This window comes from Salvelinus fontinalis, chromosome 34, assembly GCF_029448725.1.
Source record: "Salvelinus fontinalis isolate EN_2023a chromosome 34, ASM2944872v1, whole genome shotgun sequence".
NCBI lineage: Eukaryota > Metazoa > Chordata > Actinopteri > Salmoniformes > Salmonidae > Salvelinus > Salvelinus fontinalis.
The window spans coordinates 31,160,767-31,265,766 of NC_074698.1; the positions used below are offsets into that span (position 1 = coordinate 31,160,767).

General features: G+C 48.4%; 2 protein-coding genes across 3 annotated transcripts in view; one reads left to right on the forward strand and one right to left on the reverse strand.

Annotated features, from left to right (window-relative positions):
• Nucleotides 1–4,256: 4,256 nt before the first annotated feature.
• On the forward strand, nt 4,257–79,727 carry LOC129833728 (casein kinase I-like). 2 transcript variants are annotated; one of them, XM_055898509.1, is made up of 9 exons: nt 4,257–4,804; nt 37,154–37,264; nt 53,127–53,275; nt 59,415–59,643; nt 60,859–61,029; nt 61,388–61,536; nt 62,981–63,158; nt 64,841–64,950; nt 71,578–72,252. In XM_055898509.1, the coding sequence occupies exons 1-9, from the start codon at nt 4,729–4,731 to the stop codon at nt 71,611–71,613; spliced, it is 1,209 nt and encodes a 402-aa protein (XP_055754484.1). In that variant the 5' UTR covers nt 4,257–4,728; the 3' UTR covers nt 71,614–72,252. The 2 variants fall into 2 exon arrangements, with proteins under 2 accessions (XP_055754484.1, XP_055754483.1); XM_055898508.1 differs by lacking the exon at nt 71,578–72,252 and adding an exon at nt 79,034–79,727 and having other exon boundaries at nt 4,258–4,804.
• Nucleotides 79,728–92,184: 12,457 nt separating this feature from the next.
• The window catches only part of LOC129833731 (monocarboxylate transporter 4-like), a 14,685-nt gene continuing 1,869 nt past the window's right edge, over nt 92,185–105,000 (reverse strand). Inside the window, exons 2-8 of the mRNA XM_055898513.1 lie at nt 98,564–98,804; nt 97,536–97,679; nt 97,148–97,284; nt 96,527–96,784; nt 95,880–96,107; nt 95,348–95,528; nt 92,185–95,008 (exon numbers count right to left, since the gene is read on the reverse strand). Coding sequence (XP_055754488.1) covers nt 94,431–95,008; nt 95,348–95,528; nt 95,880–96,107; nt 96,527–96,784; nt 97,148–97,284; nt 97,536–97,679; nt 98,564–98,786 — 1,749 coding nt within the window. The 5' untranslated portion in view covers nt 98,787–98,804 and the 3' untranslated portion in view covers nt 92,185–94,430. The remainder of the gene's footprint in view (nt 95,009–95,347; nt 95,529–95,879; nt 96,108–96,526; nt 96,785–97,147; nt 97,285–97,535; nt 97,680–98,563; nt 98,805–105,000) is intronic.

A 105,000-nucleotide genomic window follows, 5' to 3' on the forward strand; every position in this document is an offset into this window, starting at 1 on the left:
CCTACACCAGATGGACTGACAGATTCAAGTCTTATCACAGTACGGATGACTGTGAACTGTTACTTGAATAAAATAGACGTCATGATAGGACGGCAGTAGGGGAGATAAGTGGGGTTGTTTTCGACCACTCCCCTACCTCCTCCTCCTTTCCTCATTCCTTTTTATACCTCTCGATGGCCCTTCCTAGAAGCCATGATTGTAAAAAGTCAATCATTGGATAACTGGAGTGATAAGTGGAGTTTATGCCTCTTGGCATAAGAGAGGCATAAACAGTTATGTCAGAACTAACAGAGGGCATTGATCATGTGTGTTATGAGAGGTCCCATGGGGGGTGGGGGGTTCTCTGGTACTAACTGAGCGGCTGTGAAATGAGACTATTAACTTGCTGGTTGTATTCCTGAACAGGCAAAGCAGGGTGGAGAAGTATATTGACAGAGAGGGCTGAGAGATGTTACTAAGAACTAGGAGCAGCAGGAAAACGTCTGTGTAAATATTTAGTATAGTTTGTTCTTTTCCATTGGTGGGTGAGGGCAGATGAGGGCATATCAAATCAAATCAAATGTTACTTGTCAAATGCTTAATAGACAACAGGTGTAGACTAACAGTGGAATATTTCCTTACGGGTCCTTCCCAACAATGCAGAGAGACAAATCGAGAATGAATAACACAAGGAATGAATACACAATGAGTAATGATAACTTGGCTATATACACGGGGTACCAGTACCAAGGCGTAGATATGTACATATAAGTAGGGATAAAGTGAGTAGGAAAGAGGATAGATAGTAAACAGTAGCAGCAGCGTATGTGATGAGTCAAAAGAGTTGGTGTTAAAAGGGTCAACGCATAGATTTTTTAAAATTGTTTTTTTCATTTAACTAGGCAAGTCAGTTATTAAGAACAAATTCTTATTTACAATGACAGCCTACCCCGGCCAAATCCAGACAACGCTGGGCCAAATGTTTTTGTTTTTTAAATGCACACGTAACCTAAGTGGTAGTGGGTGTGGGTTCACATTGAGACCAATTTGTGTTTCCTTTGTAACACTTGTTTGTGTGTTTCTTATTTTGTAACTCTTCTCTTGAACCAGGAAGTGTTGCTGTGTGGAACAGGCTGACAGGATGTTGTTATTCAAATGATTCTGTAGTGTTTATTGCCTTTCTTGTTTTAACCAGATACACAGGCTGGGGGTTACACACAGGGTGTGCGTCCCAAATGGCACCACATTCCATATAGTACATTACTTTTGACCTAAAGTAGTGCACTATTTAGACTATGATAGGGTTCCATTAGGGTTACACAAACAGGGAATCCGGTTTCACCTGGTTTTACAGGCCATCTCTCCGTTTCCTTGTCATCCCATGCCTAAAGACACACCTTTTTTTTTTGTTTTTTTTATTTAACCTTTATTTAACCAGGTAGGCAAATTGAGAACACGTTCTCATTTACAATTGCGACCTGGCCAAGATAAAGCAAAGCAGTTCGACACATACAACAACACATAGTTACACATGGAGTAAAACAAACATATAGTCAATAATACAGTGAAAAAAATAAGTCTATGTACAATGTGAGCAAGTGAGGTGAGATAAGGGAGGTGAAGGCAAACAGATATATGTATAAATAAATAAAAATATAAAAAGGCCATGGAGGCGAAGTGAGTACAACACAGCAAGTAAAATAAAAACTAAAAAAACACTGGAATGGTTGGTTTGCATTGGAAGAAAGTGCAAAGTAGAGACAGAAATAATGCGGTGCAAAGGAGCAAAATAAATTAATAAATAAATACAGTAGGTAAAGAGGTAGTTGTTTGGGCTAAATTGTAGATGGGTTATGTACAGGTGCAGTAATCTATGAGCTGCTCTGACAGCTGGTGCTTAAAGCTAGTGAGGGAGATAGGTGTTTCCAGTTTCAGAGATTTTTGTAGTTCGTTCCAGTCATTGGCAGCAGAGAACTGGAAGGAGAGGCGTCCAAAGGAAGAATTGGTTTTGGGGGTGACTAGAGAGATATACCTGCTGGAGCGCGTGCTACAGGTAGGTGCTGCTATGGTGACCAGCGAGCTGAGATAAGGGGGGACTTTACCTAGCAGGGTCTTGTAGATGACCTGGAACCAGTGGGTTTGGCGACGAGTATGAAGCGAGGGCCAGCCAACGAGAGTGTACAGGTCGCAGTGGTGGGTAGTATATGGGGCTTTGGTGACAAAACGGATGGCACTGTGATAGACTGCATCCAATTTATTGAGTAGGGTTTTGGAGGCTATTTTGTAAATGACATCACCGAAGTCGAGGATTGGTAGGATGGTCAGTTTTACAAGGGTATGTTTGGCAGCATGAGTAAAGGATGTTTTGTTGCGGAATAGGAAGCCAATTCTAGATTTGACTTTGGATTGGAGATGTTTGATGTGGGTCTGGAAGGAGAGTTTACAGTCTAACCAGACACCTAGGTATTTGTAGTTGTCCACATATTCTGTCCAAAGTAGTGATGTTGGACAGGCGGGCAGGAGCAGGCAGCGATCGGTTGAAGAGCATGCATTTGGTTTTACTTGTATTTAAGAGCAGTTGGAGGCCACGGAAGGAGAGTTGTATGGCATTGAAGCTCGCCTGGAGGGTTGTTAACACAGTGTCAAAAGAAGGGCCAGAAGTATACAGAATAGTGTCGTCTGCGTAGAGGTGGATCAGAGAATCACCAGCAGCAAGAGCGACATCATTGATGTAAACAGAGAAGAGAGTCGGTCCAAGAATTGAACCCTGTGGCACCCCCATAGAGACTGCCAGAGGCCCGGACAACAGACCCTCCGATTTGACACACTGAACTCTATCAGAGAAGTAGTTGGTGAACCAGGCGAGGCAATCATTAGAGAAACCAAGGCTGTCGAGTCTGCCAATGAGAATGTGGTGATTGACAGAGTCAAAAGCCTTGGCCAGGTCAATGAATACGGCTGCACAGTATTGTTTCCTATCGATGGCGGTTACGATATCGTTTATGACCTTGAGCGTGGCTGAGGTGCACCCATGACCAGCTCTGAAACCAGATTGCATAGCGGAGAAGGTGTGGTGTGATTCGAAATGGTCGGTAATCTGTTTGTTGACTTGGCTTTCGAAGACCTTAGAAAGGCAGGGTAGGATAGATATAGGTCTGTAGCAGTTAGGGTCAAGGGTGTCCCCCCCTTTGAAGAGGGGGATAACCGCAGCTGCTTTCCAATCTTTGGGGATCTCAGACGACACGAAAGAGAGGTTGAAGAGGCTAGTAATAGGGGTGGCAACAATTTCAGCAGATAGTTTTAGAAAGAAAGGGTCCAGATTATCTAGCCCGGCTGATTTGTAAGGGTCCAGATTTTGCAGCTCATTAAGAACATCAGCTGACTGTATTTGGGAGAAAGAGAAATGGGGAAGGCTTGGGCGAGTAGCAGAGGGGAGGGCAGTGCTGTTGTCCGGGGTAGGGGTAGCCCGGTGGAAAGCATGGCCAGCCGTAGAAAAATGCTTATTGAAATTCTCAATTATAGTGGATTTGTCGGTGGTGACAGTGTTTCCTATCTTCAGAGCGGTTGGAAGCTGGGAGGAGGTGTTCTTATTCTCCATGGACTTTACGGTGTCCCAGAACTTTTTTGAATTTGTGTTGCAGGAAGCAAATTTCTGCTTGAAAAAGCTAGCCTTGGCTGTTCTAACTGCCTGTGTATATTGGTTTCTGGCTTCCCTGAAAAGTTGCATATCACGGGGGCTGTTCGATGCTAATGCAGAACGCCATAGGATGTTTTTCTGTTGGTTAAGGGCAGTCAGGTCAGGAGAGAACCAAGGGCTATATCTGTTCCTGGTTCTAAATTTCTTGAATGGGGCGTGCTTATTCAAGATATTCTAGACTCCCTGATTGATCAACATGTCCTTTTTAATGTTTACAAAGAGGTGAGATTGAGATTATTTGTTTTAAATTATATATTTGTCTTATTTCTTATGTAGGCCTACTATTACACAATGTTGATTAATTAAATAAATAAAAAATAACTGTAGATTGATGTGTGTCTCAACATACTGTGCAATAATTTCCTCTCAACATTAAAGCTTGTTGAAGAGGTTATTAAAAGCAACAAACACACTGTGAACATGACAGTTAGATAATACTGATGCTAGCTTTTACATGTCATGCTGGACAAAGGAAATTGATTCAACCCTGGCTTTGTTGTTATTGTGTCAAGGCAAGCCCTTCCCAGCCCCCCTCCCCCATGCCAGATATTTGCCACCGCCAGCCGTTGCTAAGGGAAGTGACGACACCGACGTACAACAGATTGCTGAACAGCGAGAAGTCGCAAATTGGCTACATGGAAAAAGCCAGACGCAGAGACAGTGGTGAAAGAACATAGCAAAATACAAGGGCAACGTTTTCAAAATCTATCTTCATCTTCGGAAAAGCAAGTCGGGATGATATCGAAAATAGCAAGAGCATAAACTACACACGTTAACCTTCAAAACAAACCCAGTATTATGATTTTATGACGTTAGGATTGTTTTAAAACGAGAGGTGAAAGATAGCTTGTTGGATTGTAGCTAGGGACAGTGTTACTATATCCGGATAGATAGAGAGACTACGGGAAGCAGAAAGAAGAGAGAGAAAAATAAACCGTTTCTGGAAATAATTTTGTCTTTAAAAAAATATTTGGACTAAAACTTTCTTGGGCTTTTGCCTGAAACATTTTTTGTGGATTTTGAGCTAGCTTGCTAGCTATAAATTGTCAATCATGGAATTGAGAGTGGGAAACCGATACAGACTGGGCAGAAAAATTGGAAGTGGTTCGTTTGGAGATATTTATTTGGGTAAGTTTCTAATATAAAACAGTTAATAGTATTTATTTTCTCATCTGTTATTTTAGCTTTTTTTTTTATAGCAAGCTTACATGGCATTTGCTAGCTGGCTAACACGTCAACTGTAGACTCGATAAAACGTCAGCTGTTCAGTTTTTGTTTTAGCCAGCTGATTCTAGCTAACGTTAGAACAAATTGTCCCGTTTGAATGTAACTATCACTTCAATGCGCAGATATATTTGTCAGAGTATATCTGTGAGATACTACACACGTCAATTGTTCTTGTTGGTGATATAACCACCTTCGTTGGGTGATCATAACCACTAGCTAAGCCAGCTGGAAAGGTTTTGAGTCCAATGTTGTCGACCTTTTGTCAAGCTACAGACATGCGTTTGGTTGTGCAGAAGTCAACCAGGAAGCGGTCTGTCTGTAACAATAAGCTAAGTACCAAAGCTGAATATAGTGTCTCTAAATTTCCAACTCACGATCTGCCAGATGCAATGGCTGACTTGACATATTGTATTGACTGATCTCTCAACACGTTCACCACCGGTATTATAATATAACTGTGTCTCATGCGATACAATTTGATTTGATTCAGTTCAGTCCCTGTTGATAACGTTAACGCGATGGAACTGCATGGAACACTATTTTCACTGGAGTGTTGTTGTACTAGCTACCTACTCCAATCCCTACTGACTGTAGTCGCAACTAGTGGTCAGATTGGACATGTTATGACATGTTCTGGTGGTTTGTATGTACTGTATGGATGAAAGTGCTGCTGCTCATCCCTTTCGACTCTCAGCTGAGATCAAACTGGCCTCAGATCCGGGTGGATAGGGGTCCATGCATTTTATTTGATAATGTCTTACCAACTTGTTAGGCATTACAAACTGTCTGTGGCTTAACCTAGATAACATGATGGATGGTATTTTGTCTGTTTGTCATTGATTATTTTCCTTCATTCAGCTTCAGCTGATTCATTGGGGGTGAGATAGAGCAAGGTCATGTTTGTGACACAGAAACTGATGCAGTCCTGTGTGTGTGTGTGTGTGTGTGTGTGTGTGTGTGTGTGTGTGTGTGTGTGTGTGTGTGTGTGTGTGTGTGTGTGTGTGTGTGTGTGTGTGTGTGTCCAACTTCCATCAGGGTAGGTTGTGCTGAGGGCTCATACCCTCACTTACCTCATATTGTTTTACTTGTAAACAACAACTGGGCTAGACCTAGTTGGATCACTTGTTACTCTGGTTTTAACAACACCACAAACCAAACTAGATTAAAAAGGACAACATTATTGTTCAATAATAAACATTTTCTTTTGCAAAGTGTTTTGTTACGGTGTGCACTACTGAATACGCCTCCTAGCCATGTCTTATTTCTCTGAAAGGACTGGATAATTAGCTATATTAATGACTCCACCACCTTGCCCACTGACAGGCTTCAGGGCCTATCCAATTCTTTCTGCCCCAGGCTACATGGCAAATGTGTAGGAGGCTAGGGGGGCGATTTGGAAACAGCCAGCAGTGTAGAAGGCTAGGGGTAGAGCCAGCAGTGTAGAAGGCTAGGGGTAGAGCCAGCAGTGTAGGAGGCTAGGGGTAGAGCCAGCAGTGTAGAAGGCTAGGGGTAGAGCCAGCAGTGTAGGAGGCTAGGGGTAGAGCCAGCAGTGTAGGAGGCTAGGGGTAGAGCCAGCAGTGTAGGAGGCTAGGGTTAGAGCCAGCAGTGTAGGAGGCTAGGGTTAGAGCCAGCAGTGTAGGAGGCTAGGGTTAGAGCCAGCAGTGTAGGAGGCTAGGGTTAGAGCCAGCAGTGTAGGAGGCTAGGGGTAGAGCCAGCAGTGTAGGAGGCTAGGGGTAGAGCCAGCAGTGTAGGAGGCTAGGGGTAGAGCCAGCAGTTTAGGAGGCTAGGGGTAGAGCCAGCAGTGTAGGAGGCTAGGGGTAGAGCCAGCAGTGTAGGAGGCTAGGGGTAGAGCCAGCAGTGTAGGAGACTAGGGGTAGAGCCAGCAGTGTAGGAGACTAGGGGTAGAGCCAGCAGTGTAGGAGGCTAGGGGTAGAGCCAGCAGTGTAGGAGGCTAGGGGTAGAGCCAGCAGTGTAGGAGGCTAGGGGTAGAGCCAGCAGTGTAGGAGGCTAGGGGTAGAGCCAGCAGTGTAGGAGGCTAGGGGTAGAGCCAGCAGTGTAGGAGGCTAGGGGTAGAGCCAGCAGTGTAGGAGGCTAGGGGTAGAGCCAGCAGTGTAGGAGGCTAGGGGTAGAGCCAGCAGTGTAGGAGGCTAGGGGTAGAGCCAGCAGTGTAGGAGGCTAGGGGTAGAGCCAGCAGTGTAGGAGGCTAGGGGTAGAGCCAGCAGTGTAGGAGGCTAGGGGTAGAGCCAGCAGTGTAGGAGGCTAGGGGTAGAGCCAGCAGTGTAGGAGGCTAGGGGTAGAGCCAGCAGTGTAGGAGGCTAGGGGTAGAGCCAGCAGTGTAGGAGGCTAGGGGTAGAGCCAGCAGTGTAGGAGGCTAGGGGTAGAGCCAGCAGTGTAGGAGGCTAGGGGTAGAGCCAGCAGTGTAGGAGGCTAGGGTTAGAGCCAGCAGTGTAGGAGGCTAGGGTTAGAGCCAGCAGTGTAGGAGGCTAGGGTTAGAGCCAGCAGTGTAGGAGGCTAGGGTTAGAGCCAGCAGTGTAGGAGGCTAGGGGTAGAGCCAGCAGTGTAGGAGGCTAGGGGTAGAGCCAGCAGTGTAGGAGGCTAGGGGTAGAGCCAGCAGTGTAGGAGGCTAGGGGTAGAGCCAGCAGTGTAGGAGGCTAGGGGTAGAGCCAGCAGTGTAGGAGGCTAGGGTTAGAGCCAGCAGTGTAGGAGGCTAGGGTTAGAGCCAGCAGTGTAGGAGGCTAGGGGTAGAGCCAGCAGTGTAGGAGGCTAGGGGTAGAGCCAGCAGTGTAGGAGGCTAGGGGTAGAGCCAGCAGTGTAGGAGGCTAGGGGTAGAGCCAGCAGTGTAGGAGGCTAGGGGTAGAGCCAGCAGTGTAGGAGGCTAGGGGTAGAGCCAGCAGTGTAGGAGGCTAGGGGTAGAGCCAGCAGTGTAGGAGGCTAGGGGTAGAGCCAGCAGTGTAGGAGACTAGGGGTAGAGCCAGCAGTGTAGGAGGCTAGGGGTCAGCCAGCAGTGTAGGAGGCTAGGGGTAGAGCCAGCAGTGTAGGAGGCTAGGGGTAGAGCCAGCAGTGTAGGAGGCTAGGGGTAGAGCCAGCAGTGTAGGAGGCTAGGGGTAGAGCCAGCAGTGTAGGAGGCTAGGGGTAGAGCCAGCAGTGTAGGAGGCTAGGGGTAGAGCCAGCAGTGTAGGAGGCTAGGGGTAGAGCCAGCAGTGTAGGAGGCTAGGGGTCAGCCAGCAGTGTAGGAGGCTAGGGGTAGAGCCAGCAGTGTAGGAGGCTAGGGGTCAATGTGTTGTAGGAGCAGGGGCTCTATTGTTCTGGAACCAGTGTTGGCGGAGCAGGGGCTCTATTGTTCTGGAACCAGTGTTGGAGGAGCAAGGGCTCTATTGTTCTGGAACCAGTGTTGGAGGAGCAAGGGCTCTATTGTTCCGGAACCAGTGTTGGAGGAGCAGGGGCTCTATTGTTCCGGAACCAGTGTTGGAGGAGCAGGGGCTCTATTGTTCCGGAACCAGTGTTGGAGGAGCAAGGGCTCTTTTGTTCTGGAACCAGTGTTGGAGGAGCAGGGGCTCTATTGTTCTGGAACCAGTGTTGGAGGAGCAAGGGCTCTTTTGTTCTGGAACCAGTGTTGGAGGAGCAGGGGCTCTATTGTCCTGGTGTTGTCCTAGACTAGTGTATGCTGGTGGACTTTGTCTGGTGTTGTCCTCTCAGTCTCTGGTGGGGTGTTGTGCTGGGTGTGAATATATACAGAACCACCACTGTCTTTGAGACAAACTAGACTTGCTGTGGTTTGAGTTGTCTAATAATGGTTTCCCTCTGTGTTCAGGTTGGAGTCGGAACAGTGTCTGGTCTCCCGAGTGGCGCGGTGGTCTAAGACACTGCATCGCAGTACTAGTTGTGCCACTAGAAATTCTGGGTTCGAGTCCAGGCTTTGTCACAGTCGGCCGCAACCAGGAGACCCATGGGGCGGCGCACAATTGGCCTTGCGTCGCCCGGGTTTGGGGAGGGTTTTGCCGGCAGGGATGTCCTTGTCCCATCGCGCACTAGCAACTCCTGTGGCTGGCTGGTTGGAGTGCACGCTGACACGTGCCAGGTGTACGTGTTTCCTCCGACACATTGGTGCGGCTGGCTTCCGGGTTAAGTGGGCATTGTGTCAAGAAGCAGTGCGGCTTGGTTGGGTTGTGTTTCCGAGGACGCACGGCTCTCGACCTTCGCCTCTCCCGAGTCCCTGCGGGAGTTGCAGCGATGGGATAAGACTGTAACTACCAATTGGATACAATGAAATTGGGGAGAAGAAGGGGTAAAAAAACAAAACAGTGTCTGTCCTCTGTGTTCAGGTTTGGGGTTGTGTTCGTTAGGGCACAAAGCAAGCATTTGTTATTGGACAGCTACAGATAGAACCTCCTAGTTTCGCCTAATTTTCTAACGCTTTGTCCTTCGTGCCAACTGAACAAGACCCAGGTTGTGTTGTTCTGCTGGAGACAGACTGTCGTCTCCAGTGTGTCTGTCAGGACTGCTGGTGTCTTGTGTAGGTCCCCACCATTACCTAGTTAGATAGTACGGCCGTAATGTGCTCTGTTGCAGAGCGACGCAGAACAATGTTAACACTGGTGTGTTGGTGTCAGTGACTGAGTCCTGACTCACGGTGCTTCCCAAATCCACATTTCACACTATTCCCTATATTGTCCACTACTTTTGACCACAGCTCTATGGGCCCTGTTCAAAAGTAGTGCTCTATATAGGGAATATAGTTAAATATGGGACGTGGCCTGTCTCACATTGATGAGAGGAAGCCACTCTAGACTATAGAGAAACACCCCTGGTCTTTAATAAGGGCGTAGGCAGCCTGGCAGCTCACACACACAGAAGTGATGTACAACCTGTGGCGACGTGAGCGATCTCTTTATTGCATGTTTGTACAGTGCAGCCCTGTTGGTAGATTAGCTGCTCTCACAGCAACAGCTGGACCTGTGGAGAAGCCAGCCTACGTGCTGCTTACAATGTGTTGCTGTCAGGTGTGTTTTCTTGGTAGAGGTCTGAATTTCACTCCCTCTTGTGTAGCGTTGTAAAATTCAGGTAATTTCCCCAAAATTGCCTTATTCCATCATCAGCTTCCAGGAATCTTCCAACTAGATTCAGAACGCTTCACCTGAGTTCTGACGCTCTCAGCCTTCACCCGAGTTCTGACGCTCTCAGCCTTCACCCGAGCTCTGACGCTCTCAGCCTTCACCCGAGCTCTGACGCTCTCAGCCTTCACCCGAGCTCTGACGCTCTAAATTCTGAACTTGAAAGAAATCAAATAGTTTACTTTTCCTTAACTAGTTGACCCTTTAGTTGGGGTCAGAATGGAAGACCTGGCCCTTACCTAATTCACACACAACATTCCTTTTCCCTGTGAGAACTGTGTGTGTGTCTCTTTGTGTCTTTCATGTTGTAACAGACCACTCCACCAAAGCCTCTGTTGTGAGATGTATGTGATGTAATGATGTAGCAGGGTGCGTCCCAAATGGGCCCCCTATTCCCTATGTAGTGCGCTACTATTGACCAGGGCCTACATAGGGAATAGGGTGCCATTTGTGGACACAGAGGAGGGCAGAACAGAGATGTCCTTGGAGCCAGAGAGTTATTGTTACAGCCAGCTGCTCTTAATGCCCTGTTCAGACACAACTACCTGCTCCATCGCCGTTGGCTGAGTCCCAAATGGCCCCCTGTATGGTCAAAAGCAGTGCACTATTTAGGGGAAAGGGTGCCATTTGGGACTAAACTAATAAGTATCCTGTTCAATGCTTGTTTTCTCCCCTATAACCCCTGTAGCTGTTTGCTTTCCTGTGTATGTAGAAGATGGATGGAAGGCCGCTCACTCTGGTTCACTTCATACAATGGTGTAATAATGTTCTGTCCCCCGTGTGTGTGTGTGTGTGTGTGTGTCTCTGACTCTGTGTGTGTGTGTGTGTGTCTCTGACTGTGTGAGTGTGTGTGTGTGTCTCTGACTGTGTGTGTGTGTGTTGAGGTAATCATGGTTTTGAACACAGCTGGAATCTCTTAAGGGTCTCGGTAGCGTGCTGTGTTCTGTGTTCCTGGTCCTGTAAAGACCCGGTGCGTGTGTGTGTGTGTTGTCATGGGCAACGAGACGTGAGGATGAGGTCAGTGTTTGGCCTGTGATTGGAGAACTGGGATGTAGTTCAACAGGGTGAAACCTTCTCAACAGTTGCATCCCAAAGGACACCCTATTCCCTATTTAGTGCACTACTTTTAATGGTTCTTGTCAAAAGTGGTGCACTATATAGGGAATAGGGTGCACCCAACATTGCAGCTGTGCAGAAATGTACTATACTGGTCAACCCCCCCCAAAAATACATTTGATATTATTTTGGTCCTCTCTGTATGTGTTGTGGGAAGCTGTCCAGGAAGTGTATTAAGACAAGCTCGAACGTATGTTCTCCGCGATGATTCCATTGGCTTACACTAGGTGGAGGCTGTATCACCCAACCAGATTGTAACTGGATTAGATGAGGGCTGGCTAAAACCAGCCAGTGAATTAGGGCCAACTGGGCTGCCTAATGACAAGCAGTTTGTAAGTTTTGGTTTGGGCTGGCTGGCCTTTCGGCATAGCCTCCCGAGTGGCACAGCTGTCTAAGACACTGCATCTCAGTGCAAGAGGCGTCACTGCAGTACCTGGTTCGAAGCCAGGCTGCATCACATCCCGGCCGTGATTGGGAGTCCCATAGGGCGGAGCACAATTGGTCCTGCGTCGTCCTGGTTTGGCCGGGGTAGGCCGTCATTGTAAAATAAGAGTTGGTTCTTAACTGACTTGCCTAGTTACATAAATAAAGGCATTGATCATCTATCTGTTTTAGGTTATGTAAAAAGTATTATAAAAAACGATGTATATCACCTTTCTCCTGAGAAACAAGAATAAGTGGTCTGGGTCATGAATAAGACTAGGAGTTGTTGGTTTTGTGACAGGTTACCTTGAAAATGGCCTATGTAATATTTGTCTGTGTCAGGATGTTGTCCCAGCCCTAGTGTTGGCTGTAGAGCCCAGTCTATCTGCATGTGTCAGGATGCTGTCCCAGCCCTAGTGTTGGCTGTAGAGCCCAGTCTATCTGCATGTGTCAGGATGCTGTCCCAGCCCTAGTGTTGGCTGTAGAGCCCAGTCTTTCTGCATGTGTCAGGATGCTGTCCCAGCCCTAGTGTTGGCTGTAGAGCCCAGTCTATCTGCATGTGTCAGGATGCTGTCCCAGCCCTAGTGTTGGCTGTAGAGCCCAGTCTATCTGCATGTGTCAGGATGCTGTCCCAGCCCTAGTGTTGGCTGTAGAGCCCAGTCTATCTGCATGTGTCAGGATGTTGTCCCAGCCCTAGTGTTGGCTGTAGAGCCCAGTCTATCTGCATGTGTCAGGATGCTGTCCCAGCCCTAGTGTTGGCTGTAGAGCCCAGTCTATCTGCATGTGTTAGGCTTTGGCTAGTGGCAACCAATCAACTCAGCTGGGACACCAACCAATAGAGAGCAGAGAACTCAGCTGGGACACCAACCAACCAATAGAGAGCAGTGTACTCAGCTGGGACACCAACCAACCAATAGAGAGCAGTGTACTCAGCTGGGACACCAACCAACCAATAGAGAGCAGTGTACTCAGCTGGGACACCAACCAACCAATAGAGAGCAGTGTACTCAGCTGGGACACCAACCAACCAATAGAGAGCAGTGTACTCAGCTGGGACACCAACCAACCAATAGAGAGCAGTGTACTCCGCTGGGACACCAGTGTTTAGAAACTCCTGACAGAAATGCTAACAGTCATCCATCTCTCTCCCCCCAGTCCCTCCACTACTAACATAATGTGTTGTTAAGAGACCTTTAAAACGCTGTTGCAACATTACCTCCTAGTCTGTAAATCTAGTGACTAAACGGTGTTACACAAAGTCACACGGTGTGTTCATCTACTTAAAGGACTTCTGTAAAGTAGTGCGAGCTCTTCACTCCCGGGGAAGCTGACCTGTTGTGCCTCTACTCTGAGAGTTGGGAATGTGTTTGTGTGCCAGCATTGAGGCTGGTGGGTGTTTTGCACTCGAGTTCTGGTCTCCAAGGTTTTACACCAGGTCTGGGATCTGTGTTGGTACATAGCTATGTTCCAAGGTTTTACACCAGGTCTGGGATCTGTGTTGGTACATAGCTATGTTCCAAGGTTTTACACCAGGTCTGGGATCTGTGTTGGTACATAGCTATGTTCCAAGGTTTTACACCAGGTCTGGGATCTGTGTTGGTACATAGCTATGTTCCAAGGTTTTACACCAGGTCTGGGATCTGTGTTGGTACATAGCTATGTTCCAAGGTTTTACACCAGGTCTGGGATCTGTGTTGGTACATAGCTATGTTCCAAGGTTTTACACCAGGTCTGGGATCTGTGTTGGTACATAGCTATACTCCAAGGTTTTACATCAGGTCTGGGATCTGTGTTGGTACATAGCTATACTCCAAGGTTTTACACCAGGTCTGGGATCTGTGTTGGTACATAGCTATGTTCCAAGGTTTTACATCAGATCTGGGATCTGTGTTGGTACATAGCTATGTTCCAAGGTTTTACACCAGGTCTGGGATCTGTGTTGGTACATAGCTATGTTCCAAGGTTTTAGACCAGGTCTGGGATCTGTGTTGGTACATAGCTATACTCCAAGGTTTTACACCAGGTCTGGGATCTGTGTTGGTACATAGCTATGTTCCAAGGGTTTACATCAGATCTGGGATCTGTGTTAGCTATGGTGTGTTTCAACAGGTGTGTACTGTACATGCCAGTGTTTTGCTCTGGGGCTTGGGCTGGACTGATCAATACCACATGCTTGTCCCCAGCCCCCCACCTCCAAGTTCTGTGCAATTGAACAACACAGCCCTTGAACAACACCTGCCAAGAAAGAGATGAGCTTAAAGTCTCTGTTTTCCTGACCAGACCAGAGGTCTATAATCACCAGGTGGTTTATCTCGTCCTGACCAGACCAGAGGTCTATAATCACCACCGGGTGGTTTATCTCCTCCTGACCAGAGATCTATTATCACCACCAGGTGGTTTATCTCCTCCTGACCAGACCAGAGGTCTATAATCACCACCGGGTGGTATATCTCCTCCTGACCAGAGGTCTATAATCACCACCAGGTGGTATATCTCCTCCTGACCAGAGGTCTATAATCACCACCGGGTGGTTTATCTCCTCCTGACCAGAGGTCTATAATCACCACCGGGTGGTTTATCTCCTCCTGACCAGAGGTCTATAATCACCACCGGGTGGTTTATCTCCTCCTGACCAGAGGTCTATAATCACCACCAGGTGGTATATCTCCTCCTGACCAGACCAGAGGTCTATAATCACCACCGGGTGGTATATCTCCTCCTGACCAGACCAGAGGTCTATAATCACCACCGGGTGGTTTATCTCCTCCTGACCAGAGGTCTATAATCACCACCGGGTGGTTTATCTCCTCCTGACCAGAGGTCTATAATCACCACCGGGTGGTTTATCTCCTCCTGACCAGAGGTCTATAATCACCACCAGGTGGTTTATCTCCTCCTGACCAGAGGTCTATAATCACCACCAGGTGGTTTATCTCCTGACCAGACCAGAGGTCTATAATCACCAGGTGGTTTATCTCCTGACCAGACCAGAGGTCTATAATCACCAGGTGGTTTATCTCCTGACCAGACCAGAGGTCTATAATCACCAGCAGGTGGTTTATCTCGTCCTGACCAGACCAGAGGTCTATAATCACCACCAGGTGGTTTATCTCCTCCTGACCAGAGGTCTATAATCACCAGGTGGTTTATCTCCTCCTGACCAGACCAGAGGTCTATAATCACCAGGTGGTTTATCTCCTCCTGACCAGAGGTCTATAATCACCACCAGGTGGTTTATCTCCTCCTGACCAGACCAGAGGTCTACAATCACCAGGTGGTTTATCTCCTCCTGACCAGACCAGAGGTCTATAATCACCAGGTGGTTTATCTCCTCCTGACCAGACCAGAGGTCTATAATCACCACCAGGTGGTATATCTCCTCCTGACCAGAGGTCTATAATCACCACCGGGTGGTTTATCTCTTCCTGACCAGAGATCTATAATCACCACCGGGTGGTTTATCTCCTCCTGACCAGAGATCTATTATCACCACCGGGTGGTTTATCTCCTGACCAGACCAGAGGTCTATAATCACCACCAGGTGGTTTATCTCCTGACCAGACCAGAGGTCTATAATCACCAGGTGGTATATCTCCTCCTGACCAGAGGTCTATAATCACCAGGTGGTTTATCTCCTCCTGACCAGAGGTCTATAGTCACCAGGTGGTTTATCTCCTCCTGACCAGAGGTCTATAGTCACCAGGTGGTATATCTCCTCCTGACCAGAGGTCTATAGTCACCAGGTGGTTTATCTCCTCCTGACCAGAGGTCTATAATCACCAGGTGGTATATCTCCTCCTGACCAGAGGTCTATAGTCACCAGGTGGTTTATCTCCTCCTGACCAGACCAGAGGTCTATAATCACCAGGTGGTTTATCTCCTCCTGACCAGACCAGAGGTCTATAGTCACCACCAGGTGGTTTATCTCCTCCTGACCAGACCAGAGGTCTATAGTCACCAGGTGGTTTAGACCTCTCTCCCTATAGGTCTATAGTCACCAGGTGGTTTAGACCTCTCTCCCTATAGGTCTATAGTCACCAGGTGGTTTAGACCTCTCTCCCTATAGGTCTATAGTCACCAGGAATTCACTCTCATTGTATTCATATTATCCAATTGAAGAAGTTTAGCAAAGTTAAAAATCTATCATGCTAATCTTTGACAATAACCTAGTTAAGTAGTTATTTTAACTTTGAGAAGTGGCCAATATTTACAAGACGTTGATGCAGTTTTAGTGTGTTTGTGTACAAAGTGTTCAATGTTTGGACACGTGGTGTTTTTACTAGACTGACGTTGGAGATCCCCTCCCTCTCCTCACTCTGATAGCATAACATGACATATAGGCTCTGATTACCACCCTGCCCTGTGGATCTCTGTTCCTTTACGCATGGATGACATGATTGCAGATAGTCTATCCAGCCCCCCCCCCCCCCCCCCCCGACTGAGGCCCAGAACAGTGAGAGATAAGCGGGGACAGGGAAGAGACTAGGGGGGTTGGGGGATAAATAAGGGCCAGCTGCCTCCAGGCTATGAAGAGAGAAGAAAGGGAGGAAGGGAGAGAGGAGGAGAGAGACTGTTGATCTGGCTGATGAAAGCTCTACTTTCTACACTTCTTGAAATAAGCAGCTCAGTGTTGAGAAATAAGAGGGGTTTTGTTAGCCAGTCAATTGGTGTAACACTTCTGTCCATTTCACACAGGGAAACAAATGACAAACTGTCATACCAGCTTCAGTTACCCTCAACACACTCCATCTCCTCCTCTGTCCTTCTCGCCCCTCTCTGTCCTTCTCTCTGTCCTTCTCTCCCCTCTCTGTTCTTCTCTCTGTCCTTCTCTCCCCTCTCTGTCCTTCTCTCTGTCCTTCTCTCCCCCCTCTGTCCTTCTCTCCCCCTCTGTCCTTCTCTCCCCCTCTGTCCTTCTCTCCCCTCTCTGTCCTTCTCTCTGTCCTTCTCTCCCCTCTCTGTCCTTCTCTGTCCTCTCTATCCAGCTCTCCTCTTCCCTCCACTCCATCATATTACACCACCAGCAGGAACCCATTATATTACACACCACCACCCCCACAGCAGGAACCCATTATATTACACACCACCACAGCAGGAACCCATTATATTACACACCACCACAGCAGGAACCCATTATATTACACACCACCACCAGCAGGAACCCATTATATTACACACCACCACCACCACAGCAGGAACCCATTATATTACACACCACCACCACCACCACAGCAGGAACCCATTATATTACACACCACCACCACCACCACAGCAGGAACCCATTATATTACACACCACCACAGCAGGAACCCATTATATTACACACCACCACAGCAGGAACCCATTATATTACACACCACCACAGCAGGAACCCATTATATTACACACCACCACAGCAGGAACCCATTATATTACACACCACCACAGCAGGAACCCATTATATTACACACCACCACCACAGCAGGAACCCATTATATTACACACCACCACCACAGCAGGAACCCATTATATTACACACCACCACCACAGCAGGAACCCATTATATTACACACCACCACCACAGCAGGAACCCATTATATTACACACCACCACCACCACAGCAGGAACCCATTATATTACACACCACCACCACCACAGCAGGAACCCATTATATTACACACCACCACCACCACAGCAGGAACCCATTATATTACACACCACCACCACCACAGCAGGAACCCATTATATTACACACCACCACCACCACAGCAGGAACCCATTATATTACACACCACCACCACCACAGCAGGAACCCATTATATTACACACCACCACCACCACAGCAGGAACCCATTATATTACACACCACCACCACCACAGCAGGAACCCATTATATTACACACCACCACCACCACAGCAGGAACCCATTATATTACACACCACCACCACCACAGCAGGAACCCATTATATTACACACCACCACCACCACAGCAGGAACCCATTATATTACACACCACCACAGCAGGAACTCATTATATTACACACCACCACAGCAGGAACCCATTATATTACACACCACCACAGCAGGAACCCATTATATTACACACCACCACCACCACAGCAGGAACCCATTATATTACACACCACCACCACCACAGCAGGAACCCATTATATTACACACCACCACCACCACAGCAGGAACCCATTATATTACACACCACCACAGCAGGAACTCATTATATTACACACCACCACAGCAGGAACCCATTATATTACACACCACCACCCCCACAGCAGGAACCCATTATATTACACACCACCACCACCACCACAGCAGGAACCCATTATATTACACACCACCACCACCACAGCAGGAACTCATTATATTACACTACACACCACCACCACCACAGCAGGAACCCATTATATTACACACCACCACAGCAGGAACCCATTTATTTATTCTGTTGGTAACCAGTTTATAATAGCAGTAAAGCACCTCGGGGGTTTGTGGTATATAGCCGTGTCGAGCCTGAGAATAGCCCTTAGCCGTGGTATATTGGCCACATACCACACCTCCTCGGGCCTTATTGCTTCAATAGGTCTGGTTGTAGCTAGTTCCTGGTTTGATTCCTTAAGGGATGTCTGAGCATGTCTACACACACACACCCCTGCAGTTTGGGCAGGAGTAGGAATGGAGCGTTCCCTGCTCAATCTGTCAAGACGTATCACATTCCTGTTAAGATAACCCACAACCAGACCGGCTCCCATAAAACGGTGTCTACAGAATCCCTAGCGAAGATAACCCACACCCTGACCGGCTCCCCTAAAACGGTGTCTCACGTTCACTTCATGCCTACAGAATCCCTAGCCAAGATAACCCACACCCTGACCGGCTCCCCTAAAACGGTGTCTCACGTTCACTTCATGCCTACAGAATCCCTAGCCAAGATAACCCACACCCTGACCGGCTCCCCTAAAACAGTGTCTCACCTCACGGTCACCTCATGCCTACAGAATCCCTAGCCAAGATAACCCACACCCTGACCGGCTCCCCTAAAACAGTGTCTCACCTCACGGTCACCTCATGCCTACAGAATCCCTAGCCAAGATAACCCACACCCTGACCGGCTCCCCTAAAACAGTGTCTCACCTCACGGTCACCTCATGCCTACAGAATCCCTAGCCAAGATAACCCACACCCTGACCGGCTCCCCTAAAACAGTGTCTCACCTCACGGTCACCTCATGCCTACAGAATCCCTAGCCAAGATAACCCACACCCTGACCGGCTCCCCTAAAACAGTGTCTCACCTCACGGTCACCTCATGCCTACAGAATCCCTAGCCAAGATAACCCACACCCTGACTGTTTTGTGTTTATAGAGAGAGAGCATCTAACCTCCTAGCCTTTCTTCTTTATGAGTTGGAGCTGAAGGAGAGGTGTTCTTGTTCTGCTGTTGCATGTTTCTGTGTTTCACACGCGTGGTTGGCCACAGGACAGGCCTGTTTGTGTAGACAGAGTGAAATCTGTCTAGTTTACTTTCAGGCGTTGTGTTTATAGAGAGAGAGAGACCTAGTCTTTTCTTGTTGGAGCCTTGAAGCAGAACAACATGTTTGGTTGGTGTTATATGCTGTTGCACGTTTCTGTGTTTCCCAACCTAAACTTGATCGTTGGGGCTGTTCATATGTACACACTACATAGACTGAATGCTCTGGATCTGAAAAGAGCAGCTCAGCGGTCGTTGAGTTTGTTGTCCAGGCGTGTTTCTGAGGCCAGGGAGAGAGGCCTGTTGCTCTGCAGCCAGAGCGTGAACTGAGCTAGCCTCGTGTTTCTGAGGCCAGGGAGAGAGGCCTGTAGCTCTGCAGCCAGAGCGTGAACCGAGCTAGCTTCGTGTTTCTGAGGCCAGGGAGAGAGGCCTGTAGCTCTGCAGCCAGAGCGTGAACCGGGCTAGCTTCGTGTTTCTGAGGCCAGGGAGAGAGGCCTGTTGCTCTGCAGCCAGAGCGTGAACCGGGCTAGCCTCGTGTTTCTGAGGCCAGGGAGAGAGGCCTGTTGCTCTGCAGACAGAGCGTGAACCGAGCTAGCCTCGTGTTTCTGAGGCCAGGGAGAGAGGCCTGTAGCTCTGCAGCCAGAGCGTGAACCGAGCTAGCTTCGTGTTTCTGAGGCGAGGGAGAGAGGCCTGTAGCTCTGCAGACAGACCGTGAACCGAGAGCCTCGCCTGACGTGAATAGGGGAGAGCTGAACGTCTAGACTCGCACCGTCACAACCATTATGTTAATATGCTGTGAACTGGGAGAGAGTCCTTTCCTTTTTGATAGCGATGCTAAAGGCAGTGTTGTCTGTGTGTGTTTATAGTTTTGTGCGTAGCTTCAGAGCGTGTGTGTGAGCATAGCCTGAGTGCAGCAGAGTGTGACAAGCTTTTCTGTGTCGTGTATGTGTCCTGTCTGTGTCCTGTCTGTGTCCTGTCTCTGTCGTGTCTCTGTCGTGTCTGTGTCTTGTCCTGTCCCTCCCCTGAACAATAGAGAAGCTCCATTTAGATGGAAATGGGCTGGTGGTATGTCCAATGGAGCGTTGAGACAACATGATGGATACCCACAAACCCCTGCAGCCCTCCCCATTGACGTGTGTGTGTGTGTGTTATGAAGGGGGTAGTGGTTAATGTAGGGTACATTTCAGTAGGTCTATGTTATGTAATGGGAATAGTTTGTCATTGTTGAGTTGTACATGTTTCAATCAGTCTATACAGGCCCCTCCTATGCAAACGATTCAAATGTTTGTCTATCTGAAATGGGAATCACTGGTTCCTTCAATTCAAACGATTCTAAATATGGCTGCCTGGAATGGGAATCACTGGTTCCTTCAATACAAACGATTCTAAACATGGCTGCATGGAATAGGAATCACTGGTTCCTTCAATACAAACGATTCTAAATATGTCTGCATGGAATGGGAATCACTGGTTCCTCCCATTGGTGAGGTCTACAGAATGAACTGAATTTTGCTTCAATATTTTCCCGTAACTGAATGCGTGCAAAAAGACTGAGGGATCACATTGACAGCTATACTATCAGCGTTACTAACTAACCCACATTGACCATTAACCCTTCATGTCTATACTAGCAGGGTTGCTAACTAACCCACATTGGCCATTAACCCGTTATGTCGATACTAGCAGTCTTGCTAATCAATCATGTTTATTTACTGGATGGGGAGTGATTTAAGGGTTACACACACATAGGAATCAATGATGGGCAGCGAGCCAGTGACTCTGGCTCTATACAAAGCCATTTAGACACACTCTATACATCTCTCTGTAGGACACACACACTACACATCTCTCTGTAGGACACACACACACGCTACACATCTCTCTGTAGGACACACACACGCTACACATCTCTCTGTAGGACACACACACACACGCTACACATCTCTCTGTAGGACACACACACACGCTACACATCTCTCTGTAGGACACACACACACGCTACGCATCTCTCTGTAGGACACACGCCACGCATCTCTCTGTAGGACACACACACACGCTACGCATCTCTCTGTAGGACACACACACACGCTACGCATCTCTCTGTAGGACACACACACGCTACACATCATAACATTACACAGGCCGTACCAGGAGGATACTGACCTGTCCCTGAGATAACACAACTTGTTTTGGAGCTGGGCCTCTCTTTGTACTTGTGTTCAGAAAATGACAAAGGATTGATTTCCCTATAATGCTGATGCACTTGTACATCTGTATCAATTAGAATACACACTTTTCCAGTTCATTCAACTTCTGTTTAGTATGAAGAAAGAGCCCCTTATAATATGATGGGAGAAGTGAAGCTCTCTGTTTGTAATTGAATCAGGAAAATCATCTGAATTATTGACACAAGTGAGTCTTGGCCAACCACAGTATTCGTGCATGGCCTCCAGCGGGATTGGACCAGGGTTGAGGGGACCTCGAGTGGGATTGGACCAGGGTTGAGGGGACCTCCGAGTGGGATTGGACCAGGGTTGAGGGGACCTCCGAGTGGGATTGGACCAGGGGGAGGGGACCTCCGAGTGGGATTGGACCAGGGGGAAGGGACCTCCGAGTGGGATTGGACCAGGGGGAGGGGACCTCCGAGTGGGATTGGACCAGGGGGAGGGGACCTCCGAGTGGGATTGGACCAGGGGGAGGGGACCTCCGAGTGGGATTGGACGAGGGGGAGGGGACCTCCGAGTGGCATTGGACCAGGGGGAGGGGACCTCCGAGTGGGATTGGACCAGGGGGAAGGGACCTCCAAGTGGGATTGGACCAGGGGGAGGGGACCTCCGAGTGGGATTGGACCAGGGGGAGGGGACCTCCGAGTGGGATTGGACCAGGGGGAGGGGACCTCCGAGTGGGATTGGACCAGGGGGAGGGGACCTCCGAGTGGGATTGGACCAGGGGGAGGGGACCTCCGAGTGGGATTGGACCAGGGGGAGGGGACCTCCGAGTGGGATTGGACCAGGGGGAGGGGACCTCCGAGTGGGATTGGACCAGGGGGAGGGGACCTCCGAGTGGGATTGGACCAGGGGGAGGGGACCTCCGAGTGGGATTGGACCAGGGGGAGGGGACCTCCGAGTGGGATTGGACAAGGGGGAGGGGGCCTCCGAGTGGGATTGGACCAGGGGGAGGGGACCTCCGAGTGGGATTGGACCAGGGGGAGGGGACCTCCGAGTGGCATTGGACCAGGGGGAGGGGACCTCCGAGTGGGATTGGACCAGGGGCAGGGGGCCTCGAGTGGGATTTAAATACCCCCTCCCTCCCCCATCCTTATATTGATCTTTGGGTGGGGATTACACCAGGGTCATGTTCATTAGGACACACCACTGTGTAGCTGCTTAGGTAGTAACTCTCCATTTCTGACCGTTATCTTTAGTTTGGTGCTTACTGAACGAGACCCACGGATGTTGTTGATGAATGGGTCCAGAACAGAGATTTTTGTTGGATGCTTGAGAAATGGGGTTGTCACCAATCTGTCCATGAACAGTAGGAAGGATGACAGATGGTGTTGTCACCCATCTGTCCATGAACAGTAGGAAGGATGACAGATGGTGTTGTCACCCATCTGTCCATGAACAGTAGGAAGGATGAGTGCTGAGAAGCAGTGTTATTGTATTGCAACGTTGGTTATTTAGGGAATGCTGTCGTAACAAGTTGGTGACGATGAATGCTGAGGGATCCCACTCTCCTACAGCCATGCCAGAAGACGGGGGGGACAGAGTTATCGAGAAGACTAGGGAAAGGGGGGAGAAAGAAAGACAGTGAAAGGGAGGGATGGAGAGACTAGGGAAAGGGGGGAGAAAGAAAGACAGTGAAAGAGAGGGATGGAGAGACTAGGGAAAGGGGGGAGAAAGAAAGACAGTGAAAGGGAGGGATGGAGAGACTGTAGAAGAGAGTAGGTGGTAGAGTTGGTGCTCATGACTCAGACAGGATGTCTTTTCAGCAGGAACTGAGATGGTTTAGTCACGGACAGGGTGTGTTTTCAGCAGGAACTGAGATGGTTTAATCACGGACAGGGTGTGTTTTCAGCAGGAACTGAGATGGTTTAGTCACGGACAGGATGTGTTTTCAGCAGGAACTGAGATGGTTTAATCACGGACAGGATGTGTTTTCAGCAGGGACTGAGATGGTTTAATCACGGACAGGATGTGTTTTCAGCAGGGACTGAGATGGTTTAATCACGGACAGGATGTGTTTTCAGCAGGAACTGAGATGGTTTAATCACGGACAGGATGTGTTTTCAGCAGGAACTGAGATGGTTTAATCACGGACAGGATGTGTTTTCAGCAGGAACTGAGATGGTTTAATCACGGACAGGATGTGTTTTCAGCAGGAACTGAGATGGTTTAATCACGGACAGGATGTGTTTTCAGCAGGAACTGAGATGGTTTAATCACGGACAGGATGTGTTTTCAGCAGGAACTGAGATGGTTTAATCACGGACAGGATGTGTTTTCAGCAGGAACTGAGATGGTTTAATCACGGACAGGATGTGTTTTCAGCAGGAACTGAGATGGTTTAACTTCTAGTTCCTCCCAAACCCGGATCCGGGAGCACCCCCACCAGTAAAAAAGCTGACTAGCATAGCCTAGCATAGCGTCACAAGTAAATACTAGCATCTAAATATCATTAAATCACAAGTCCAAGACACCAGATGAAAGATACACATCTTGTGAATCCAGCCATCATTTCTGATTTTTAAAATGTTTTACAGGGAAGACACTATGTAAATCTATTAGCTAACCACGTTAGCAAAAGACACCATTTTTTTTACTCCCAGTTTTTTACTCCATCAGTAGCTATCGCAAATTCGACCAAATAAAGATATAAATAGCCACTAACCAAGAAACAAATTCATCAGATGACAGTCTGATAACATATTTATTGTATAGCATATGTTTTGTTAGAAAAATGTGCATATTTCAGGTATAAATCACAGTTTACCATTGCAGCCACCATCACAACTCGACTAGAATAACTACAGAGAGCAACGTGTATTACCTAATTACTCATCATAAAACATTTCTTAAAAATACACAGCGTACAGCAATTGAAAGACACAGATCTTGTGAATCCAGACAATATTTCAGATTTTCTAAGTGTTTTACAGCGAAAACACAATATAGCGTTATATTAGCTTAGCACAGTAGCAAACCACACAACAGCATTGATTCCAGCCAAACATAGCGATAACGTATTCACCACCAAAATATATACATTTTTTCACTAACCTTCTCAGAATTCTTCAGATGACAGTCCTGTAACATCATATTACACAATGCATATAGAGTTTGTTCGAAAAAATGTGCATATTTAGTGGCACAAATCGTGGTTATACAATGAGAAAAGTTGCCAAGCTGCCCAGAAAATGTCGGGCGCCATCTTGGAGAGTCACCTATTCTAATCAATAAATAATCATAAACTTGACTAAAAAATACAGGGTGGACAGCAAATGAAAGACAAATTAGTTCTTAATGCAATCGCTTTGTAACATTTTTTAAATTAACGTTATTGCGCAATACATCGTGCGCTAAAGCAAGGCTACACTGAAATTAATGGCGGCTTATGCATTTAACATTTTTCAACAGAACAACGATTTATCAGCATAAATAGTTCTTACTTTTTGATGACCTCCCATCAGAATCTTGGGAAAGGTGTCCTTTGTCCAGAACAATCGTCTTTTGGTTGAAAGCTGTCCTGTCGAAATAGCCGCTAACGTTCGGCATGTGCCGGAAAGGTGTCCAACTCTTGAAAGCGCGTCACAAAGAAATGCCAGAAAATCGCAATAAACTGATATAAATTGCTATAAGTCGGTTTAAATTAACTACCTTATGATGTCTTTAACAACTATAACGAATAAAAACATGACCGGAGATATAGAACTGGCAAAACGAAAGCTTGGCAGGAGGCCACTCTGATGTCCCTACTGCGCCAGGCGCAACGTTGAAAAGGACGGTACTTCCGCTCCAGGGTCTTATATAAGGTCCCAGATTGCGCAATCCACTCCATTCAAATTCTCACCACTTACTGCCATCTAGAGGAAGGCGTATGCAGTGTTTGTAGCCCCACAGCGTACATAGGGACTTATAAACTGACCCCAGAACAGGGACCTCGATTTCAGAAATCTCACTCCCTGACAGGAAATGTGCTGCAAAATGAGTCCTGTTTCACTCAGAGACATAATTCAAACGGTTTTAGAAACTAGAGAGTGTTTTCTATCCAATAGTAATAATAATATGCATATTGTACGAGCAAGAATTGAGTACGAGGCAGTTTAATTGGGGAACACATTTTTCCAAAGTCTAAATAGCACCCCCCATAGGCTCAAGAGGTTAATCACGGACAGGATGTGTTTTCAGCAGGAACTGAGATGGTTTAATCACGGACAGGATGTGTTTTCAGCAGGAACTGAGATGGTTTAATCACGGACAGGATGTGTTTTCAGCAGGAACTGAGATGGTTTAATCACGGACAGGATGTGTCTCTGTAGGGCCGTGTTTGATTGACACTGGGATGGCTTGGGCTACTCGTACATTTACTGATGAGTAAAGCTGATTGAGGCGTTTGTTTTCTAATGAAGTGGATTATAATGTGATGATTCTGTCGGGCTGGGTGATATAGCAAATTAATTCAAATGACTGTTTTTGCGTGATATTCCCACTACCTGTATCGCAGAATAAAACATTTTTTTTATTTATTTTATTTTATGAGTGTTTATGTCCGCTTGTTCTCATGTCTTCTTGGTCTCGTTCGCTCCTTCTCTGCTGTGCACCTTCCCATTTACACCAGAGATCTGGATATAGTGACGAGATGCTCATGTCTCCGCCCTAACAATGTCCCAAAGGCGGAAAGGCAGGCGACAAGCTTAGGTCCAAAATAAGCGCATAGAAACGCATTGGGCTTATTTTTGGACAGATTTTGGCGAGTGAAACCTCTTGCTTCTCCCCTTCCTCTGTAGTTTACATACACACACCAAGCCCCTGCTACCAAGCCCCTCCCCCTGTCACACACAAAAACAAATTAACATTTCAAACCAATCCCCTGTTTGTCTCAACTCTTCAGATTGAGAGCAGAGCAGACACTACTACAACAGGAGTATCACTGAACATTGATTCTGGAAAAATAATGCCCAATTTGTCTCACGTGCATTACAGTATCACATATCGCCAGCAGCATTTGAGTCAAATAAAGACAGTTATACTAGCTGTTTAGTCTGTGTTTTATCAAAACAGTTATACAAGGAATTTTCAACTCGTTCTCATTCTGATAAATCAGGTAGGCCACTTGATTCCAACATGTGAACAAAGTGGACAGGCTAACATGTACAGAATGGTGTGTTCATCACAATTTAAATGTTTTGCCTTGTTAGCTAGCAGATAGATCCAAGTTGGCTAAACTTAAAATATAAGTATTTAGCTGTCTACTTACGAGCACGTGGGCTTGTGCTTGACCAATTGTTTGAGACCTGTGTTAATGTTCTATAATGCCTGCTACATTATTAGTGAATGTGCAGTATGCATGGTTCTGCTTACATGTGTACATTTTTATAGACAGACCTGAAAGCCAGATCCGTGATTATTGCAACAACAAAAAGCAGTTAACTATTTAACCTAGAGGTTATGAGCTTTGGTCCAATAACCGAAAGGTCACTGGTTCGAATCCCAGAGCTGACTAGGTAAAAAAAAAATCTGTTGATATGCCCTTGAGCAAGGCACTTTACCCTAATTAGTCCTGTAGGTTGCTCTGAATAAGAACATCTACTAAAATACTAACATGTTAATGTCTTATGGTTGTGGAAGACATATATTCAGCCAGGTATCATTTCACAATCCCTGAATTCATTAGATTATTGCTAACTGTTTTAAATGCTGTGTATTTTACCTTTAATTGTCCAACAATTAACATTTAAAAAACGAGAACATTTAAAAAACGAGATATACAGTACCAGTCAAAAGTTTGGACACCTACTTATTCAAGGGTTTCTTTATTTTTACTATTTTCTACATTGTAGAATAAGAGTGAATACATTAAAACTATGAAATAACACATATGGAATCATGTAGTAACCAAAAAAGTGTTAAACAAATAAAAATATATTTTAGATTCTTCAAAGTAGCCACCCTTTGCCTTGATGACAGCTTTGCACACTCTTGGCATGATCTCAAAACCCTTGAATGTGTTGGTGTCCAAACCTTTGACTGATACTGTGTACATACATATATATATATCTCATGAATCGCCCATAAGTTTGAGAAAATCAAGATGAGTTTTTGGCCTTATCGCCCAGCCCTATGATCCTGTGGTGTGGATGTATGAGTGATCCTATGATCCTGTGGTGTGGATGTATGAGTGAGCCTGTGATCCTGTGGTGTGGATGTATGAGTGAGCCTATGATCCTGTGGTGTGGATGTATGAGTGAGCCTATGATCCTGTGGTGTGGATGTATGAGTGAGCCTATGATCCTGTGGTGTGGATGTATGAGTGAGCCTGTGGTGTGGATGTATGAGTGAGCCTGTGGTGTGGATGTATGAGTGAGCCTGTGATCCTGTGGTGTGGATGTATGAGTGATCCTATGATCCTGTGGTGTGGATGTATGAGTGATCCTATGATCCTGTGGTGTGGATGTATGAGTGAGCCTATGATCCTGTGGTGTGGATGTATGAGTGAACCTATGATCCTGTGGTGTGGATGTATGAGTGAGCCTGTGATCCGGATGTATGAGTGAGCCTATGATCTTGTGGTGTGGATGTATGAGTGAACCTATGATCCTGTGGTGTGGATGTATGAGTGAGCCTATGATCCTGTGGTGTGGATGTATGAGTGAGCCTGTGATCCTGTGGTGTGGATGTATGAGTGAGCCTGTGATCCGGATGTATGAGTGAGCCTGTGATCCTGTGGTGTGGATGTATGAGTGAGCCTGTGATCCTGTGGTGTGGATGTATGAGTGAGCCTGTGATCCTGTGGTGTGGATGTATGAGTGAGCCTGTGATCCTGTGGTGTGGATGTATGAGTGAGCCTGTGATCCTGTGGTGTGGATGTATGAGTGAGCCTGTGATCCTGTGGTGTGGATGTATGAGTGAGCCTGTGATCCTGTGGTGTGGATGTATGAGTGATCCTGTGGTGTGGATGTATGAGTGAGCCTGTGATCCTGTGGTGTGGATGTATGAGTGAGCCTGTGATCCTGTGGTGTGGATGTATGAGTGAGCCTATGATCCTGTGGTGTGGATGTATGAGTGAGCCTGTGGTGTGGATGTATGAGTGAGCCTGTGGTGTGGATGTATGAGTGAGCCTGTGATCCTGTGGTGTGGATGTATGAGTGATCCTATGATCCTGTGGTGTGGATGTATGAGTGATCCTATGATCCTGTGGTGTGGATGTATGAGTGAGCCTATGATCCTGTGGTGTGGATGTATGAGTGAACCTATGATCCTGTGGTGTGGATGTATGAGTGAGCCTATGATCTTGTGGTGTGGATGTATGAGTGAACCTATGATCCTGTGGTGTGGATGTATGAGTGAGCCTATGATCCTGTGGTGTGGATGTATGAGTGAGCCTGTGATCCTGTGGTGTGGATGTATGAGTGAGCCTGTGATCCTGTGGTGTGGATGTATGAGTGAGCCTGTGATCCTGTGGTGTGGATGTATGAGTGAGCCTGTGATCCTGTGGTGTGGATGTATGAGTGAACCTGTGATCCTGTGGTGTGGATGTATGAGTGAGCCTGTGATCCTGTGGTGTGGATGTATGAGTGAGCCTGTGATCCTGTGGTGTGGATGTATGAGTGAGCCTGTGATCCTGTGGTGTGGATGTATGAGTGAGCCTATGATCCTGTGGTGTGGATGTATGAGTGAGCCTGTGATCCTGTGGTGTGGATGTATGAGTGAGCCTATGATCCTGTGGTGTGGATGTATGAGTGAGCCTGTGGTGTGGATGTATGAGTGAGCCTGTGGTGTGGATGTATGAGTGAGCCTGTGATCCTGTGGTGTGGATGTATGAGTGATCCTATGATCCTGTGGTGTGGATGTATGAGTGATCCTATGATCCTGTGGTGTGGATGTATGAGTGAGCCTATGATCCTGTGGTGTGGATGTATGAGTGAACCTATGATCCTGTGGTGTGGATGTATGAGTGAGCCTATGATCTTGTGGTGTGGATGTATGAGTGAACCTATGATCCTGTGGTGTGGATGTATGAGTGAGCCTATGATCCTGTGGTGTGGATGTATGAGTGAGCCTGTGATCCTGTGGTGTGGATGTATGAGTGAGCCTGTGATCCTGTGGTGTGGATGTATGAGTGAGCCTGTGATCCTGTGGTGTGGATGTATGAGTGAGCCTGTGATCCTGTGGTGTGGATGTATGAGTGAGCCTGTGATCCTGTGGTGTGGATGTATGAGTGAGCCTGTGATCCTGTGGTGTGGATGTATGAGTGAGCCTGTGATCCTGTGGTGTGGATGTATGAGTGAGCCTGTGATCCTGTGGTGTGGATGTATGAGTGAGCCTGTGATCCTGTGGTGTGGATGTATGAGTGAGCCTGTGATCCTGTGGTGTGGATGTATGAGTGAGCCTGTGATCCTGTGGTGTGGATGTATGAGTGAGCCTGTGATCCTGTGGTGTGGATGTATGAGTGAGCCTGTGATCCTGTGGTGTGGATGTATGAGTGATCCTGTGGTGTGGATGTATGAGTGAGCCTGTGATCCTGTGGTGTGGATGTATGAGTGAGCCTGTGATCCTGTGGTGTGGATGTATGAGTGAGCCTGTGATCCTGTGGTGTGGATGTATGAGTGAGCCTGTGATCCTGTGGTGTGGATGTATGAGTGAGCCTGTGATCCTGTGGTGTGGATGTATGAGTGAGCCTGTGATCCTGTGGTGTGGATGTATGAGTGAGCCTGTGATCCTGTGGTGTGGATGTATGAGTGAGCCTGTGATCCTGTGGTGTGGATGTATGAGTGAGCCTGTGGTGTGGATGTATGAGTGAGCCTGTGGTGTGGATGTATGAGTGAGCCTGTGATCCTGTGGTGTGGATGTATGAGTGATCCTATGATCCTGTGGTGTGGATGTATGAGTGATCCTATGATCCTGTGGTGTGGATGTATCAGTGAGCCTATGATCCTGTGGTGTGGATGTATGAGTGAACCTATGATCCTGTGGTGTGGATGTATGAGTGAGCCTATGATCCTGTGGTGTGGATGTATGAGTGAACCTATGATCCTGTGGTGTGGATGTATGAGTGAGCCTATGATCCTGTGGTGTGGATGTATGAGTGAGCCTGTGATCCTGTGGTGTGGATGTATGAGTGAGCCTGTGATCCTGTGGTGTGGATGTATGAGTGAGCCTGTGATCCTGTGGTGTGGATGTATGAGTGAGCCTGTGATCCTGTGGTGTGGATGTATGAGTGAGCCTGTGATCCTGTGGTGTGGATGTATGAGTGAGCCTGTGATCCTGTGGTGTGGATGTATGAGTGAGCCTGTGATCCTGTGGTGTGGATGTATGAGTGAGCCTGTGATCCTGTGGTGTGGATGTATGAGTGAGCCTGTGATCCTGTGGTGTGGATGTATGAGTGAGCCTATGATCCTGTGGTGTGGATGTATGAGTGAGCCTGTGATCCTGTGGTGTGGATGTATGAGTGAGCCTGTGATCCTGTGGTGTGGATGTATGAGTGAGCCTGTGATCCTGTGGTGTGGATGTATGAGTGATCCTGTGGTGTGGATGTATGAGTGAGCCTGTGATCCTGTGGTGTGGATGTATGAGTGAGCCTGTGATCCTGTGGTGTGGATGTATGAGTGAGCCTGTGATCCTGTGGTGTGGATGTATGAGTGAGCCTATGATCCTGTGGTGTGGATGTATGAGTGAGCCTGTGATCCTGTGGTGTGGATGTATGAGTGAGCCTATGATCCTGTGGTGTGGATGTATGAGTGAGCCTGTGATCCTGTGGTGTGGATGTATGAGTGAGCCTATGATCCTGTGGTGTGGATGTATGAGTGAGCCTATGATCCTGTGGTGTGGATGTATGAGTGAGCCTATGATCCTGTGGTGTGGATGTATGAGTGAGCCTGTGGTGTGGATGTATGAGTGAGCCTGTGGTGTGGATGTATGAGTGAGCCTGTGATCCTGTGGTGTGGATGTATGAGTGATCCTATGATCCTGTGGTGTGGATGTATGAGTGATCCTATGATCCTGTGGTGTGGATGTATGAGTGAGCCTATGATCCTGTGGTGTGGATGTATGAGTGAACCTATGATCCTGTGGTGTGGATGTATAAGTGAGCCTATGATCTTGTGGTGTGGATGTATGAGTGAACCTATGATCCTGTGGTGTGGATGTATGAGTGAGCCTATGATCCTGTGGTGTGGATGTATGAGTGAGCCTGTGATCCTGTGGTGTGGATGTATGAGTGAGCCTGTGATCCGGATGTATGAGTGAGCCTGTGATCCTGTGGTGTGGATGTATGAGTGAGCCTGTGATCCTGTGGTGTGGATGTATGAGTGAGCCTGTGATCCTGTGGTGTGGATGTATGAGTGAGCCTGTGATCCTGTGGTGTGGATGTATGAGTGAGCCTGTGATCCTGTGGTGTGGATGTATGAGTGAGCCTGTGATCCTGTGGTGTGGATGTATGAGTGAGCCTGTGATCCTGTGGTGTGGATGTATGAGTGATCCTGTGGTGTGGATGTATGAGTGAGCCTGTGATCCTGTGGTGTGGATGTATGAGTGAGCCTGTGATCCTGTGGTGTGGATGTATGAGTGAGCCTATGATCCTGTGGTGTGGATGTATGAGTGAGCCTGTGGTGTGGATGTATGAGTGAGCCTGTGGTGTGGATGTATGAGTGAGCCTGTGATCCTGTGGTGTGGATGTATGAGTGATCCTATGATCCTGTGGTGTGGATGTATGAGTGATCCTATGATCCTGTGGTGTGGATGTATGAGTGAGCCTATGATCCTGTGGTGTGGATGTATGAGTGAACCTATGATCCTGTGGTGTGGATGTATGAGTGAGCCTATGATCTTGTGGTGTGGATGTATGAGTGAACCTATGATCCTGTGGTGTGGATGTATGAGTGAGCCTATGATCCTGTGGTGTGGATGTATGAGTGAGCCTGTGATCCTGTGGTGTGGATGTATGAGTGAGCCTGTGATCCTGTGGTGTGGATGTATGAGTGAGCCTGTGATCCTGTGGTGTGGATGTATGAGTGAGCCTGTGATCCTGTGGTGTGGATGTATGAGTGAACCTGTGATCCTGTGGTGTGGATGTATGAGTGAGCCTATGATCCTGTGGTGTGGATGTATGAGTGAGCCTGTGATCCTGTGGTGTGGATGTATGAGTGAGCCTATGATCCTGTGGTGTGGATGTATGAGTGAGCCTGTGGTGTGGATGTATGAGTGAGCCTGTGGTGTGGATGTATGAGTGAGCCTGTGGTGTGGATGTATGAGTGAGCCTGTGATCCTGTGGTGTGGATGTATGAGTGATCCTATGATCCTGTGGTGTGGATGTATGAGTGATCCTATGATCCTGTGGTGTGGATGTATGAGTGAGCCTATGATCCTGTGGTGTGGATGTATGAGTGAACCTATGATCCTGTGGTGTGGATGTATGAGTGAGCCTATGATCTTGTGGTGTGGATGTATGAGTGAACCTATGATCCTGTGGTGTGGATGTATGAGTGAGCCTGTGATCCTGTGGTGTGGATGTATGAGTGAGCCTGTGATCCTGTGGTGTGGATGTATGAGTGAGCCTGTGATCCTGTGGTGTGGATGTATGAGTGAGCCTGTGATCCTGTGGTGTGGATGTATGAGTGAGCCTGTGATCCTGTGGTGTGGATGTATGAGTGAGCCTGTGATCCTGTGGTGTGGATGTATGAGTGAGCCTGTGATCCTGTGGTGTGGATGTATGAGTGAGCCTGTGATCCTGTGGTGTGGATGTATGAGTGAGCCTGTGATCCTGTGGTGTGGATGTATGAGTGAGCCTATGATCCTGTGGTGTGGATGTATGAGTGAGCCTGTGATCCTGTGGTGTGGATGTATGAGTGAGCCTGTGATCCTGTGGTGTGGATGTATGAGTGAGCCTGTGATCCTGTGGTGTGGATGTATGAGTGATCCTGTGGTGTGGATGTATGAGTGAGCCTGTGATCCTGTGGTGTGGATGTATGAGTGAGCCTGTGATCCTGTGGTGTGGATGTATGAGTGAGCCTGTGATCCTGTGGTGTGGATGTATGAGTGAGCCTGTGATCCTGTGGTGTGGATGTATGAGTGAGCCTGTGATCCTGTGGTGTGGATGTATGAGTGAGCCTGTGATCCTGTGGTGTGGATGTATGAGTGAGCCTGTGATCCTGTGGTGTGGATGTATGAGTGAGCCTATGATCCTGTGGTGTGGATGTATGAGTGAGCCTGTGGTGTGGATGTATGAGTGAGCCTGTGGTGTGGATGTATGAGTGAGCCTGTGATCCTGTGGTGTGGATGTATGAGTGATCCTATGATCCTGTGGTGTGGATGTATGAGTGATCCTATGATCCTGTGGTGTGGATGTATCAGTGAGCCTATGATCCTGTGGTGTGGATGTATGAGTGAACCTATGATCCTGTGGTGTGGATGTATGAGTGAGCCTATGATCCTGTGGTGTGGATGTATGAGTGAACCTATGATCCTGTGGTGTGGATGTATGAGTGAGCCTATGATCCTGTGGTGTGGATGTATGAGTGAGCCTGTGGTGTGGATGTATGAGTGAGCCTGTGGTGTGGATGTATGAGTGAGCCTGTGATCCTGTGGTGTGGATGTATGAGTGATCCTATGATCCTGTGGTGTGGATGTATGAGTGATCCTATGATCCTGTGGTGTGGATGTATCAGTGAGCCTATGATCCTGTGGTGTGGATGTATGAGTGAACCTATGATCCTGTGGTGTGGATGTATGAGTGAGCCTATGATCCTGTGGTGTGGATGTATGAGTGAACCTATGATCCTGTGGTGTGGATGTATGAGTGAGCCTATGATCCTGTGGTGTGGATGTATGAGTGAGCCTGTGATCCTGTGGTGTGGATGTATGAGTGAGCCTGTGATCCTGTGGTGTGGATGTATGAGTGAGCCTGTGATCCTGTGGTGTGGATGTATGAGTGATCCTATGATCCTGTGGTGTGGATGTATGAGTGAGCCTATGATCCTGTGGTGTGGATGTATGAGTGAACCTATGATCCTGTGGTGTGGATGTATGAGTGAGCCTATGATCTTGTGGTGTGGATGTATGAGTGAACCTATGATCCTGTGGTGTGGATGTATGAGTGAGCCTATGATCCTGTGGTGTGGATGTATGAGTGAGCCTGTGATCCTGTGGTGTGGATGTATGAGTGAGCCTGTGATCCTGTGGTGTGGATGTATGAGTGAGCCTGTGATCCTGTGGTGTGGATGTATGAGTGAGCCTGTGATCCTGTGGTGTGGATGTATGAGTGAACCTGTGATCCTGTGGTGTGGATGTATGAGTGAGCCTGTGATCCTGTGGTGTGGATGTATGAGTGAGCCTGTGATCCTGTGGTGTGGATGTATGAGTGAGCCTGTGATCCTGTGGTGTGGATGTATGAGTGAGCCTATGATCCTGTGGTGTGGATGTATGAGTGAGCCTGTGATCCTGTGGTGTGGATGTATGAGTGAGCCTATGATCCTGTGGTGTGGATGTATGAGTGAGCCTGTGGTGTGGATGTATGAGTGAGCCTGTGGTGTGGATGTATGAGTGAGCCTGTGGTGTGGATGTATGAGTGAGCCTGTGATCCTGTGGTGTGGATGTATGAGTGATCCTATGATCCTGTGGTGTGGATGTATGAGTGATCCTATGATCCTGTGGTGTGGATGTATGAGTGAGCCTATGATCCTGTGGTGTGGATGTATGAGTGAACCTATGATCCTGTGGTGTGGATGTATGAGTGAGCCTATGATCTTGTGGTGTGGATGTATGAGTGAACCTATGATCCTGTGGTGTGGATGTATGAGTGAGCCTGTGATCCTGTGGTGTGGATGTATGAGTGAGCCTGTGATCCTGTGGTGTGGATGTATGAGTGAGCCTGTGATCCTGTGGTGTGGATGTATGAGTGAGCCTGTGATCCTGTGGTGTGGATGTATGAGTGAGCCTGTGATCCTGTGGTGTGGATGTATGAGTGAGCCTGTGATCCTGTGGTGTGGATGTATGAGTGAGCCTGTGATCCTGTGGTGTGGATGTATGAGTGAGCCTGTGATCCTGTGGTGTGGATGTATGAGTGAGCCTGTGATCCTGTGGTGTGGATGTATGAGTGAGCCTATGATCCTGTGGTGTGGATGTATGAGTGAGCCTGTGATCCTGTGGTGTGGATGTATGAGTGAGCCTGTGATCCTGTGGTGTGGATGTATGAGTGAGCCTGTGATCCTGTGGTGTGGATGTATGAGTGATCCTGTGGTGTGGATGTATGAGTGAGCCTGTGATCCTGTGGTGTGGATGTATGAGTGAGCCTGTGATCCTGTGGTGTGGATGTATGAGTGAGCCTGTGATCCTGTGGTGTGGATGTATGAGTGAGCCTGTGATCCTGTGGTGTGGATGTATGAGTGAGCCTGTGATCCTGTGGTGTGGATGTATGAGTGAGCCTGTGATCCTGTGGTGTGGATGTATGAGTGAGCCTGTGATCCTGTGGTGTGGATGTATGAGTGAGCCTATGATCCTGTGGTGTGGATGTATGAGTGAGCCTGTGGTGTGGATGTATGAGTGAGCCTGTGGTGTGGATGTATGAGTGAGCCTGTGATCCTGTGGTGTGGATGTATGAGTGATCCTATGATCCTGTGGTGTGGATGTATGAGTGATCCTATGATCCTGTGGTGTGGATGTATCAGTGAGCCTATGATCCTGTGGTGTGGATGTATGAGTGAACCTATGATCCTGTGGTGTGGATGTATGAGTGAGCCTATGATCCTGTGGTGTGGATGTATGAGTGAACCTATGATCCTGTGGTGTGGATGTATGAGTGAGCCTATGATCCTGTGGTGTGGATGTATGAGTGAGCCTGTGATCCTGTGGTGTGGATGTATGAGTGAGCCTGTGATCCTGTGGTGTGGATGTATGAGTGAGCCTGTGATCCTGTGGTGTGGATGTATGAGTGAGCCTGTGATCCTGTGGTGTGGATGTATGAGTGAGCCTGTGATCCTGTGGTGTGGATGTATGAGTGAGCCTGTGATCCTGTGGTGTGGATGTATGAGTGAGCCTGTGATCCTGTGGTGTGGATGTATGAGTGAGCCTGTGATCCTGTGGTGTGGATGTATGAGTGAGCCTATGATCCTGTGGTGTGGATGTATGAGTGAGCCTGTGATCCTGTGGTGTGGATGTATGAGTGAGCCTGTGATCCTGTGGTGTGGATGTATGAGTGAGCCTGTGGTGTGGATGTATGAGTGAGCCTGTGATCCTGTGGTGTGGATGTATGAGTGAGCCTGTGATCCTGTGGTGTGGATGTATGAGTGAGCCTGTGATCCTGTGGTGTGGATGTATGAGTGAGCCTGTGATCCTGTGGTGTGGATGTATGAGTGAGCCTGTGATCCTGTGGTGTGGATGTATGAGTGAGCCTGTGATCCTGTGGTGTGGATGTATGAGTGAGCCTGTGATCCTGTGGTGTGGATGTATGAGTGAGCCTGTGATCCTGTGGTGTGGATGTATGAGTGAGCCTGTGATCCTGTGGTGTGGATGTATGAGTGAGCCTGTGATCCTGTGGTGTGGATGTATGAGTGAGCCTGTGATCCTGTGGTGTGGATGTATGAGTGAGCCTATGATCCTGTGGTGTGGATGTATGAGTGAGCCTATGATCCTGTGGTGTGGATGTATGAGTGAGCCTATGATCCTGTGGTGTGGATGTATGAGTGAGCCTATGATCCTGTGGTGTGGATGTATGAGTGAGCCTATGATCCTATGCGTGTAATTCGGCTACAACATCTGGTCTGTGAATATTTCCATTTCGTGATGTGTGGTGGAGTTGTAGTGCAAGACTTGTTCCGTAACAAATCCAGTTTCTTCAGGAATGCTGCAAGCTGTCTTAACATAGTCAATGAAGAAGATGACCAATTCTGAGTGGTAATATGTAATGTGTTTGTCTTTCTCTCTAGGTACTGATATCTCGGTAGGAGAGGAGGTGGCCATAAAGCTAGAATGTGTGAAGACCAAACACCCGCAGCTCCACATCGAGAGCAAGATCTACAAGATGATGCAGGGAGGAGGTACGACACTACACCATCCATCTGTCCCACTGGCCTAGTGGTCATCCTACCAGCTCTCATCTAGATCACTCCTGTAACTGGCCTAGTGGTCATCCTACCAGCTCTCATCTAGATCACTCCTGTAACTGGCCTAGTGGTCATCCTACCAGCTCTCATCTAGATCACTCCTGTAACTGGCCTAGTGGTCATCCTACCAGCTCTCATCTAGATCACTCCTGTAACTGGCCTAGTGGTCATCCTACCAGCTCTCATCTAGATCACTCCTGTAACTGGCCTAGTGGTCATCCTACCAGCTCTCATCTAGATCACTCCTGTAACTGGCCTAGTGGTCATCCTACCAGCTCTCATCTAGATCACTCCTGTAACTGGCCTAGTGGTCATCCTACCAGCTCTCATCTAGATCACTCCTGTAACTGGCCTAGTGGTCATCCTACCAGCTCTCATCTAGATCACTCCTGTAACTGGCCTAGTGGTCATCCTACCAGCTCTCATCTAGATCACTCCTGTAACTGGCCTAGTGGTCATCCTACCAGCTCTCATCTAGATCACGCCTGTAACTGGCCTAGTGGTCATCCTACCAGCTCTCATCTAGATCACTCCTGTAACTGGCCTAGTGGTCATCCTACCAGCTCTCATCTAGATCACTCCTGTAACTGGCCTAGTGGTCATCCTACCAGCTCTCATCTAGATCACTCCTGTAACTGGCCTAGTGGTCATCCTACCAGCTCTCATCTAGATCACTCCTGTAACTGGCCTAGTGGTCATCCTACCAGCTCTCATCTAGATCACTCGTGTAACTGGCCTAGTGGTCATCCTACCAGCTCTCATCTAGATCACTCCTGTAACTGGCCTAGTGGTCATCCTACCAGCTCTCATCTAGATCACTCCTGTAACTGGCCTAGTGGTCATCCTACCAGCTCTCATCTAGATCACTCCTGTAACTGGCCTAGTGGTCATCCTACCAGCTCTCATCTAGATCACTCCTGTAACTGGCCTAGTGGTCATCCTACCAGCTCTCATCTAGATCACTCCTGTAACTGGCCTAGTGGTCATCCTACCAGCTCTCATCTAGATCACTCCTGTAACTGGCCTAGTGGTCATCCTACCAGCTCTCATCTTTATCACTCTTGTAACTGGCCTAGTGGTCATCCTACCAGCTCTCATCTAGATCACTCCTGTAACTGGCCTAGTGGTCATCCTACCAGCTCTCATCTAGATCACTCCTGTAACTGGCCTAGTGGTCATCCTACCAGCTCTCATCTAGATCACTCCTGTAACTGGCCTAGTGGTCATCCTACCAGCTCTCATCTAGATCACTCCTGTAACTGGCCTAGTGGTCATCCTACCAGCTCTCATCTAGATCACTCCTGTAACTGGCCTAGTGGTCATCCTACCAGCTCTCATCTAGATCACTCCTGTAACTGGCCTAGTGGTCCTCCTACCAGCTCTCATCTAGATCACTCCTGTAACTGGCCTAGTGGTCATCCTACCAGCTCTCATCTAGATCACTCCTGTAACTGGCCTAGGGGTCATCCTACCAGCCCTCATCTAGATCACTCCTGTAACTGGCCTAGGGGTCATCCTACCATCTCTCATCTAGATCACTCCTGTAACTGGCCTAGGGGTCATCCTACCAGCTCTCATCTAGATCACTCCTGTAACTGGCCTAGGGGTCATCCTACCAGCTCTCATCTAGATCACTCCTGTAACTGGCCTAGGGGTCAGCCTACCAGCTCTCATCTAGATCACTCCTGTAACTGGCCTAGGGGTCATCCTACCAGCTCTCATCTAGATCACTCACTCCTGTAACTGGCCTAGTGGTCATCCTACCAGCTCTCATCTAGATCACTCACTCCTGTAACTGGCCTAGTGGTCATCCTACCAGCTCTCATCTAGATCACTCCTGTAACTGGCCTAGTGGTCATCCTACCAGCTCTCATCTAGATCACTCCTGTAACTGGCCTAGTGGTCATCCTACCAGCTCTCATCTAGATCACTCCTGTAACTGGCCTAGTGGTCATCCTACCAGCTCTCACCTAGATCACTCCTGTAACTGGCCTAGTGGTCATCCTACCAGCTCTCATCTAGATCACTCCTGTAACTGGCCTAGTGGTCATCCTACCAGCTCTCATCTAGATCACTCCTGTAACTGGCCTAGTGGTCATCCTACCAGCTCTCATCTAGATCACTCCTGTAACTGGCCTAGTGGTCATCCTACCAGCTCTCATCTAGATCACTCCTGTAACTGGCCTAGTGGTCATCCTACCAGCTCTCATCTAGATCACTCCTGTAACTGGCCTAGTGGTCATCCTACCAGCTCTCATCTAGATCACTCCTGTAACTGGCCTAGTGGTCATCCTACCAGCTCTCATCTAGATCACTCCTGTAACTGGCCTAGTGGTCATCCTACCAGCTCTCATCTAGATCACTCCTGTAACTGGCCTAGTGGTCATCCTACCAGCTCTCATCTAGATCACTCCTGTAACTGGCCTAGTGGTCATCCTACCAGCTCTCATCTAGATCACTCCTGTAACTGGCCTAGTGGTCATCCTACCAGCTCTCATCTAGATCACTCCTGTAACTGGCCTAGTGGTCATCCTACCAGCTCTCATCTAGATCACTCCTGTAACTGGCCCAGTGGTCATCCTACCAGCTCTTATCTACTCAAAGTAGGTGGACACCCCTTAAAATTAGTGGATTTGGCTATTTCAGGCACACATGTTGACAAGTATAGAAAATCGAGCACACAATGGCCAGTACTGAACAGCTCAGTGACTTTCAACGTGGCACCGTCATACGATGCCACCTTTCCAACAAGTCAGTTTGTCAAATTTCTGCCCTGCTAGAGCTGCCCCAGTTAACTGTAAGTGCTATTATTGTGAAGTGGAAACGTCTAGGAGCAACAACGGCTCAGCTGCGAAGTGGTAGGCCACACAAGCTCACAGAACAGGATCGCGTAGCTCTTAAGATCCTGGTGTAGATGGAGAGTGTGGTGTAAATAGCTGAGGTGGAAAAGTGGACGGCTTGCTCCCATCAAACAGCCTGTAGTGGGCTATCAGAACGACTTCAAAATAGAAAGGAAACCCTGTACTCACTGGAATTCTATAGTAGTTTGATTATATTGTTGACTTCTCACTGGAATACTGTTGTAGTTTGAATGTATTGTTGACCTCTCACTGGAATACTGAGTAATTAGCTACTGAGTAATTGAATACTGAGTAATTAGTAACAGGACAGAGCCAGGTTAGCCCTGGGGTTAACCCTGTCCTGAGGTTATTAGCTGAGTAACAGGACAGAGCCAGGTTAGCCTGGGGTTAACCCTGTCCTGAGGTTATTAGCGGAGTAACAGGACAGAGCCAGGTTAGCCTGGGGTTAACCCTGTCCTGAGGTTATTAGCTGAGTAACAGGACAGAGCCAGGTTAGCCTGGGGTTAACCCTGTCCTGAGGTTATTAGCTGAGTAACAGGACAGAGCCAGGTTAGCCTGGGGTTAACCCTGTCCTGAGGTTATTAGCGGAGTAACAGGACAGAGCCAGGTTAGCCTGGGGTTAACCCTGTCCTGAGGTTATTATCGGAGTAACAGGACAGAGCCAGGTTAGCCTGGGGTTAACCCTGTCCTGAGGTTATTAGCTGAGTAACAGGACAGAGCCAGGTTAGCCTGGGGTTAACCCTGTCCTGAGGTTATTAGCTGAGTAACAGGACAGAGCCAGGTTAGCCTGGGGTTAACCCTGTCCTGAGGTTATTAGCTGAGTAACAGGACAGAGCCAGGTTACCCTGGGGTTAACCATGTCTACATTTACATTCAGCCTCACCACTATGTCAGTCCGGATCCTCTGTGACCTTTACCCTGGCAAGTCAGTCCGGATCCTCTGTGACCTTTAACCTGGCCATTCGGTCAGTCCGGATCCTCTGTGACCTTTACCCTGGCCGTTCGGTCAGTCTGGATCCTCTGTGCATGTGTGTCCGAGTCCCACTGACCAGTGTGTTGTTTAAAGGTGTGTTTCCCCCCTCCAGGGTGTGTGTTGTTTAAAGGTGTGTTTCCCCCCTCCAGGGTGTGTTCCCCCCTCCAGGGTGTGTGTTGTTTAAAGGTGTGTTTCCCCCCTCCAGGGTGTGTGTTGTTTAAAGGTGTGTTTCCCCCCTCCAGGGTGTGTTCCCCCCTCCAGGGTGTGTGTTGTTTAAAGGTGTGTTTCCCTCCTCCAGGGTGTGTGTTGTTTAAAGGTGTGTTTCCCCCCTCCAGGGTGTGTGTTGTTTAAAGGTGTGTTTCCCCCCTCCAGGGTGTGTGTTGTTTAAAGGTGTGTTTCCCCCCTCCAGGGTGTGTGTTGTTTAAAGGTGTGTTCCCCCCCTCCAGGGTGTGTGTTGTTTAAAGGTGTGTTTCCCCCCTCCAGGGTGTGTGTTGTTTAAAGGTGTGTTTCCCCCCTCCAGGGTGTGTGTTGTTTAAAGGTGTGTTTCCCCCCTCCAGGGTGTGTGTTGTTTTAAAGGTGTGTTTCCCCCCTCCAGGGTGTGTGTTGTTTAAAGGTGTGTTTACCCCCTCCGGGGTGTGTGTTGTTTAAAGGTGTGTTCCCCCCCTCCAGGGTGTGTGTTGTTTAAAGGTGTGTTTCCCCCCCTCCAGGGTGTGTGTTGTTTAAAGGTGTGTTTACCCCCTCCGGGGTGTGTGTTGTTTAAAGGTGTGTTTCCCCCTCCAGGGTGTGTGTTGTTTAAAGGTGTGTTCCCCCCTCCAGGGTGTGTGTTGTTTAAAGGTGTGTTTCCCCCCTCCAGGGTGTGTGTTGTTTAAAGGTGTGTTTCCCCCCTCCAGGGTGTGTGTTGTTTAAAGGTGTGTTTCCCCCCTCCAAGGTGTGTTTCCCCCCTCCAAGGTGTGTTTCCCCCCTCCAAGGTGTGTTTCCCCCCTCCAAGGTGTGTTTCCCCCCTCCAAGGTGTGTTTCCCCCCTCCAAGGCGTGTTTCCCCCCTCCAGGGTGTGTGTTGTTTAAAGGTGTGTTTCCCCCCTCCAGGGTGTGTGTTGTTTAAAGGTGTGTTTCCCCCCTCCAGGGTGTGTGTTGTTTAAAGGTGTGTTTCCCCCCTCCAAGGTGTGTTTCCCCCCTCCAAGGTGTGTTTCCCCCCTCCAGGGTGTGTGTTGTTTAAAGGTGTGTTTCCCCCCTCCAGGGTGTGTGTTGTTTAAAGGTGTGTTTCCCCCCTCCAGGGTGTGTGTTGTTTAAAGGTGTGTTTCCCCCCTCCAGGGTGTGTGTTGTTTAAAGGTGTGTTTCCCCCCTCCAGGGTGTGTGTTGTTTAAAGGTGTGTTTCCCCCCTCCAGGGTGTGTGTTGTTTAAAGGTGTGTTTACCCCCCTCCAGGGTGTGTGTTGTTTAAAGGTGTGTTTACCCCCTCCGGGGTGTGTTGTTTAAAGGTGTGTTTCCCCCCTCCGGGGTGTGTGTTGTTTAAAGGTGTGTTTCCCCCCTCCGGGGTGTGTGTTGTTTAAAGGTGTGTTTCCCCCCTCCAGGGTGTGTGTTGTTTAAAGGTGTGTTTCCCCTCCGGGGTGTGTGTTGTTTAAATGTGTGTTCCCCCCCTCCGGGGTGTGTGTTGTTTAAAGGTGTGTTTCCCCCCTCCAAGGTGTGTTTCCCCCCTCCAGGGTGTGTGTTGTTTAAAGGTGTGTTTCCCCCCTCCAGGGTGTGTGTTGTTTAAAGGTGTGTTTCCCCCCTCCAGGGTGTGTGTTGTTTAAAGGTGTGTTTCCCCCCTCCAGGGTGTGTGTTGTTTAAAGGTGTGTTTCCCCCCTCCAGGGTGTGTGTTGTTTAAAGGTGTGTTTCCCCCCTCCAGGGTGTGTGTTGTTTAAATGTGTGTTTCCCCCTCCAGGGTGTGTGTTGTTTAAAGGTGTGTTCCCCCCTCCAGGGTGTGTGTTGTTTAAAGGTGTGTTCCCCCCCCCCTCCAGGGTGTGTGTTGTTTAAAGGTGTGTTCCCCCCTCCAGGGTGTGTGTTGTTTAAAGGTGTGTCTCCCCTCCAGGGTGTGTGTTGTTTAAAGGTGTGTTTCCCCATGCGGTGTCCGCGTACGTATTTAAGTGCAAGCTTTTGTGTGTGTAACAGCCTGCACTCCCAGTAACAGGCTTATCCCCGCCACAGCCCTCCAGCCCCTCTCCCCTGGAGTGTTGCCCCAGCAGGGTGCTCTGACATTGGGACAGGATGGAGAGAGAACCTGGGTTCCTGGAGCCCTGTGGGTCTCATTCGTTCATCCCCTATTTCATTCTCTTTCACTGCTCCCCTCTCCTCCACCAATCCCCTCACCTCTCTATCTCTCCATCATTGGTTCTATCCGTTCTTTGTCATCTCTCCTCTATCCTTTCTCTGTCTTCTCTCCTCTATCCTCTCTCTGTCTTCTCTCCTCTATCCTCTCTCTGTCTTCTCTCCTCTATCCTCTCTCTGTCTTCTCTCCTCTATCCTCTCTCTGTCTTCTCTCCTCTATCCTCTCTCTGTCTTCTCTCCTCTATCCTCTCTCTGTCTTCTCTCCTCTATCCTCTCTCTGTCTTCTCTCCTCTATCCTCTCTCTGTCTTCTCTCCTCTATCCTCTCTCTGTCTTCTCTCCTCTATCCTCTCTCTGTCTTCTCTCCTCTATCCTCTCTCTGTCTTCTCTCCTCTATCCTCTCTCTGTCTTCTCTCCTCTATCCTCTCTCTGTCTTCTCTCCTCTATCCTCTCTCTGTCTTCTCTCCTCTATCCTCTCTCTGTCTTCTCTCCTCTATCCTCTCTCTGTCTTCTCTCCTCTATCCTCTCTCTGTCTTCTCTCCTCTATCCTCTCTCTGTCTTCTCTCCTCTATCCTCTCTCTGTCTTCTCTCCTCTATCCTCTCTCTGTCTTCTCTCCTCTATCCTCTCTCTGTCTTCTCTCTTTTCTCATTTGCCGTTCTCTTTTTTTTACCCCTTTCCTCTAGTTCCATCTCATCTCCCTCCTTTTATCTGCTTTCTCCCTCTATCTCACTTTCCCTCACTCTCCCTCCCTCTCTTTGGCCAGATGGTGTGTGTGCCTGGGGAGGAGAGGGTGGAATAGACGGAAGGGGAAGGAGGGAGGTGTGGGGGAGGGGCGGAGTCGCTCACTGCATTCCTCTTCTCTGGTGCACCATCCATCCTCCAGCTCATGAATATTCATACAGTGTGTGTGCGTTGTAAAATGAGCCTCCGGTGTAGCAGCAAGAACAAAGCACAACCATGTTGTATTATATGATCAAAGAGAGATGACGCAATGCTGCACGACCATCATTATTATCCCCATAGTCCTCATTATCCTACTGACCACTGGGTCAATACACACCGTAGTCCTCATTATCCTACTGACCACTAGGTCAATACACACCATAGTCCTCAGTATCCTACTGACCACTGGGTCAATACACACCATAGTCCTCATTATCCTACTGACCACTGGGTCAAAACACACCAGTCCTCATTACCCTACTGACCACTGGGTCAATACACACCAGTCCTCATTACCCTACTGACCACTGGATCAATACACACCATAGTCCTCATTATCCTACTGACCACTGGATCAATACACACCAGTCCTCATTACCCTACTGACCACTGGATCAATACACACCATAGTCCTCATTACCCTACTGACCACTGGATCAATACACACCATAGTCCTCATTATCCTACTGACCACTAGGTCAATACACACCATAGTCCTCAGTATCCTACTGACCACTGGGTCAATACACACCATAGTCCTCATTATCCTACTGACCACTGGGTCAATACACACCATAGTCCTCATTACCCTACTGACCACTGGGTCAAAACACACCAGTCCTCATTACCCTACTGACCACTGGGTCAATACACACCATAGTCCTCATTACCCTACTGACCACTAGGTCAATACACACCATAGTCCTCAGTATCCTACTGACCACTGGGTCAATACACACCATAGTCCTCATTATCCTACTGACCACTGGGTCAATACACACCATAGTCCTCATTACCCTACTGACCACTGGATCAATACACACCATAGTCCTCATTATCCTACTGACCACTGGGTCAATACACACCATAGTCCCCATTACCCTTCTGACCACTGGGTCAATACACACCATAGTCCTCATTATCCTACTGACCACTGGATCAATACACACCATAGTCCTCATTACCCTACTGACCACTGGATCAATATACACCATAGTCCCCATTATCCTACTGACCACTGGATCAATACACACCGTAGTCCTCATTACCCTACTGACCACTGGGTCAATACACACCATAGTCCTCATTATCCTACTGACCACTGGGTCAATACACACCATAGTCCTCATTACCCTACTGACCACTGGGTCAATACACACCATAGTCCTCATTATCCTACTGACCACTGGATCAATACACACCATAGTCCTCATTACCCTACTGACCACTGGATCAATATACACCATAGTCCCCATTATCCTACTGACCACTGGATCAATACACACCGTAGTCCTCATTACCCTACTGACCACTGGGGCAATACACACCATAGTCCTCATTATCCTACTGACCACTGGATCAATACACACCATAGTCCTCATTACCCTACTGACCACTGGGTCAATACACACCATAGTCCTCATTATCCTACTGACCACTGGGTCAATACACACCGTAGTCCCCATTATCCTACTGACCGCTTGATCAATACACACCATAGTCTTCATTATCCTACTGACCACTGGGTAAATATACACCATAGTCCTCATTATCCTACTGACCGCGGGGTCAATACACACCATAGTCCTCATTATCCTACTGACCGCGGGGTCAATACACACCATAGTCCCCATTACCCTACTGACCACTGGATCAATACACACCATAGTCCCCATTATCCTACTGACCACAGGGTCAATACACACCATAGTCCTCATTATCCTACTGACCACTGGGTCAATACACACCATAGTCCTCTTTATCCTACTGACCACTAGGTCAATACACACCATAGTCCTCATTATCCTACTGACCACTGGATCAATACACACCATAGTCCTCATTATCCTACTGACCACTGGGTCAATACACACCATAGTCCCCATTACCCTACTGACCACTGGATCAATACACACCATAGTCCCCATTATCCTACTGACCACTGGGTCAATACACACCATAGTCCTCATTATCCTACTTACCACTGGGTCAAAACACACCATGTTACTCTACCAATATTGGATAATCAGTATGACATATATATTTATATTGCTCCACGGTAGGAAACAGACTGAAACAGGGAGGGACTGCCTGAATGTGTCCAATAAGAAACACAACATTTGTTGTTGCAATATGTTTTGGTACGTTTTACCCTAATGAATACATCCCAGGTCCTGGAACAGAACCAGATGGGAGAAAGCTATTTTAGACTCGAGTCCGTCCCATATGGCCCCCTATTTCCCTTTATAGTGCACTACTTTTGACCAGAGCTCTATGGCACCCTATTCCCTTTATAGTGCACTACTTTTGACAAGGGCCCATAGTGGTCTGTTCAAAATGAGTGCACTATATAGGGACTAGGGTGCCATATGGGACACAGACAGGCTATTTAGTGCTGAGTGACCCTACAGGTCCTTAGATGGACACTGTACATTCTGCTGCTTAATATATCCAGTAGTCTGGTCTATGTAGTCTGAGGTTGAGCTCCTTCTAAATATATGTTGCTGTATCAGTATGGGGGCTCCCGAGTGGCGCATCGGTCTAAGGCACTGCATCTCAGTGCTAGAGGTGTCACTACAGACCCTGGTTCGATTCCGGGCTGTATCACAACCGGCCGTGATCTGGGGTCACACAGGGCGTCGCACAATTTGTCTCAGCGTCGTCCGGGCTAGGGGAGGGTTTGGCCGGGGTAGGCCGTCGTGGTAAATAAGAATTTGTTCTTAACTGACTTGCCCAGTTAAATACATCTACAAATGGAATATTAAATCCCTTGGTGGTCCGCGGATCTCAAAATATTCATGTTAAAAATCATGCTTATTTCTATGAACAGCAGATTAAATATACATTTTTCCAACTCAATACTTATTTTATTGCACTATTATTTATATATATATTACGTAAAAGAACTGTAATTTAAAGCTAGAATCCTTAGTTGCTACATCAATTTTTTGGTATGGCAAACCCTGATGTACCCATTGATTCTTGAAGAATATAACTTATAAATGCTTCATGAGCCTAGTTTCAACTGTGGTACCCCATCAGAACCCCAAATATAACCTGGTTTTACTCCAATGTTTGTAAACAAAGTAAATGGAAACAAACACCGTGTAGCCTCAAAACACGGTTAAAACTATAGTGTTGATATCATGGATGGTCAGTCCATGCATCCATAGCTCTGTCTAATTTGAGTGGTTATATTTCTCCAGGCCCGTACCTCAGCTTTTTACCAAAAACCCAGACTTAGCAGGAAATTAGCTTGAAAACGGCCAAATTTTCTCTCCGATGCAAAGAGGTGGGTCTTTATTTCAAATGTTCCTTCTCAGGGCCCGATGCTTGGTTCGTCCGGCCCTGCCGAAGTCATAAACTCCCCTGTATGCTATTTCTGTCTCACTGGAGTTATGAGGGGGTTCCTGGCCCCAACATGGTGGAGAACCCCTTATCTAGTGTTTTCAACTGTAGCCTATTTACAGGCTGCTGCTAAAAACAGCTTCCTGGTGTGGTGTACCGCTCATTGGAGATGGTCTATGTGCTGATGTTAGCCTGGCTAACACACACACACTCCGCCTGGCTAGCCCATATATGTCTCCTCCAGGTTTCAGAACACACTCTGGAAGACATGTACTCACTATGACAGATGCTAAAAGCACGTCTCGCTACACTTTGGCTTTAAGACTAAGAGACAAACACACCAGACTCTGTGTGTGTGTGTGTGTGTGTGTGTGTGTGTGTGTGTGTGTGTGTGTGTGTGTGTGTGTGTGTGTGTGTGTGTGCGCCTGCCTATGTCTGTCTCTGTGAACTAGTGTCTGTCTGTAGCTGAGCTGGGTAAAGTGTAAAATGCTGATCACCAGTCTACTACTCTTTTCTCCCTCCTGTATTAGGGCAGGCAGGCCAGTCTAAAGGCAGGCAGGCAGGCCAGTCTAAAGGCAGGCAGGCAGGCCAGTCTAAAGGCAGGCAGGCAGGCCAGTCTAAAGGCAGGCAGGCAGGCCAGTCTAAAGGCAGGCAGGCAGGCCAGTCTAAAGGCAGGCAGGCAGGCCAGTCTAAAGGCAGGCAGGCAGGCCAGTCTAAAGGCAGGCAGGCAGGCAGACCAATCTAAAGGCAGGCATGCAGGCAGGCCAATCTAAAGGCAGGCATGCAGGCCAATCTAAAGGCAGGCAGGCAGGCAGGCCAATCTAAAGGCAGGCAGGCAGGCAGGCCAATCTAAAGGCAGGCAGGCAGGCAGGCCAATCTAAAGGCAGGCAGGCAGGCAGGCCAATCTAAAGGCAGGCAGGCAGGCCAATCTAAAGGCAGGCAGGCAGGCAGGCCAATCTAAAGGCAGGAAGGCCAATCTAAAGGCAGGCAGGCCAATCTAAAGGCAGGCAGGCAGGCCAATCTAAAGGCAGGCAGGCAGGCAGGCCAATCTAAAGGCAGGCAGGCAGGCAGGCCAATCTAAAGGCAGGCAGGCAGGCAGGCAGGCCAATCTAAAGGCAGGCAGGCAGGCAGGCAGGCCAATCTAAAGGCAGGCAGGCAGGCAGGCAGGCCAATCTAAAGGCAGGCAGGCAGGCAGGCCAATCTAAAGGCAGGCAGGCCAATCTAAAGGCAGGCAGGCCAATCTAAAGGCAGGCAGGCAGGCAGGCCAATCTAAAGGCAGGCAGGCAGGCAGGCCAATCTAAAGGCAGGCAGGCAGGCAGGCCAATCTAAAGGCAGGCAGGCAGGCAGGCCAATCTAAAGGCAGGCAGGCCAATCTAAAGGCAGGCAGGCCAATCTAAAGGCAGGCAGGCCAATCTAAAGGCAGGCAGGCAGGCCAATCTAAAGGCAGGCAGGCAGGCAGGCCAATCTAAAGGCAGGCAGGCAGGCAGGCAGGCCAATCTAAAGGCAGGCAGGCAGGCAGGCAGGCCAATCTAAAGGCAGGCAGGCCAATCTAAAGGCAGGCAGGCAGGCAGGCAGGCCAATCTAAAGGCAGGCAGGCAGGCCAATCTAAAGGCAGGCAGGCAGGCAGGCAGGCCAATCTAAAGGCAGGCAGGCAGGCCAATCTAAAGGCAGGCAGGCAGGCAGGCCAAGCTCAAGGCAGGCAGGCAGGCAGGCCAAGCTCAAGGCAGGCAGGCCAAGCTCAAGACAGGCAGGCCAAGCTCAAGGCAGGCAGGCCAAGCTCAAGGCAGGCAGGCAGGCAGGCAGGCCAAGCTCAAGGCAGGCAGGCAGGCCAAGCTCAAGGCAGGCAGGCCAAGCTCAAGGCAGGCAGGCCAAGCTCAAGGCAGGCAGGCCAAGCTCAAGGCAGGCAGGCCAAGCTCAAGGCAGGCAGGCCAAGCTCAAGGCAGGCAGGCCAAGCTCAAGGCAGGCAGGCCAAGCTCAAGGCAGGCAGGCCAAGCTCAAGGCAGGCAGGCCAAGCTAAAGGCAGGCAGGCCGGCCAAGCAGGCCAATCTAAAGGCAGGCAGGCAGGCAGGCAGGCCAATCTAAAGGCAGGCAGGCAGGCAGGCAGGCCAATCTAAAGGCAGGCAGGCAGGCAGGCAGGCAGGCAGGCCAAGCTCAAGGCAGGCAGGCAGGCCAAGCTCAAGGCAGGCAGGCAGGCAGGCAGGCCAAGCTCAAGGCAGGCAGGCCAAGCTCAAGGCAGGCAGGCCAAGCTCAAGGCAGGCAGGCCAAGCTCAAGGCAGGCAGGCCAAGCTCAAGGCAGGCAGGCCAAGCTCAAGGCAGGCAGGCCAAATTCAAGGCAGGCAGGCCAAATTCAAGGCAGGCAGGCCAAGCTCAAGGCAGGCAGGCAGGCAGGCAGGCCAAGCTCAAGGCAGGCAGGCCAAGCTCAAGGCAGGCAGGCCAAGCTCAAGGCAGGCAGGCCAAGCTCAAGGCAGGCAGGCCAAGCTCAAGGCAGGCAGGCCAAGCTCAAGGCAGGCAGGCAGGCCAAGCTCAAGGCAGGCAGGCAGGCCAAGCTCAAGGCAGGCAGGCAGGCCAAGCTCAAGGCAGGCAGGCAGGCCAAGCTAAAGGCAGGCAGGCAGGCCAAGCTAAAGGCAGGCAGGCAGGCCAAGCTAAAGGCAGGCAGGCAGGCCAAGCTAAAGGCAGGCAGGCAGGCCAAGCTAAAGGCAGGCAGGCAGGCCAAGCTAAAGGCAGGCAGGCAGGCCAAGCTAAAGGCAGGCAGGCAGGCCAAGCTAAAGGCAGGCAGGCAGGCCAAGCTAAAGGCAGGCAGGCAGGCCAAGCTAAAGGCAGGCAGGCAGGCCAAGCTAAAGGCAGGCAGGCAGGCCAAGCTAAAGGCAGGCAGGCAGGCCAAGCTAAAGGCAGGCAGGCAGGCCAAGCTAAAGGCAGGCAGGCCGGCCAAGCTAAAGGCAGGCAGGCCGGCCAAGCTAAAGGCAGGCAGGCCGGCCAAGCTAAAGGCAGGCAGGCCGGCCAAGCTAAAGGCAGGCAGGCCGGCCAAGCTAAAGGCAGGCAGGCCGGCCAAGCTAAAGGCAGGCAGGCCGGCCAAGCTAAAGGCAGGCAGGCCGGCCAAGCTAAAGGCAGGCAGGCCGGCCAAGCTAAAGGCAGGCAGGCCGGCCAAGCTAAAGGCAGGCAGGCCGGCCAAGCTAAAGGCAGGCAGGCCGGCCAAGCTAAAGGCAGGCAGGCCGGCCAAGCTAAAGGCAGGCAGGCCGGCCAATCTAAAGGCAGGCAGGCCGGCCAATCTAAAGGCAGGCAGGCCGGCCAATCTAAAGGCAGGCAGGCCGGCCAATCTAAAGGCAGGCAGGCCGGCCAATCTAAAGGCAGGCAGGCCGGCCAATCTAAAGGCAGGCAGGCCGGCCAATCTAAAGGCAGGCAGGCCGGCCAATCTAAAGGCAGGCAGGCCGGCCAATCTAAAGGCAGGCAGGCCGGCCAATCTAAAGGCAGGCAGGCCGGCCAATCTAAAGGCAGGCAGGCCGGCCAATCTAAAGGCAGGCAGGCCGGCCAATCTAAAGGCAGGCAGGCCGGCCAATCTAAAGGCAGGCAGGCAGGCCAATCTAAAGGCAGGCAGGCAGGCCAATCTAAAGGCAGGCAGGCAGGCCAATCTAAAGGCAGGCAGGCAGGCCAATCTAAAGGCAGGCAGGCAGGCCAATCTAAAGGCAGGCAGGCAGGCCAATCTAAAGGCAGGCAGGCAGGCCAATCTAAAGGCAGGCAGGCAGGCCAATCTAAAGGCAGGCAGGCAGGCCAATCTAAAGGCAGGCAGGCAGGCAGGCAGGCCAATCTAAAGGCAGGCAGGCAGGCAGGCAGGCCAATCTAAAGGCAGGCAGGCAGGCAGGCAGGCCAATCTAAAGGCAGGCAGGCAGGCAGGCAGGCCAATCTAAAGGCAGGCAGGCAGGCAGGCAGGCCAATCTAAAGGCAGGCAGGCAGGCAGGCAGGCCAATCTAAAGGCAGGCAGGCAGGCAGGCCAATCTAAAGGCAGGCAGGCAGGCAGGCCAATCTAAAGGCAGGCAGGCAGGCAGGCCAATCTAAAGGCAGGCAGGCAGGCAGGCCAATCTAAAGGCAGGCAGGCAGGCAGGCCAGTCTCTAGGCAGGCAGGCCAATCTAAAGATTTATTATTTTGTTGCATCTAATCTCAGCCTGAACTGAATCAAAAGTCCTCCCCTCCGCCTCCTCCCTCTGTCGTCCTCCTCCCCTCCGCCTCCTCCCTCTGTCGTCCTCCTCCCCTCCGCCTCCTCCCTCTGTCGTCCTCCGCCTCCTCCCTCTGTCGTCCTCCGCCTCCTCCCTCTGTCGTCCTCCGCCTCCTCCCTCTGTCGTCCTCCGCCTCCTCCCTCTGTCGTCCTCCGCCTCCTCCCTCTGTCGTCCTCCGCCTCCTCCCTCTGTCGTCCTCCGCCTCCTCCCTCTGTCGTCCTCCGCCTCCTCCCTCTGTCGTCCTCCGCCTCCTCCCTCTGTCGTCCTCCGCCTCCTCCCCCTGACGTCCTCCTCCCCTCCGCCTCCTCCCCCTGTCGTCCTCCTCCCCTCCGCCTCCTCCCTCTGTCGTCCTCCTCCCTTCCGCCTTCTCCCCCTGTCGTCCTCCTCCCTTCCGCCTTCTCCCCCTGTCGTCCTCCTCCCCTCCGCCTCCTCCCCCTGTCGTTCCCAATACCAGTGCTGTGATAGGATGTAGCTATCTTCTACTGTCATAGAGGTATCATCCTGGCCCCAATACCAGTGCTGTGATAGGATGTAGCTATGTTCTACTGTCATAGAGGTATCATCCTGGCCCCAATACCAGTGCTGTGATAGGATGTAGCTATGTTCTACTGCCATAGAGGTATCATCCTGGCCCCAATACCAGTGCTGTGATAGGATGTAGTTTGGGGCTAGTTCCTGGTTTTAGCTCCTAACTCCTCCCTCTTGGTGCTAAATGCTACTCAATATGTTACAAGTCATTTGCTGTAATGTCAAACTTTCTAGAGACATTATAATACAGGAAGAATAATATTTTTTTCTCCCCTAAATGTTAATTTAACTCTTTCCACCTACAGTGGGTATCAATGGGTATATGATTAAACACATGGTTACTTTACATGGCTAACATCTCTCTCTGTCTCTCTGTCTCTCTGTCTCTCTCTGTCTCTCTCTGTCTCTCTCTGTCTCTCTCTGTCTCTCTCTGTCTCTCTCTGTCTCTCTCTGTCTCTCTCTGTCTCTCTCTGTCTCTCTCTGTCTCTCTCTGTCTCTCTCTGTCTCTCTCTGTCTCTCTCTGTCTCTCTCTGTCTCTCTCTGTTTCTCTCTCTCTCTGTCTCTCTCTGTTTCTCTCTGTTTCTCTCTGTCTCTCTCTGTTTCTCTCTGTCTCTCTCCTGTCTGTCTCCCCCACAGTGGGTATCCCAACGATAAAGTGGTGTGGGGCGGAGGGCGACTACAACGTGATGGTGATGGAGCTGTTAGGACCTAGTCTGGAAGACCTGTTCAACTTCTGCTCCCGCAAGTTCTCCCTGAAGACTGTCCTGCTGCTGGCTGACCAGATGGTGAGAGACTGGTGTGTGTGTGTGTGTGCACCAAGGCAGGGCGCGTGCCAACCTGGGGGTACGGGACCACCTTCAGGGGGGCACTATAACGGGGGCTACCCCCATTCTGAATGACACTGGCCACCACCCCCATTCTGAATGACACTGGCCACCACCCCCATTCTGAATGACACTGGCCACCACCCCCATTCTGAATGACACTGGCCACCACCCCCATTCTGAATGACACTGGCCACTACCCCCATTCTGAATGACACTGGCCACCACCCCCATTCTGAATGACACTGGCCACCACCCCCATTCTGAATGACACTGGCCACCACCCCCATTCTGAATGACACTGGCCACCACCCCCCCCCCCCCCCCCGTCCTGAATGACACTGGCCACCACCCCCGTCCTGAATGACACTGGCCACCACCCCCGTCCTGAATGACCCTGGCCACCACCCCCGTCCTGAATGACACTGGCCACCACCCCCGTACTGAATGACACTGGCCACCACCCCCGTCCTGAATGACACTGGCCACCACCCCCATCCTGAATGACACTGGCCACCACCCCCATCCTGAATGACACTGGCCACCACCCCCATTCTGAATGACACTGGCCACCACCCCCATCCTGAATGACACTGGCCACCACCCCCGTCCTGAATGACACTGGCCACCACCCCCGTCCTGAATGACACTGGCCGCCACCCCCGTCCTGAATGACACTGGCCACCACCCCCGTCCTGACCGTCTCTTAACTCTGCCTCCATTGTGAATGTTAGGAAGCCTTGTCCCCTGTGACCATGCGGCCCCTTGTCCCACTGCGACCATGCGGCCCCTTGTCTCACTGCGACCATGCGGCCCCTTGTCCCACTGCGACCATGCGGCCCCTTGTCCCACTGCGACCATGCGGCCCCTTGTCCCACTGCGACCATGCGGCCCCTTGTCCCACTGCGACCATGCGGCCCCTTGTCCCACTGCGACCATGCGGCCCCTTGTCCCACTGCGACCATGCGGCCCCTTGTCTCACTGCGACCATGCGGCCCCTTGTCCCACGGTGACCATGCGGCCCCTTGTCCCACGGTGACCATGCGGCCCCTTGTCCCACGGTGACCATGCGGCCCCTTGTCCCACGGTGACCATGCGGCCCCTTGTCCCACGGTGACCATGCGGCCCCTTGTCCCACGGTGACCATGCGGCCCCTTTTCCCACGGTGACCATGCGGCCCCTTGTCCCACGGTGACCATGCGGCCCCTTGTCCCACGGTGACCATGCGGCCCCTTGTCCCACGGTGACCATGCGGCCCCTTGTCCCACGGTGACCATGCGGCCCCTTGTCCCACGGTGACCATGCGGCCCCTTGTCCCACGGTGACCATGCGGCCCCTTGTCCCACGGTGACCATGCGGCCCCTTGTCCCACGGTGACCATGCGGCCCCTTGTCCCACGGTGACCATGCGGCCCCTTGTCCCACGGTGACCATGCGGCCCCTTGTCCCACGGTGACCATGCGGCCCCTTGTCCCACGGTGACCATGCGGCCCCTTGTCCCACGGTGACCATGCGGCCCCTTGTCCCACGGTGACCATGCGGCCCCTTGTCCCACGGTGACCATGCGGCCCCTTGTCCCACGGTGACCATGCGGCCCCTTGTCCCACGGTGACCATGCGGCCCCTTGTCCCACGGTGACCATGCGGCCCCTTGTCCCACGGTGACCATGCGGCCCCTTGTCCCACGGTGACCATGCGGCCCCTTGTCCCACGGTGACCATGCGGCCCCTTGTCCCACGGTGACCATGCGGCCCCTTGTCCCACGGTGACCATGCGGCCCCTTGTCCCACGGTGACCATGCGGCCCCTTGTCCCACGGTGACCATGCGGCCCCTTGTCCCACGGTGACCATGCGGCCCCTTGTCCCACGGTGACCATGCGGCCCCTTGTCCCACGGTGACCATGCGGCCCCTTGTCCCACGGTGACCATGCGGCCCCTTGTCCCACGGTGACCATGCGGCCCCTTGTCCCACGGTGACCATGCGGCCCCTTGTCCCACGGTGACCATGCGGCCCCTTGTCCCACGGTGACCATGCGGCCCCTTGTCCCACGGTGACCATGCGGCCCCTTGTCCCACGGTGACCATGCGGCCCCTTGTCCCACGGTGACCATGCGGCCCCTTGTCCCACGGTGACCATGCGGCCCCTTGTCCCACGGTGACCATGCAGCCCCTTGTCCCACGGTGACCATGCAGCCCCTTGTCCCACGGTGACCATGCAGCCCCTTGTCCCACGGTGACCATGCAGCCCCTTGTCCCACGGTGACCATGCAGCCCCTTGTCCCACGGTGACCATGCAGCCCCTTGTCCCACGGTGACCATGCAGCCCCTTGTCCCACGGTGACCATGCAGCCCCTTGTCCCACTGTGACCATGCAGCCCCTCAGGCTGATGTAGAAACACCTCCTTGTTGGCTTCACGATTCTATTTGCAGTGTGTGTCAGGTGTGTGTCAGGTTTGCATTGCCGAATGAGGGTCTTCCTCCTTGTTAGTTTTTCCCCCATCTTGTTTTTGATTTATTAGGGTCTCGTTAGCCGACGCCAATGGAGACAGCTGGTCTGTACTGGAGTCAGACACATAACCAAAAAGACATTACAGACAAATGACTTTACAATTTACATCCATTTAAAACATGTAGTGTGTGTGTGTTTTAGTTCCACGTGTCAGTACATACACACAACACATAGATCCCACTGTTGAAGCAGTCAGATGGGTCTAGTCTGGATCATAAAGCTATTTATTCTGTTGACTGTCCGTGGCCAATCTACACTGATAGTACAGTGGTGTCACAGTTAGCCAGCTAACATTGTTGACAGTTAGTTAGCAATTAGGGATGTAACGATTCACCGATACCCATCGATTCAAATGTTTAAGCATGCATCGATCAGAGAAGCGATTCAAAGCGTTCCCGAATCGATGTTTCAGTCACATTTATGGCTCATATTATTACGTTCTTTCTACCTCCTGAAAAATACCTCTCATCTTCTGTGACAACTGACGCGTCCTGTTGTTCAGTGTGTAACTGCGTGGAACCGTGTTGACAGTCACTGATCTACAGGTCATTTAGCATGCTGAACAACCCCAGGTAATATCTGTAGCTTAGTCAAACTACACGCCTGTATGTCTTATGGTGTATGTAGGATGCTTCCAATAAGTGAGACTGGGCATCTACCACCACACTATCAATTAGAGGGGGAGATCTATATCGCACAACTTTGAATTTCACCCCCGTCTCATAATGGAATGGTTTAGACCGTTTGAGAGTTTTGACTCAGAGCTTCTCTTCTCCTTGTTCAACCATGCAGTGAGGTAGCAAAAGATATGTTATAGGACAGCAATATCCCGTTGTCTGAAGCAAAACTACCACAACTATTGCCGATGGTGAACCTGAACAATCTACATACAAATGTCATGTAAATATATAGGTCCGTTGTCATTTCTACCCGCCCCGGGGTTTCTAATGCTGAGAAACCCCTGCCCTGGACCTAGATGCGTATAGAGAAACCCCTGCCCAGGATCTAGATGCGTATAGAGAAACCCCTGCCCTGGATCTAGATGCGTATAGAGGAACCCCTGCCCTGGATCTAGATGCGTATAGAGAAACCCCTGCCCTGGATCTAGATGCGTATAGAGAAACCCCTGCCCTGGATCTAGATGCGTGTAGAGAAACCCCTGCCCTGGATCTAGATGCGTGTAGAGAAACCCCTGCCCTGGATCTAGATGCGTGTAGAGAAACCCCTGCCCTGGATCTAGATGCGTATAGAGAAACCCCTGCCCTGGATCTAGATGCGTATAGAGAAACCCCTGCCCTGGATCTAGATGCGTATAGAGAAACCCCTGCCCTGGATCTAGATGCGTATAGAGAAACCCCTGCCCTGGATCTAGATGCACATCCCTATTAGCAATTGCTTCTACTTCATTTTTTGTTACGGTAGTGCTGCAGTGTTTTATAATATCAGGTGTTTTCCAGTTTATACTACCAGGTGTCCTCCAGTTGTTTTCATTTTAACATTGTGACACCCATCCATGTATATCCACTTTCTATGCGCATTATTGCTTATGCTAATGCCAGCTCTCCTGTCAAGGTCAGCCTAGCTATTGAGCACGCTCCTCTCCAGATCAGCCTAGCTATTGATCAAGCTGTCCAGATCAGCCTAGCTATTGATCAAGCTGTCCAGATCAGCCAAGCTATTGAGCAAGCTCTCTCCTCTCCATATCTGCCTAGCTATTGATCAACCTGGCCAGATCAGCCTAGCTGTTATTGATCGAGCTCTCTCCTCTCCAGAGCAGACTAGCTGTTATTGATCGAGCTCTCTCCTCTCCAGAGCAGACTAGCTGTTATTGATCGAACTCTCTCCTCTCCAGATCAGCTTAGCTGTTATTGATCAAGCTCTCTCCTCTCCAGATCAGCCTAGCTATTGAGCACGCTCCTCTCCAGATCAGCCTAGCTATTGATCAAGCTGTCCAGATCAGCCTAGCTATTGATCAAGCTGTCCAGATCAGCCAAGCTATTGAGCAAGCTCTCTCCTCTCCAGATCTGCCTAGCTATTGATCAACCTGGCCAGATCAGCCTAGCTGTTATTGATCAAACTCTCTCCTCTCCAGAGCAGACTAGCTGTTATTGATCGAACTCTCTCCTCTCCAGATCAGCCTAGCTGTTATTGATCAAGCTCTCTCCTCTCCAGATCAGCTTAGCTGTTATTGATCAAGCTCTGCTGTCCTCTCCAGATCAGCCTAGCTGTTATTGATCGAACCCTCTCCTCTCCAGATCAGCTTAGCTGTTATTGATCAAGCTCTCTCCTCTCCAGATCAGCCTAGTTGTTATTGATCAAGCTCTCCTGTCCTCTCCAGATCAGCCTAGCTGTTATTGATCAAGCTCTCTCCTGTCCAGATCAGCCTAGCTATTATTGATCAAGCTCTCTCCTGTCCTCTCCAGATCAGACTAGCTGTTATTGATCAAGCTCTCTCCTGTCCAGATCAGCCTAGCTATTATTGATCAAGCTCTCTCCTGTCCTCTCCAGATCAGCCTAGCTGTTATTGATCAAGCTCTCTCCTGTCCTCTCCAGATCAGACTAGCTGTTATTGATCAAGCTCTCTGGTGTCCTCTACAGATCAGACTAGCTGTTATTGATCAAGCTCTCTCCTGTCCTCTCCAGATCAGCCTAGCTATTATTGATCAAGCTCTCTCCTGTCCTCTCCAGATCAGACTAGCTGTTATTGATCAAGCTCTCTGCTGTCCTCTCCAGATCAGCCTACCTGTTATTGATCGAGCTCTCTCCTCTCCAGATCAGCCTAGCTGTTATTGATCGAGCTCTCTCCTGTCCTCTCCAGATCAGCCTAGCTGTTATTGATCGAGCTCTCTCCTGTCCTCTCCAGATCAGACTAGCTGTTATTGATCAAGCTCTCTGCTGTCCTCTCCAGATCAGCCTAGCTGTTATTGATCGAGCTCTCTCCTCTCCAGATCAGCCTAGCTGTTATTGATCGAGCTCTCTCCTGTCCTCTCCAGATCAGACTAGCTGTTATTGATCAAGCTCTCTGCTGTCCTCTCCAGATCAGACGAGCTGTTATTGATCAAGCTCTCTCCTGTCCTCTCCAGATCAGACTAGCTGTTATTGATCAAGCTCTCTCCTGTCCAGATCAGCCTAGCTGTTATTGATCAAGCTCTCTCCTGTCCTCTCCAGATCAGCCTAGCTGTTATTGATCGAGCTCTCTCCTGTCCTCTCCAGATCAGACTAGCTGTTATTGATCAAGCTCTCTGCTGTCCTCTCCAGATCAGACGAGCTGTTATTGATCAAGCTCTCTCCTGTCCTCTCCAGATCAGACTAGCTGTTATTGATCAAGCTCTCTCCTGTCCAGATCAGCCTAGCTGTTATTGATCAAGCTCTCTCCTGTTCTCTCCAGATCAGCCTAGCTGTTATTGATCAAGCTCTCTCCTCTCCAGATCAGCCTAGCTGTTATTGATCAAGCTCTCTCCTGTCCTCTCCAGATCAGCCTAGTTGTTACTGATCAAGCTCTCTCCTCTCCAGATCAGCCTAGCTGTTATTGATCAAGCTCTCTCCTCTCCAGATCAGACTAGCTGTTATTGATCAAGCTCTCTCCTCTCCAGATCAGCCGTATAGAGTACATCCACTCTAAGAACTTCATCCACAGAGACGTGAAGCCAGACAACTTCCTGATGGGCCTGGGCAAGAAGGGTAACCTGGTGTACATCATCGACTTTGGCCTGGCCAAGAAGTACCGCGACGCCCGCACACACCAGCACATCCCCTACCGCGAGAACAAGAACCTGACCGGCACCGCCCGCTACGCATCCATCAACACACACCTGGGAATCGGTAGGATATATACACTATATATACAGAAGTATGTGGACACCCCTTCAAATTAGTGGATTCGGCTATTTCAGCGACACCCTTTGCTGTATAAAATCGAGCACATAGCCATGCAATCTCCATAGACAAACATAGGCAGTAGACTGGCCTTACTGAAGAGCTCAGTGACTTTCAACGTGGCACCGTCATAGGATGCCACCTATCCAACAGTCAGTTCGTTTAATTTCTGCCCTGTTAGAGCTGCCCCGGTTAACTGTAAGTGCTGTTATTGTGAAGTGGAAATGTCTAGGAGCAACAATGGCTCAACCGTGAAGGTGGGCCACACAAGCTCACAGAACAGAACACTTCCGAGTTCCAAACTACCCCTGGAAGCAACGTCAGCACAAGAACTGTTCGTCGGGAGCTTCGTGAAATGAGTTTCCATGGCCGAGCAGCCGCACACAAACCTAAGATCACCATGCGCCATGCCAAGCATCAGCTGAAGATGTTGTACTCTGGAGCATTCTCTGGCGTGATGAATCATGCTACACCATCTGGCAATCTGACGGATGAATCTAGGTTTTTCTGATGCCAGGAGAACGCTACCTACCCCAATGCATAGTGCCAACTGTAAGGTTTGGTGGAGGAGGAATAATGGTCTGGGGCTGTTTTTCATGGGTCAGGCTAGAACACTTAGTTCCAGTGAAGGGAAATCTTAACGCTACAGCATACAATTACATTCTAGACGATTCTGTGCTTCCAGCTTTGTGTGAACAGTTTGGGGAAGGACCTTTCCTGTTTCAGTATGACTATGTCCCCCTGCACAAAGCCAGGTCCATACAGAAATGGTTTGTCGATCGGTGTGGAAGAACTTGACTGACCTGTACAGAGCCCTGACCTTAACCCCATCGAACACCTGAATTGGAACGCTGACTGCGAGTCAGGCCTAATCACCCGTCCTCACTAATGCTCTTGTGGCTGAGTGGAAACAAGTCCCTGCAGCAATGTTCCAACATCTAGTGGAAAACCTTCCCAGAAGAGTGGAGGCTGTTATAGCAGCAAAGGTGGACCAACTACATATTAAGGCCCATGATTTTGGAATGAGATGTTCGACATGTCCACATACTTTTGGCCATATATATAAACCAACACATACACTAGTTACACACACCTGGGAACATGTACACAACACAAACATCCTCTCGCTCTCTCCCTCCCTCTCTTCTCTCTCCTCTACAGAGCAGTCTCGTCGTGATGACCTGGAGTCTCTTGGCTATGTCCTGATGTACTTCAACCTGGGCAGTCTGCCCTGGCAGGGCCTGAAGGCTGCCACTAAGAGACAGAAGTACGAACGCATCAGTGAGAAGAAGATGTCTACCCCCATCGAGGTCCTCTGTAAGGGATACCCATGTGAGTAGTTGAAAGACCTGTCTGTGGCTGGAAGTTGATGGGGGTTTCTGAAGTCAAAACAGATCGTTTTTGCGTAGTAGATCCTTGTACATGTAGAATTTCCACTCCCAGTCTTTGAAAGTGGATAGCTCTTCTGTGGTCCAAAGTGTGATGGATAGGGTTAGGAGTTTATCCTGAGCATGTGACCTAACCAGGAAGAAAGCTGATCAGATTCAGACGATCTGTTTGTAGTGTATGTCTTGTTGTCTTGGAGACGAGAGGATTCACATTCAGGCATTTTATTCCACATATATATATTATACAACTGGATTTATAAAAAGAGCTGTATTTTTACCCGTCCCCTCCTTTCTCCTCTCAGCGGAGTTTGCCACGTACCTGAACTTCTGCCGTTCTCTGCGGTTCGATGACAAGCCAGACTACTCGTACCTCAGACAGCTGTTCAGGAACCTGTTCCACAGACAGGGCTTCTCCTACGACTACGTCTTCGACTGGAACATGCTCAAGTTTGTGAGTAACATCTCTGCTACATCGGATTCATCACAATACTTTGTACACTCGTTCACTACTTCCCACAAATCTGAAAAGTGTCGGGATTGGTGGAGACATGGGCTAGTGGGAGTTTCCACTGTATTTCAAGTCAGTGAAGTCAACCAGTGCACAGTTTAGGAGGAAGGAGAGGTAATTGAGACATAGCAATGGAATGTCCAAGGTGGCCACCACGAATAGCAGTGGTGTCCCTGGCAACGGCAGCCATTTTGAATGCTGATTGAGCAAGTTCCTGGTCAATAAGATCCCATGGTGTTGTTGTGATAGTGAAGGGTTGGGAGGTGGGACAGTGTGACCGTTGTCTCCATGGTGTTGTTGTGATAGTGAAGGGTTGGGAGGTGGGACAGTGTGACCGTTGTCCCCATGGTGTTGTTGTGATAGTGAAGGGTTGGGAGGTGGGACAGTGTGGTCGTTGTTTCCATGGTGGTGTTGTGATAGTGAAGGGTTGGGAGGTGGGACAGTGTGACCGTTGTCTCCATGGTGTTGTTGTGATAGTGAAGGGTTGGGAGGTGGGACAGTGGGACCGTTGTCTCCATGGTGTTGTTGTGATAGTGAAGGGTTGGGAGGTGGGACAGTGTGACCGTTGTCTCCATGGTGTTGTTGTGATAGTGAAGGGTTGGGAGGTGGGACAGTGTGACCGGTGTCTCCATGGTGTTGTGATAGTGAAGGGTTGGGAGGTGGGACAGTGTGACCGTTGTCTCCATGGTGTTGTTGTGATAGTGAAGGGTTGGGAGGTGGGACAGTGTGACCGTTGTCTCCATGGTGTTGTTGTGATAGTGAAGGGTTGGGAGGTGGGTCAGTGTGACTGTTGTCTCCATGGTGTTGTGATAGTGAAGGGTTGGGAGGTGGGACAGTGTGACCGTTGTCTCCATGGTGTTGTTGTGATAGTGAAGGGTTGGGAGGTGGGACAGTGTGACCGTTGTCTCCATGGTGTTGTTGTGATAGTGAAGGGTTGGGAGGTGGGACAGTGTGACCGTTGTCTCCATGGTGTTGTGATAGTGAAGGGTTGGGAGGTGGGACAGTGTGGTCGTTGTTTCCATGGTGTTGTTGTGATAGTGAAGGGTTGGGAGGTGGGACAGTGTGACCGTTGTCCCCATGGTGTTGTTGTGATAGTGAAGGGTTGGGAGGTGGGACAGTGTGACCGTTGTCTCCATGGTGTTGTGATAGTGAAGGGTTGGGAGGTGGGACAGTGTGACCGTTGTCTCCATGGTGTTGTTGTGATAGTGAAGGGTTGGGAGGTGGGACAGTGTGACTGTTGTCTCCATGGTGTTGTTGTGATAGTGAAGGGTTGGGAGGTGGGACATTGTGACTGTTGTCTCCATGGTGTTGTTGTGATAGTGAAGGGTTGGGAGGTGGGACAGTGTGACCGTTGTCTCCATGGTGATGTATGTCTCTGTGTGTACAGGGCGCCAACAGGGCAGCGGAGGATGCAGAGAGGGAGAGGAGAGCCGGTGAGGACAGACTGAGACAGGGACAGGCCAGGGCCCCTGCAGGGGCCAGAGGGATCCCCTCGGCCTCCGGACGACCCAGAGGAGCACAGGACGCAGCCGCACCCACACCCCTTACACCCACCTCACACACAGGTTAGTGAAATCAAACGCACCCCTTACACCCACCTCACACACAGGTTAGTGAAATCAAACGCACCCCTTACGCCCACCTCACACACAGGTTAGTGAAATCAAACACACCCCTCACACACAGGTTAGTGAAATCACACACACCCCTTACACCCACGACACACACAGGTTAGTGAAATCACACACACCCCTTACACCCACGACACACACAGGTTAGTGAAATCACACACACCCCTTGCACCCACCTCACACACAGGTTAGTGAAATCAAACACACCCCTTACACCCACCTCACACACAGGTTACTGAAATCAAACACACCCCTTACACCCACCTCACACACAGGTTAGTGAAATCAAACACACCCCTTACACACACCTCACACACAGGTTAGTGAAAACACTGAATTGGTTAAATAAAGGTTGATCCCCAGGTATCTGTCCTCTATCCCAGGTATGGAGGTCTCTAACCCCAGGTATCTGTCCTCTATCCCAGGTATGGAGGTCTCTCTCTAACCCAGGTATCTGTCCTCTATCCCAGGTATGGAGGTCTCTCTCTAACCCAGGTATCTGTCCTCTATCCCAGGTATGGAGGTCTCTAACCCCAGGTATCTGTCCTCTATCCCAGGTATGGAGGTGTCTCTCTCTAACCCAGGTATCTGTCCTCTATCCCAGGTATGGAGGTCTCTCTCTAACCCCAGGTATCTGTCCTCTATCCCAGGTATGGAGGTCTCTCTCTAACCCCAGGTATCTGTCCTCTATCCCAGGTATGGAGGTCTCTAACCCCAGGTATCTGTCCTCTATCCCAGGTATGGAGGTCTCTCTCTAACCCCAGGTATCTGTCCTCTATCCCAGGTATGGAGGTCTCTAACCCCACGTATCTGTCCTCTATCCCAGGTATGGAGGTCTCTCTCTAACCCAGGTATCTGTCCTCTATCCCAGGTATGGAGGTCTCTCTCTAACCCCAGGTATCTGTCCTCTATCCCAGGTATGGAGGTCTCTAACCCCAGGTATCTGTCCTCTATCCCAGGTATGGAGGTCTCTCTCTAACCCCAGGTATCTGTCCTCTATCCCAGGTATGGAGGTGTCTCTCTCTAACCCCAGGTATCTGTCCTCTATCCCAGGTATGGAGGTGTCTCTCTCTAACCCAGGTATCTGTCCTCTATCCCAGGTATGGAGGTGTCTCTCTCTAACCCAGGTATCTGTCCTCTATCCCAGGTATGGAGGTGTCTCTCTCTAACCCAGGTATCTGTCCTCTATCCCAGGTATGGAGGTGTCTCTCTCTAACCCAGGTATCTGTCCTCTATCCCAGGTATGGAGGTGTCTCTCTCTAACCCAGGTATCTGTCCTCTATCCCAGGTATGGAGGTGTCTCTCTCTAATCCAGGTATCTGTCCTCTATCCCAGGTATGGAGGTCTCTCTCTAACCCCAGGTATCTGTCCTCTATCCCAGGTATGGAGGTGTCTCTCTCTAACCCCAGGTATCTGTCCTCTATCCCAGGTATGGAGGTGTCTCTCTCTAATCCAGGTATCTGTCCTCTATCCCAGGTATGGAGGTCTCTCTCTAACCCCAGGTATCTGTCCTCTATCCCAGGTATGGAGGTGTCTCTCTCTAACCCAGGTATCTGTCCTCTATCCCAGGTATGGAGGTGTCTCTCTCTAACCCAGGTATCTGTCCTCTATCCCAGGTATGGAGCGGGAGAGGAAGGTCAGCATGCGTCTTCATCGTGGAGCTCCTGTCAACATCTCCTCCTCAGACCTGACTGGACGACAGGACTCACGCATGTCCACCTCACAGGTAATGACACAAACACACAGGTTAGACACACCACCACACACACAACACCACGTATGTCCACCTCACAGGTAATGACACAAACACACAGGTTAGACACACCACCACCACACACAACACCACGTATGTCCACCTCACAGGTTAGACACACCACACACACAACACCCTGTATGTCCACCTCACAGGTAATGACACAAACACACAGGTTAGACACACCACCACACACACAACACCACGTATGTCCACCTCACAGGTTAGACACACCACACACACAACACCCTGTATGTCCACCTCACAGGTAATGACACAAACACACAGGTTAGACACACCACCACACACACAACACCACGTATGTCCACCTCACAGGTTAGACACACCACACACACAACACCCTGTATGTCCACCTCACAGGTAATGACACAAACACACAGGTTAGACACACCACCACACACACAACACCACGTATGTCCACCTCACAGGTAATGACACAAACACACAGGTTAGACACACCACCACCACACACAACACCACGTATGTCCACCTCACAGGTTAGACACACCACACACACAACACCCTGTATGTCCACCTCACAGGTAATGACACAAACACACAGGTTAGACACACCACCACACACACAACACCACGTATGTCCACCTCACAGGTTAGACACACCACACACACAACACCCTGTATGTCCACCTCACAGGTAATGACACAAACACACAGGTTAGACACACCACCACACACACAACACCACGTATGTCCACCTCACAGGTTAGACACACCACACACACAACACCCTGTATGTCCACCTCACAGGTAATGACACAAACACACAGGTTAGACACACCACCACACACACAACACCACGTATGTCCACCTCACAGGTTAGACACACCACCACACACACAACACCCTGTATGTCCACCTCACAGGTTAGACACACCACCACACACAACACCCTGTATGTCCACCTCACAGGTTAGACACACCACCACACACAACACCCTGTATGTCCACCTCACAGGTAATGACACAAACACACAGGTTAGACACACCACCACACACACAACACCACGTATGTCCACCTCACAGGTAATGACACAAACACACAGGTTAGACACACCACCACACACAACACCACGTATGTCCACCTCACAGGTTAGACACACCACACACACACAACACCACGTATGTCCACCTCACAGGTAATGACACAAACACACAGGTTAGACACACCACCACACACAACACCCTGTATGTCCACCTCACAGGTAATGACACAAACACACAGGTTAGACACACCACCACACACACAACACCCTGTATGTCCACCTCACAGGTAATGACACAAACACACAGGTTAGACACACCACCACACACACAACACCCTGTATGTCCACCTCACAGGTAATGACACAAACACACAGGTTAGACACACCACCACACACACAACACCACGTATGTCCACCTCACAGGTTAGACACACCACACACACAACACCCTGTATGTCCACCTCACAGGTTAGACTCTCACACACTTCTCCCAGGTCTGAAAACGTCGTCATGTTTCTAGCCTTGTTTTAATTGTTCTTCGTTCCTTTTCAACTCTCGCTGGTGACACTTTAACGATCAGCACCGCAGGCCGTCCACAAACAGTCACACAGGAATGTGAAACCTTTTCACTGGCATCATAAAAACATGGCTGTAATGTTGCAGGGTGTCAGTGTTTCCCCTATATTCATTTAGCAGTGGCGGGCCACCGCTGAAGAATAAAATAAAAAGTGTACTCTTAAAGGACTATAACCAGATATATAAAGTATGTAGAAAAGATAACAGACGGATATATATTATACATGAGATCATCTTTGAGAACTAACAATCACCAATATAAAAACTCGACGTTCAGGGAGAATCAGAAATTATAACACGTTAGTTCCTAATGTTTGAGTCACTCAGATGGCATAAGAACACGGCATAGGAACACGGCATAGGAACACGGCATAGGAACACGGCATAGGAACACGGGCATAGGAACACGGGCATAGGAACACGGCATAGGAACACGGCATAGGAACACGGCATAGGAACACGGCATAGGAACACGGCATAAGAACACGGCATAGGAACACGGGCATAGGAACACGGCATAGGAACACGGCATAGGAACACGGCATAGGAACACGGGCATAGGAACACGGGCATAGGAACACGGCATAGGAACACGGCATAGGAACACGGCATAGGAACACGGCATAGGAACACGGCATAGGAACACGGCATAGGAACACGGCATAGGAACACGGGCATAGGAACACGGGCATAGGAACACGGGCATAAGAACACGGCATAGGAACACGGCATAAGAACACGGGCATAAGAACACGGGCATAAGAACACGGGCATAGGAACATGGGCATAGGAACACGGGCATAAGAACACGGGCATAGGAACACGGGCATAAGAACACGGCATAGGAACACGGGCATAAGAACACGGGCATAAGAACACGGGCATAGGAACACGGGCATAGGAACACGGCGTAGGAACACGGCGTAGGAACACGGGCATAAGAACACGGGCATAAGAACACGGGCATAAGAACACGGGCATAAGAACACGGGCATAAGAACACGGCATAGGAACACGGGCATAAGAACACGGGCATAAGAACACGGGCATAGGAACACGGCATAGGAACACGGCATAGGAACACGGCATAGGAACACGGCATAGGAACACGGCATAGGAACACGGCATAGGAACACGGCATAGGAACACGGGCATAGGAACACGGCATAGGAACACGGGCATAGGAACACGGGCATAGGAACACGGGCATAAGAACACGGGCATAGGAACACGGCATAGGAACACGGCATAGGAACACGGCATAGGAACACGGGCATAAGAACACGGGCATAAGAACACGGGCATAAGAACACGGGCATAAGAACACGGGCATAGGAACACGGGCATAGGAACACGGGCATAGGAACACGGCAAAATGTGTAGAATTGCAGAAAACTAAAGTCCTGGGTGTGACTCAGACACCGGCTCTGAACTTCTGTGAATAAGCAGTGGAATGGCTAGTGAAAATAATATTCTGTATTCTATATTCTGTGTTCTATATTCTGTATTCTATATTCTGTGTTCTATATTCTGTGTTCTGTATTCTGTGTTCTGTATTCTGTGCTTGTTCATAATGTTTGGTCTAAACAAGGCACCGCTCCAATCAAAGAATCTGTCAACGTCTAGCTAGTTTAGTTTATACAGACCCTCATGGCGAACAGTCGCTGGCGTGTGACTGGTAACACCATATGGCTAAGCTGGCGGTCTGTTGGCATGAACATGGTGAGAGGGGTCATGCTGTGTCGTGTCAATATTATGGGATTTATGAAGATCTAAGACGGGTAACCACGATAACTAATATTTCATTGGTAGGGGGGGGTTCAACAAAATGGTGTCCAAGATTCATAATCGTACACTACATGACAAAAGTATGTGGACACCTGCTCGTCAAACATCTCATTACAAAATCATGGGTATTAATATTGAGTCGGTCCCCCGTTTGCTGCTATAACAGCCTCCAGTCTTCTGGGAAGGTTTTCCACTAGATGTTGGAACATTGCTGCAGGGGGACTTGCTTCCATTCAGCCATGAGCATTAGGGATGTTGGGTGATTTAGGCCTGGCTCGCAGTCGGCGTTCCAATCAATCCCAAAGGTTTTCAATGGAGTTGAGGTCAGGGCTTTGTGCAGGCCAGTCAAGTTCTTCCACACCAATCTAGACAAACTATTTCTGTGTGGACCTCGCTTTGTGCACGGGGACATTGTCATGCTGAAACAGGAAAGGGCCTTCCCCAAACTGTTGCCACAGAGTTGGAAGCACAGAATCGTCTAGAATGTTATTGTAGCGTTAAGATTTCCCTTCACTGGAACTAAGGGGCCTGAACCATGAAAAACAGCCCCAGACCATTATTCCTCCTCCACCAAACTTTACAGTTAGCACTATGCATTGGGCAGGTAGCGTTCTCCTGGCATCCGCTAAACCCAGAATCGTCTGTCAGACTGCAAGATGGTGATTCATCACTCCAGAGAACACATTTCCACTGCTCCAGAGTCCAATGGCGGCGAGCTTTACACCACTCCAGCCAATTCTTGGCTTGTGTGCGGCTGCTCGGCCATGGAAACCCATTTCATGAAGCTCCCGACTAACAGTTCTTGTGCTGAAGTTGCATCCAGGGGCAGTTTGGAACTCAGCAGTGAGTGTTGCAACTGAGGACAGATGATCTTTGCGCGTTTCAGCACTCGGCGGTCCCGTTCTGTGAGCTTGTGTGGCCTACCACTTCGCTACTGAGCCGTTGTTGCTCCTAGATGTTTCCACTTCACAATAACAGCACTTACAGTTGACCGGGGCAGCTCCAGCAGGGCAGAAGTTTGACCAACTGACTTGTTGGAAAGCACTTTGTAAGTCACTGAGCTCTTCAGTATGGGCCATTTCTACTGCCACTGTTTGTCTATGGAGATTGCATGGCTGTGTGCTCGATTTTATACACCTGTCAGCAACGGTTGTGGCTGAAATAGATGAATCCACTCATTTGAAGGGGTGTCCACATACTTTTGTGTGTGTATATATAGTGTATTGAATGGAGATGAACAAAAAGTCTCTCTCTATAAGTTTGGAGCAGAAACCACTCCAGCACTTTTCAACCTCCATCTAATACTGATAAAACACCATACTACACTTCATTTTAGTAACATTTAGACATCTTGGCTTCTTTATAGTATCTTTTAGTAATGTGCTGCCAGACAATTCTAGTCCTGTTTTCCCTCCTAACAAGTTGGTCCACCACAACAGCATTGTTCAACCTCTAACTGTATTCTCCTAGCAGTGACACATCTTGGCTTCTTCATAGCATCTTTTTTAGGTCGCTTCTCAAATGGAACCCTAATCCCTCTATGGTGCACTACTAGGGCGCTGGTTAAAAGTATTGTACGATACTGTGCATTAGGACAGTATTCAGACCCCTTGACTTTTTCCACATTTTGTTACGTTACAGCCTTATTATGAAATTGATTAAATAGGTTTTTTTTCTTAATCAATCTAAACACAATAACCCATAATGACATCACAGTAGCCCATAATTACATCACAATAGCCCATAATGACATCACAATACCCCATAATGACATCACAATAGCCCATAATGACAAAGCAATTTACATAAGTATTCAGACCCTTTACTCAGTAATTTGTTGACGCAACTTTAGCAGCGATTACAGCGTTGATTCTTCTTGGGTATGACGCTACAAGCTTTGCACACCTGTATTTGGGGAGTTTCTCCCATTCATCTCTGGAGATCCTCTCAAGCTCTGTCAGGTCGGATGAGAAGTGTCGCTGCACAGCTATTTTCAGGTGTCTCCAGAGATGTTAAATTGTGTTCAAGTCTAGGCTCTGGCTGGGCCACTCAAGGACATTCAGTGACTTGTCCCGAAGCCACTCTTGCATTTTCTTGGCTGTGTGCTTAGGGTCGTTGTCCTGTTGGAAGGTGAACCTTCGCCTTTCCCTCAATCCTGACTAGTCTCCCAGTCCCTGCTGCTGAAAAACATCCCCACAGCATGAAACTGCCACCACCATGCTTGACCGTAGGGATGGTGCCAGGTTTCCTCCAGACGTGACGCTTGGCATTCAGTCCAAAGACTTCAATCTTGCTTTCATCAGACCAGAGAATCTTGCTTCTCATGGTCTGAGTCCTTTAGGTGCCTTTTGGCAAACTCCAAGCAGGCTGTCATGCTTTTTACTGAGGAGTGGCTTCCGTCTGGCCACTCTACCAGAAAGGCCTGATTGGTGGAGTGCTGCAGAGATGGTTGACCATGTGGAAGGTTCTCCCATCTCCACAGAGGAACTCTGGAGCTCTGTCGAAGTGACCATCGGGTTCTTGTTCACCTCCCTGACCAAGTCCCTTCTCTCCCGATTGCCCAGTTTGGCTGGGCGGCCAGCTCTAGGAAGAGTCTTAGAGGTTCCAAACTTCTTCCGTTTAAGAATGATGGAGGCCACTGTGTTCTTGGGTAACTTCAATGCTGCAGAAATGTTATGGTACCCTTCCCCAGACCCGTACCTCGACACAATCCTGTCTCGGAGCTCTACGGACAATTCCTTCGACCTCATGGCTTGGTTTTTGCTCTGACATGCACTGTCAACTGTGGAACCTTATATAGACAGGTGTGTGCCTTTCCAAATCATGTCCAATCAATTGAAGTTGTAGAAACATCTCAAAGATGATCAATGGAAACAGGATGCACCTGAGCTCAATTTCGAGTCTGAATACTTATGTAAATAAGGTATTTCTGTTTTGTTTTCTGTTTCTTTTTCCCCAAAACTTTTGTCTTCGTCATTAATGGGTAGATTGATTGAGGTAAAACATTTAATTTAATCAATTTTAGAATAAGAGTAACGTAGCAAAATGTAGAACAAGGGGAAGGGGTCTGAATACTTTCTGAATGTAGTGTTTGTGGAATAGGATCTCATTTGGAACACACCTTTAGTAATGTGCTATTAGCCAGTTGTAGTGTTTTACCTCACACTCGGTTGTCTCCCCCTCACCGCCCCCCCTCCTCTCACCAACTCAGAATAGCATTTCCTTCGATCATCATCTGAGAAAGTAGCAGCTCGTCACGTCCTGGTGTGAACGGCTGGCTGGCTGCACCCGGTGAGTCACCACTGATATCCCAAATGGCACCCTATTCACTATGTCGTGCACTACTTTTGACCAGGTCCTATAGGGGGTAGTGGTCGGGAAGTAGTGCACTATAATATAGGGGAAAGGATGCCATTTTGGATACAGTCATGTTAGGTAAGAGTGTGGGTGTAGGTGTCCCTTCAACCTCACACTAATCCCCCTCCCTTTAGTGATATCTATAGGCTTCAGGCGTCCGCGGGCTTCTGGTCAACACTAGGGATTCTTCAATGAAGTGTTTGTTGTCATTCAATGAGAGAGGACTCGGTTTTTTTTCATGCACATTTCTTTCATTGAGAAATACTCCACTGAACTTAGATGTGAAGTTACGCGACTAAGAACTCCTTGGCAAAAACTTCAATTTATGACAGATTTCTGGAGTTATCTCAAATTAATTCTGGCTACGGCGTCTCAAAATGGACAAACAGTACTATTGCGTCTTTATTTCTTGTTTTTCAAGCAGGTTTTTTTAAGGGAGTATGCGAGCACACTCGTTGGGTTCGCCGAGTTCAGCTAGGCTCCAGATGAATGGAAGCATGCTGACGCCTTGAGGCTACGTCTTGATAGTCTAAAGACTACTTCACCCCCCCCCCCCCCCCCCTATAGATATATCTATGGGTTAGGCTATGTCTTGATAGTCTAAAGACTATTCCCCCCCCTATAGATATATCTATGGGTTAGGCTACGTCTTGATAGTCTAAAGACTATTTCACCCCCCCCCCCCCTATAGAAATATCTATGGGTTAGGCTACGTCTTGATAGTCTAAAGACTATTTCAACCCCCACCCTAACCCCCTATAGAAACAGGTCACATCTCAATAGTCTATAGCCAAGTCTATATATAGTATGACTCAGGTCTAAAGTGACTTGACAGGTGAAAAGGTGAAACAGACAGGTGTCTGTGACAGGTGAAAAGGTATTTTACACTCAGAGAAACAGAGTATGCCATAGTAGAAACACCCCGTAAGGCTCCACTCTGGAAACTCCGGTTCTGGAGGACCAGAAACATTCCATTCTGGAACTCTTGGTGATGTAATAAAGAAGAGATGGCGTTCTATCCACAGATTCAGTTCCATGTTCTGCATTCCCCAATGAATAGGAATTCCAGTTCTCTAGAACAAGGATTCTAACCATCTCTGAACCCTCATGACCTTGTAAAATAGTTCATAACCCCTGTACTTGACCACAGCCCTCCTTAACTAGGTCTGGTTCTCCTCATGACCTTACAAGACTGTAGGATATGGGCTATTTAACATAAGTTTTAAGGTAGACCTTCACTGACCCTGACAATACCCTCTGTTAGGTAGTGTTTGGTTTAAGCTCTTCCATTCACAGTTCTCTGAGGTGGTTTGGGTTTCTGTATGTTCTCTGAGGTGGTTTGGGTTTCTGTATGTTCTCTGAGATGGTTTGGGTTTCTGTATGTTCTCTGAGATGGTTTGGGTTTCTGTATGTTCTCTGAGATGGGTTGGGTTTCTGTATGTTCTCTGAGATGGGTTGGGTTTCTGTAAGTTCTCTGAGATGGTTTGGGTTTCCGTATGTTCTCTGAGATGGGTTGGGTTTCTGTAAGTTCTCTGAGATGGGTTGGGTTTCTGTATGTTCTCTGAGATGGTTTGGGTTTCTGTATGTTCTCTGAGATGGGTTGGGTTTCTGTAAGTTCTCTGAGATGGGTTGGGTTTCTGTAAGTTCTCTGAGATGGGTTGGGTTTCTGTATGTTCTCTGAGATGGTTTGGGTTTCTGTATGTTCTCTGAGATGGTTTGGGTTTCTGTATGTTCTCTGAGATGGGTTGGGTTTCTGTATGTTCTCTGAGATGGGTTGGGTTTCTGTATGTTCTCTGAGATGGTTTGGGTTTCTGTATGTTCTCTGAGATGGGTTGGGTTTCTGTATGTTCTCTGAGATGGGTTGGGTTTCTGTATGTAACAGCCACTGCCAGATGCCTGACTGTATTTATACAGAAATAATTAACTATAATCCACCTGCTGCATCCAAACACCCTCATCCAAACTATCATTTCAGTTTGATGTTCTCAAGCTAAGCGTGCGCGCGTGCCAGCCAGTTGAGGAAATAGAGAAAGTATTGTTGTAATACTCAGCCAGCCAGTTGAGGAAATAGAGAAAGTATTGTTGTAATACTCAGCCAGCCAGTTGAGGAAATAGAGAAAGTATTGTTGTAATACTCAGCCAGCCAGTTGAGGAAATAGAGAAAGTATTGTTGTAATACTCCAGTGTTCTGGCTGCAACCTGCCCTCCTTATTGAATTTACATTTACATTTAAGTCATTTAGCAGACGCTCTTATCCAGAGCGACTTACAAATTGGTGCATTCACCTTATGACATCCAGTGGAACAGCCACTTTACAATAGTGCATCTAAATCTTTTAGGGGGGGGGGGGGGGCAGAAGGATTGCTTTATCCTATCCTAGGTATTCCTTGAAGAGGTGGGGTTTCAGGTGTCTCCGGAAGGTGGTGATTGACTCCGCTGTCCTGGCGTCGTGAGGGAGTTTGTTCCACCATTGGGGTGCCAGAGCAGCGAACAGTTGACTGGGCTGAGCGGGAACTGTACTTCCTCAGTGGTAGGGAGGCGAGCAGGCCAGAGGTGGATGAACGCAGTGCCCTTGTTTGGGTGTAGGGCCTGATCAGAGCCTGAAGGTACTGAGGTGCCGTTCCCCTCACAGCTCCGTAGGCAAGCACCATGGTCTTGTAGCGGATGCGAGCTTCAACTGGAAGCCAGTGGAGAGAGCGGAGGAGCGGGGTGACGTGAGAGAACATGGGAAGGTTGAACACCAGACGGGCTGCGGCGTGGCTGGCCTTCACCTGTTACACTATTATACTGTTAATATACACTGTTATATTACTATTAGACTGTTAATATATATACTGTTATATTACTATTAGACTGTTAATATATATACTGTTATATTACTATTAGACTGTTAATATATACACTGTTATATTACTATTAGACTGTTAATATATATACTGTTATATTAGTATTAGACTGTTAATATATATACTGTTATATTACTATTAGACTGTTAATATATATACTGTTATATTACTATTAGACTGTTAATATATATACTGTTATTTAAAATAAATATATAATAATGATTTAACCTTTATTTAACTAGGCAAGTCAGTTAAGAACTAATTCTTATTTACAATGACGGCTTACTGGGGAACAGTGGGTTAACTGCCTTGTTCAGGGGCAGAACGACAGATCTTTACTTTGTCAGCTCGGGGATTCGATCTAGCAACCTTTCGGTTATTGGGCCAACGCTCTAACCACTAGGCTACCTGCTGCCCCACTGGATGTTCAGTTCGACTCTCTTCCTGTCTAGAGGCATAATCACTGTCCTCTAGTCACGTTAATACATCCTTCAATCAGCTTATAGAAAGACCATGATGTACGTGACGGAAGTGTCTGTTCTGTTCTTTTGTTCTGTCTCTGTCACTCATGGACCCTTCTCGCCCTCTAGTGGAGGGAGGCCACATTACAGCCCAGCCTCAGTCCTCTCCACAATCCTGTTGCTTATCAAATCACAGGTTGTTGGTCACATACACGTGTTTAACAGATGTTATTGGTCACATACACGTGTTTAGCAGATGTTATTGGTCACATACACGTGTTTAGCAGATGTTATTGGTCACATACACGTATTTAGCAGATGTTATTGGTCACATACACATGGTTAGCAGATGTTATTGGTCACATACACGTATTTAGCAGATGTTATTGGTCACATACACATGGTTAGCAGATGTTATTGATCCATACACATATTTAACAGATGTTATTGGTCACATACACCTATTTAGCAGATGTTATTGATCCATACACATATTTAACAGATGTTATTGGTCACATACACCTATTTAGCAGATGTTATTGGTCACATACACATATTTAGCAGATGTTATTGCTGCTTAGTGGTCTGCCCTAGTGGTCTGCCCTAGTGGTCTCCCGAGTGGTCTCCCGAGTGGCGCAGCGGTCTAAGGCACTGCTTCTCAGTGCTTGAGGCCTCACTACAGACACTCTGGTTCGATTCCAGGCTGTATCGTAACCGTCTGTGATTGGGAGTCCCATAGGGTGGCGCACAATTGGCCCAGCTTCGTCCGGGTTTGGCCGGTGTAAGCCGTCATTGTAAATAAGAATTTGGTTAAAATATTTGTAAAAATGCCCTACAACAGGTCATCAGACTGTTAAATAGCCATCACTAGCCAGCTTCTACCCGGTTATGTAACCCTGCACAGTAGAGGCTGCTGCCCCATATACATAGACTTGAAATCCCTGGCCACTCTAATAATAGAACACTAGTCACTTTAATAATGTTTACATATTTGACATTACTCATCTCATATGTATATACTGTATTCTATTCTACTGTATCTTAGTCTATGCCGCTTTGACACTGCTCGTCCAAATATGTATAGATTCTTAATTCCATTCCTTTACTTAGATTTGTGTGAATTGTTGTGCAATTATTAGATATTATTTGTTCGATATTACTGTACCGTTTCGCTCCACCTGCAATAACATCTGCTAAACGTGTATATTTGATTCTTGTAGCGAAATGTAACTTATTCTGTTGGAAACGTGACGTATAGAACTGAATGGATCACTGTTCTACATTACTGAAGATCTAGCCTGGTCCCAGATCTGTTGTCTCCTTCTATAGCCTGGTCCCAGATCAGTGGTCTCCTTCTATAGCCTGGTCCCAGATCTGTCCTCTCCTTCTGTAGCCTGGTCCCAGATCAGTGGTCTCCTTCTATAGCCTGGTCCCAGATCTGTCGTCTCCTTCTATAGCCTGGTCCCAGATCAGTTGTCTCCTTCTATAAACTGGTCCCAGATCTGTCGTCTCCTTCTATAGCCTGGTCCCAGATCTGTCCTCTCCTTCTATAGCCTGGTCCCAGATCTGTCCTCTCCTTCTATAGCCTGGTCCCAGATCTGTCGTCTCGTTCTATAGCCTGGTCCCAGATCTGTCGTCTCCTTCTATAGCCTGGTCCCAGGTCTGTCGTCTCCTTCTATAGCCTGGTCCCAGGTCTGTGGTCTCCTTCTATAGCCTGGTCCCAGATCTGTGGTCTCCTTCTATAGCCTGGTCCCAGATCTGTGGTCTCCTTCTATAGCCTGGTCCCAGGTCTGTCGTCTCCTTCTATAGCCTGGTCCCAGGTCTGTCGTCTCCTTCTATAGCCTGGTCCCAGGTCTGTCGTCTCCTTCTATAGCCTGCTCCCAGATCTGTCGTCTCCTTCTATAGCCTGCTCCCAGGTCTGTCGTCTCCTTCTATAGCCTGCTCCCAGGTCTGTCGTCTCCTTCTATAGCCTGCTCCCAGGTCTGTCGTCTCCTTCTATAGCCTGCTCCCAGGTCTGTCGTCTCCTTCTATAGCCTGCTCCCAGGTCTGTCGTCTCCTTCTATAGCCTGCTCCCAGGTCTGTGGTCTCCTTCTATAGCCTGGTCCCAGATCTGTGGTCTCCTTCTATAGCCTGGTCCCAGATCTGTCGTCTCCTTCTATAGCCTGGTCCCAGGTCTGTCGTCTCCTTCTATAGCCTGGTCCCAGGTCTGTCGTCTCCTTCTATAGCCTGGTCCCAGATCTGTCGTCTCCTTCTATAGACTGGTCCCAGATCTGTCGTCTCCTTCTATAGCCTGGTCCCAGGTCTGTCGTCTCCTTCTATAGCCTGGTCCCAGGTCTGTCGTCTCCTTCTATAGCCTGGTCCCAGATCTGTCGTCTCCTTCTATAGCCTGGTCCCAGATCTGTCCTCTCCTTCTATAGCCTGGTCCCAGGTCTGTCGTCTCCTTCTATAGCCTGGTCCCAGGTCTGTCGTCTCCTATAGCCTGGTCCCAGGTCTGTCGTCTCCTATAGCCTGGTCCCAGGTCTGTCGTCTCCTTCTATAGCCTGGTCCCAGGTCTGTCGTCTCCTTCTATAGCCTGCTCCCAGATCTGTCGTCTCCTTCTATAGCCTGCTCCCAGGTCTGTCGTCTCCTTCTATAGCCTGCTCCCAGGTCTGTCGTCTCCTTCTATAGCCTGCTCCCAGGTCTGTCGTCTCCTTCTATAGCCTGGTCCCAGGTCTGTCGTCTCCTTCTATAGCCTGGTCCCAGATCAGTGGTCTCCTTCTATAGCCTGGTCCCAGATCTGTCCTCTCCTTCTGTAGCCTGGTCCCAGATCTGTCCTCTCCTTCTGTAGCCTGGTCCCAGATCAGTGGTCTCCTTCTATAGCCTGGTCCCAGATCTGTCGTCTCCTTCTATAGCCTGGTCCCAGATCTGTCCTCTCCTTCTATAGCCTGGTCCCAGATCTGTCCTCTCCTTCTATAGCCTGGTCCCAGATCTGTCGTCTCGTTCTATAGCCTGGACCCAGATCTGTCGTCTCCTTCTATAGCCTGGTCCCAGGTCTGTCGTCTCCTTCTATAGCCTGGTCCCAGGTCTGTCGTCTCCTTCTATAGCCTGCTCCCAGATCTGTCGTCTCCTTCTATAGCCTGCTCCCAGGTCTGTCGTCTCCTTCTATAGCCTGCTCCCAGGTCTGTCGTCTCCTTCTATAGCCTGCTCCCAGGTCTGTCGTCTCCTTCTATAGCCTGCTCCCAGGTCTGTCGTCTCCTTCTATAGCCTGCTCCCAGGTCTGTCGTCTCCTTCTATAGCCTGCTCCCAGGTCTGTCGTCTCCTTCTATAGCCTGGTCCCAGGTCTGTCGTCTCCTTCTATAGCCTGGTCCCAGGTCTGTCGTCTCCTTCTATAGCCTGCTCCCAGGTCTGTCGTCTCCTTCTATAGCCTGCTCCCAGGTCTGTCGTCTCCTTCTATAGCCTGGTCCCAGGTCTGTCGTCTCCTTCTATAGCCTGGTCCCAGGTCTGTCGTCTCCTTCTATAGCCTGGTCCCAGATCCGTGGTCTCCTTCTATAGCCTGGTCCCAGGTCTGTCGTCTCCTTCTATAGCCTGGTCCCAGGTCTGTCGTCTCCTTCTATAGCCTGGTCCCAGATCTGTCGTCTCCTTCTATAGCCTGGTCCCAGATCTGTCGTCTCCTTCTATAGCCTGGTCCCAGATCTGTCGTCTCCTTCTATAGCCTGGTCCCAGATCTGTCGTCTCCTTCTATAGCCTGGTCCCAGGTCTGTCGTCTCCTTCTATAGCCTGGTCCCAGGTCTGTTGTCTCCTTCTATAGCCTGGTCCCAGATCTGTTGTCTCCTTCTATAGCCTGGTCCCAGGTCTGTTGTCTCCTTCTATAGCCTGGTCCCAGGTCTGTCCTCTCCTCTCCTGTTCAACCTCTTACATCCCTCCAAGTCCCATTTTCTAATGTGTAATGTCACTATCTATGGCTACTCTACTAACTTCTCACTCTCTCTCTGTCTGTCCCCCCCCCCCCCTCTCTCTCCTCCAGGCTCTCTCTCGTGTCACCCCCAGTGGCCTCCAGTCAGCAGCCCCTCGATGAGTCCCTCTGTCCCCCATCACCACCACCATCACCCTGGAGGGTTAAACCATGCACGGCCCTAACCATACCACACACCAACACACACTTCAATACCTGTAGGACGCTTACTGAAACAACCAGTCAACCCATCAGATGCCTGGACTCTTACACAATCAACCAATCAAAAGGCAGGACAAGGACCTCTTCATCCGCTCTCAACTCCATCCATCCAACCAGCCAATCAAAACACACAGACTGATGCTCTGCCTCTTTGACATCAACTGATCTCTGCTAAGTAACACGCTTATGCTGTTGTAACAGGGTGGACGACTCACACTCACACTCACACACACAGACACAGACACTCACACTCACACTCACACACACGACTCAGAGAGCGTTCAGCCGTGCTCTTGATATCACTTTGTCAGAGGACGTCTGGCTTTGGAGGAGATGAGACGGGGATGGAGGAGGAGAAACGAGAGGGGAAGGAGGGATGTTGTTGCCCCTGGCACACCCAGAACAGTCACTGCCCCCCGCCCCCCCCCTGCTATGTAAACCCTAGCGAGGACACTGACATGGGGCACACAGACCTACTTAACGCCCCTTACACGCCTCATCCTCCATCGCTTCTCTCCATCTCTCCTCCTCCATCGCTTCTCTCCCTCTCTCCTCCTCCACCGCTTCTCTCCCTCTCTCCTCCTCCACCGCTTCTCTCCCTCTCTCCTCCTCCACCGCTTCTCTCCCTCTCTCCTCCTCCACCGCTTCTCTCCCTCTCTCCTCCTCCACCGCTTCTCTCCCTCTCTCCTCCTCCACCGCTTCTCTCCCTCTCTCCTCCTCCACCGCTTCTCTCCCTCTCTCCTCCTCCACCGCTTCTCTCCCTCTCTCCTCCTCCACCGCTTCTCTCCCTCTCTCCTCCTCCACCGCTTCTCTCCCTCTCTCCTCCTCCACCGCTTCTCTCCCTCTCTCCTCCTCCACCGCTTCTCTCCCTCTCTCCTCCTCCACCGCTTCTCTCCCTCTCTCCTCCTCCACCGCTTCTCTCCCTCTCTCCTCCTCCACCGCTTCTCTCCCTCTCTCCTCCTCCACCGCTTCTCTCCCTCTCTCCTCCTCCACCGCTTCTCTCCCTCTCTCCTCCTCCACCGCTTCTCTCCCTCTCTCCTCCTCCACCGCTTCTCTCCCTCTCTCCTCCTCCACCGCTTCTCTCCCTCTCTCCTCCTCCACCGCTTCTCTCCCTCTCTCCTCCTCCACCGCTTCTCTCCCTCTCTCCTCCTCCACCGCTTCTCTCCCTCTCTCCTCCTCCACCGCTTCTCTCCCTCTCTCCTCCTCCACCGCTTCTCTCCCTCTCTCCTCCTCCACCGCTTCTCTCCCTCTCTCCTCCTCCACCGCTTCTCTCCCTCTCTCCTCCTCCACCGCTTCTCTCCCTCTCTCCTCCTCCACCGCTTCTCTCCCTCTCTCCTCCTCCACCGCTTCTCTCCCTCTCTCCTCCTCCACCGCTTCTCTCCCTCTCTCCTCCTCCACCGCTTCTCTCCCTCTCTCCTCCTCCACCGCTTCTCTCCCTCTCTCCTCCTCCACCGCTTCTCTCCCTCTCTCCTCCTCCACCGCTTCTCTCCCTCTCTCCTCCTCCACCGCTGCTCTCCCTCTCTCCTCCTCTACCGCTGCTCTCCCTCTCTCCTCCTCCACCGCTTCTCTCCCTCTCCTCCTCTACCGCTGCTCTCCCTCTCTCCTCCTCCACCGCTTCTCTCCCTCTCTCCTCCTCCACCGCTGCTCTCCTCCTCCGCCGCTTCTCTCCCTCTCCTCCTCCTCCACCGCTTCTCTCCCTCTCTCCTCCTCCACCGCTTCTCTCCCTCTCTCCTCCTCCACCGCTTCTCACCCTCTCTCCTCCTCCACCGCTTCTCACCCTCTCTCCTCCTCCACCGCTTCTCACCTTCTCTCCTCCTCCGCCGCTTCTCTCCTCCTCCGCCGCTTCTCTCCCTCTCTCCTCCTCCGCCGCTTCTCTCCCTCTCCTCCTCCTCCGCCGCTTCTCTCCCTCTCCTCCTCCTCCGCCGCTTCTCTCCCTCTCCTCCTCCTCCGCCGCTTCTCTCCCTCTCTCCTCCTCCGCCGCTTCTCTCCCTCTCTCCTCCTCCGCCGCTTCTCTCCCTCTCTCCTCCTCCGCCGCTTCTCTCCCTCTCTCCTCCTCCGCCGCTTCTCTCCCTCTCTCCTCCTCCGCCGCTTCTCTCCCTCTCTCCTCCTCCGCCGCTTCTCTCCCTCTCTCCTCCTCCGCCGCTTCTCTCCCTCTCTCCTCCTCCGCCGCTTCTCTCCCTCTCTCCTCCTCCGCCGCTTCTCTCCCTCTCTCCTCCTCCGCCGCTTCTCTCCCTCTCTCCTCCTCCGCCGCTTCTCTCCCTCTCTCCTCCTCCGCCGCTTCTCTCCCTCTCTCCTCCTCCGCCGCTTCTCTCCCTCTCTCCTCCTCCGCCGCTTCTCTCCCTCTCTCCTCCTCCGCCGCTTCTCTCCCTCTCTCCTCCTCCGCCGCTTCTCTCCCTCTCTCCTCCTCCGCCGCTTCTCTCCCTCTCTCCTCCTCCGCCGCTTCTCTCCCTCTCTCCTCCTCCGCCGCTTCTCTCCCTCTCTCCTCCTCCGCCGCTTCTCTCCCTCTCTCCTCCTCCGCCGCTTCTCTCCCTCTCTCCTCCTCCGCCGCTTCTCTCCCTCTCTCCTCCTCCGCCGCTTCTCTCCCTCTCTCCTCCTCCGCCGCTTCTCTCCCTCTCTCCTCCTCCGCCGCTTCTCTCCCTCTCTCCTCCTCCGCCGCTTCTCTCCCTCTCTCCTCCTCCGCCGCTTCTCTCCCTCTCTCCTCCTCCGCCGCTTCTCTCCCTCTCTCCTCCTCCGCCGCTTCTCTCCCTCTCTCCTCCTCCGCCGCTTCTCTCCCTCTCTCCTCCTCCGCCGCTTCTCTCCCTCTCTCCTCCTCCGCCGCTTCTCTCCCTCTCTCCTCCTCCGCCGCTTCTCTCCCTCTCTCCTCCTCCGCCGCTTCTCTCCCTCTCTCCTCCTCCGCCGCTTCTCTCCCTCTCTCCTCCTCCGCCGCTTCTCTCCCTCTCTCCTCCTCCGCCGCTTCTCTCCCTCTCTCCTCCTCCGCCGCTTCTCTCCCTCTCTCCTCCTCCGCCGCTTCTCTCCCTCTCCTCCTCCTCCGCCGCTTCTCTCCCTCTCTCCTCCTCCGCCGCTTCTCTCCCTCTCTCCTCCTCCGCCGCTTCTCTCCCTCTCTCCTCCTCCGCCGCTTCTCTCCCTCTCTCCTCCTCCGCCGCTTCTCTCCCTCTCTCCTCCTCCGCCGCTTCTCTCCCTCTCTCCTCCTCCGCCGCTTCTCTCCCTCTCTCCTCCTCCGCCGCTTCTCTCCCTCTCCTCCTCCTCCGCCGCTTCTCTCCCTCTCCTCCTCCTCCGCCGCTTCTCTCCCTCTCCTCCTCCTCTATCGCTTCTCTCCCTCTCTCCTCCTCCACCGCTTCTCCCCCTCTCTCCTCCTCCACCGCTTCTCTCCCTCTCTCCTCTACCGCTGCTCTCCCTCTCTCCTCCTCCACCGCTTCTCTCCCTCTCTCCTCCTCCACCGCTGCTCTCCCTCTCTCCTCCTCCACCGCTTCTCTCCCTCTCTCCTCCTCCACCGCTTCTCTCCCTCTCCTCCTCCTCCACCGCTTCTCTCCCTCTCTCCTCCTCCACCGCTTCTCTCCCTCTCTCCTCCTCCACCGCTTCTCTCCCTCTCTCCTCCTCCATCGCTTCTCTCCCTCTCTCCTCCTCCACCGCTTCTCTCCCTCTCTCCTCCTCCACCGCTTCTCTCCCTCTCTCCTCCTCCATCTTCTCTCTCCTTGTGGATGCTGAACCAGATCCTCCCAGTCAGACAGTTATCCTCCAGAGCTGCTGCTGTTCTCATAAAGCCATCAGCTTGTTTCTCTTTCCCTCCCTGTTGTCTTTATTGACTTGTTGACTTTTCCTCTGTATTTTAGGTGAAGTTGATTAGAAGTTGTTTGTACTGGCAGTGTTCTGTTCTGCACTGTCTGCGTGTTGCTGTTTTTATACGGTTGGGAATATCAGCTGACTCATGCCAACTGACAACATGCCAATCATAAATTGTGTCCTAAGTGAAAAGTCAAGTGTGTTTTCTGTTTTAAAGAGCGATAATGGAAGTAATATTGAATGAATAACCCCTAATTTCAATTGAGAGGTCTGTTTGTGCAGCAGGAGATGGCCTGGGTTTCATTTTGTGTCCTCAAAGACTCTCTTAATCCCCACAATGCAATGCCTAGAAAGAGAGTATTATTGTCCAACTGGACAGTGGGTTTGTAGAAATGTAACACTTTCCAGAGGGAAGACGTGTAATGCGTCCCAAACACCACCCTGCTCCCTATGTGCTCTGGTCGAAGGTGGTTCAAATCCCATGTTGTTGGTCACATACACGTGTTTAGCAGATGTGGGTGTTGCGAAAAGCTTGTGGACTGTGTAGGGAATAGGGCACTGTTTGAGACGTGACCTGTTGTTTTTAAAGGGGACTGTGAGACAGCAAATCCTCTACTGTTCTTAAGGGGACTGTGTGTGTGACCGTTTTAAATAAGGACTGGTTGTTTGTCCATGGGGGGGGGGGGGGGGGGGGGGCGGATGTCTTCTCTGCTAGTCTTTCTCTCCATCACCTCGTCTCTCTTCAGCCTCCCCTTCTGCTGTTGGTGTTCTGGGGCTGAAAGCTGTGAATCACCCGTCTCCACTCTCATGTAGCAGTTATTTTGGTTTGTTGTTGAACTTGTTGGTCAGTTAAATGTGTGTGGGGGGGGGGGGGGGGGCTGCTTTATAACACCTATTTCAATCTATGCTTTCAATCCACCACAATCCCAAACTTGTTTTATTTTTATCAATCAATATTTTACCTTTTTTTTTTTTTTTTATGTAATGAAACTACGTTTCTAAGAAAAAGTGATCTGATAATTGCCAGAGGGCCAAGTCGGGTTTGGTGGATGTACAGTAGACTATCGACCAATGCTACGGTTGTCTCTCTTCTGGTTGTCCTATTGGTTAGTCCAGTAAGAGGGCCAACCCACTGGTCATATCATTCAGTGTAGTACCGCCTCAGGGTGCTGTAGGCCTTTTCTGTAGTCTGGGTTAAAGTGGTAGCCTGTTCCGAGATCAGTTTGTGCTGTCTCGTCAACTTTATCACTCAATGCATTATAATGAGTGACAAGGAGTTGGCAAGAGAGTACAACCAGATCTGGGACCAGACTAGTTTAGTGGTGGGTCTGTCTTCTGTTGTCATGTGTATATAGGATGTACCTAGTACTCACGGTGAAATATCATGTCTGCATTAGGAGCTGGTAGCAGTTCCAGGATCAGATGTATTGTTTTCCTCCTAATGGTTAAGGTTAGGAGTTAGTTGGATAACCTGATCCTAGATCTGTGTTTAGGGTTAAGTTCTACCTCCAGCTCTGTGTGTGTAGTATGATGATGATGATGCTGAAGGTAGTGTATGGGAGGGTGAATGCTTTACTCCATTGTAGTTTTGGGTAAGTTAGTTTTAAACCCTCGAACCGACCGGCTGATGGTCTCAAAAAAAGAAACTCCCACCTCATTCTCTTCAGTGTGGGATTGTGGGTAATGACGATAAGGTACACTTGTGTTACGTACAGTTGTTTACGTGGGATCTCTTGTTTCTATCTGAGTTTGTCATGTCTTTCCCTCCTCTCTTTATTTCCTTCTTGTTTTGTGTTTGCATTTCTGCGTGGGGACGGCCTCTGAAACCTTGCATTGGTTCCCACAATGCATCACTCGTCAGTTTTGCTCATCATTTGTAATTCCACTGTATTTGTGTATTTTAAAATTGTGTAAATAAATGAATAAGTCCTTGTACACTTGTGTCACTACAGTTTTCATTGATGAGCATGTGGCTTCAGCAGTCAAACTCTGTTTTATAACGTTGTTAGACTGTTTTATGACGTTGTTAGACTCTGTTTTATAGCGTTGTTAGACTCTGTTTTATAGCGTTGTTAGACTCTGTTTTATAACGCTGTCAGACTCTGTTTTGTAACGTTGTTAGACTCTGTTTTATAACGTTGTTAGACTCTGTTTTATAGCGTTGTTAGACTCTGTTTTATAGCGTTGTTAGACTCTGTTTTATAGTGTTGTTAGACTCTGTTTTATAACGTTGTCAAACTCTGTTTTATAGCGTTGTTAGACTCTGTTTTATAACGTTGTCAGACTCTGTTTTATAACGTTGTCAGACTCTGTTTTATAACGTTGTCAGACTGTTTTATAACGTTGTTAGACTCTGTTTTATAACGTTGTTAGAAGCTAGTGTAGACTTCACGCTGAACAGAAGTTGGTGTGAACATAGTATGGACAATCTGTATCACTGTAGTCCCCCACTAAGTGGCGCTGTGGGACAACAGGCCCCTTCCCCATGTACCCACTGCTGTAACAGGACAGTTAAACAAGTCTATATTAATCATGTTTGCATCGGAGAGCGAGATCGCCGAGTCCCGTGTCAGCGGGTGCCCTCGTGTATGGCTCTGTGTTGTTTTCGGTCGAAGCGTGAAGCATAAAATGCATTGAGTTGGTCTGGTAGAGGGACATCGTTGGGCAGCCCACGGCTGGGTCTTCCTTTTAGAATCTGTAATGGACTGTGAGCCCTGCCACATGCGGAGCCTGTGTAATATGATTCCACCTTGTCTGATGGCTCTGAGGAGGTCGTAGCAGGACTTGTTTCTGTCCTCAGCCGTAGCCTCTGGGTTGGCTGCGATAGCTCTGTGTGTGGTAGCCCTGTCCTTTAGTTTAGCACCAACCTCTGTGTTAATCCTGGGCTTTTGATTGGGGGCAGCAGCGAACCTTCACTCTGGGGACAACGTCGGCGATGCATTTCCTTATGAAGCCGGTGACTGAGGCCAGTCCAGTCAGCGCTAGCGAAGCAGTCTTATAGCATAGTCTCGTTAGTCACTAGTTACCACAGCCACAAAGTCATAAATCCCGCCTATTTCTACAATTCATCTTCTTAAAGTGATTGTAAACCTAACTGCTTAACCACACTGCTAACCTTTTGCCTAACCCTAACCTTAAATGAATACCAAAAACTAGTGATAACCCATATCCTCCGACACGAAGGACAATTTCTCAACGGAACACGTCACTGGTACTTCCTGTTTGAGCTTCTGCTCGTAGACAGGAAGCAGTAGTATAGAGTCATGATCTGATTTGCCGAAGGGGGGACAAGGGAGGGCCTTGTATGCTTGCTTGTGGTTAGAGTGACAGTGGTTTAGGACTGTATCGACCCTAGTGGGGAAGGAGACATGTTGATTGAAGTTGGGCATTACCTGTCTTAAAATAGATTCCCCAGTACTTTTGTATACTTTTTAGCCAGTAGTTCTGAAAGTAGCGCTCACGAGCCAAAAGTGGTCCCCGTACTACGGCACATACTGTATGTGCAGATCCAGTATGCGCACCACGTCATTCCTCTCTCGTTCTCGCTCCTCTGTGTTCATCTTGCTGGCTGTTACTCTTGCTGGTAGAAGGGTCGGCATTTAACCATCAGGTATTCCAACACGGGTCAACGTAGAGATTCCCACTGCGCCAGAGTCAACACACCATCTGCTGTTGATGAAGAGGCATACCCCTCCCCCGATCGATTTCCCTGAATCCGATGTCCTGTCTGCTTGGTGAATGGAGAAATCTATCAAGTTGGATAGTCATGTGTGGGGGGGGTCTTGTCTAAAAGTCATGTTTGAGAAAAGCAGAAGAGATTGCAGTTATGAGAGTCCCGTTGAGAGCAAATCCGTGATCGGAGGTCATTCATTTCATTATCAAGTGACTGGTCAAAACAATGGAATGAAGAGATGTCCGGTTTTCGCCTTAATATCGCCAGGAAACTATCGGATAGGTGGTAGAAATAATTATCGTTGATGCTTATGATCAATTTGCTTCGACAGCTCAACCGCTTAGAGATCAGTGCAGAATGAAGCAGGTCAAAACAAGACTTTCTTATTGGACAAGTTCAAGAAGGTCCCTCCCTGTTTTGACCCGTTTTGTTTTCCGATTGGTTCCTGATGAGTACACCCCAGGTTCACGCGGAAGATCACATATAATACAGGCCCATAGTACATCAATGCATTTAATACAGGAAGTGTATTGTTAGCCTTCGAAGACATTGACAAACAGGACACACACTTTGAACACAAAACACACGTAGATCATAGTGAGGTTAGGACTATAGACCTTAGTGATACATGTCATAGTACCACAGCATAGAAACACTAGTACACCCTAGAGACGTCTGTTTTGGGGTCGTGAGAGCGGTTTGAAACTAGGAGAAGAACAATTATTTTACAAAGGACATATTTGTGGAGTGTGTTATCAGTCGCTGTGCAATTAATAAAATGACTAATCTGTTTGCATTCTTTAGGAAGGTGAAACAGAAAGGAAATCGCTCAACTGACAAATGAACCCAGCAATGAATCAACATAATGTCAACAAGCAACATACACAGGAAATGACCTCAGCACGGAACATTGTGGTTGTGTCTGTGTACGTGCATGTGGTTTGTGTAACGATTTTACCACAGAACTGGAGGCAAGAGGTGACGTGTATTCAATGGAAGGAGCAGATGCTAAAAAGAGGACACACACACACACACACACACACACACACACACACACACAGGGGAAGGCCGGGTAGCGAGAGCAGCTCTCTCCTTATCTAACATCAACTGGAACGACTTCAACAAAACCCCATAACTAGAACATGGCAGTTTATTCAGTCATTATTCATCACTCAGAACAAGTATGACTGAAACAGACATGGTTCCACACGATCAAGGTGTACACTCAGAACAAGTATGACAAACACACATGGTTCCACACGGTCAAGGTGTACACTCAGAATAAGTATGACTGAAACACACATGGCTCCACACAGTCAAGGTGTGTACTCAGAACAAGTATGACAAACACACATGGTTCCACACAGTCAAGGTGTATACTCAGAACAAGTATGACTGAAACAGACATGGTTCCACACAGTCAAGGTGTACACTCAGAACAAGTATGACAAACACACATGGTTCCACACAGTCAAGGTGTGTACTCAGAACAAGTATGACTGAAACACACATGGCTCCACACAGTCAAGGTGTACACTCAGACCAAGTATGACTGAAACACACATGGCTCCACACAGTCAAGGTGTGTACTCAGAACAAGTATGACAAACACACATGGTTCCACACAGTCAAGGTGTACACTCAGAACAAGTATGACAAACACACATGGTTCCACACAGTCAAGGTGTATACTCAGAACAAGTATGACTGAAACACACATGGCTCCACACAGTCAAGGTGTACACTCAGAACAAGTATGACTGAAACACACATGGCTCCACACAGTCAAGGTGTACACTCAGACCAAGTATGACTGAAACACACATGGCTCCACACAGTCAAGGTGTGTACTCAGAACAAGTATGACAAACACACATGGTTCCACACAGTCAAGGTGTACACTCAGAACAAGTATGACTGAAACACACATGGTTCCACACAGTCAAGGTGTACACTCAGAACAAGTATGACAAACACACATGGTTCCACACAGTCAAGGTGTACACTCAGAACAAGTATGACTGAAACACACATGGTTCCACACAGTCAAGGTGTACACTCAGAACAAGTATGACTGAAACACACATGGTTCCACACAGTCAAGGTGTTAGATGTGCTTGGAAGTGCTCTGATAACCAAAAGGAGTTTGGGAAATATTCTAAGGTACTGTAAGTCTTCATATCTCATCTACAATCTGACGTGACCGAAGTGCCAAATAACAAACTAATCAGAACTGACTCCAATTAAATAATAAGGATCGAAACTTGAATAAGATTATAAATATATAATCTATACTGAGCCACTGACAAGAACAATAAACCTTGACTTTAAATTCTGGCTTGTTGTTTATGTGGTATTTTCAGTTTCAACTTTTTGAGGTGTTTAGTTCCATCAACTCATTGAGGTGTTTAGTTCCATCAACTCATTGAGGTGTTTAGTTCCATCAACTCATTGAGGTGTTTAGTTCCAACTCGTTGAGGTGTTTAGTTTCAACTCATTGAGGTGTTTAGTTTCAACTCGTTGAGGTGTTTAGTTCCAACTCGTTGAGGTGTTTAGTTTCAACTCGTTGAGGTGTTTAGTTCCAACTCGTTGAGGTGTTTAGTTTCAGCTCATTGAGGTGTTTAGTTTCATCAACTCGTTGAGGTGTTTAGTTCCAAGTTGTTGAGGTGTTTAGTTTCAACTCATTGAGGTGTTTAGTTCCATCAACTCGTTGAGGTGTTTAGTTCCAACTCATTGAGGTGTTTAGTTCCAACTCATTGAGGTGTTTAGTTTCAACTCGTTGAGGTGTTTAGTTCCAACTCGTTGAGGTGTTTAGTTTCAACTTGTTGAGGTGTTTAGTTTCATCTCATTGAGGTGTTTAGTTTCATCAACTCGTTGAGGTGTTTAGTTTCATCAACTCGTTGAGGTGTTTAGTTTCATCAACTCGTTGAGGTGTTTAGTTCCAACTCGTTGAGGTGTTTAGTTCCAACTCGTTGAGGTGTTTAGTTCCAACTCATTGAGGTGTTTAGTTCCAACTCGTTGAGGTGTTTAGTTCCAACTCGTTGAGGTGTTTAGTTCCAACTCGTTGAGGTGTTTAGTTCCAACTCGTTGAGGTGTTTAGTTCCAACTCGTTGAGGTGTTTAGTTTCATCAACTCGTTGAGGTGTTTAGTTCCACCTCGTTGAGGTGTTTAGTTCCATCAACTCGTTGAGGTGTTTAGTTTCATCAACTCGTTGAGGTGTTTAGTTCCATCAGCTCTTTGAGGTGTTTAGTTCCAACTCGTTGAGGTGTTTAGTTCCATCAACTCGTTGAGGTGTTTAGTTCCATCAGCTCTTTGAGGTGTTTAGTTCCAACTCGTTGAGGTGTTTCGTTTCATCAACTCGTTGAGGTGTTTAGTTCCATCAGCTCTTTGAGGTGTTTAGTTCCATCAACTCGTTGAGGTGTTTAGTTCCATCAACTCGTTGATGTGTTTAGTTCCATCAACTCGTTGAGGTGTTTAGTTCCATCAACTCGTTGAGGTGTTTAGTTTCAACTCGTTGAGGTGTTTAGTTCTATCAACTCATTGAGGTGTTTAGTTTCATCAACTCGTTGAGGTGTTTAGTTTCATCAACTCGTTGAGGTGTTTAGTTTCATCAACTCGTTGAGGTGTTTAGTTTCATCAACTCGTTGAGGTGTTTAGTTTCATCAACTCGTTGAGGTGTTTAGTTTCATCAACTCGTTGAGGTGTTTAGTTTCATCAACTCGTTGAGGTGTTTAGTTTCATCAACTCGTTGAGGTGTTTAGTTTCAACTCGTTGAGGTGTTTAGTTCCAACTCGTTGAGGTGTTTAGTTCCAACTCGTTGAGGTGTTTAGTTCCAACTCGTTGAGGTGTTTAGTTTCATCAACTCGTTGAGGTGTTTAGTTTCAACTCGTTGAGGTGTTTAGTTTCATCAACTCGTTGAGGTGTTTAGTTCCAACTCGTTGAGGTGTTTAGTTTCAACTCGTTGAGGTGTTTAGTTTCAACTCGTTGAGGTGTTTAGTTCCAACTCGTTGAGGTGTTTAGTTTCAACTCGTTGAGGTGTTTAGTTTCATCAACTCGTTGAGGTGTTTAGTTCCATCAACTCGTTGAGGTGTTTAGTTTCAACTCGTTGAGGTGTTTAGTTTCAACTCGTTGAGGTGTTTAGTTCCAACTCGTTGAGGTGTTTAGTTTCAACTCGTTGAGGTGTTTAGTTTCAACTCGTTGAGGTGTTTAGTTACAACTCGTTGAGGTGTTTAGTTCCAACTCGTTGAGGTGTTTAGTTTCAACTCGTTGAGGTGTTTAGTTCCAACTCATTGAGGTGTTTAGTTTCAACTCGTTGAGGTGTTTAGTTTCATCAACTCGTTGAGGTGTTTAGTTTCAACTCGTTGAGGTGTTTAGTTTCATCAACTCGTTGAGGTGTTTAGTTCCAACTCATTGAGGTGTTTAGTTTCAACTCGTTGAGGTGTTTAGTTTCATCAACTCGTTGAGGTGTTTAGTTCCAACTCGTTGAGGTGTTTAGTTCCAACTCGTTGAGGTGTTTAGTTCCAACTCATTGAGGTGTTTAGTTCCAACTCGTTGAGGTGTTTAGTTCCAACTCGTTGAGGTGTTTAGTTCCAACTCGTTGAGGTGTTTAGTTCCAACTCGTTGAGGTGTTTAGTTCCAACTCGTTGAGGTGTTTAGTTCCAACTCGTTGAGGTGTTTAGTTCCATCAACTCGTTGAGGTGTTTAGTTTCATCAACTCGTTGAGGTGTTTAGTTCCACCTCGTTGAGGTGTTTAGTTTCATCAACTCGTTGAGGTGTTTAGTTCCATCAGCTCTTTAAGGTGTTTAGTTCCAACTCGTTGAGGTGTTTAGTTCCATCAACTCGTTGAGGTGTTTAGTTCCATCAACTCGTTGAGGTGTTTAGTTCCATCAGCTCTTTGAGGTGTTTAGTTCCAACTCGTTGAGGTGTTTCGTTTCATCAACTCGTTGAGGTGTTTAGTTCCATCAGCTCTTTGAGGTGTTTAGTTCCATCAACTCGTTGAGGTGTTTAGTTCCATCAACTCGTTGAGGTGTTTAGTTCCATCAACTCGTTGAGGTGTTTAGTTCCATCAACTCGTTGAGGTGTTTAGTTCCATCAACTCGTTGAGGTGTTTAGTTCCATCAACTCGTTGAGGTGTTTAGTTTCATCAACTCGTTGAGGTGTTTAGTTTCAGCTCTTTGAGGTGTTTAGTTCCAACTCGTTGAGGTGTTTAGTTCCATCAACTCGTTGAGGTGTTTAGTTCCATCAACTCGTTGAGGTGTTTAGTTTCAACTCATTGAGGTGTTTAGTTCTATCAACTCATTTAGGTGTTTAGTTTCATCAACTCGTTGAGGTGTTTAGTTTCATCAACTCATTGAGGTGTTTAGTTTCATCAACTCATTGAGGTGTTTAGTTTCAGCTCTTTGAGGTGTTTAGTTCCAACTCGTTGAGGTGTTTAGTTCCAACTCTTTGAGGTGTTTAGTTTCATCAACTCGTTGAGGTGTTTAGTTCCAACTCTTTGAGGTGTTTAGTTTCATTGTATAGCTCCCAACAGATAAACAAGGGATGCATCCCAAATCAAATCAAATTTTATTTGTCACGTACTTCGAATACAACAGGTGTAGTAGACCTTACAGTGAAATTCTTACAAGCCCTTAACCAATAATACAGTTTTAAGAAAAATAAGTGTGAAAAAAGTATTTACTAAAATAAACTGAAGTAGAAAATTCATAAATAAATAATTAAAGAGCAATAATAAAATAACAGTAGCGAGGCTATATACAGGGTGTTACGGTACAGAGTCAATGTGGAGGCTATATACAGGGTGTTACGGTACAGAGTCAATGTGGAGGCTATATACAGGGTGTTACGGTACAGAGTCAATGTGGAGGCTATATACAGGGTGTTACGGTACAGAGTCAATGTGCGGGGGCACAGGTTAGTGAGGTAATTGAGGTAATATGTACATGTAGGTAGAGTTAAAGTGACTGTGCACCCTTGTGGGACCCTAGTCCCTTTCGGGGATCCTGAGTGGCGCAGCGGTCTAAGGCACTGCATCACAGTGCTAGAGGCGTCACTACATACCCTGGTTCGATTCCAGGCTGTATCACAACCGTCTGTGATTGGGAGTCCCATAGGTCGGTGCGCAATTGGCCCAGCGTCATCCGGGTTTGGGCCGTCATTGTAAATAAGAATTTGTTCTTAACTGACTAGCCTAGTTAAATAAATAAATACAACTTTTGACCAGGGCCCGTAGTGCACTACGTAGGGAATAGGGTTCCATAGGGCTCTGGTCAAAAGTAGTGCACTACGTAGGGAATAGGGTTCCATAGGGCTCTGGTCAAAAGTAGTGCACTACGTAGGGAATAGGGTTCCATAGGGCTCTGGTCAAAACTAGTGCACTATATAGGGCTCCCATAGGACTCTGGTCAAAACTAGTGCACTATATAGGGCTCCCATAGGGCTGTGGTCAAAAGTAGGGCACTATATAGGGAATATAGTGCCATTTGGGATGCTTCCAAGGTGAAATAATAGCCACACCTCTACGTAACATTGTCTTTACCAGTTAACATGTAGCACTTAGAAAACAGAACACACACACAGTGAACCAGGAAGTACATAAATATGACTTCTCATGAAACGGAGAGGCTATTCGCCATTCTTAACAAATACTGACATAATAAAAGTATCAATACATTTTTTTAAAGTTCTGTGTTTTAGATCTGCATGGGATGTCATTGGTTTCTCTGGACTGAATGGTTTCTGTCAGCTAGTTCTGCCAGACCTAATAATGTCTGTTCCAAATGGAACCCTATTCCCTATATAGTGCACTAGTTTTGACCAGAGCTCTATGGGAGCCCTATGGGCCCTGGTAAAAAGTAGTGCACTATATAGGGAGTAGAGTTCCATTTGGGACTCACACGCTGCATCTACAGATTAAACTGTGAAATCTAGAAACAGTGTGACCTATTTCTGTCATCATAGTTAATGTTATGACACTGAAACAAACATAGTACCTCTCTCTGGGTGCTATTAGGGAGGTAACCAAGGATACTAGTCTGGTGTTCTCATTGGCCTCTCTCTCTGTGTGTCCTAGTCTAATAAAGTCTACAGTCTCTACAAGGTTACAGAGTGAAATTCAACCGTTCAACATCACTATACCTTTAAACATCTGTGCCGAAGCTCTGAGTGAAATGATATGCATATGACAATAGCCAGGTATCTATCCATTCATTCCTCATTCTGCCACTCAACGGAATGTTGAATGACAGCGGAATGTTCCACACTGGGTTTGGTTAAAGTTCCGGAACACTTGTAATGTTGTGCTCCAGAGTAACAGTGGTAGGAAGGATTCCATATTATTACAGACAACAACATGGTGTATACCATATCGCCCTGCAGCACTACACACTGGTAGCTTCACAATTCACACGGCAGGGCACAACAATATTAGCACGGTAATTCACTTGACATTTATCAGTTTCACTTTACGATTGTGTGTGCGTGTGTGTGTGTGTGTTATTGGTGTTGATATGGCACACAGCCCCACAGAGAACAGCTACACAACACAACAACACAACAACATAACAACACAACAACACCTCAACTACATACAGGAGAATACTGCTAGGACCAGCTCCGTCTTCCCCAGTATGCTTCTCTAAGCACTTTCTTGGCCCACTTCTAAGTACACTTTTTAGTGCCCTTCAAAGTTCACAAAGTACACTGCGGAGTACATTTCTTTGTGCCCTTTAAAGTGCCCTTGGTAGTGTTTAAGTGTAAAGTCTGTAGTTTGTCCTGTGCCAGGTTCTCTTCCTCCTACAGACGTGTCTCAGAATTGGAGAGCACATCGCCATTTTGTTCTTCTGGTTCTTTAATGAAGCGCTCCACTTCTGAGACCACCATTACGCTCTCAGGCCTGATCTCCTCCTTCTCTTTCTCTTCCTCCTTTTTCTCACTGTCCTCCTCGTCCTCCTTCGCTTTCTCAACCGCTTCCTCCTTCATCTCCTTCACCTCCTCTTTCTCCTTCTCCTCCTTTATCTCCTTCACCTCCTCTTTCTCCTTCTCCTCCTTCATCTCCTTCACCTCCTCTTTCTCCTTCTCCTCCTTTATCTCCTTCACCTCCTCTTTCTCCTTCTCCTCCTTCATCTCCTTCACCTCCTCTTTCTCCCCCTTCTCTACTTCCTCCTCCTCCTCTTCCTCAGCGGCAACAGGCTTGTTGAGAAGCTCCATTTCCGCGGAAACCGTTCCGTTCTCCAGTTCCGCGGCGGGTTCCGAGGGCTTCTTCCTGATGAACAGGAAGTTACATGTGGCGAGGACAACGGCGGCAATAACCACCTCAATTCCTGCCAGCAGGAACACGTACATGTAGTTCTTAGTGGCGTCCAGCAGCCGACCTGAGGAGGGATGGAGAGAGAGAGGAGGGAGAGGAGAGATTAAGGAAAAACAGGTGGAGCGAGGGAGGGAAAGAGAGAGATATGGAGAAAGGGAGAGGGGAGAGAGATCAGAGGGGAGAGGGAACTGGATAAATTCTCCATTATATTTATCTAACATTAACCCTAACCTAACCCTAACCTAACCCTAACCAAAACCAAACCCTAACCTAACCCTAACCTAACCCTAACCCTAACCTAACCCTAACCAAAACCAAACCCTAACCTAACCCTAACCTAACCCTAACCCTAACCAAAACCAAACCCTAAGCCAACCTCTCTGTTAATCCTGTGTGTACTAACCTGCTCCAGGTGGTCCCACCAGCACAGCAATAGCTTCCATGAGCAACACCAGCCCTATAGCGCTGGAGAATTTCTCCGTGCCAACGATCGCCATGAGAACCTCAAACTGTAGCGCCCCGACCATGCCGTAGGAGATGCCGAAGAACACACAGAACACCACCAGAGACGGGTAGTCCTTCGCCTGCAGGTGACATGGAAACCAGATAGTATTTACAGTAACATTTTACAGTATTTACAGGATACCAACAGTAACAGTATTGATACAAAATACAGTAACATTTTACAGTATTTACAGGATACCAACAGTAACAGTATTGATACAAAATACAGTAACATTTTACAGTATTTACAGGATACCAACAGTAACAGTATTGATACAAAATACAGTAACAACAGGGATGTTAACAACACATATGTATAGTTTAGATGCTGTATGTATCCTTAGTCAATACAGCAAACAACAATGTACACATGACAACCAAATCGACCTCAACAAGCCAACACATTACTGTAATTACATGTCCAGCCCTACCTGAGATCCCACCAGGTCAGTGCATCCATTGAAGAGCATGGCGAAGCTGAACAGGTAAACAACTCTGGGTCTGACCCACTTCAGCCCAGCGATGATGCCACAGGTGGGCCGGGCGAAGATATCTATGAAGCCTAGGATGGATAGGAGGAGGGCCGACTTCGTGTCTTCGTTGCCCAGCTCTTTGGCATAACTCACCACGAACACCGGCGGCACAAACAGACCCAGAACCTAGGATAGGATCAGAGGAACTTTTAACAATGTCCATTTGAAATGAAGGCAGACAATTGAATTGCAGTCAAATGACATGAATACAAAAATAAATTATAAAAATAGAACTATAACTTCTACTTTGCAGTTTATTGAGAAGTCATTTAAAATAAAGACCCTTTTTTTTCAATTATTGAATTGTAATTTCAGTTTTCTTAGGACTCTGGTCAAAAGTAGTGCACTATATAGGGAATAGGGTGCATAGAGCTCTGGTCAGGAGTAGTGCACTATATAGGGAATAGGGTGCATAGAGCTCTGGTCAGGAGTAGTGCACTATATAGGGAATAGGGTGCATAGAGCTCTGGTCAGGAGTAGTGCACTATATAGGGAATAGGGTGCCATTTGGGACATAACACAGTATTGTTCCTGTTCTGACTCACCATAATAGACGCAGCTACGGTGTAGATCAGGAAACCCCTATCCTTAAACACACTGAAGTCCAGGAGCGGTTTGGGTTTGGACGGGGTCTTCTCTACCTCCAACTCTTTCACCTCCTTCTCTACATCTTCCAGTTCCAGCTGGGGGGTTTTAGGAGGGGCCACTAGGGGCCTCATGAGGGCCGCGCAAGCGCAGCAGTTGAGCAGTAGCCCCCCCAGGATGAGGAAGCCTCCTCTCCAACCGTACTGGTACTGCAACAGCTGGAAGAGACAGCAGGGCTAGGATTAAGGTCAGGATTAAGGTCAAATGTTAGAGGTGTAATGTAGAGGGGAGAGGCAGCAGAGGGTGATGGGGATCCCAGCAGCAGGGTTATGGTTAGGGGTCAGACGTTAGGGGTCAGGGGTCAGAGGTGTAATGTAGAGGGGAGAGGCAGCAAAGGGTGATGGGGATCCCAGCAGCAGGGCTATGGTTAGGGGTCAGAAGTCAGGGGTCAGACGTTAGAGGTGTAGTGTAGTACCTGTCCCAGAGGTGATAAGCAGCAGAGGGCCACAGGGCTCCCAGCAGCAGGGTTATGGTTAGGGGTCAGAGGTCAGGGGTCAGACGTTAGAGATGTAGTGTAGTACCTGTCCCAGAGGTGATAAGCAGCAGAGGGCCACAGGGCTCCCAGCAGCAGCCAGGCCGTTAGCCAGGGGCCTCTTCTCACTGAAGTAGCGATTCAGCATGATCAGAGACGGCTGGAAGTTCAACGCCAAGCCCAGACCTGGAGGACAGGGGGACAGGAGAGGACTGTCAAAGAATGAGGAGACAGACAGTATCATATTGATGACGCTGACGTGTGTGTGTGTGTGTGTGTGTGTGTGTGTGTGTGTGTGTGTGTGTGTGTGTGTGTGTGTGTGTGTGTGTGTGTGTGTGTGTGTGTGTGTGTGTGTGTGTGTGTGTACCTGTGTGTGTGTACCTGTGTGTGTGGACCACCCTGTAATGACTCCAGTAGACAGGTAGATGTGGACCAACCTGTAATGACTCCAGTAGACAAGTAGATGTGGATGATGCTGGTGGAGAAGGACGACAGAATCATCCCCAGAGAGGCAAAAAGTCCCCCCACCATCATCACTGGACGACACCCGTAACGATTCACCAACACACTGCACAGAGGACCTGCAGTGAGAGGAACACACACATATTGAATCTATGTGTCAATGTGTGTGTGTGTTAGACAGTATCTGTGTACCTGTGTGTGTACCTGTTTGTGTGTGTGTACCTGTGTGTGTGTGTGTGTGTGTGTGTGTGTGTGTGTGTGTGTGTGTGTGTGTGTGTGTGTGTGTGTGTGTGTGTGTGTGTGTGTGTGTGTGTGTGTGTACCTGTGTGTGTGTGTACCTGTGTGTGTGTGTACCTATGTGTGTGCGTGTACCTGTGTGTGTATGTACCTGTGTGTGTGTGTGTGTGTGTGTACCTGTTTGTGTGTGTGTGTGTACCTGTGTGTGTGTGTACCTGTGTGTGTGTGTGTGTGTGTGTACCTGTTCATGTGTGTGTGTGTGTGTGTGTGTGTGTGTGTGTGTGTGTGTGTGTGTGTGTGTGTGTGTGTGTGTGTGTGTGTGTGTGTGTGTGTGTGTACCTATTTGTGTGTGTACCTGTGTGTGTACCTGTTTTTTAAATTTTTATTACCCCTTTTTCTCCCCAATTTCATGGTATCCAATTGGTAGTTACAGTCTTGACACAATGCCCACTTAACCCGGAAGCACCAATGTGTCGGAGGAAACACCATACACCTGGCGACCGTGTCAGCGTGCATTGTGCCCGGCCCGCCACAGGAGTCGCTAGGGCGCGATGGGACAAGAACATCCCTGCTGGCCAAACCCTCCCCTCCCCCTCCACGCTAGGCCAATTGTGCGCCGCCCCATGGGTCTCCCAGTCGCGGCCGGCTGCGACAGAGCCTGGATCTCTAGTGGCACAACTAGTACTGCGATGCAGAGTCTTAGACCACCGCACCACTCGGGACCCCACCCCGTGTACCTGCCTGCGTGTGTGTGTACATTCTCTACCTGTGCCGTAGAGCATAGCCAGCAGTATAGATGAGATCCATGCTGTGTCGCTGTACCCCACTTCGAACTCTCTGATCAGTTCCTTGAAGAACACGCTGACAGCCTTGGGGAAGGCGTAGGAGAACCCAGTGATGACGAAACAGCCGGACAGCACAGCCCAGCCCCACCCCCCGTCTGGTGCCTTCACCCCCCCAGGTCCCTCGTCCACCACCACACCTCCCATGGTCCTCTAAGTTTAGATCTGAGAGGAGAGAGAGGAGGGGTGGGTTATAGTATAGCTAACTCGGGGGGTAGTCCTAACCGGGACTCGAACCCAGGTCCAGCGTCTGTCAACCCAACACCTTAGCTGTTACACCAAGAGATCCAAAGCTCTTGACGAGGTTGCTAGGTGTTGGGATTAAAGGTCGCTACAATAGAAATACAATTCATAGAACATGCATAATCAGCGTAGATATAGCATTGTATACTGGTAGTAACAGAACTTCCTAACCATGTTGTCATTGCCTTAATTATTACTGTGTTGAATTTTATTTAACCTTTATTTAACTAGGCAAGTCAGTTAAGAACAAATTCTTATTTACAATGACAGCCTACACCAGCCAAACCCTGTGACGATGCTGGGCCAATGGTGAGCCGCCCTATGGTACTCCCAATCAGGATGCCTGTAGTGATGCCTCTAGCCCTGAGATGCAGTGCCTTAGACCACTGCACCACTCGGGAGCCCCTAGATGAATAAATGTTGTTGAATAAATTATATATTGATTAAATTAAATATTGATTAACAGAATTGTATAAAGTGGCTTGGCCTTGGTCTGTATTCATTGTGCAACAGCAGGTTGGAATACGGTCAGCAACAATTATTTAAACCAGACAGAAAAGTTCAATATAAATACAATCCATTATTTACTCTCCATATACCAGCCAGGTGACCTTGCAAACCTGGAGGACACTACAGTATTGCAATCATCTTTGCTGTGTGTGTACTTTCAGCAATGTATTCTGCTTACCCCCATATACACACAGTCTGTAATAATCACACTCACCACCACCATCACAATATATTAGATTTAAAAAACATAGCTACAGGAGCCCGACTGATTACACCGAGTAATGGCTAGCCATGGCTCGACGGAGAGCCGTAATGGACTCTGGAGATTTACAGTTTCACTTCAGCAATGGAGAAAGCAATTGGTTTTAGTGCCACCGCCACACATCAGCAACCATGGCAGGCCCCCCCCAGGCCAAGCATTCTCTGAGGGATATTTATGACCAAGACACCATCGATACAGAGAGCTAGCCACACACACACACACACACACACACACACACACACACACACACACACACACACACACACACACACACACACACACACACACACACACACACACACACACACACACACACACACACACACACACACACGCAAGAGTTATCTGTGCTGTTCAGCAGTTTCTCAGATACGATGGATTTAACTTCCCTAAACATAATGGGGCTATTCTGATATGCCTGAGGCTGACTTTAATCAAGTATTCTCAATGCCAAATCCTTTAAAACATTTTACATTATTTTTTCCTATAAGGGGTTGTTAGTGGGACTGTTAATATACTAATGAGCTTTCTGAGAACTATGTCTGATGTGTCTAGTCTATAGAGGTTGTTAGTAGAACTATGTCTGGTGTGTCTAGTATACAGAGGTTATTAGTAGAACTATGTCTGGTGTGTCTAGTCTATAGAGGTTATTAGTAGAACTATGTCTGATGTGTCTAGTCTATAGAGGTTATTAGTAGATCTATGTCTGGTGTGTCTAGTCTATAGAGGTTATTAGTAGAACTATGTCTGGTGTGTCTAGTCTACAGAGGTTATTAGTAGAACTATGTCTGATGTGTCTAGTCTACAGAGGTTATTAGTAGAACTATGTCTGATGTGTCTAGTCTATAGAGGTTATTAGTAGAACTATGTCTGATGTGTCTAGTCTATAGAGGTTATTAGTAGAACTATGTCTGGTGTGTCTAGTCTATAGAGGTTATTAGTAGAACTATGTCTGGTGTGTCTATAGAGGTTATTAGTAGAACTATGTCTGGTGTGTCTAGTCTATAGAGGTTATTAGTAGAACTATGTCTGATGTGTCTATAGAGGTTATTAGTAGAACTATGTCTGGTGTATCTATTCTATAGAGGTTATTAGTAGAACTATGTCTGATGTGTCTATAGAGGTTATTAGTAGAACTATGTCTGGTGTGTCTAGTCTATAGAGGTTATTAGTAGAACTATGTCTGGTGTGTCTATAGAGGTTATTAGTAGAACTATGTCTGGTGTGTCTAGTCTATAGAGGTTATTAGTAGAACTATGTCTGGTGTGTCTAGTCTATAGAGGTTATTAGTAGAACTATGTCTGGTGTGTCTAGTCTATAGAGGTTATTAGTAGAACTATGTCTGGTGTGTCTATAGAGGTTATTAGTAGAACTATGTCTGGTGTGTCTAGTCTACAGAGGTTATTAGTAGAACTATGTCTGGTGTGTCTATAGAGGTTATTAGTAGAACTATGTCTGATGTGTCTAGTCTACAGAGGTTATTAGTAGAACTATGTCTGGTGTGTCTATAGAGGTTATTAGTAGAACTATGTCTGATGTGTCTAGTCTACAGAGGTTATTAGTAGAACTATGTCTGGTGTGTCTATAGAGGTTATTAGTAGAACTATGTCTGGTGTGTCTATAGAGGTTATTAGTAGAACTATGTCTGATGTGTCTAGTCTACAGAGGTTATTAGTAGAACTATGTCTGGTGTGTCTATAGAGGTTATTAGTAGAACTATGTCTGATGTGTCTAGTCTACAGAGGTTATTAGTAGAACTATGTCTGGTGTGTCTATAGAGGTTATTAGTAGAACTATGTCTGGTGTATCTAGTCTATAGAGGTTATTAGTAGAACTATGTCTGATGTATCTATAGAGGTTATTAGTAGAACTATGTCTGGTGTATCTAGTCTATAGAGGTTATTAGTAGAACTATGTCTGGTGTGTCTATAGAGGTTATTAGTAGAACTATGTCTGGTGTGTCTATAGAGGTTATTAGTAGAACTATGTCTGATGTGTCTAGTCTATAGAGGTTATTAGTAGAACTATGTCTGGTGTGTCTATAGAGGTTATTAGTAGAACTATGTCTGGTGTGTCTAGTCTATAGAGGTTATTAGTAGAACTATGTCTGGTGTATCTCGTCTATAGAGGTTATTAGTAGAACTATGTCTGGTGTGTCTAGTCTACAGAGGTTGTTAGTAGAACTATGTCTGGTGTGTCTAGTCTACAGAGGTTGTTAGTAGAACTATGTCTGGTGTGTCTAGTCTACAGAGGTTATTAGTAGAACTATGTCTGGTGTATCTAGTCTATAGAGGTTATTAGTAGAACTATGTCTGGTGTATCTAGTCTACAGAGGTTATTAGTAGAACTATGTCTGGTGTGTCTAGTCTATAGAGGTTATTAGTAGAACTATGTCTGGTGTGTCTATAGAGGTTATTAGTAGAACTATGTCTGGTGTATCTAGTCTATAGAGGTTATTAGTAGAACTATGTCTGGTGTGTCTAGTCTATAGAGGTTATTAGTAGAACTATGTCTGATGTGTCTATAGAGGTTATTAGTAGAACTATGTCTGGTGTGTCTAGTCTATAGAGGTTATTAGTAGAACTATGTCTGGTGTATCTAGTCTATAGAGGTTATTAGTAGAACTATGTCTGGTGTATCTAGTCTACAGAGGTTATTAGTAGAACTATGTCTGGTGTGTCTAGTCTATAGAGGTTATTAGTAGAACTATGTCTGGTGTGTCTATAGAGGTTATTAGTAGAACTATGTCTGATGTGTCTAGTCTACAGAGGTTATTAGTAGAACTATGTCTGGTGTGTCTAGTCTATAGAGGTTATTAGTAGAACTATGTCTGGTGTGTCTAGTCTATAGAGGTTATTAGTAGAACTATGTCTGATGTGTCTAGTCTATAGAGGTTATTAGTAGAACTATGTCTGGTGTGTCTACAGAGGTTGTTAGTATAACTATGTCTGATGTGTCTAGTCTACAGAGGTTATTAGTAGAACTATGTCTGGTGTATCTCGTCTAGCAGCGGGCCTATAGCCTAACTGACACCTGTTGTAGCCCAATTAGAGCTTATAACCTAATACAGATCCTGCGCTAGAACCTAATACTGTGATCCATTGGGGGCTAAAGAAGTGAGAGCATAGAACTCAGAGGCAACACTAAGCTTTTAACTTCCATCATCAACTACGTTAAATAACTAGGCCTTTAACTTCCATCATCAACTACGTTAAATAACTAGGCCTTTAACTTCCATCATCAACTACGTTAAATAACTAGGACATTAACTTCCATCATCAACTACATTAAATAACTAGGCCATTAACTTCCATCATCAACTACGTTAAATAACTAGGTCATTAACTTCCATCATCAACTACGTTAAATAACTAGGTCATTAACTTCCATCCTCAACTACGTTAAATAACTAGGCCTTTAACTTCCATCATCAACTACGTTAAATAACTAGGCCTAAAGCCAACAAATAAAAAACAGTAGAACATTCCGGGTTCTTTCAATCACATTAATCTCTCTAATCCGCCTGTCTGCCTCCCTTTCTATCTGTCTTGACTTGAGCTATTGCTAGTGAAGTGCAACAGTTTTATCAAGCGTCACGTGGCCCGGTCCTGAAGCTGTCACTACCGAACTTGCAACATTGTATCAACTAGCCTATTCTGGGCCCTCAGAGTCTCCCAGGCTTGGTGATGTTGGAAAGATTTTTAAAATACTGAGGAACTATCAATTGCAATGGGTGTTTTTTTATTTAACCAGGTAAGTTGACTGAGAACACATTCTCATTTTACAGAAACAACCTGGGGAATAGTTACAGGGGAGAGGAAGGGGGATGAATGAGCCAATTGGAAGCTGGGGATGATTAGGTGGCCATGATGGTATGAGGGCCTGATTGGGAATTTAGCCAGGACACCAGGGTTAACACCCCTACTCTTACGATACGAGCCCTAGGATCTTTGGTAACCACAGAGAGTCAGGACACCAGTTTTAAGTCCCATCTGAAAGTCAGCACCCTACACAGGGCAATGTCCCCAATCACTGTCTTTTAGCGTTGAGATATTTTTATTTTAGACCAGAGGAAAGAGTGCCTCCTACTGGCCCTCCAACACCACTTCCAGCAGCATCTGGTCTCCCATCCAGGGACGAACACTGCTTAGCTCCGTGATTGGGAGTCCCATAGGGCGGCACACAATTGGCCCAGCGGTTTGGCCAGGGTAGGCGTCATTGGAAATAAGAATTTGTTCTGAACTGACTTGCCTAGTTAAATAAAGGTTAGATAAATACAAATAAAACATCTGGGGTCGCTCTCCTTTCCCGCGCATCCTTGGAATGTCTTCACATGGACAAGTTTAAAGCCAAAACTCCAAGTTCGATTCATTTCCTGGAGCGCAGCTTTAAAGGGACGGATTGACCGTGAAACAGTACTGTTTCCATCTTGAAGAAAGACTGATACTGAGAACCCAAACAAAGACATTCCCCTTTAAGACCCGACGTATAGGCCTATCTCATAAATAGACCTGCTACCATAGCCCACTGTGTTGTGAGGGCACAACGGTCCTTTGAATGCCTAACCTACAGCAAATATAGTATTATAAAATCAGCAGTATTAACAAATGTTTTATTTGAATGTCCAAAAACCTATGAGCTGTGTAAGACAAGACGTAGACTGCGCTCCGAAAGTGTTATAGAGAGACGGTGCGCGCATCACTGGCGGTTATGGAACGCCAAAAGCTATGTGGTTGGCACTAGTTACCACAGCCACAAAGTCCAAATTGGTTGACTTCAGGTCGTCAGTTGGACGATGTTTCCTCCGACACGTTGGTGCGACTGGCTTCCGGGTTAAGCGAGCAGGGCATCGAGAAGCAGTGCGGCTTGGCAGGGCTGTGTTTCGGACGCATGGCTCTCGACCTTCGCCTCTCCGGAGTCGGTAGCGTAGTTGCAGAGATGAGACAAGATCGTAACTACCAATTGGATATCACGAAATTGGGGCGAAAAAAGGGGGTAAAGTAAAAAATAAATTATAATGATATATATTTTGAAACCTACTGAACCACATCAACCTTCCCATCATTATTATCATCACACTTCACAGAACTCTCCTTTAACAGAAGATTCTGAGGTGAACGCAGCCCGCCGCCGTCGATGAGTGAACCCTCCGATTTCACTGTTTGACGTTTATGTTCTTATTAGGGTCCCTGCTTTATGAAATGATGATCATGTGCGTAAGATAACAGGGGCTGTGGTCATTCACCGGACAGGACAGAGATGGATTCGCTCACCGTAAAGTAGAGTACAATCACCTAGCAACGCGGTACAGCAAGTCAGCCTGTGTTGGTGCGTCTGGAACGTGAC

Excerpts from the sequence above, each read along its gene's own strand:
- LOC129833728 (XM_055898508.1), top strand. The coding sequence starts at position 4,729 with ATGGAATTGAGAGTGGGAAACCGATACAGACTGGGCAGAAAAATTGGA. Across the intron at positions 37,265-53,126 it reads CAAGATGATGCAGGGAGGAG|TGGGTATCCCAACGATAAAG; the intron begins GTACGACACTAC and ends TCTCCCCCACAG. Across the intron at positions 53,276-59,414 it reads TGCTGCTGGCTGACCAGATG|ATCAGCCGTATAGAGTACAT; the intron begins GTGAGAGACTGG and ends TCTCCTCTCCAG.